At 46.8% G+C, this 144,179-nt stretch overlaps 1 protein-coding gene across 10 annotated transcripts; it reads left to right on the top strand.

Annotated features, from left to right (window-relative positions):
* Nucleotides 1-37,302: 37,302 nt before the first annotated feature.
* Nucleotides 37,303-111,067, top strand: BCL6 (BCL6 transcription repressor). Of its 10 annotated transcripts, XM_083504123.1 has the most exons (13): nucleotides 92,264-93,126; nucleotides 94,841-94,925; nucleotides 95,779-95,915; nucleotides 96,028-96,140; nucleotides 97,355-97,393; nucleotides 98,770-98,942; nucleotides 99,258-99,479; nucleotides 100,346-101,341; nucleotides 102,384-102,565; nucleotides 104,434-104,601; nucleotides 106,392-106,546; nucleotides 108,245-108,382; nucleotides 109,476-111,067. In XM_083504123.1, exons 6-13 carry the CDS (start codon nucleotides 98,782-98,784, stop codon nucleotides 109,617-109,619), a joined length of 2,166 nt encoding a protein of 721 aa, XP_083360249.1. In that variant the 5' UTR covers nucleotides 92,264-93,126; nucleotides 94,841-94,925; nucleotides 95,779-95,915; nucleotides 96,028-96,140; nucleotides 97,355-97,393; nucleotides 98,770-98,781; the 3' UTR covers nucleotides 109,620-111,067. The 10 variants fall into 10 exon arrangements, with proteins under 10 accessions (XP_083360251.1, XP_083360244.1, XP_083360245.1 ...); XM_083504122.1 differs by lacking the exon at nucleotides 95,779-95,915; XM_083504121.1 differs by lacking the exon at nucleotides 92,264-93,126 and having other exon boundaries at nucleotides 94,238-94,925.
* Nucleotides 111,068-144,179: the final 33,112 nt, after the last annotated feature.

The following is a 144,179-nucleotide window of genomic DNA, read 5'->3' as shown; positions in this document are numbered from 1 at the left end:
GAGAACTCAAGGACATCCAATGAAGCTGAACGTTGGAAAATTTAGGGTAGGATTTCTTTGTGCAGTGTAAACTGTGGAACTCCCTGCCACAGGACACAGTCCGCCATCTTGGATGGCTTTAGACAAGGATTAGGCAAATTCATGGAAGAATATGCTATTGAGGGCTATTAGCCATGAGGGCTACGTCATACCCTCCGACATTTATCTGATGAAAATAGGGAGGTCCTAAAGAAAACCGGGACATTCCAGGATCAAATCAAGCCTCCGCAGGAGTAGAGTGATCCCCGCAGAGGCTTGGGAAAAGGTCGACAACTCTGGGAAACGGGGGTGCCGGAGGGATCCTTGCACCACGGCGCTGGATATGCTTAAGACCACCCTGGCTGAATGTCTTGATTTCAGCAAATTAAAATCAGTCCGCATGGACAAAACACTTTTGCTGTATGTAGGGGACGCTGGTGGCGCTGTGGTCTAAACCACAGAGCCTAGGGCTTGCCGATTGGAAGGTCGGCGGTTCGAATCCCCGCGACAGGGTGAGCTCCCGTTGCTTGGTCCCTGCTCCTGCCCACCTAGCAGTTCGAAAGCACGAAGTGCAAGTAGATGAATAGGTACCGCTCTGGCGGGAAGGTAAACGGTGTTTCCGTGCGCTGCTCTGGTTCGCCAAAAGTGGCTTAGTCATGCTGGCCACATGACCTGGAAGCTGTACGCCGGCTCCCTCGGCCAGTAAAGCGAGATGAGCGCCGCAACTCCAGAGTTGGCCACAATTGGACCTAATGGTCAGGGGTCCCTTTACCTTTAGGTTTGATTTTATTTATTTTTTATCTTATATTTTGGAAATGTACATCCAGGTTTTTTTCCTTTAATTTTTTGTGGGCCCCAAGAGAGTGGGGCCCTAAGCTATAGCTTGTTTAGTTTATATGTCAATTCAGCACTGGACCCTGAGAGTCAACCACCGCGTTGCTTCCCAGAAGGCTTCTGAAAGAGGCAGCAGCCACGGTGCATAAAAACTCCCTTAACAACCTTAAAGAACGAGAATTAAAACTGAACTTTTAAACCCTGGACACATCAGCTGAGAGAGCCAGAAAGCGCCCCGTTCCCTCACGTGGCTCTCGCCTGTATCTCACCGAGTTCATTTTACCAACAGAAGGTGTGCTCTCAGAACAGCCCGGGGCAGAGTTTGTACTTTGCCTAGATTCGAACTTTTGTTTACCGAGGCAATAAACCAGCCTCTTCTCTCGCAGGTGTGAAAGCTATTATGAAAAAGGCCTATTTGGTGCGGGTGACCCCGCCTCGCGCGGGCCTGGAATGCGCCCTTGCGTCCTACACTTTGGAGCCTTGTCCTGGATTCCTTTTCCGAGCTGGGGAGGAGAGAGGACAAAATGCAATCGCCGCGTCCGTCATGCACATGGAGGCGTGCAGCTGTTGTCCTGCAGGGTTTAAGCTCCTGGGAGCAGCCAAAGCCCTTGAAAGCTGCCCTGTCCTTGTAATCAGGTTCCAGTATTCCAACCTCTCTCCTAAGAAGTGTTGCCAGCCCAGCCCTCCTCGCGAGGAGCCCTTGCATCTGGAGCAGAACTTTAAATCCCAGCTCAGGGACAAGGCAAAGCCCGGCTTACAGGCCTGGTTGTCTGCTCTGCTTGGACAGGTGGCTTAAACCCCAGTGACTTATTAGGTCATGCCTCCACTCCACACGAGGGACATGGGTGGTGCAGTGGGTTAAACCACAGAGCCTAGGGCTTGCCGATCAGAAGGTTGGCGGTTCAAATCCCCGCAATGGGGTGAGCTCCTGTTGCTCGGTCCCTGCTCCTGCCAACCTAGCAGTTCAAAGGCACGTCAAGTGCAAGTAGATAAATAGGTACCACTCTGGCGGGAAGGTAAACGGCGTTTCCATGCGCTGCTCTGGTTTGCCAGAAGCGGCTTAGTCATGCTGGCCACATCACCCGAAAGCTGTATGCCGGCTCCCTCGGCCTATAGAGCGAGATGAGTGCCGCAACCCCAGAGTCGGTCACGACTGGACCTAATGGTCAGGGGCCCCTTTACCTTTTACCACTCCACACTCTAGGGCTGTGGTTCCCAATGTGGGGCACACGCCCCACAGGGGGGCAATTTGATATTTAAGGGGGATAATTCGAGAATGAGTTATTAACAGTTGATGGCCTTTTAGGCACCCTCCATGTGAATAGGAGTTTACTTTTTGAATACAGTGATACCTCTACGTATGGATGCGATCCATTCCGGGGTGCCATTTGCACCCCGAAAAGTCCATAAGTTGAGTGCCGCTTCTGCATGTGCATGTGATGCAACAGAGCGCTCCTGCACATGCGCAAAGTGCACAGAACACTTCTGTGTGTGCACGCACGGCGATACCCGGAAGTATACAACCCAAAAGTCTGCTACATGAACCTAACGCAATTAGAGGTATGACTGTAATAAGAATTATACGTCATGGGGGGGTGAGGCACCAGGATTTTAGAGGTGCTCAGGTAGCCGATAAAAGGTTGGGAACAACTGCTCTAAGACCTCATCCAGACTTGTCCTTTCCCCGGAAACCCAATGTTCTACCACTGAATCCAAGCAGATGGCTATCAGTTTTTTTTCTTCTGGACTGACATTTTTTAGAATCTCAGAATCCTAGAATTGCAGACCCCAATGGTCATCTAGTCTAACCCTCTGCAACGCAGGCATAATTCAACTTATGTTTTATATCTGGGCCCAAGGTGACAGCGCACAGGCCCTTCTCTCCCTGTGTGTGCAGATGGGGCTTCTAGAACCTGCCAGACCAGGGTATGATCTGGCCCCAGGTTGCGATTCCTGCACTGCAGGGGGTTGGACTAGATGACTCTTAGGGTCCATTCCAACACTACAGTTCTCTGAGTCTTTGAGTCTATAAGCAGGTCCAGGTTTGCTCAGTGCCTAGATGGGATACTACTTGGGGACGGTCAGTGGAAGAAAGGTAGGACAGAAATGCAAGAGGATAAATCAAGAAACTTCTTCACTGTGTAGTAACACAGGGTTAAATTATGGAGCGCCCTCTTACAGGGGACAGAGATGGCCACCAACTTGGAGGGCTTTAAATGAGGATCAGGCCAATTCAGGGAGGAGGAGAGACTATGGATGGCTCTGTGCTGCCTCCACAGTCAGAGGCAGCGATGCTTCCGAATGCCAGTTCTGGAAACCACAGCAGAAGGGAGACTCGCTCTTGTGTTCGAATCCTGATTGAAGGCATCCGATAGGCATCCGGGTAGCCCCTGTGAGAACAGGGTGCTGGACTGGGTTGGGCCCTGTTCTGATCCAGAGGGTAGGCTTTTCTCGTGTTCCTTCTATATTTTTTGGGTTAACCCCCAACCCAGCACAAACGCGAGCTCAGTCTGGCAGCTGCAAGAGCATGCACATTGAAACTGCAACCTCAAGCACCCCGGGAAATGATGCAATTCGGGTGCAGGCAACGCTTGTCCCTGGGAATGACCCCGTTTCCTGGGGGCAGCTGAGGCTGCGATTTCAAAGGGTGATGAAGTGCAGAGGCGTGCTTGCCTTCATTAAAAGGTTTCGTTGTAATACGCGGAAAACTCTGCAAAATAAAAAGAAATAGAGAAAGCCCACACACCTTATTCCTGAGGTGAGGGGACAGAGTTCAATGGCAGAGCACTGGCAGCTAAGGCAGGGCTGGGAAAGACAATTTTCTGCCTTAAACACTGGAGTTCAGCTGCAAGTCAGCAGAGTACTGAGCCAAATCAGGGGTTCCCAAACGTTTCTGGACCACCTTGGTTCCATGAACTCATCCCAGTGCCCCCTACCCTATAAAAAGCATTCTTCGGAATAGCAGTTGGCACGGCCCGCTAAGAAAGATGATGATGATTTAATAATAATTTTTTAAAAAAATTATATCCCACCCATCTTGCTGGGTTTCCCCAGCCACTCTGGGCAGCTTACAACACATATAAAAACACAGTAGAACATCAAACATTAAAAAACAAAACTGCTACAACAAAACAACAACGTAGATTTACTGCTGAGTAGTATTGTCTTCCATGAACACGGCTTTAAAAGTGAGTCCGTAAGTGACTGTGGAGGCCAATTCTGGATCCACAGTGGGGACACATGTTTCTGGGTGGGAGTTGACCACGGTGAAGATTTGCCAAGCGTGCCTTCCTCTCAGCACATTTCTCCCTTGCGTCCTGAGTTCGAGTTTCTTCCAAGCCCATGACACCTTTGGTCAAGGCTGTTCTAGGTAACAACTACAGGTACATTTTAAGACACATCAGCATCATTCTTCCCATACTGCAGAGTGGAGTTTGAAACTATTATTTATATTTATCAATATCCCACCTTTCCTTGCACAAGGCAGTGTGCACAGCAGAAGTCAAAACACTAGCAACACTTTGAATTGCGCTCTGAAATGTACTGGGAGCCAATGTAGGTCTTTCAGGACCGGCGTTATATGGCCTCGGCGGCTGCTCCGAGTCACCAGTCTAGCTGCCACATTCTGGATTAGTTGTGGTTTCCTGGTCACCTTCAAAGGTAGCCCCACGTAGAGCACATTGCAGTAGTCCAAGAGGGAGATAACCAGAGCATGCACCACTCTGGCGAGACAGTCTGTGGGCAGGGAGGGTCTCAGCCTGCGTACCAGATAAATGTTGATTTGATCTTGAAATATCAAATCAAAAACGTATTAGGAGATTATTTGGAGGGGGGCGGGCGAAATTTTGACTGTCTAGAGGCCTCTCACTTAAATATGTATGGAAGTGAGAGCTGAACCATAAAGAAGGCTGATCGCCAGAGAAATTTTTAAAAATAATTTTTATTAAATTTCCATTTAACAATCCAATCATGTCTCATTAATTAATCCGAATTATGTCAATACATATAAAGTCCAAATATTTTGCAGAATTTTTAAATTTTTTGTTGGGGGTACCCATGCTTTGAGCTCAGAAGGGTCCAATCCTCTCATATTTCTGATGCTTTGATGTTCATGATCGCTGAAGAATTGATGCTTTTGAATTCTGGTGCTGGAGGAGACTCTTGAGAGCCCCATGGACTGCAAGAAGATCCAACCTCTCCATTCTGAAGGAAATCAGTCCTGAGTGCTCACTGGAAGGACAGATCCTGAAGCTGAGGCTCCAAGACTTTGGCCACCTCATGAGAAGAGAAGACTCCCTGGAAAAGACCCTGATGTTGGCTAAGATGGAGGGCACAAGGGGAAGGGGATGACAGAGGACGAGATGGTGGGACAGTGTTCTCGAAAAGACCAGCATGAGTTTGACCAAACTGCGGGAGGCAGTGGAAGACAGGACGGCCTGGCATGCTCTGGTCCAGGGGGTCACGAAGAGGCGGACATGACTAAACAACAACAACAGAGGCCTCTAGGGGGTTTGACCTGGCACTGCCCCAGGGGGGTTCTTGGGCAGGTGGCATCTATCACTCTTCCTCCTCCAACCATTCCCTGGCATCACCTGAGCCTCAGGGTTGGAGCCAGGGCAACTGCCTTGCCACAAGGTTCCTTCTGGGGAAGCATAGGTGTGTCTGCAGCAGGCAAGCTCCTTGTCATTGAGGATGTGAGAATTCAGTACACCCCTGTCTGGGCAAGGTTCAGCTTCAATTTATGAGCCCAAATTCAGATCACCACCTCAAAGCACCAGCCTACTGCCTCAAGCACCTTTCCTTGTTTAGGTGGAAGAGAAAGATAGAATCGGTGTCCTCCCCGTATTGGTAACAACGTGTTCCAACCACCCTGGCAACAGTTTCCCGTCCTTTCAGATAGGTGTCAAACTTCTGGGAACAAGTTGTAATTCATTGTAATTTAAACAGCAAAGCTCAGGATTGCACCAGGCACGTAGCCTAATAACTAGTGTTGTCAACGCTTAAAATGAATTTTAAAAATTGGGTACCAGGTGCGTTCTGGAGCAGAAATCTAGGCCAGGAGATAAAGACCAGAGTAGGTGGTTTCAGAGGGAGAGCCCAGTGGGTTGGGTTGGGTACACTGGTGGACCCCAGCACTCATGAAGACTTTTCATTCCTGATGGGGCAAATGTTTGAACTTTTGGATGCTTGCCTGCCCATAAAAAGGGGTGAATTGGGACAGAGGGGCAGTTCTTGTGCCTGAAACATCTGCAGAGAAATGGCTGATCCCTGCGCCTGTGTTCCCCGTCTGTAAAATGGGACAAGTGCACTTCATGTTGCCGTTTAGAGGTTTTGCTAGCAGCAAGCAACTGCTTAATAGTTGGGGGAACATTTTCATTACTTAACTTTTGGTGTGGGCAGGGGGCAACAGAACGGGGAATTGGGGAAAGTCCAACAGCCCCAAATGATGATGCTTCTCAGTAAATAAAAAAGTTTACCTCCACCAATCCAGTTTCTGCAGCACCATAGAATCATAGAATCTTAGAGCTGGAAGGAACCCCAAGGATCATTTAGTCCAGCCCCAGCTAAAGCATCCAGGACAGAGTCCACCCCATCACAAGCGAGTCTGTTCCCCTGTTCTGCAGCTCTTGCTGCCAGAAAGTTCTTCCTGATGTTTAGTCTGTATCCCCTTTCTTGTAACTTGAAGCCATGGGTTCGAGTCCTACCCTCCAGAGCAGGAGAAAGCAAGCTTGCTCCGTCTTCCATGTGACAGCCCTCGAGATATTTGAAGATGGCTCTCATATCTCCTCCTAGTCTCATCTTTTCCAGGCTAACATATGCACAGTGGCGTAGTGTGGGGGGTGCAGGGGGGGCCGGCCGCAACATCTGGGGGTTAGGGTTAGGGGGCGCAAATCCACGGGTTAGGGGGTGCACATCCACGGGTTAGGGGGCGCAAATTACTTGCCTTGCCCCGGGTGCTGACAACCCACGCTACACCACTGCATATGCAGCTCCTTCAACTGTTCTTCGTCAGGCATGGTTTCCAGATCATCTTGGTTGCCCTCCTCTGCACATGTTCCAGGTTCCTAAATTGTGGTGCCCAGAACTGGACACCGGACTCCAAGTGACCAAGGCAGAATAGAGCTACACTATCGCTTCCCTTGACCATACAGCATGCAGAGGCTGCAATTAAGGGAGCTGGGCATGTTTAGCCTGGAGAAGAGGAGGTTAAGGGGTGATATGATAGCCATGTTCAAATATATAAAAGGATGTCACATAGAGGAGGGAGAAAGGTTGTTTTCTGCTGCTCCAGAGAAGCGGACACGGAGCAATGGATCCAAACTACAAGAAAGAAGATTCCACCTAAACATTAGGAAGAACTTCCTGACAGTAAGAGCTGTTCGACAGTGGAATTTGCTGCCAAGCAGTGTGGTGGAGTCTCCTCCTTTGGAGGTCTTTAAGCAGAGGCTTGACAACCATATGTCAGGAGTGCTCTGATGGTGTTTCCTGCTTGGCAGGGGGTTGGACTCGATGGCCCTTGTGGTCTCTTCCAACTCTAGGATTCTATGATTCTATGATTCTATTCTATGAATTCTACTTGTGCCACCATGAAAAAGAAGAACATCAGAATGGTTTGGTGGCAGCAAGAGATGGAGGAGAAGTTCAGTTTGGCTTTTTAATGCAAGCTACCCAGTTTCCACTTCCTGAAATAATCTGCAGACCTTAAGTCAGTTATCTTTTGAGATTCGCACTTCTCCAAATTTTGTAATGCAGTTGCCCAACCCAAAAAAAGGGGTTCAAAAATGCATGTGTGCATTTGAGATGTCTAGTGCACCATAGACTTTCATTTTGCATACAGAGTTTGTGCTTGATGTGTACATTAAGAACCAATATATCTACAATGAGGTTAAAAGAATGTTTAAGATATCTTAAAAAACACACACCAGAGGCTTTTCTCTTGGGGATACTAGGCCCTGAAATACCCAAAAATGCAAGGGAAATATTCTTGTACGCCACAGTGGCTGCAAGAATATTGATAGCTATGAACTGGAAGGGTGATAGAATACTGACAAAGCTGGACAGGCAGAATAAATTGTTGGAATAGGCTGATTTGGCGAAATTAACAGAAAAACTGCGAGACCACACTGAACAAACTTTTATTAGGAAATGGGGTATGTACAAAAGTATCTCAAGGATTGAATAACTTTTGTGAGATATTGGATGAGTATTAAAAAGCATAATATATATGGAACTTAACAAAAGAAAATTGAAATAAATAGTGCAATACGTAAAACAATGTTTAGAGGCATGAGGGTTTGGCAGGAAGTCATTAGAATCTTAAGAAGAGAATGTGATATAATGTAACAAACACTAATCTCTTTTCCCTTTCCCCCCTTTTTGTTATACATTACTTTGTCCCCCCCCCTAATTTCAATAAAGCATTTTTTTTAAAAAAAAGAACCAATACATCAGTGAAAATAACCAAAAATAATGCTTTATTACATAGCAGGAAATTGTGTGCGTTAGACCAAAAATGAATTGAATACTGTGAAAATAAACTCACTAAAATGCTGAGAAATCTTCATGAGGACTTGTTATTGTTATGCTAGCTGATGGAGAAATGTGGCAAACTGAATTTAAGACTGGGGAGGAAATAGGGAAAAACGAAAAATCAAATTGATAGAAGTCCTGGTATTACATTGCTTGTGTGAAGAAGCTAAGCACGTAGGAAGACTGTACAACTCCTCTGTGGTCATGTTGCGCACAGTTGTCTGAGAAAAAAAGCTTATGTTCTTAAAAAGGGTCAGGAAGAATCAATTTTTATTTCCCCAACCAAAAATAAACTGTTAGTGAAGAACAGGGATTTGATTTGGTTTGTATTTAAAGGCAAATTTACCTCATAATGCACTTTCCAAAATGATACATTGGCCGAAAGAAGGCCATTCCCGCAATGTATTTTTTGCCAGGCAGTTCTCTGACCAAGTAATGTACACAGAAATGAATATAATATGGTAAAGCACACATTTTAAAAAATGCATATATTCATGAAAAAGCACGCCAAGAAGCATTATATTGGGGAAAATTGATATGGGGGAAAATCTGCACATTCGGCAAAATGTGTGCATTTATAGAAATTTGCACTGAAATGCCTATTTTTTTTTAAAAAAAATGCAAATTATATGGAGAATTGAAGATAAGGTTGGGAAAATGAGAAACTGAGAGAAGCCAAGACAGAGAGATTCACCCACCCTTAGTGACGAAAGCCAGAGTGAGTTTAGGACTTGTGCCACAGGTGTTTGGCAGCCTTGATAATGTGAACAAACTCAATATGATGCTCCCTCCCTCCAAGTTTTTCCAATGTTCGGCACAGCTGCTTCTCTGGCAGATTGCATGTTTTGTACCCTCTTGCCTTTGCCCACTCCCCTATTCCTGCACACTGCCGGTGGGTGCCGCTCCTGGGTTCTAAATGGGCGCAGCTGGCAGTCAAGAGCAACGCCTTGCGCTTGGTGCCAGTGTAATCCATGGCATGTGCATAATTCATGGCCCCAGTTGGCATGGCGGCTTTTTTGTTGTTGTTGCAGCCGCATACTGGCGACCAGAGTGGGCGAGGTTGGCATCATCAGGAGATTTTGCTCCCAAATGTTCCCAAGAATGCTGAGATGAAGGGAAACTCTTCTTTGCCAGTCATGAGAACCAGCAAGCCCCAAAGCTGGCATGGTTCCATGTTCTGGGCTCCACAGCTCACACAGAGCTTTGCCCAAACCTAACTGCCACACAGAAGTTAGTTTCAGCTGGGGAGAGAAGGGTTAATTCTGTCCTTTGCATGTCATGAGAACATAAGAACATGAGAAGAGCACTCCTGGATCAGGCCAAAGCCCCACCTCTGAGTAGTCTGCAAGCAAGAGATCAGCGCAACAGCACTCTTTGCACCTGTGGTTCCCTGGTATTCAGAAGCACTACAGAGGTGGAACTCGTCTGGCGATAGCTTTTGAGCACATGACACGGATCCTGCCCTGCCTGCTCAGCCTGCCAGTGACCTTCCAGGCCCAATTCAAAGCACAATGGTACCTCGGTTTTCCAATGTCATCCATTCCGAAAGACTGTTTGAATTCCGAAATGTCCGAAAACCGAGGCACAAAGGGCGGTCTGCAAATCTAACAGAGAAACTTGGGAAGAATAACATATACAGATGTACCTAGGCCTTGAGAGTCGAACATTACGGCTCCCGTATGATCGAAAACTGGAATTGAGTGTTCCGGTTTTTGAACATTTTTTTGGAAGCTGAACGTCCGGTGTGGCTTCCGCTATTGTTTCCGGCGCGCCTGTGCAATCGGAAACCAATCAGAAGCCGCGCCTTGGTTATCGAACATTTTGGAAATCAAACAGACTTCTGGAACGGATTCCGTTCGACTTCCGAGGTGTGTTCAAAAATGGAAGCATTTACTTCCAGGTTTACGGAGTTTGAGTTCTGAGATGTTCTGGCGGCTTCCAGCAAAATAGAAAAAATAATAAAATGTCAGACATTAAAAACTTCCCTGAACAGGGCTGCCTTCAGATGTCTTCTAAAAGTCAGGCAGCTCTTTATCTCCTTGGCATCTGATGGAAGGGCGTTCCACAGGGCGGGTGCCACCACCGAGAAGGCCCTCTGCCTGGTTGCCTGTAACTTGACTAATCCCAATGAGGGAACCGCCAGAAGGCCCTCGGCGCTGGACCTCAATGTCCGGGCAGAATGCTGGGGGTGGAGACACTCCTTCAGGTATACACGGCCAAGGCCATTTAGGGCTTTAACGGCTAGTACCAACACTGAATTGAGATAAGAAACATACTGGAAACCAATGCAGATCTTTTAGGACTGGTGTTATATGGCCCCAGTGACTGCTACCAGCTACCAGTCTAATAATAATAATAATAATAATAAATTTTATTTATATCCCGCCCTCCCCAGCCGAAGCCGGGCTCAGGGCGGCTAACAACAATAAAACAGTATAAAACAGTATAACATAAACAACACTCTAAAATCATTCATTGTAAAATTAATTAATTCAGGCCACTGGCAACCATTGGGCCAGAGCTCCGCGAAGATTGCCGAGGGAGGGAGTCAGGCTGTGCCCTGGCCAAAGGCCTGGCGGAACAACTCTGTCTTGCAGGCCCTGCGGAAAGATGTCAAGTCCCGCAGGGCCCTGGTCTCTTGTGACAGAGTGTTCCACCAGATCGGAGCCACAGCCGAAAAAGCCCTGGCTCTAGTTGAGGCCAGCCTAACTTCTCTGTGGCCTGGGACCTTCAAGATGTTTTTATTTGAAGACCGTAAGTTTCTCTGTGGGGCATACCAGGAGAGGCGGTCCCGTAGGTACGAGGGTCCTAGGCCGTATAGGGCTTTAAAGGTTAAAACCAGCACCTTAAATCTGATCCTGTACTCCACCGGGAGCCGGTGCAGCTGGTGTAGCACCGGATGAATGTGATCTCGCAGCGAAGACCCCATAAGGAGTCTCGCCGCGGCATTCTGCACCCGCTGGAGTTTCTGGGTCAGTCTCAAGGGCAGCCCCACGTAGAGCGAGTTACAATAATCCAATCTGGAGGTGACCGTCGCGTGGATCACAGTGGCCAGGTCAGGGCGAGAGAGGTAAGGGGCCAACTGCTTAGCTTGGCGGAGATGGAAAAATGCCGCCTTTGTTATAGCTGCAATCTGCGCCTCCATGGAAAGGGAGGCGTCGAAGATTACACCCAAACTCTTAACAGACGGTGCTGGCACTAATTGCGCCCCCGCAAGAGATGGGAGTTGCCCCCCCAATCCCATATCGCCCCGCCCTAGCCACAGGACCTCTGTCTTCGAAGGATTTAGCTTCAACCGGCTCCCACGTAACCATCCAGCCACAGCTTCCAAACATCTGGTCAGTGTGTCTGGGGCCGAGTCAGGATGGCCATCCATCAACAGATAGAGTTGGGTGTCATCGGCATACTGATGGCAACCCAGCCCAAAACTCCGGACAAGCTGGGCGAGGGGGCGCATAAAGATGTTGAAAAGCATCGGGGAGAGTATCGCACCCTGAGGTACTCCACACACCAAGGAGTGGCGCGATGACAATTCCCCCCCAAGCGCCACCCTCTGTCCCCGACCAGAGAGAAACGAGCGCAGCCATTGAAGGACTGTGCCCTGGATCCCCACGTCGGCAAGGCGGTGGTCCAGAAGTTCGTGATCGACCATGTCGAAAGCTGCTGATAGATCTAGAAGAATCAGCAGCCCCGACCCGCCTCGATCCAGCTGTCTACGAAGATCATCTGTTAGGGCGACCAGAGCCGTCTCGGTCCCATGACCAGTGCGGAAGCCGGACTGGAATGGATCCAAAGCCGATGTTTCCTCCAGAAACCCACCAAGCTGTTCGGCAACCGCTCTCTCAATCACCTTACCCAGGAACGGAAGATTCGAAACCGGGCGGTAATTGGATAGATCTAAAGGATCTAATGATGTTTTCTTTAAGAGCGGGCGCACCACTGCCTCCTTCAGTTCCCCTGGGAATGTCCCCGTGCCAAGGGACAAATTGATGATATCCCCCAGGAGGGCCCGCACCTCGTCTGGACACGCTCTAATCAGCCAAGACGGGCACGGGTCGAGAGGACAGGTGGTGGGCTTTCCAGCTCGGAGGAGTCTGTCCACATCGGCTGGGGATATCCGGTCGAAGTGGTCCAATACTGGACCCGAGGACAGTCGAGGGGCCTCCAGTTCCTTTATTGTATCCAAATTGGCAGGGAGGTCATGGCGGAGCGACAAGACCTTCTCCGCAAAAAAGCTCGCAAATGCCTCACAGCTAAGTGTCAAATTGTTATTTAAATTTGGCTGTCCCACAAGGGACGTTAAAGACCTGATTATACTAAATAATTGCGCTGGGCGAGAGCTAGCGGATGCAATGGAGGCCGAGAAGTATGACTTCTTAGCAGCCTTCACCGCCATCTCGTAGGTTTTCATAAAAGCCCTATAAGATGTTCTTGAGGCTCCGTCACGGGCACCCCGCCATACTCGCTCTAGCCGTCTGAGGTCCCGCTTCATTTTCCGGAGCTCCTCGGTAAACCAGGGAGCCCGGTTTCTGCGGGGTCGCAGAGGGCGCTTAGGTGCGATCTCATCGATGGCTGCCAGGAGCTGGATATTCCAGCCCTCAACAAGCTCAGTCAATGAGTCGCCAGGGGGAGCAAGGTCCCGCAAGGCCTGACGGAATCTATCAGGGTCCATCAGCCTCCGCGGGCGAGCCCAAATTGGCTTGCCACCTAAGCAGGGTGGGGGCGGAAAGTCAATCCTGGCTTTCAGAGCGTAGTGATCAGACCATGGCACCTTCATCGAAGGAGACATGATCACATCTATACCTACGCCAAAGATCAAATCCAGCGTGTGGCCTGCTTGATGCGTGGGGCCCGAAACAAACTGGGAGAGCCCTAGTGTCGCCATGGAAGACACCAGGTCCAGAGCCTGTGAGGAGGGAGTGGCATCAGCATGGATGTTGAAGTCCCCCAGTACCAATAGGTTGGGGAACTCCAAGGCCCAGCCGGCCACCGCCTCCAATAGGCCTGACAGGGTGGCTGCTGGTGCGCTAGGTGGCCGGTACACCAGCCAGACAGCCAAGCTCTCCTCGGAGCCCCACACTAGGCCAACACATTCAATGCCGGGGATCGATGGCGATGGTAGAGCCCTGAAAGGACAATCTTCCCGGATTAATAATGCCACCCCTCCCCCCCGGCCCACAGTCCGCGACTGGTGGAGGACGGAGAAACCCGGGGGCGCCATCTCTCGTAAGGTAACTGTTGCCCCTTCGCGCACCCAGGTCTCCGTCACACAAGCCAGGTCGACCCCCTGCGAGATGATGAAATCTCGCAGGGTGGCGGTTTTGTTGCCTATAGACCTGGCATTGCACAACACCAGTGACGGAGGTGACGGAGGTCTAGCTGCCACATTCTGGATTGTTGTACTTCCTGTTGGAGGGCACGCCATTTTCCAGGGAGCTGGTTAAACATCCCCCTTGGGGCAGGCAGAGGCCACTCCCAGTATCCCACTGGAGCCTTCCCCTGGGTCATTTGAATCCACTGGTTCAGGCCCCACCCCCTGGAGCCACAGAAAACAAACATGCTCTGTCTTGCATGCAACAACCCTTCTGAGAGCCAGCATGGTGTAGTGGTTAAGAGCGGTAGTCTTGTAATCTGGTGAACCGGGTTCGCTTCCCCACTCCTCCACCTGCAGATGCTGGGTGACCTTGGGCCAGTCACACTCCTCTGAAGTCTCTCAGCCCCACTCACCTCACAGAGTGTTTGTTGTGGGGGAGGAAGGGAAAGGAGAATGTTAGCTGCTTTGAGACTCCTTCGGGAAGTGATAAAGCGGGATATCAAATCCAAACTCTTCTTCTTCTTCTGAGATTTGAAGATGGCCAGTAGTCCAGGAGAAATCTTTGAACAGGCGTTCTTCCACAGTCTACACACTTGTCAACACAGCTTATGTTTCAAGTGAAAGGCAACTTGAATAACCTGAATCTCACAAGAATGCACCTCATTGGAAGAAGAGTGGCCTGGGATGTAGGTTCTTTGTAGCATCAATAGTTGCTGGGATAGGTAAAGGTACCCCTGCCCATATGGGCCAGTCGTGTCCGACTCTAGGGTTGTGCGCCCATCTCACTCTAGAGGCCGGGGGCCAGCGCTGTCCGGAGACACTTCTGGGTCACGTGGCCAGCGTGACGAAGCTGCTGTGGCGAGCCTGCACCAGCGCAGCACACGGAAACACCGTTTACCTTCCCGCTAGGAAGTGGTACCTATTTATCTACTTGCACTTAGGGGTGCTTTCGAACTGCTAGGTGGGCAGGAGCTGGGACCAAAAGATGGGAGCTCACCCCACCGCGGGGATTCGAACCGCCGACCATACGATCAGCAAGCCCTAGGCGCTGAGGTTTTACCCACAGCACCACCCGTGTCCCGTGTTGCTGGGATAAGTAGTGTCTAATTGGCTGGGGAGGGGAATTATTGATGTAATACAGAGCCTTTTGTTCTTCGTACTCCTTGTGCCTCTGATGATTTCAGTTTCAGGTTTACGTTTCTGTACATTTTGCAAGTTACATGTGTCACACCTCTTGATCTCTCTCTCTCGTTTCTTACGATGGTGCTCTCCACTAATCCTCTAATCTGTGTTTTATCAAAAACATCCAGATGTTATCTTTTTTTTCTTCTTGTGAATGTAACACTCCGTCCCAGCCTTGGCTCGGCTCAGTTAAGATTTTATGTGTTTGTCTCAGCAAGTTCTGTTTTGTTATTTGGGTAATATGGATTAATTTTTAATTATTTTTTTTTGAAAAAAGAGTAGTCAGGAGACCCAGCCACTTTCTTATTTTGTGTTGTAGCTAAATTTATAGACTGCTTTTCCCAACTGGGCCCTCAGGGCTGCTTACAATAAAACCACTGTAAACTGGGTATGACAACACCGTAAAACAACCCATTAAAAGAACATGGAAGACATGTGTGGTTTTTTGCAGGTCTCCAAACAGTCCAAGGTCTTAAGAAGCCTGGCAGAATAACAGCAGAGCCGCTTTAAATATCGCCATGGAATGTGTTGATTGCAAGGGGGGAAATAGGTATAAAAGGAGAATTCCTGGATGCCAATATCCAAATTTGGGGCAAGTACTCTTTGGTGAGAGAACCCCAGCATAGAATTAAAATTACAAATTATGCAGCAAAGTAACGCCTGGAAATATAGGCTGTTAGACCTTTAAAATATGCCCTTCTGAGATCCTTCCACAGTTCCTCTCTTCCCCTAGCATAGAAGAAGACCAAACATTTGTTAAGCTTAAAATGGTTTACTTACAAACTCTTCAAAGGCTGGATTCATGTGCTTTTCCATACAGCATTCAGAAAAAGTTGCTTAGGCAGTACAACTTGGTTTAGTTACAGCGGTGAAAGTTCCTAAATTATCGGTATAGGAACTCAAGAGTGGCTTTCGAGAACCATGTGGTCTGAGCTGGAGCAACTGAGCTTCTCAGGTAGACTGGAGGTTGAATAATAGGCTTCATTGCCCATTTCCTCCCAAAGTGATCTAAGCCTGGCAGGACAGCTTACTCTATGGCCTTAACCCCTTCATTGGACTTCAGCATGTTGGTTGGATGAGGCTGGTTGTCCCACAGAATGGACCCAGCAAAGTTCTTTGCTTGCTTGCTAGCAGATGGTTTAGCTTGGAGAAGAGAGGTTGATTGAACCCAAAATGACACCTCTCTTGCAGTGTGGCCCTGTGGCTTACTTTGCTGAGGGCAGTTCCCAGTTCAAAGTCTTTAAGAGGACATAAGAACATGTGAAGAGCCGTTTGAGGAGAACAGTGGCCCATGCAGTCCAGCACCCTGTTCTCACAGTGGCCAACCGGCAATGCAAAACAGGCAAGCAGAATTTGAGCACAATTGTCCTCTCCCGTTCCATGACTTCCAGCAATGAGGATTGAGAAGCACTGAGACCTCCAACTGTGGAAGCAGAGCACAGTCATCCTGGCTAGTGGCCACCAACAACCCTCTCCATCTCCATGAATTTGTCTACTTTGATCAGGAGTTTGATTCTGGTGAAGGTTCAAGCAGGTTGTCAGAGAAGTGTCTCACCCCTGTGATACCAGTCAGGCACCTCCGATAGGGTCGATGCAGCTGCTGGTTCCTCCTATCAGTAAGGAGCCTCCTCCAGGAGAGTAAGTTGGATACTTAACTGGCACCTCTGGCACCAAGCACATTGACACCAACCCCAGGACCAACCCACTAGCAGATGTGCCCATTTGCTTGCCTAGAGCACAAACAACTGTTGTTTGCCATGCCTAGGCCCTATACGACCTAGGACCCCTGTACCTACGGGACCACCTCTCCTGGTATGTCCCACAGAGGACCTTATGGTCTTCAAACAAAAACATCTTGGAGGTCCTGGGCCACAGGGAGGTTAGGCTGGCCTCAGCCAGAGTCAGGGCTTTTTCGGCCGTTGTGAACGCTCTGTCACAAGAGATTGGGGCCCTGTGGGACTTGACATCTTTCCGCAGGGCCTGCAAGACGGAGCAGTTCCACCAGGCCTTTGGCCAAGGCATAGTCTGACCCCCTCCTCTGGTAATCCTCATAGAACTCTAGCCCAATGGTTGCCATTAATTTGACTCTGAATTGATTTTAGAATGAATTGATTGTGATTTTATGTAAACTGTGTTACTTTTACTGTTGTTAGCTGCTCTGAGCCCGGCTTCAGCTGGGGAGGGTGGGATATAAATAAAATATTATCATCATCATCATCATCAACCTCTTTTAAAGCCATCCAAGTTGGCAGCCATCACTGCCTGCTGTGGGAGGGAGTTCCATAGTTTACCTAAGCTCTGTGTGAAGAAAGATTTCCCTCATTGCAACCTGAGGCTGAGCACAGCCTCCTCCTTAAAGGTTCTCTGTTTCACAGGCTGCCTGGTGTCACTCTAGTTTAAAGATGAAGCACCTGATAAGGATTATGGTGTCTTATCAGACCGTAAGCTTAACATGAGCCAACAGCGTGATGCAGCAGCAAACTCATGCTAATGTTATTCTAGGTTGCATCAACAGAAGTCTAGTGTCCTGATCATAGAATCATAGAATCATAGAGTTGGAAGAGACCACAAGGGCCATCGAGTCCAACCCCCTGCCAAGCAGGAAACACCATCAGAGCACTCCTGACATATGGTTGTCAAGCCTCTGCTTAAAGACCTCCAAAGTAGGAGACTCCACCACACTCCTTGGCAGCAAATTCCACTGTCAAACAGCTCTTACTGTCAGGAAGCTCTTCCTAATGTTTAGGTGGAATCTTCTTTCTTGTAGTTTGGATCCATTGCTCCGTGTCTGCTTCTCTGGAGCAGCAGAAAACAACCTTTCTCCCTCCTCTATGTGACATCCTTTTATATATTTGAACATGGCTATCATATCACCCCTTAACCTCCTCTTCTCCAGGCTAAACATGCCCAGCTCCCTTAGCCGTTCCTCATAAGGCATCGTTTCCAGGCCTTTGACCATTTTGGTTGCCCTCCTCTGGACACGTTCCAGTTTGTCAGTGTCCTTCCTGAATTGTGGTGCCCAGAACTGGACACAGTACTCCAGGTGAGGTCTGACCAGAGCAGAATACAGTGGCACTATTACTTCCCTTGATCTAGATGCTATACTCCTATTGATGCAGCCCAGAATTGCATTGGCTTTTTTAGCTGCCGCGTCACACTGTTGGCTCATGTCAAGTTTGTGGTCAACCAAGACTCCTAGATCCTTTTCACATGTACTGCTCTCAAGCCAGGTGTCCCCCATCTTGTATTTGTGCCTCTCTTTTTTTTTGCCCAAGTGCAATACTTTACATTTCAAGGGAAGTCATAGTACCGCTCTATTCTACCTTGGTCAGACCACACCTAAAATACTGTGTCTAGTTCAGGGCACCACCATTTCAGAAGGATATGGACTAGGTGACCCTCGGGGTCCCTTTCAACTCTACAGTTCTATGATTCTATAAGGAATGGCAGGAGGGGCCTGGAAAATGCAGACTCAGCAGGAACACCAACCTCCCACCCCCCACCCCCCGGTCACAGCTTCCCCCACGATGGCCTGATAGATTACATTTCTATTTAAATCACAGCAATTATTTTAAAATTCACACCTATATGTATGAATGGAGACATGTAAAGGTTATGCAAATCCATGTCTTCTTTTGCCATCCGTTTTGGTTATACAGTTGCCCCTTTTGGGGGGGGGGGGGCAACGCAGAAGTGACCGGCCTCTAGCAGAAGGTGAAGTCAGGTGGTCTTATTTTGCAGTTCGTGTTCTCTCTTTTTTCATTGTCTTGTCTTCTTCCTTTTCCACACATGTCTGCTTATCTAGCTGGTAATCCTGTGTGCAAGATCCTGTCGTTCTCTGCCTTGCTGTGAAATATAGGGACATGGGAATGTGTGTTATACTGAGTCAGACCGCGGGCCTCTCTATCTCAGCTGCTGTGACCCTGATGGAGAAATCCTCTTCAGAGGAGCACTTCCAGGACAAACACTGCGGGAGAACACATAGTGTCAGGGGACAGCGAGACAGAGGAAGGACTTTGAGGGGTTAGGGCACCCGAGATGCCTTGGCCTCCTTGCAAGACACAGAAGACCCTGGCTCAGAATCACTGCCAGCTTTTGAGTCTCCTGGCCATAGCAAATGCCATGGGAAAAGCACCACAGACTGTATTTTCCCATGTATAACATGCCCCCGTGTATAAGATGACCCTTACTTTGGGGGGACTCCAAATTAAGGAAATGGGGGGAGATTGCCCAGAGATTGCCGCAGCCACCTATCACCCGCCCAATCACAGCTGACAATCTCCTGCTCGCGGCTGCCACAAATCACCCCCCCCCCTGCACTATCTGTGAATAAGACGGCCCCCTATAAACATAATTTGATTTCTTTTTAAAAAAACAACAAGAAATGCTTTCCTCACCTTTTTCTGCTGCAAATTGAGGGGGAACCTTGCTTTCACGTAATGCCACAGCTGATGTTAAGCAGCTGGCAAAATCTGCATCGGTTAAAGACCTTTAAGCAAGAAGCATCTCTCATCCGGCTTCAAGTTGTGGCTCTGAGTTGAGAGTGCGTGCCACAATTTGATGTGGTGCACACAGAAACAAGTTGAGAAATTTATCAAATGCCCCCAGATATGAGCAAGTGCCTAAATTTGAACTGGAAATGAATTAGGCTGCATGACATTGATAGGAGGTTTGCAGATGCGTCAGTGTGAATATGGCGAACAAGGCCTTGTGTTCGGCATTTGCAGAACACAAGCTTAGCTTATCCTGGTCAAAGGTGGCAGCTATTTCTCCCACTGCACATCTTGATTGCACATCTGCAAATGGAATTGCACAAGTGTTTGCTCCTTCTCTGCTCATATTCTCCAGTCTATGGAGTGCTGCAGTAAGTCATTTTTCTTATTCGAGCCAACAAATGCATCAAAGAAGATAATAATAATAATAATAATAATAATAATAATAATAATAATAATAATAAATTTCATTTATATCCTGCCCTCCCTGGCCAGAGCCAGGCTCAAGGCGGCTGACAACAGAAAAAATTACAGTAAAAACATAATTTCTCCTTCAAGGGCCCTATTTTACTTCTCTAACGCTACCTCCTTCTGTTCCTCCAAGCTCACTGTACCAACCCATCAGGGACTGCGGTGCCAAGAAATGGGTTGGTACAATGAGCTTGGAGGAAGAGAAGGAGGTAGCGTTAGAGAAGTAAAATAGGGCCCTTGAAGGAGAAATTTGTTTGATGATCACCCTCTGAAAAGGGCCATAGTTCAGCGGTGGGACACCTGCTTTTTCATGAACCAATGTGAGACTGACTCAACACTCACCTTGAATTATGTATAATACAAATGGATTCCCAAGTTCCCAGGGTAAAGAACAACAAGAAAACAAAACACAACAAAACAAAACACTGCCTTGAATAATTGAACAACGTGCATTAAATTTGAGTCCTACACATTTTGCAACCATTTCAACTTTACCAGTATAGATTGAGTCTCTTGATTCAAGTCAACCTTGCTGTAACCAATAAATTGAGACTGTCATGTTTCCCAAAATCCAACAGACAGCACTCTGGGCGCGATGGCAATGGCATGCTTGATTGTTCGTTATATGAACACCCTATAGGTGGTATTAGAGCTATGATGTGCCATAAATGACCCACCTTATTTTTATGGTTGGAAGTAGTTTTAAATTGCTTTTATGTTGTGTTTTAATGCTGCAGGGGCACCAACTATAGGGGCCCTGGGGGCCCGAGCACCCACAAAAAAATTGTTGTAGCCCCCACACTGCAGGGCCCCCGACACGACTTCCAGTGCCTCGTGAAGCACCGGAAGTCACGTCCCAGGCCTCACAAGACCTCGGAGATGCTGTATGAGGCCTTGCGAGGTCTCAGAAACCTGACTTCTGGTGCCACCACAGAAAAGGCCCATTCCCATGTCGCCATCCTCCAAACCTCTCCTGGAGGGGGCACAATAAGCATTTTAAGGTAAATCTCTCCTAATAATCACATTTTTGTATGCAGTTTTGGTTAAGATACACATCTTCACGGGGAATCCCTCCTAATATAACACATTTCTCCATGGTGTTTTCACTAATGTGGTCCTTTTGGTACCCTTTCCCTCCAACTTCATGTTTTTGTAAACCTCGGTTGGAGAACTGCATTGCAAAATTCAGATTTGTGCAAATCTCAAAGGATGTCTGTTTCGGTTTTCCTATTGTTTTGGAAATCTGATTGGGCTTTAAATGCAAACCGAAGGTAGCTTCTCCCCCGTCCCTCCTGTTCACCCGGAGTCTGCTTAAAAACCTCTAATGAAGAAGACAATTCACCACCTCCTGAGGCAGTCTGTTCCACTGTTAAATAGCTTGTACCATCAGTGTGTGTGTGTGTGTGTGTGTGTGTAGCATTCAAAAATAAGCTCTTTAACCTAGAATTTGAATCCCAACCCTTCAACTTTGGGGCTCCAATCCCACCGACCTTAGTTTCCCCATGTTTCCAAATGTGAAGATGACATAAAATAGGATTTGACAGCTCATAATTGATTTGGCTTCCCTCCCACCCTTTCAGTTTGAATGTCCCACACAGTATCTGTTACTCCTACCTGGACAATTCACTAGCTCTTAAAAAGCCCTTAGCTAATACCCTCACGAATACTACTGATCTACTACAATGAGTGAATCATTCCTGGGTGCGTAAAAGGACAGCTTCGCCATGCACAAGGAAACAGGTGCAAACACCTTTGAGGGATGTTAGAGCTCCAGCCTGGTGAGAGAATATTTGCACAGCAGTTTTGGGTGCCAGCTGGCAAGCTGTTCCTATAATTCATCCGCAAAGTTGCAGTGTAGCCAGGGAGCAGGCAAGCTGTACTCCGGCAGAAATTGTGGGAATTTCCATTGTGGAGGCCGATACAAAAGGAAGATTGTCAAGGTACTTCTTCCGCTTTGTACGCAGCCTGCGAGTCTCACCACAAAAGAGAAAGCACTGCAAAGTGGCGTGGGCTCAGCAATTCGCCAAAGACGAACAGTGCGAGATGACATCTTGATTTCCATCCCTATACTGATCTCCTTCTACGCACCCAGAGTTCCACCGGCAGTACCAGTGGCAGACCTACATTTGGGGGCCCCTGAAGCCTGAACTGCTATGGGGTCACCTTTGCAATCATCATCAGGGTCTGGGTAACCCCTGTTATCGTCTTCAGTGGGGTTCTTCAATGAAAGATCACCACAAATTCTTTTAAAGAAATTAACTACTACATGTCAGATTTTGATTAGAATTGCTGTACTGGATTATCTCACATGTCAAAGTCATTGGTGTGAATAAAAGAATTCCTGTGCCTCATTTTTTGGGAGGTTATGGGAGGGTGAAAATTGGGGAAATGCTATATACATGCATGAATAAAATTGCTTCTGGGTCTCTCCAGAATTATTAAGCTTAAGCTTCATAAGTTTTATAGTCGATCTGGCCCTCAGCTAAGTCTACTTTCTCTTCACCCCTGTGTCAGAGAATGCCACTACCTGTCCCTTAAGATCAGGAGTGGAGTCCCACTCCACTCGTTCTGCCTGGACGCTGAGGTCCAGCACCAAGGGCCTTCTGGCAGTTCCCTCATTGCGAGAAGCAAAGCTACAGGGAACCAGGCAGAGGGCTTTCTCGGTGGTGGCGCCTGCCCTGTGGAACACCCTCCCATCAGATGTCAAAGAGATAAACAACTACCTGACATTCAGAAGACATCTTAAGGCAGCCCTGTTCAGGGAAGTTTTTAATGTATGACATATTAGTGTATTTTTGGTTTTTGTGGAAGCCGCCCAGAGTGGCTGGGGAAACCCAGCCAGATGGGCGGGGTACAAATAATAATAATAGTAATAATAATAATAATAATAATAATAATAATAATAATAATATACTAGTGAGCTGTGGAGTTGGAAGAGACCCAGAGCTATTTCTAGTCCAACTCTCTGCAACAAAGTTGGTGAGATTTGTGGCTCATCTTTCTCTGTGGTTGCCCCAAATCCTGCAAAAACATGGTTGCTCTACCACAGCTTAACAGCATGGATTTCCCACAAAGTTTGCAGAAAGATAGATACCAGTAGATGGTGTGTCAAGGGTTGTAAAGACTGTGGAGAGAATAATTGGGTGCACTCTTCCCACCTTAGATCAAATCTATGTTTCCAGGTGTCATAAGAAAGCTGCAGAGATAGCGCAGGATAGTGCGCACCCCGGAAATGATCTCTTTCAGCTTCTGCCTTCTGGAAGAAGGTACAGGGTTATAAAGACTAGGACTAGCCGCCTGAGAAGCAGTTTCTACCCAAATGCGATTTTGGTTTTAAACGCAGTGTAAGGTAGTCTCTATGGGAGTATATTGTATTTAATTATGGGGTATCAGAGTTTTTAGGGGGTTAACCAGGCTGGGATAGCAGGCTTGTTGGTTTTTGAATGTCTGATGTAGATTTTTTCAATTTCGTTGTTCTGTATGGGACAATGACAATAAAGATTATCGTATCGTATCATATGGTATCGTTTAATATGGTGCTATTTTGATCGTGCTGATTTTAGGTGGATTGTTTTATTGTACGTATTATGTTGGTGTTTGTTATCTGCTTTTGACGTCTATTATCAGCCTATATCCTGATAATTGGAGAGAATATACCTTTCTTAAGTAAACAGAGCTAAATTAGCTTGGATTAGGTGTGCCAAAGTATACTGACCCTGTTCGGCATGGATCAAAAGAGGGAGAAACTTTTATCGGGGAGCTGATGGAAGGATGGGCAAGAAAAACTGATGGAATATGCTGAAATGGCAAAGTTAACTGCAAAACTTAGAGACAAGGACAACAGAGATTTTAAAAGAGACTGGGAACCATTTATGTTGTACCTACAGAAAAACTGTAAAGATGTAGACTCACTAGCAGGGTTTGCGTAAACATTTACAATTAACAACAAAGAAATTAAGATGTAAAAATTGGAAAACGATAAAGTGCCAGAGGAAATGCAAAAATCAGTAGGGTATAAAAATGCGAAGAATATAATAACATTTAAGTTAAAGACTGCATATTAAGGTAAAATAAAACAAGGAGGGGAAATAAACATTCAAAGAACCAGAAAAGGAAGTTGAGGGAAGTTGTGCGGGGGAAGGGGGTTGGGGATTTATATTCTGTTTCATTTTTGAGATAATCTTGATTGTGATGATGATAGAATTTGTAAAACTCAATGAAAAATTATTCGAAAGAGGAAGGATGGGCTGGGGACCTGGGCAGCTGAAACGCCACTTGCCCCCCTGTGGACCTGTCTGTTCCCTTGAGACCATCACTGCACCAGGTGATCCTGCCAACAATGACCACAGGCAGTGGTGACTGCAGGTATGAACGTAATAACGCAATAAGAGACTCTGGATCAGGCTAGTGACCCGTCTAGTCTAGCATCCTGTTTACGATGGCCTGGGACTCGGACTTGGAACCAGAGGAGACTCAGTCCACACTGGGTCCTTTGCCTCAGGCGGCATCTGAACCAAGTCAGAGTGAGAGCATTTGGGTCAAAATTAAGGGAGAGAAGAAGAACAGAGACCTCATTGTGGGAGTTTACTATAGATCCCCAAGCCAAACGGAGGACATAGATGATGCCTTCCTGGAACAGATGGCCAAGCATGCAAAAGGAAGGGAGATAGTAGTAATGGGGGACTTCAATTACCCGGATATTTGTTGGATGTCAAACTCAGCCAAGAGCATAAGGTCAAACAGATTCCTCACTGGCCTTGCAGACAACTTCATTGTCCAGAAAGTGGGAGAAGCAACAAGAGGAACAGCCATTTTAGATCTGGTCCTAACCAATGTTGATGAGCTGGTTAGTGGGGTAGAAGTGGAAGGATCATTAGGTGCGAGTGATCATGCTCTTCTGAAGTTTACTATACAGCGGAAAGGAGCAGCCAAGCATACTAGGACTCAATTTCTTGACTTTAAGAAAGCCGACTTCATAAAACTTAGGGAAGTGCTGGGTGAGATCCCATGGACAGTAATACTAAAAGGAAAGGGAGTTCATGATGGCTGGGAGTTTGTTAAGAGGGAGATAGTAAAAGCACAACGTCAGGCAATACCAATGAGACGGAAACATGGAAGGTGCCTAAAGAAGCCAGGGTGGCTATCTAAAGAACTTTTAACTGAGTTAAGATTAAAAAAGGATGTGTACAAAAAATGGAAAAGGGGGGAAACCACCAAAGAGGAATTCAAACAAATAGCCAGCACGTGTAGACACAAAGTCAGAAAAGCTAAAGCACAGAATGAACTAAGGCTTGCTAGAGAGGTTAAAAGCAACAAAAAAGGCTTTTATGGGTATGTTCGTAGCAAAAGGAAGAACAAAGAAACAGTGGGGTCACTGAGAGGAGAAGATGGTGAAATGCAAACAGGGGACACAGAAAGGGCTGAACTCCTCAATGCCTTCTTTGCCTCAGTCTTCTCCGATAAAGAAAACAATGCCCGACCTGAAGAATTTGGAGCAAATGATTCAGCAGAGGAAACACAGCCCAGAATAACTAAGGAGATAGTACAAGAATACTTGGCTAGTTTAGATGTATTCAAGTCTCCAGGGCCAGATGAACTGCATCCAAGAGTATTAAAAGAACTGGCAGATGTGATCTCAGAACCACTGGCAGTCATCTTTGAGAATTCCTGGAGAACAGGCGAAGTCCCGGCAGACTGGAGGAGGGCAAATGTTGTCCCTATTTTCAAAAAGGGGAAAAGAGAGGACCCAAATAATTACCGCCCAGTCAGTCTGACATCAATACCAGGGAAGATTCTGGAGCAGATCATTAAGCAAACAGTCTGTGAGCACCTAGAAAGGAATGCTGTGATCACCAATAGTCAGCATGGATTTCTGAAAAATAAGTCATGTCAGACTAACCTGATCTCGTTTTTTGACAGAATTACAAGCCTGGTAGATGAAGGGAACGCAGTGGATGTAGCCTACCTTGATTTCAGCAAGGCATTTGACAAGGTGCCCCATGATATTCTTGTAAAGAAGCTGGTAAAATGCGGTCTTGACTATGCTACCACTCAGTGGATTTGTAACTGGCTGACTGACCGAACCCAAAGGGTTCTCATCAATGGTTCCTCTTCATCCTGGAGAAGAGTGACTAGTGGGGTGCCACAGGGTTCTGTCTTGGGCCCGGTCTTATTCAACATCTTTATCAACGACTTGGATGATGGACTCAAGGGCATCCTGATCAAATTTGCAGATGACACCAAACTGGGAGGGGTGGCTAACACCCCAGAGGACAGGATCACACTTCAAAACGACCTAGACAGATTAGAGAACTGGGCAAAAACAAACAAGATGAATTTTAACAGGGAGAAATGTAAAGTATTGCACTTGGGCAAAAAAAATGAGAGGCACAAATACAAGATGGGTGACACCTGGCTTGAGAGCAGTACATGTGAAAAGGATCTAGGAGTCTTGGTTGACCATAAACTTGACATGAGCCAACAGTGTGACGCGGCAGCTAAAAAAGCCAATGCAATTCTGGGCTGCATCAATAGGAGTATAGCATCTAGATCAGGGGTCTGCAACCTTTAAGACAAAAAGAGCCACTTGGACCCGTTTCCGAAGGAAAAAAAACACCTGGGAGCCGCAAAACCATTGTGACATTTAAAGCATGCGCGCCGCTGCCCTCTGATCTGACAGCGGGCGGGAAGGTGACGTTGGGACGGTGTGTGACTAACGCACGCACCACCCCCATGCGACATTACAGCCAGTACAGCGCCCGCCACAGTGGGGAGTGTCGGGGCGCACAATGTGCCTCCTCCCCTCGCTAGTATCCGCCCCGGAGCTGCAGCAAAGGTGTAAAAGAGCCGCATGCGGCTCCGGAGCCGTGGGTGCAGACCCCTGATCTAGATCAAGGGAAGTAATAGTGCCACTGTATTCTGCTCTGGTCAGACCTCACCTGGAGTACTGTGTCCAGTTCTGGGCACCACAATTCAAGAAGGACACTGACAAACTGGAACGTGTCCAGAGGAGGGCAACCAAAATGGTCCAAGGCCTGGAAACGATGCCTTATGAGGAACGGCTAAGGGAGCCGGGCATGTTTAGCCTGGAGAAGAGGAGGTTAAGGGGTGATATGATAGCCATGTTCAAATATATAAAAGGATGTCACATAGAGGAGGGAGAAAGGTTGTTTTCTGCTGCTCCAGAGAAGCGGACACGGAGCAATGGATCCAAACTACAAGAAAGAAGATTCCACCTAAACATTCGGAAGAACTTCCTGACAGTAAGAGCTGTTTGACAGTGGAATTTGCTGCCAAGGAGTGTGGTGGAGTCTCCTACTTTGGAGGTCTTTAAGCAGAGGCTTGACAACCATATGTCAGGAGTGCTCTGATGGTGTTTCCTGCTTGGCAGGGGGTTGGACTCGATGGCCCTTGTGGTCTCTTCCAACTCTATGATTCTATGATTCTATGATTCCTCCTGTGGCTTCCAGCACCTGAGTCTGGTCTGCTTTGTTTAGTCATCTTTTTTTTTTTTTAAAGAGATTTTTATTGAAGTTTCACAAATTATATAATAACAAGACAATAATACAAAGAAACAAAGAAACAAAAACAAGTATAATTTCAATCCTTTATTTTCTTGTAACTTACTTCCCCGACTTCCTCATACCTCCCCTTTCTGTATTCCAATTTCCAATTAATAATTCTGCAAATCCTCTCCCTTGTTATCCATTTAAATTTTTAGACTTTCTTTTCTTTTTACTTAATCATTACAGCTAGAAACCACATAATTTCTAAACCCAGGTCATTCTAACATTCAATAATTATTGAATGTTGTTTAGTCATCTTAGTCGTGTTCGACTTTCATGAGCCCATGAACCAGAGCATGCCTTGGAAACTCTCACTTTCTTCTCAAAGCTTCTCCTTTTTTATGTCCATGAGGTTCTCTTGGCAAAATATTGGAGTGGTTTGTCAGTTCCTTCTCCAGGTGGCTCACATTTAGTCTAAACTCTTGGCTATGACCTGTCAGTCTTGGGTGGCCCTGCACAGTATAGCTCACAGCTTCTTGGAGTAATTCAAGCCGCTTCGCCACAACAAGGCAGTGATCCATGAAGATCTGCTTTACACCAGCTTAACTCAAGCCAAGGGAGCTTCGACTGGCTTCCCAGCCTGAGGATTGCTCCCTAGGTTAGGCATTACTAACAAGTCCATTGATTCAAATAAGTCTGGTCTGAGTAAAGACTCAGCCAGGTACAACTCAATGGATAGAAGGAACGTTGAAGTAAAGTCCAAGCACCTACCTGAGCAAAACTCTGGCAAGGCTTCTATCCTCTTCTTCCTCTTTGGCGATCACTCATAGCCAAGTAAGATTGTCTTCCATGAACACGGTTTTAACAATGAGTCCGTAAGTGACTGTGGAGGCCAATTCTGGATCCACACGTCCTTCCAAAGTGGGGACATAGGTTTCCGGGCAGGAGTTGATCGCGGTGAGGGTTTGCCAAGGGTGCCTTCCTCTTAGCACGTTTCTCCCTTACGTCCTGAGTTCGAGTGTCTTCAAAGCCCATGACACCTTTGGTAAAGGCTGTTCTCCAACTGGAGCACTCGCTGGCAAATGTTTCCCAGTTGTCAGTGTTTATACTACATTTTTTTAGATTTGCCTTGAGACAGTCTTTAAACCTCTTTTGTTGACCACCAGCATTACGCTTTCCATTTTTAAGTTCAGAATAGAGTGGTTGCTTTGGAGGAGAATAATCAGGCATCCGCACAACGTGACCAGTCCAACGAAGTTGGTGTTGAAGAATCATCGCTTTGACACTGATGATCTTTGCTTCTTCCAGGATGCTGGCATTAGTTTGCCTGTCTTCTCAAGCGATGTGTAAAAATTTTCGGAGACACCGTTGATGGAATCTTTCAAGGAGCTGGAGATGGTGTTTCTATCCAATGTCTTCTTGCACCACTAAATCTCCTACCGCAGCATAGTAGAGACAGCCACAATGTTAGATAAAACAAATTGCAGTATTATAATAAGACTGGAAATTGAACTAGACAATGCAAGTCTAATTTGCTTTATAAGGACCACAGATATCAAATTATGGCGGTGAAGTGCTATACTTGTACAAACGATGTGGGTTACCCCCAGCTGCTCCTTCTCTATGAAACAGCAAATGGATCCTGGTCCCATGACAACCACTCAGGGAAGATTTGCTCAATTGCTAGCTCATCTCCGAGAATTAATAAAGCCTTTCTTTTGAATGCAATCTCCTGCTAGCATTTCCCAGATTACCCTTTACTAGGTGAAATTTATACATTCAAATGGATCATCTTTGGAAAAGGCATGGGGTGTGTGTGTGTGGAGGAGCACTTTTAAAAAAGCTTCTCGTGAATACTCTCCCTATTTTTATATGGATGTTCTTGTACCTCATACATCCACCCCAATTCCCTTCATTTTGCGTATGGTGGAACCAGAATGGCAGCCTTCGCCTCTAAATAGCGAGTGGTCCAGCATTCATGAAGTGCTATTTAATTACGATATCCACTGTTTCTTGTATTACTATAATACCACTGTTACTTGGTGGAATTCAGTATGTACATCAGGGGGAAATGTACGTAGAAATGCACACATTTGTGAAAATAACACACAAAATTGCATCGCAGTAGCAGAAATTGGTTTTAAAAATTGTGCATATTAGGGAAAGTCACATACAAAAAATGCATATAAGGGGAGGAATCTGCACTAAAATACTGGTGAGTTTTGTGAGAGATTTTTCCGGGGCGATCACAAATGGATGTGGAAATGTGGAGAGCTAGACTTATGGTTGCAAAGAAGGAGGAACAGCCTAACACAGTGGCTAAATGATGTCTATTTTTACCTTTTTTCGAGTTTGTTGCATGGTGTTATGTTCTTATTAAATCATATATAACATAGCAGTATACAGTGGTATCTTGGGTTAAGTACTTAATTCATTCCAGAGCTCCATTCTTAACCTGAAATTGTTCTTAACCTGAAGCACCACTTTAGCTAATGGGGCCTCCTGCTGCTGCCGTGCCACCGGAGCACGATTTCTGTTCTCATCCTGAAGCAAAGTTCTTAACCTGAGGTACTATTTCTGGGTTAGCGGAGTCTGTAACCTGAAGCGTCTGTAACCCGAGGTACCACTGTACACATATTTTAAAAATAAATACACCCTATTCTTTAAATAAATTGATAAATGAGCAGAGAGAAAATGTGACAGATAATAATAGTGGCAGTAGTGTAAAGACGAACATTGCCTCCCCTCAAGGCACCTTCATGTCTCCAGATTTCCTCCAGAGCTATCTATAACAACCTGGGAATCCAGAAGAGATCAAGGCACAGCCTGGTGTTGCCCACATCTCAGGAGCTTCCCAGCTTTACTGCTGCTCCATGAAGGACTCCCAACCTTTTTGTCTCCCCATTGCTTCCAGCCTTGCTTTTCCTCTCCTTCATTTTCCCTTTTCTGAAGCACCTCAACTTGTCCAAAAGCCAAGGGAGTGATGCCAGAACCCCACCCAGGCTGGAGGTGAAAACAGGAGCAGGGTGAACTGGTCCGTCTCCCAGAAGAAATGAGAACTGACCAAGGCTTCATCTGAAGAGAGGATGTGAGTTGACCTCCTGGAGCTGCCCTTGGAGCACCCAAGGTACTCAGCTGTGTTTGAAAGGCGTGGCTTCCCATTGGGAGGTTGAACAAGGATTGCTCAGGGAGACTCTTGAGAGTCCCATGGACTGCAAGAAGATCAAACCATTCTTAAGGAAATCAGCCCTGAGTGCTCACTGGAAGGACAGATCGTGAAGCTGAGGCTCCAAGACTTTGGCCAATTCATGAGAAGGGAAGACTCCCTGGAAAAGACCCTGATGTTGGGAAACATGGAGGGCACAAGGAGAAGGGGGCAACAGAGGACGAGATGGTGGGACAGTGTTCTCGAAGCTACCAGCATGAATTTGACCAAACTGCGGGAGGCAGTGGAAGACAGGAGTGCCTGGCGTGCTCTGGTCCAGGGGGTCACGAAGAGTCGGACACGACTAAATTACTAAACAACAACAACAACAGGGGAGACCTGTCATGTGGTGTTTGTTGCCCTCATCTAGCCAGACAGCAACATGGCTGTCCTCCTTCAGCTTCCACCCAAGCACCAAGGTCAACGCTGAGATAAATGTGTGGGATATCCCATCAATGGAGAGGTTGAGTGTCCTCTTGCACAATTCATTTTCTTTTTGCTCAGAGAGATCTCGAAAGCCCGAGATTTGGGGAGGGCCATAGCTCAGTGGCAGAACATCTGCCTGGAATGCAGAAGGTTCCAGGTTTGATTACCCCATGGCATCTACAGGCAGATTCCCGCTTTGTAATCCTGGAGAGCGGCTGTCAATCAAAGTGGACCATACTGAACCAGGTGGACTAATAGTCTGGCCGCATTCACACCATAGATTTAAAACACTGCCAAACCACCCCAAAAAGCCACGACTGCCCCCAAAGTTGCCACCTTCCATTGCCTGTGAAGAAACTCCATTCATCATGACCTCACCAGAACAGCTACACTTTCTAGGAATCGCTGAACTGCCCCAGTCTCTCAGGTGCCGTGAGCAACAACCAGGAGCAAAGACTCCCCTGATCCAATGGTTGCATAACACTTTTGTTTCCTTCCTAATTGTTATTAAATTTTCTGTTTTACATTTTAGAATATTCATTTAAACAACCTTAAAATATCAGTAACTTCCCTTTCTTGGTAAAGACTTGACGTTTTCATCCCCAAACATTTTTGATTTGAGTTTCCACAGATATGAGGCTGCATTTTATTGTTGTATTTTAATCTTGTTTTTAAGATGTATTTTAATCAATTGTTTTTATACCTGGTGTTAGTCACCCTGAGCCCGGTCTTGGCTGGGGAGGGCCAGCATGACTAAGCTGCTTCTGGCAAACCAGAGCAGCGCATGGAAACGCCGTTTACCTTCCCACCAGAGCGGTACCTATTTATCTACTTGCATTTTGATGTGCTTTCGAACTTCTAGGTTGGCAGGAGCAGGGACTGAGCAATGGGAGCTCACCCCGAAATGGGGATTTGAACCGCCGACCTTCTGATCGGCAAGTCCAAGGCTCTGTGGTTTAACCCACAGCGCCACCCGCGTCCCTTAAACAAAACATTAAAAACACGATAAAACATCAAACATTAAAAAACTTCCCTAAACAGGGATGCCTTCAGATGTCTTCTAAATGTCATGTAGTTGTTTATCTCTTTGACATCTAATGGGAGGGCGTTCCACAGGGAGGGCGCCACTACCGAGAAGGCCCTCTGCCTGGTTCCCTGTAATTGGCTTCTCGCAATGAGGGAACCGCCAAAAGGCCCTTGGAGCTGGACCTCAGTGTCTGGGCTGAACGATGGGAGTGGAGACACTCCTTCAGGTCTACTGGACCGAGGCCGTTTAGGGCTTTAAAGGCCAGCACCAACATTGGAATTGCCATCTCCTCCTCCATGAATCTGTCTAATCCTCTCATAAAGCCATCAAGGATGGCAGCCATAATTGCCTCTTATGGGAAAGAGCTCCACAATTTAACCATGTGCGGCATAGTTTCTTTCTTTCAAAGCCAACTCTACTTCATAGCCATCATGTCTCCATTATACTTGACATGGTTCTCATGTGCTCCATGCGAGTTGCACCCCAATCCAACCCCTTCTGGGCATTTCTGTCCTTCTGGCGACCATGAAGCATATTTGTGGTGTCTTAGTTGTGGGCACAGACCTTTCCCCATAAACGCCCAGGTGTTGTGGCCTAGATAGAGTTGCTAAATGCAATAATCCCACTTGAAAAAGCTAGCCACTGACTCGAGAGAACGTGTAGCTCTCTGGGCATTTAATTTTGGTTGGGTTGAGAAACAGATTTAGCAACAGAGAGCTGGCAACCCTGGACTTTCTCGAAATAAATACATCACAGGCAGCAGGCCTGGCCTCCACCCACAGCACCCTGTCTGCCAGCGTGCCTTGATCTCATTTCTTTGAAGATTTGGAATCAGCAAGCCAACGTGACCCGGGGAAGGTACCATGCCATATACCGTATTTTTCGCTCTATAAGACGCACCAGACCACAAGACGCACCTAGTTTTGGGAGGAGGAAAACAAGAAAAAAAATATATTCTGAATCTCAGAAGCCAGGACAGCAAGAGGGATCGTGAACACAGCAATCCCTCTTGCTGTTCTGGCTTCTGGGATAGCTGCACAGCCTACATTCACTCCATAAGACGCACACACATTTCCCCTTACTTTTTAGGAGGGGAAAAGTGAGTCTTATAGAGCAAAAAATATGGTATTCTCCAAAGAGCTGGTTGTGTCTTTGGGGGGAGTGGCAAATGGGATGGTTTCAGTTGACGCAAGTTGTGTGAGGAGTGTTACATTGGAAGATTCAGGACAGATAAGGTAAAGCCCTTCTCCACGCATCACGTAATTAAACCATGGAACTCCCTCCCACAGGAGGCAGTGGGTGAGGGTCACCAACTGGGATGGCTTTAAAATAAGATTAGACAAATTCATGGAAGAGGAGAGCGCTAGTTGCTGGAAACCATAGGAGGGGAGAGTCGACTCTTGTACTCAAATGCTGCTTGTGTGGTTCCCACGCGCATCTCATTGGCCACTGTGGGAATAAGATGCTGCACTAGATAGAGCACTGGTCTAATCCAGCAAGCTCTTCTTATGTTCTTATGTGAGGATGGGTGGTGATGCCTTGGAACTGAGCACATTGCATGAAGGAAATAGCCGAGTATCAATGTCGTATCCTAGGTAATGGGGGGGGGGGGACTTCACATTTTACAAAAACTACTGTGGTACCTCGGGTTACAGACACTTCAGCTTACATACGCTTCAGGTTACAGACTCCGCTAACCCAGAAATATTGCTTCAGGTTAAGAACTTTGCTTCAGGATGAGAACAGAAATCGTGTTCTGGCGGCGTGGCGGCAGCGGGAGGCCCCATTAGCTAAAATGGTGCTTCAGGTTAAGAACAGTTTCAGGTTAAGAACGGACCTCCGGAACGAATTAAGTACTTAACTTGAGGTACCACTGTATAGGGTTTTTTGTCATGGTAGTGTTTTCGATTTATTGTTATGAGTTTGGAGAAGTATCAGTCTGGATGATGCCCCGAATCCAGTGCCAGATTTACATATAAAATAAACAATCTATATTGTAGTTTAGGGTCCCACTCTCTTGGGGGCCCCCAAAAAATTTAAAGGGAAAAAAACCTGGATGTACATTTCCAAAATATAAGATAAAAAACAAATAAAACAAAATCTATATACAGCAGCAGTGTTTTGTGTTGTGTGGGCTCCTATGATGTAATTACGTCCATAAATTACCATGCAGCGTATCAGTTACAGATAGGTAGCCGTGTTGGTCTTCCATAGTCAAAATAAAAAAGTTCCTTCCAGTAGCACCTTAAAGACCAACTAAGTTAGTTCTTGGTATGAGCTTTCGTGTGCATGCACACTTCTTCAGATACACTGAAACAGAAGTTGCCAGATCCTTCTATATAGTGAGAAGGTGGGGAGGGGTATTACTCAGAAGGGTGGTGGGAATGGGTGATTGGCAGATAGCTGAGATGAGCCTGTTGACGACTCTTAACGACTGCAATAGGTCTTACAGGAAAAGGCAAGGGGTGAGAAGGTGAAAAATGGCTTAGTCATGTATAATGAGATAAGAATCCAATGTCTTTGTTCAGACCAGGTCTCTCCATGGTTTTAAGTTTGGTAATGAGTTGCAATTCAGCAGCTTCTCTTTCCGGTCTATTTCTGAAATTCCTTTGTAGTAAAACAGCTACTTTGAGATCTTATATAGAATGTCCTGGGAGATTGAAGTGTTCTCCTACTGGTTTCTCTGTTTTGTGATTCTTGATGTCAGATTTATGTCCGTTTATTCTTTGGCATAAGGTTTGGCCTGTTTGTCCAATATAGAGAGCTGAAGGACACTGTTGGCATTTGATGGCATACACAATGTTAGACGATGAGCAATTAAATAGTCCCGAGATGGTATGTGTGATGTTGTTGGGGCCAGTAATGGTGTTGTCCTGGTGTATGTGGCAGCAAAGTTGGCATCTGGGTTTATTGCAGGCTCTGGTGCCAGTGTCCGTGTTAAGTCTGGTTGTAGTATTAGGAGTTGTTTAAGATTGGGTGGCTGTCTGTAGGCAATGAAAGGTCTTCCTCCCAGGGCTTCCTCCCTGGGAGGAAGACCTCTCATTGCCTACAGACAGCCACCCAATCTTAAACAACTCCTAACCCACAATAATACTACATGCAGCGTATATTCAACACAAAAGAACAGTGACAGTTTGTTGTTGACAAAGGACAGCTGGACATATAAAGGGCCCCATGACTTTCAGGAGCTTAGGACCTCAACAAACCTCAATCCAGGCCTGCCTTCATCCCTTCCAGTTCCTGGGGTTCTGTGTCTGGAGGGGTGGTAGAATGTATGGGAGCAAGCTTGCCAAACCAGTCACTTTGTCTAGGTGATGGTTTTGGCTGATTGGTTAAGTAGCACAATTGGCGCAACCAACAAAGCTGCTCTGTGCCATAGGACAAATGGGTGGGGGGCTTCCCTTCTTACCTAGATACTAGGTAGGACAGGCACGTCCGGACAGTTTAATCCTGGGGCAGTTTATCTCCTGAGGTAAAATCCCCCCAAAAGCCCAACAACGTCTGGTGGGAATGTAAGAAAGTAAAAAAACTTCTAGGAAATGATATATAATGAGATGAAAAAGATGTTGAAATATACATTTTTTAAAAAAACCAGAAGCATTTTTACTTGGTATTATAGGTGAAGATATTAATAGGCAAGATGTTAAATTGTTTTTATATGCAACAACAGCAGCAAGAGTATTGTTAGCCAGAAATGGAAGCAAGAAGAAATTCCGACGAAAGAAGAATGGCAGACAAAATTAATGGACTGCACAGAATTAGATAAAATAACAGGAAGGATTTGAAACCTGTGGGACCAGAGATTCACAGAAGATTGGAAGAAATATACGAACTATTTGAAGAGCAACTGTAATCAACAAATTACGCTAGTAGGACTACAAGAAGTTTTGTAAGGAGAAATATATGAAATATTGCAAAGTAGAGAAAGAATAGAGATATTAGTTATGAGATTTAAATGTAATAGTCAAAGTAAGAAATGTATATTAAGTGAATATATTGGAAAATTTTCAGATGTGATTGATGGAAGTCAAAAAAATGCTATAAGATATGAAAGTATGTTTAATTATTGTTGAAAATGATATGTTGAAAAACTAATAATTTTTATTATTATTATTATTTTAAAAAAAGAAAAAGCCCAGCAACTTCACAACTCAGCCCGGACACTGAGATCCAGCACCGAGGGCCTTCTGGCGGTTCTCTCATTGCGAGAAGTGAGGTTACAGGGAACCAGACAGAGGGCCTTCTTGGTAGTGGCACCCGCCCCGTGGAATGCCCTCCCTTCAGATGTGAAGGAAATAAGCAGCTATCTTCTTTTTAAAAGGCATCTGAAGGCAGCTTTAATATTTAACGCTGTATTGTTTTTAACACTCAATTGGAAGCCGCCCAGAGTGGCTGGGGAAACCCAGCCAGATGGGTGGGGTATAATTGTTGTTGTTGTTGTTGTTGTTGTTGTTGTTGTTATTCAATCCTAAAAAAAGAGCTCAACAACTTTGGGGTAAAATCCCCCAAAAAGCTCAACAACCTCAATCCTAAAAAAGCTCAATAATTTTGGTCAGCCCTCACGCACGTTCACTTCATCAAATCTGGCCCTCTTTGGAAAAAGTTTGGGCACCCCTGAGGTAGGAGAACCATAGACAGAGAAGGTTTGTGAGCTGAGCTGGAACAGGCTGGAAGCTGGATCCACAGAGACCTGCTTCCTCTGTGCTGGATCCAAAGCTGCGACTAATGGATTTGCAAGATCTGTTGGGGTGTCGATGCCCTGAGCTCCCCCACCTTATGCTCAGGTTGTACATGTGTGTAAGTAGAACCATGTACCCTAAAAGCTCTACCGTCTCCACTGACCTCCATTCTCTGGAAACAGAACCCTGGGGAAATTCTGGAATCTCTCACCACTCAGAGAATGGGGTGGCATGTAACATTATTTTTTAATTTTATCATATCACGGGTACCGCCTTTGATCATCTGTGCTCATAGTTGGCTCCACATAAGAGAAGCATCTCTTTCTCACCTTAAACAAAATGCAAATTGCTCATTTTAATTATCCATCGTCCCCTGGCTCTCTTCTTATTCCCGAGATTAAACCACAAAGCATGCACTGTTCCTCTCCAAGGAGAAGGGCCTCAAAGTCCTGAACCTTTGCAGATTCCATTGGCCAAGCATTCATCTTATGACTCCTGTCTCATTTGGTTTCATCCTTCCGAGAGGCTGGTTCCTAGAGTGAGCTGCTTGCCTTTCAATCACCGGCTCACATCTTGGGGTGTGTCTCTCCACACCTGCTTTTGGTGAACTGGAAAGGCACCTTCTCGCTGTTGACTGAAATCAGGCGTCCCAAAAGCGTTTGCGCCTTCAACTGGGGAGACTTGGCAGCTTGCACAAGGAGCTGTGCTCCACCAGGACACAACCTTGGCTGTTTAGGCAAGCATGAGGTGTCCCGGGGACACGCCCCTACTTGACTAGATTCAGTATGGTACTGGGAGCTTGCCCAAGTTCAGAGACAGGAAAAGAGCCGGCAGGCGTTGTAAAAGCTGGCAAATGTGTGGAAACCAGAGTGGCGACTTCGGAGTAGAAAGTGGTTGAACCGGAGTCAACAGAGGCAAGGAGGCACCTTGGAAGATGCGACTGTAGCACCCTCAGCAAGGCAAGGTAAGCCTGTGGTCAACAGTTTCTGCTCATCTGAAACCCCGTGCTTTGATGCAGAATGAGAAACACGCGATCTCAGTCAACATTGCCCAGGAGGATCAAGAGATGGTCTAATGGCAGACGATCTCTAGGAACGAGTTCTTAGAAGCTGTGAGACCAATTGCTTACTCACATCCTTGTGTAGAGAAGGCAGGCTCCATAACTCTATGCCTTTGCTTGCCTTCTGCAAACCTTTTTATTTTCTTCCCAAACCTTTCTCAATGAAGGCTTAACTGTATTCACACATTATTCTTAGTGGAACAGAGCGGTGTTTATATTCTTCTTGCTATCAAGATTTATAACATGAGCTGAACCTATTTTGTATTTTACATATGGATGTTGCGGTCAGCCACTTAGATGCACCCGTTTGAAGCATTGTATAATCAGGGCCAGATTTAGGTCTGATGAGGCCCTCAGCTCCTGAAGGTCATGGGGCCCTTTATATGTCCAGCTGTCCTTTGCCAACAACAAATTGTCACTATTGTTAGTGTTGAATATATGCTATATGGTAATTTATGGACCTCATAGGTATGTAGGATTTATTTTTATTTATTTTCATCTTATATTTTGGAAATGTACATCCGTTTTTTTTTCCTTTAGTTTTTTTTGGGGGGGCCCAAGAGATTGGGGCCCTAAGCTATAACTTGTTTAGCTTATACATAAATCCGGCACGGAGTATAATAATGGTCTGCTCTGAGTATTCTTACTTTTCATGAATTATTCTTTGCAAATTTAGTAAAGGAGAGGAATGGAGAAAAACTAAAAATATATAATTGGGGGGGGGATTATTTAAACATATAAGTTCAAATAGTCTATTCCATGAGCTGCTCCTCATTTTTCAACCTCAGGTTTCCACTTCACCCTGTATGAACTTGCCCAGGTAAACACTACTGATAGCGCTACTAATAAATGGGGAAGAATAGTGTTTTTTATTTACACCTTCAGCACCCTCCCCTCCATGGCTGCCTCCTTGTCTTAGCACACCCCTAGGATATCCCTCTGCCTAGTGGAAGGTACTGACCACTTTGGGAACTGTTTTCCTAAACCATGTCACATACCGTATTGGCCTGAGTATAAGCCTCACGTTTTTTCCAAATTCTGAACGTGAAAAGTTAGTTAAAGTGCGGCTTAAATTTGCAACCTTGCAAAAAATCAGCTTTTATGATATTGCTGCTGAAACAGACATACGGTAAAATGGAACGGGTATGAGCGCCTGTGGAATTTTAAAGGGCCAGCTTATATTCAGGTATTGTCTTTTTTTTCTCTCTCTCTCCCCCCCCCCCTGAATTTTAAAGGTGTGGCTTATGTTCGGGTGCGGCTTATATTTGGGCAAATACGGTAATCAATAGAGGTGATTCCTTTGCGAGAGGCTCAGCCACTCCCTCTGACGGCCACGCCTCTGCTAAGGTTGCATATCCTTTTGGGTTTATGCAGGAATTCTTTAATTATACAACGTTCGCAATGAGGAATGCATCGCCGACAATTAGCACAGCTCTCTCTGCGTTGCCCTTCAGCAAGACCTGTTTTCTGGGCAACATACTCAGGCAAATCATGTGGCATGCTCCAGTAGCTTCTTCCAGTGTGGCAACCTTAATACTTAGCAGAAGTTGCCTACCTTCTCTGAAAACTTTGGAGCGCACAGAATAAGAACTGTTTGGTATTCTTCCTGAGTGCTTTCTCCCAGATCAGGGGTCTGCAACCCGCGGCTCCGGAGCCGCATGTGGCTCTTTTACACCTTTGCCGCGGCTCCGGGGCGAATACTAGCGAGGGGAGGAGGCGCATTGTGCACCCCGACACTCCCCACTGTGGCGGGCGCTGTACTGGCTGTGACGTCGCATGGGGGCGGTGCATGCGTTAGTCACGCACCGTCCCGACGTCACCTTCCCGCCCGCTGTCAGATCGCGGCTCCGGAGATATATTTGTTTTAAATGTTGCAATGGTTTTGCGGCTCCCAGTTGTTGTTGTTTTTTCGGAAACGGGTCCAAGTGGCTCTTTTTGTCATAAAGGTTGCAGACCCCTGGCCCAGATGGATCCTAGGAGCCCTTGAGAATCCTAGGCGATTGTCAAGACATGGCTTTCCTCACTTCCTTTTACTCCGATTGGCTGCAGCCGGCACTAAGGGGGATAGGACTTATTCTCGGTGACTCAAACACACCTTTACACTGATTTTTGATCTTAATACAGTGGTGCCCCGCAAGACGAAATTAATTCGTTCCGCAAGTTTTGTCGTCTAGCGAATTTTTCGTCTTGCGAAGCACGAAATCCCATAGGAATGCATTGAAAATCAATTAATGCGTTCCTATGGTCAAAAAAAGTCCAAACAAAGCCAAATTTGGTACAACAACAGTTTATTAACTGCTCTTTAAAGTCACACATACTGTAAAGAGCAGTTCAAAAATTTAAGGGAAAATAAATTAACTTTATAAACAAAACATGTCTTTGTTTTTAGTCAAAGAAAAAAAGTCGCGAGACGTTTTCGTCTTGCGAAGCAAGCCCATAGGGGAAATTCGTCTTGCGAGGCAAATCGCGAATGGAAAAAACTTTCGTCTAGCGAGTTTTTTGTATTGCGAGGCATTCGTCTTGCGGGGCACCACTGTATATCTTAATAAATATCTTAATAAATATCTTAATAAGGATCAGGATAATAAGGAGGGAAAGAAATTGCTGAATTACCGGTAATTAATTGAATTGGAACACAAAAAAGGGAGGTATGAGGAGGTCAGGGAAACAAGGATATGAATGTAAGATATGGAAAGGTTGTTTTTTTATTTATGTTTTTTTCCTTTTTTTCTGTAAGTGTACTTATTTTTTTTATTCTGTATTTTTCTTGTATTTTTATTTTTGTCTTTTACTTTTGTATTTCTTGTTTTTATGTAATTCCTTTTTCTGAAACTTTAATAAATATTTTATAAAACAAACAAACAAACACACCTTTACATGCTGTTTGGGTGGCCCTTGGACCCTGGAGACTGGGACCAATGTGCAGCAATAGGTTCAGGTCTGCAACCCCAGACCACTGCCCCACTGATGTCCAGCAAAGAATTTCCGGAAGTAGTATCAAAGAAACATACCGTAGATTCTGGTGTATTAGGCAACTGGGCGTGTACGATGACCCCCAACTTTTGCTGTTCAAGTTTAGAGTTTTAGAGTTATAGAGTTTGAGCGCCTCCAGGGGCAGAGCGCGCACCCCTCCACTGCCTCTGCCATCGCAGAAGCAGCAGCAGCCCGAGGTGAGGCGTTTGGCGGGCGGGCAGGTAAGCGCCACGCTTGGAAGGACTTTCCACAACCCCTTCTGTGGGAAGGGAGGAGGAGCGACGGCAGAAGGGGCGCCACTGCTCACCGGCTCCCTCTCCTCCTTCCCAACACGTATACCCGGCGTATAAGACGACCCCCGACTTTTGGGGTGATTTTCCAGGGATAAAAAGTCATCTTGTACGCCGGAACATACGGTAAATAACTGTAGAGTCGGGAGGGACCCAAAGCGTCATCTAGGCCAGTCCAAAGCAAACTACAGCGGTACCTTGATTCTCAAGTGCCTTGGAACTCAAACAACTTGGAACCCAAACACTGCAAACCCAGATGTAAGTGTTCCGGTTTGCGAACTTTTTTCAGAAGCCGAATGTGCTCCATTTTGAGTGTTACACTTCCAGTTTGAGTGCCACAATTCCGTTTTGAGTGTTACGCTGAGGTCTGTCTGTTTTGACTATTAATTTTGCATTTTTGTGGCTCTTTTTTGTTTTTGTGACTGTGTGGAACCCAGTTCAGCTACTGATGGATTTATTGATTGATTGTGTGGCTGCAGTACATTGTTTGTTGCTTTCATTTTATGAACCAATGGTCTCGTTAGATAGCAAAATTCATGTTAAATTGCTGTTTTAGGGGTTGTTTTTAAAAGTCCGGAACGGAACGGATTAATCCATTTTGCATTACTTTCTATGGGAAAGCGCTTTGGTTTTAGAATACTTTGGTTTTGGAACAGAATTCTGGAACGGATTAAGTTTGAGAACGAAGGTACCACTGTACTGAATAATCCCTTATAGATGGCCATGCAAACTTCTGTTTTAAAACCTCCGGTGAACAATAACGCAATTAACACTTAAGGGCGAAACGACAGCCCGAGAGCAGCATGGATTAAAGATATTACGTCTTAAAACTTGAGGCAATGAAAGCTGGCAATGCATGTTAAAAGGCAATTGTCAAGAAATGATTTCCGATTCCTGGCAAAAGATGCAAATTTGGACAATGGTCCAGTTAAGGAACCTGCGGAGTTCCACTGTCTGGGTGGGTACTGACCTAGGGTTACCAGACGTCCCCGGTTCCCGGGGACAGTCCCCAGATTTGCAAATCTGTTCCTAGGAAACATGGCAGCGGCAGCCTCAGCAGTCCAGAGCAAAGGGGTAGCGCAGCAGGCTCTGGCTGGCTTCAGGAGCTGCTCATTGCCATGGCGCCTGCCATTTTCCTCTTCGGAAGTCCCCATATGATGTGTCTTGTGTGCGGTTTTTCTTCCGGGCAAGGTGCAAAGCAGTTCTTTCACACCCTGTGAAACATAAATGCGCAGTTTTTAAAAGAACTAGGCTACAGCACGCCACACGCCCATGACTCCCGAGCCTCCCCCGATCTCCTGCCCTCTTCCCCCTTTGTTTGGACAGATCAGGGGAGGCTCGGGAGTTGTGGGCGGGCAGCCGTTGTCCAGTTTCCCCGGATTCATTGAAAAAGGTCTGGTAACTATATACTGACCTCGGGATCCCAGGATTTCTGCCTGCTAGTGGTGGGCGGAGCCAAAACTAGAAGTGGGTGGAGCCACAAATGTAAATTTCACCTTTGCCCAAGATATTAGTTTCTACACATGTTCATACACGCCTCTCTGCCCGCCGTGCCATAGCTGTCAACAGTCCCTTACTTGGCGGGAAACTCCCTTATCCCAGCGCTGTGTCCCGCTGCTGTCCCTTATTGATGATGTCCCTTAAATTTCCCAGGTTTCAATGGAAGCAGCTCCTCTCCCTCCCTCCCTGCCGGCCAGGGAGGAGGGAGGCTCCAACTGTGTTGCTTGGCTGCGTTGCTCACCCAATAAGGAGTCTAAGAACGACTGGGCGGTGGAGCTTGCATGCCTTGCGCCAATCAAATCGGCCGTACTGCCTGGGGACTCACCTTTGCTCAGCGCTTCCCAGCGGAGAGGTGACGGTGGTTTTTCTTGCTGCATCCCCTTTGCCGGGTTGCTGCGCTGTGGGAACCACCGCTTGAGGCTTCGTTTGGCTGCTGGCTGGGCTTTCTGCCTTTGGCTCGGAGGGGCTCAGAAGTCGAACATACCTGTGCCCGGAAAAACCCTTATTTTGGCTGCTGATCCCTTATCTTCAAGGCTGATGGTCCCTTATTTTCAAATCTGTAAGTTGACAGTTTGCTCCGTGCTAGGCATTATTGGAGTTCAGTGATATGTCCCGGCAAGACCAAAACACTCAAGGAAGTTATGAAGTACCTGCTCTAGAACAAGGAAGTCCGCACTAGCAGGAAGCTTTATGCTTGATCATAGAATCATAAAATTGTAGAGTCAGAAGGCATCCCCTGAAATGCAAGAATCACAAAATAATGGGTGGAATGGACGGAACTGGCAGGGATGAAAGCCAGCTGGGAATATGTCTCATCTCCTTAGCCCTTTGCACCACAAAGGATCCTGCCCCGGTTTAATTCAAATCCATCAAACCTCCTATGGGGAAGGTTCTCAGGCAGGGTGGAAGGAGAAAGAACTTGCCCATGTGAAGACCACCTGGTGGAAACCCTTACACATCTGGTTCTTAATTGTAAACTATATGCTGATCTCCCCCAGCAATTTCTAGATCAACTCTGTCTCCCCAAATGGAAACCAGAGTCGGAGGTCATACATTTTCTATTACTGAGGAATGATCAGGAGCTCAGCAAGTTAGTGGCTAAATATCTCTGTTTGGTTTTTTGTCGTTGAAATACACTGCAGACATCTGATCTCTCTGGAGACCAAGAGATGTGACGATAGACTGCTCTGCCTCCTTTCTTTTAGCAAATGTTTTGTGCCGCTGGAGAAGTGGGAATTCTGTATTGATTTGTTTTGGATGGATGAATGTGATGCTAATAAAAGGTTTGATGATGATGATGATCCTGGCCCAACTTAGGCAGATAGGGACAGCGCCTGGCAGACTGGCATGGCACAGTGTACTAGATATGAGCTCGCATTTTAGAAGTCAAGGCTTGAGCCTCCATGCCAAGCAGAAAGTGAATTATTTGCTCCCGGGCCCCTCCGCTGCACTACAGAAGTAAAAAATTGCCTTTGGCACAGAAGCGAGCACCAAATTAGCCGCCATATTCAATAGCGAGATGCCCTTTGGATTCTCTCCCCACTTCTTCTATTAGCCGTGTCGTGATGGGGTGATCCCCTGTAGAAGGAAAATAAGACACTGTCTGCCGCTTTTGGTTGCAGCTAGGTGGGTTGAGAGGACTGGTATTTTACTAGAAAGAGATTTCCTTGAAGAGGCGGTTTCAAGGCATTCGTGGCAGGTTATGTAAGAGGTGGATGGGTGGGAAGAGGAAGGAAGTTTTATTCTGTTGTTGTCAGGGTGGTAACCGTTGCTAAGGAGACGATTGGCCGTTTAATCCAATTGGATTGTCCCGGGCTTGGTTTTTTAACCTAGGAAGTTGGCAAAACTGGGAATCTTAATTTTTCTCGTAGTTTTGCTTGCCAACCTTAGGGCAGAAGAGTTAATTTGTTGTTTATTGGACCTGTTCATGTGTTTTTGTGATTATTGCATATTGCTCTTTTCTTTTTAATTCTATTGTTTTTCTTGTTTGAATTACTTTTGCTGGTCATTGTCTTCCTGTTGTTTTTCCCTCACTTTCTTCGTTGCTCTGGGATTGAAAATACGCAGCGGAGAGCGGTCTATAACTGTAAACGACTATATAAATATTGAGGGCCGCTGTTGTAGTCCCCATTTCCTATCAAGGCCATCTGCCTGCTTTCTTTTCAACCTGCCTACTCAGTACAGCTGCACAGGACTGCAGAAGGAGTTGTGCCCTAATTCAGCGTTTATCACTGTCTGCTCTTGTATTGCTTGCAAAACAGATATAACAGTAATATTGAACTGAATTTTATTATTTCGGACACAGATCAGTTCCAGCCCACATACAATATCAAGGAAGTCATAAAACACAATAGGGATAGATTTGAATTTGCAATTAGGTATAACAGGGACACTACAGATATAGCAACAGTTAAAAAATATATAAATTAAAACTTAGTCACCAACATATAACCTAAAATTAGCATTTAAGGCCTTAATCATTGAAATAAATATACTCAGAGTCGCAAAGTGATTTCATGCTCTTTATTCAGCTCATAGTGGTGAGGAGGAATGAATGGAAGTCCCCTCACAGTATCTGCTTTATATACATTATTTACACAATGGGCTGCACATGATTGGCTAATTCTGGAATTCTACTGTAAGCCAATCAGGTTGTGGATTCACTTCTATCTGGAGCAGGATTGGGTGGTTCCTGCCAACCAATCATACTGCTGCATTCTGAATCCTATTGTTCTAGGACCAATCAGACTGCTGCATTCTGAATCCTATTGTTCTAGGACCAATCAGACTGCTGCATTTTGGATCCTATTTTTCTAGGACCAATCAGACTGCTGCAGTTTGGATCCTATTCAACTCAGTACATAACAATCATTATGATAGCACAGCTTGTTAACAGTAATATTGGTAAATGGTGTTGCACGAGACCCACGCAATTAATAATGTTGCACGAGGACCATTATTTTGCCAACACTCCTCCCTACAAGTCTGTGATGGCTCCAGAACCACAGAATTGGAAATGTTCCCAGAGGTCATCTATCCCAGCCCCCCTCCTCAATGCCAACTCTGCAGTGCTGGATTCAGGGAGCTGAACTAAATAACCCTTGGGCTCCCTTCCAGATCTATGATTCTGTGATCATGTCGTGCTATTAAGGAGTTCGGAGCATCTGGGAAGTAATATGAGCCCCAGTCTCCCTTCTGACAACCCCCACCCCTCAGATCCAAGCTTAGGAGAAAAGCTAACTCACTAGGGAACCTCCTCCTTCTGCGATCCCTCGTAGCCAAGTAAGATTGTCTTCCATAAACACGGTTTTAACAATGAGTCTGTAAGTGACTGTGGAGGCCAATTCTGGATCCACACATCCTTCCAAAGTGGGGACATAGGTTTCCGGGCAGGAGTTGATCACGGCGAGGGTTTGCCAAGCATGCCTTCCTCTTAGCATGTTTCTCCCTTGTGTCCTGAGTTCGAGCGTCTTCAAAGCCCATGACACCTTTGGTCAAAGCTATTTTCCAACTGGAGCGCTTGCAGGCCAGTGTTTCCCAGTTGTCAATGTTTATACTACATTTTTAAAGATTTGCCTTGAGACAGTCTTTCAACCTCTTTTGTTGACCACCAGCATTACGCTTTCCATTTTTAAGTTCGGAATAGAGTAGTTGCTTTGGAAGACGATCATCAGGCATCCGCACAACATGACCAGTCCAACAAAGTTGATGTTGAAGAATCATTGCTTCAACACTGGTGATATTTGCTTCTTCCAGTACCCTGGTATTAGTTCGCTTGTCTTCCCAAGTGTTGTGTAAAAATTTTCGGAGATATCGTTGGTGGAATCTTTAGAGGAGCTGGAGATGGCCTTTATAAATGGTCCACGTTTCACAAGCATGCAGTAAGGCTGGTAGTACAATAGCTTTGTAAACAAGCATTTTGGTTTCCCTGCGAATGTCCCATCCTCAAACACTCTGCACTTTGATCCAAATGGAGCTGTGGGTTTTGGTTCTATTTCATATGTGTTGTGTTGACTCAGACGATGAATCTTCAACTAACTTTGTGTAAAAGTGCAAGGATTAGCACTTGTGTAAGAGGATTCCCTCCTCCCTCCCCACTCACACCCCACAATGCCCCCAAATCTGCTCTGGAGGACTGGAGAACCCCCTCCCCCAGAACAGATTTAGGGGGCGGTAACGAGAAGAGGTTTAGATGAGCATGGGCCTTGATCCAGCTACAGGGCATTTCTTATGTTCCCATGACTTATGGCTCATGCAAAACTTTCATGAAGCCCAAAACAACTACCTGTCCATCCAATTCCGTAGGCAAAACACATCTTCTGCATTTCCTCCAGAAAGTTATGTCCTTTCCTTAGCCCTGAACTCCCTGTGAGGTCTAGAGAAATTGTACAATCTGAACCTCAGTCTTCGGTTTTTCATTTGAGAAATAATTAGGCGGCAAGATTTAATCTATCCAATCAGTAGATTAATCAACCTATTAGGGGCCCGGCATTATTGCTGTTTTCCTCATCGTGGGAGATGGAGACCTGGGAGACGGCGATTTGGCAGGCGCCACCCAGGGAGTTCAAGCTCAAGCTGAAATTTTAGTTGTGACTTCTTAATCACCTCACTGCATTCGTATGGGGAGTACCCAGGAAAAGGTGTGTTTTTATCAACACAGACTTAAAACAGGGTGGGGGTGGGAATTAAGATCAGTTTAGGAATGAGGGAGAAATTCAGTTCAGTTCATATTTGAAGGCAGAGCCATGACCCCAGCACCTAACTGGCAGTTTCCAAAAGCAATATGTGGGATGAAACACATCCATCCTTTGAAATTAGCATTTCTCCAAATTTTGCAATGCAGTTCTCCGGTCGAGAAATGTGCAAAAAAATCATAATAATGCAGATGTGTGCATAAGGTGAACGTGTGCATAAAAATGCAGTTATTAGTGAACGCGCAAGCGAAAAATGCCTTGCATTGAGGGAAATTGCTTTGCAAAAATATGCATGTTAGGCAAAATTGAACAGATAGATATAGACTGGATTAATTCCAGCTCCATGATTCTAATAGATTGATTGATTTGGAGACATTCGCGCTTGAGTGCTGGTGAATTTTCACGAGGAACTTAAATGAAGTATTTGCAAACGGCAAATGTGGAGGATCAAACTGAAGACGGCAGAAATGAGGACAACTGAAATTGGCAGGTTCTTACACCCCCTACTTCGGAGTGCTTAGATGCAGTCAAGGTCTTCCCTCTTGCTGCTCCAAGCCAAACACAACTTTGGCAGAGCTGGTTTGGTGTGCCCGCTGGTGCGTTTGCACTGCACCAGCCATATCACCAACCCTATCGTATAGTTAAAGCTATGGTTTTCCCAGTAGTGATGTTATGTACTGAGTTGAATAGGATCCCAACTGCAGCAGTCTGATTGGTCCTAGAACAATAGGATCCAAATTGCAGCAGTCTGATTGGTCCTAGAACAATAGGATCCAAAATGCAGCAGTCTGATTGGTCCAAGAACAATGCAGCAGTATGATTGGTGGGCAGGAACCACCCAGTCATGCTCCAGATATAAGTGAATCCACAACCTGATTGGCTTACAGTAGAATTCCGGAATTAGCCAATCATGTGCAGCCCATTGTGTAAATAATGTATATAAAGCAGATACTGTGAGGGGACTTTCATTCATTCCTCCTCACCACTACGAGCTGAATAAAGAGCATGAAATCACTTTGCGACTCTGAGTATATTTCAAGTGATTTATGGAAGTGAGAGCTGGACCATAAAGAAGGCTGGTCGCCGAAGAATTGATGCTTTTGAATTCTGGTGCTGAAGGAGACTCTTGAGAGTCCCAAGGACTGCAAGAAGATCAAACCTCTCCATTCTGAAGGAAATCAGCCCTGAGTGCTCAGTGGAAGGACAGATCATGAAGCTGAGGCTCCAATACTTTGGCCAGCTCATGAGAAGAGAAGACTCCCTGGAAAAGACCCTGATGTTGCGAAAGATGAAGGGCACAAGGAGAAGGGGACGACAGAGGACGAGATGGTGGGACAGTGTTCTCGAAGCTACCAGAATGAGTTTGACCAAACTGCGGGAGGCAGTGGAAGACAGGAGGGCCTGGCGTGCTCTGGTCCAGGGGGTCACGAAGAGTCAGACATGACTAAATGACTAAACAACAACAAGCACTTAACTTCCCTTGATCTGGACACTAGACTTCTGTTGCAGCAGCCTGGAATCGCATTAGCCTTTTTTGCAGCTGCATCACACGGTGGACTCATGTGAGACCCATAGCACCTCTTCACATGTCATAGCGATTCCTACCTTTATCTAAACTGCTGGAAGTTGCTGAGTCTGCCTAAGCTCCAGGGAAACTGTAAGTGCTCCTATTAATAAGTGCATCAACACAGATTGCAACAGACATGGAGACAATTCCTTGAGTGACTGCAGGGTTCCTGTTAGCACGTTGCCAAATGCATCACTGTTGTTGATTCCAAGATTTTGCATATTAGCAGTAAGGATCCAATGGCTGTAAAAGAAACATCTCTCCCTCTCTCTCTGCCATTACCTTGTCCACAGCAGATCCACCGTACTCTAAATCAAATATTTGCAATCAAATACATTAAAAACAGATGCATTAATAATGTCACTGCCTTCTGCAACCGTTTCCCTTCTGGCACCAAACTGTGGTGCAAACAATTAATAGCAGCCCAATAAAAAGCTTATCTATTGTCTCTGTGAGAGATGGCTGATGAGCTATCTGTTTTGATCCTAGAAAGCAAACTGTCGCCTTTATCTCTTCCAAGGGTGAAGTGTGTCAGTCCAATCCAGGGAATCTCTGTAGCCTTTCATTGCTGTTGGGGTTTGAGTGCTGAGTGAGTGCAGCTGAAACGAATGGCATCGCCACAAGGTCCCACCCCCACAAGATCATAAGAAGAGTTTGTGGGACCAGGGCAGTGGGTTTTATAAAGCCCAGAATCCTGGCCTCACAGTGGCCAACCAGATACCCCTGTGGGAAACCAGCAAGCTGGATTCGAACACAAGATCAGCTCTCCCCTTCTGTGGTTTCCAGCAACTGGTAAAAAGGTAAAGAGACCCTGGACCATTAAGTCCAGTCACAGACGACTCTGGGGTTGCAGCGCTCATCTTGCTTTACTGGCCGAGGGAGCCGGTGTTTGTCCGCAGGCAGTTTTTCCGGGTCATGTGGCCAGCATGACGAAGCCTCTTCTGGTGAACCAGAGCAGCGCACGGAAACACCGTTTACCTTCCCGCCAGAGCGGTATCTATTTATCTCAAGTGGTACCTCGGGTTACATACACTTCAGCTTACAGACGCTTCAGGTTACAGACTCCGCTAATCCGGAAATAGTACCTCGGGTTAAGAACTTTGCTTCAGGATGAGAACAGAAGTCGTGCTCCGGCGGCAAGGCGGCAGCGGGAGGCCCCATTAGCTAAAGTGGTGCTTCAGGTTAAGAATAGTTTCAGGTTAAGAACGGACCTCCAGAATGAATTAAGTACTTAACCCAAGGTACCACTGTACTTGCACTTTGATGTGCTTTCGAACTGCTAGGTTGGCAGGAGCTGGGGCAGAGCAACGGGAGCTCACCCCCGTTGTGGGGATTTGAACCACCGACCTTCCGATCGGCAAGCCCTCGGCTCTGTGGTTTAGACCACAGCGCCACCCGCGTACCTTCAGCAACTGGTATTCAGAAGCATTTCTGCCTCCAAGTGTGGAGGTGGAACAGAGCCCTCATGACTAGAAGCCATCAGTAGCCCTCGCCTTCTCCATGAATAATAATAACTATTATTAATAATAATAATAATACCCCACCCATCTGGCTGGGTTTCTCCAACCACTCTGAGCGGCTTCCAACGGAATATTAAAATACAATAACCTATAAAACATTAAAAGCTTCCCTAAACAGGGCTGCCTTCAGCAGAATTTGTCCAATCCTCTTTTGAATCAGTCTAGCTTGGTGGCCATCGTTGCTCCTGTGTCAGGGAGTTCCACAGTTTAACTCTGCGCCGTGTGAAGAAGTGCTTTCTTTGATCTGTCCTGGATTTCTTTCTTTCAATCTGTCCTAAGTGCTGGCCTTGGCTGATGGGAGTTGTAGCGCAGAAGATCTTGAAGGCACCCAGTTGGCAAAGGCTGCCGTAGCCACTTTCCAGTTCCCGTAGGTGCCTTGAAGAGAGGAAATGTCTGTTGAACCGGTTTAGACCTGTACCATGAGATATGCCCTCGGTGAGCTATAATCTTCAAGGCAGATCTAATTCTCTCTTTTCCCACTCTCTTCAGTGCCAGGAAACCCATCTGGGAGCAATGTGGCACACATGCACAGAACACGACTTGATACCCCAAGCGCATGTGGTGATTTAACAAACCTGTTTGTGCCTCAGAGCCCCACAGCCCTTTGGATCGGGGCCCGTGTCTATATCCACTGCTCCATCTGACTGAGATAAGAGTCGCAGAGCAGCTCCCGTTGAGAAAACAGGGCTAATAATTGAATTACGGCAACAGCACAACAGTAGCTTATCTTCCAGGAGAAAGAAGTGGGCGGGATTTTAGGCCCCATCTGCACCTTACCTTAAAAGCACTTTTGCTTGGCGGGGCCCCGGGCCCTGCAGTTCCCCTCAGAAACAAACACACAGGCACGAGTATGTTGGGTTAATGGGATAAATTAGGCCACAACTTTATTGGTTACAGATGTGAGAGGTTTGGCTTATGCGTTTGGGTGAAGCCAGACTATATCCTTACTCTACTGTCCGTCTGCAGGAAGTCTCTCGAGGGTCAACCACCGATAGGGGGAGCCCTATGATATACAGTGGACCCTCTGGATATGAATTAAATTCGTTCCGGGGGTCCGTGCACACCCAAAAAAATCCGTATCCAGAGGCGCCGCTTCTGCGCACGCATGTGGCACGATAGAACGATTTTGTGCATGCGCGAGCAGTGAAACCTGGAAAAGTACTTCTGGGTTTGCCGCATTCGCAGCCCAGAGTTGACATTACTCGAGAGTAACATAACCCAAGGATCTAAGTAAAGGTAAAGGGACCCCTGACCATTAGGTCCAGTCGTGGCCGACTCTGGGGTTGCGGCGCTCATCTCGCTTTATTGGCTGAGGGAGCCGGCGTACAGCTTCCGGGTCATGTGACCAGCATGACTAAGCCGCTTCTGGCGAACCAGAGCAGCGCACGGAAACGCCGTTTACCTTCAAATCGGAGCACACACCCCCAGGGTCCCCGATGGGCTCGTGCCATGGCCCAAGCCCATGCCCAGGCTTCGTACAGGAACCACGCCCCCGGATCCCTTTAACGGGATGCCCTTAACGAGGAGGGGCAGGCGGAGGCAACAATCTCCCCTCCCATCAACAAGGCTCACCCAATGCCTAACCTTACAAAGTTGCGATGATTGCTACAAGGCGGGTGAAAACCAAATGGCTGGTGCCAGTTTGCTAAGTGGGAAAGTTCCTACCTGGCCCCCACAACCAGGTGATCGACGTTAGTCCATAGTAAGCAAGCAAGTAAGTAAAATTTTATTTATACCCGGTCAAGACTGGACTCAGGACGGCTAACATCAAATATCAAATACAGTGGAACCTTGGGTTGCGAACGTGATCCGTGCAGGAGGCACGTTCACAACCTGCAGCGTTTGCAACCCACAGTGTCACGAGTCGGCACTACTGCGCATGTGCGAAGCATGATTTAGTGGTTCTGCACATGTGCGAGCGCCAAAACCCGGAAATAACCCATTCTGGTACTTCCAGGTTTGGAGCGGTGCGCAACCCGAAAATGCGTAATCTGAAGCGTCTGTAACCCAAGGTACCACTGTACATTAAGACACAACCAAGCAATTGATTAAAATTCAGCTATAAAAATTAGGGGGGAAATTAGCAAGGCCAAAGTCAAGCAATGCATGAAATGGGGGGGGGGGGCTGGGAGATCCGGCGAGTGGAAGCTGCCTCCCAGCCACGCCGCAGTTTAAACGGCAAGAGACCACGCTCCCTGGCTAACCCGATTGGCCCCCCGGGGGGGGGGCGTGACGCCACTGGGAGCATCCCTCTGGCCACTCCCAAGTCACTGTGAGGTCCCGGATGTCCGCCGGCAATGCCACGCCCCCAGGGAAGGGGAGCGGTCTTATACCACTGCACTCGCAGCCATGGCTTCCCTCAAATAATCCTGGGAACTGCCGTTTGATAAAGGACACTGCTAAGATTTGTTTAGGAGACCCCTGTTAGCCTCACCCAGAAACCATCGAGAGCCCTCTCCAGGAATCTGTCTAATCCTCTTTTAAAGACATCTGAGGTGGCCGCTTGGGTGGTGCTGTGGGTTAAACCACAGAGCCTACGCCTTGCCGATCAGAAGGTAGGCGGTTCGAATCCCCGCGACGGGGTGAGCTCCCGTTGCTCGGTTCCTGCTCCTGCCAACCTAGCAGTTCGAAAGCACCTCAAAGTGCAAGTAGATAAATAGGTACCGCTCCGGCGGGAAGGTAAACGGCATTTCCGTGCGCCGCTCTGGTTCACCAGAAGGTTCACTTAGTCATGCTGGCCACATGACCCGGAACCTGTATGCTGGCTCCCTTGGCCAGTAAAGCGAGATGAACGCCGCAACCCCAGAGTCGGTCACGACTGGACCTAATGGTCAGGGGTCCCTTTACCTTTTAAGGTGGCGGCCATCACTGTCTCCTGAGGCAGGGAGTTCCATATGTTAGCTCTGCGCTGTGTGAAAACGGACTTTACTTTGTCCATCCAGACTCTCCTGTCAGTGGGGGGGGGGGCGGATCCCTAAAAAGGGCGGGCCTGTCCGTTTATGGAATATTAACCACAGAACTGCAGAAATGGTGACCATGGCCATCTGTTGTGGCTGCCTGAGCTGAGATTCCTGCATTATAGGAGATTGGACCAGATGACTCTTAGGGTCCTTTCCAATTCTAGGATTGCCTTTAGAGTTTTCAGAAACGGTTTACCTGTTTTGAGAGTTTGTTATCTTTTGCATTTTTTCCTGTTCTGTCTTCTTGTGGACCTCTTCGGTCGTTTCTTGCTGTGCTTTATAAATATGCAAAATAATAAACAAATACTTCTAGAACGATGAGGGCGGGAGAAACACTCAATTTTGCATTTCAAACCTTTGCAAGCGACAAGCTGACGCGTTCCTGGAAAGGCATGTTTGTATGCGCACCTTGCGTGTGGGTGGGTTCGCGCATATGACTGCATATCAATATATTCAAAATCAGTAGGGCACACTTGGGCAGAGCTCTGCCCGCCTTTCCTCCCACTGCCGACAGGAGACCTATTTTCCTCCTGCCGCCTGCTTACTCAGCGTAAAAAGCAAAATAAAGACTTTGCTCAGCAAGGAGTTAAAAATTGATTTGGAGGAAGGTGGGTCAGTGAGGGAGATTAATTGCCCTTGATTGGTTTAACAACTCCTAACTGGCAGGCCTGTTGCTTCCTCATTAAGTCAGATTGTGCACGGGATACACAGCAGAGAATAGCAATGACTACTTAGCGGTGTGATAAAGCATGCTAATCCCTATTTGTGTGCTTACTGAGTGATATTTAAGAGAAAAGAGCTGCATGGAGCTGAGCTGTGAGCTGCATGGAGCTGTCTGTGAGGTGCAGACAGAAGGACAGGCAGAGGAAAAGAAAGACAGATGGATTCACAGAGCCGTGTTTGTCTACAGCAGGCATGTCCGAAGTCCGTTTCGGGGGCCTAATCTGGCCCGCTGGTCGATTTAATCCAGTCCCTTTGGCAGTATATGTCCTGGGGTAAAATCCTAAAAAAGCTGAACAACTTTGAGCTCCCTCCCGCATCTTCACTTCATCAAATCTGGCCCTCTTTGGGAAAAAATTGGACACCTCTGGTCTACAGTGCCTGGGATTTTACTGCTGGGGTGTCCTGCAAATCCATTTATCCCCTTTCCTTTGCCAGCACCTAATAAGTGACAAGCTGGTGGCGCTGTGGTCTAAACCACAGAGCCTAGGGCTTGCTGATCAGAAGGTCGGTGGTTCGAATCCCCGTGACGGGGTGAGCTCCCGTTGCTCGGTCCCTGCTCCTGCCACCTAGCAGTTCGAAAGCACGTCAAAGTGCAAGTAGATAAATAGGTACCGCTCCGGCGGGAAGGTAAAGGGCGTTTCCGTGCGCTGCTCTGGTTCGCCAGAAGCGGCTTAGTCCTGCTGGCCACATGACCCAGAAGCTGTACGCCAGCTCCCTCGGCCAATAAAGCGAGATGAGCACTGCAACCCCAGAGTCGTCCACAACTAGACCCAACGGTCAGGGGTCCCTTTAACTTTAATAAGTGACAACTTGTGCAACGCAGCATACTTTTTGCAAGCGTAGTATTCAAAATCATGCCAGTACGCAATGCTATTTGCAACCCCACTCCCACCCCATTGCTCATTTCCATTTTCAAAAACAGATGTCTTGTGGGGGAAAAATGGAAAAGCACAAAAGTTGAAACCACTAAATTTATTTTAAATTGCAAAAACAAGCGATGCAATGATATTTGATTGTTTTTTCTTAAATGCAAAAGGAAATGTTTTAGCACACGGGTCATTTTGAATAAGCTTGTGGATTGCGATTTTGTAATGCAAGTTTCTCAGAAGTTTCAGTTCGAAATCCTTTTCCTTTGCAAATTTAATCACCAGTTCCTTCGGGTCAAGTGCCGGGTGTGTTCAAGTGATATACAGTGGTACCTCGCAAGACGAAAGGGTTTTTGGTTTTTTGAGTTGCTTCGCAAGACAATTTTCCCTATGGGCTTGCTTCGCAAGACGAAAACGTCTTGCAAGTTTGTTTCCTTTTTCTTAACACCGTTAATACAGTTGCGACTTCACTTCGAGGAGCAACTCATAGAATGTGGTGTGGTAGCCTTTTTTGAGGTTTTTAAAGACTTTGGTGATTTTTGAAGCTTTTCCAAAACTTTCCCGACACCGTGCTTCGCAAGATGAAAAAGATCGCAAGACGACAAAACTTGCGGAACGAATTAATTTCGTCTTGCGAGGCACCACTGTAGTTGAACTGGTCTCTTTGGAAACTGGTCTCTTTGGAAACATCTGCACATGTAAGTTTTTATTAGTTTGAGCTGTGAGAAACCACATCCATCACTTGCCACTGACCCTGGAAACAGTGCTGCCAACTCTAAGGGGCCCGTGGCCTTAGCACTCACAAAAGTTTGATGGGTAAAGGATTGGTTTTCTGTAGAAATACTGCACAAGACTGGAAAGGCCATTGCAGGGGGGTGAGAGAAAATAGCCTGACATGGGTGAGGCAGGCGACTCCTGAAGCTGGGAAGTGACCATATAATCTGCACAGGTAGCATCGCATAGTGGTTAGAGCAGGGGTCAGCAAACTTTTTCAGCAGTGGGCCGGTCCACTGTCCCTCAGACCTTGGGGGGGCGGACTATATTGGGGGGGGGTGAATGAATTCCTATGCCCCACAAATACCCCAAAGATGCAGTTTAAATAAAAGGACAATTCTACTCATGTAAAAACACGCTGATTCCCGGACCGTCCGTGGGCTGGATTGAGAAGGCGATTGGGCCGCATCCAGCCCCCGGGCCTTAGTTTGCCCACCCCTGGTCTTGCCCCTTTCACTCTTTTTGCCACTCCTAGTAATAATAATAATAATAATAGTAATAATAATAATAATAAATTTATTATTTATACCCCGCCCATCTGGCTGGGTTTTTCCAGCCACTCTGGACAGCTTCCAACACAATATTAAAATACAATAACCTATTAAACATTTAAAGCTTCCCTAAACAGAGCTCCCTTCAGATATCTTCTAAAAATCTGGTAGTTGTTTTTCTCTTTGACATCTGGTGGGAGGGTGTTCCACAGGGCGGGTGCCACCACCAAGAAGGCCCTCTGCCTGGTTCCCTGTAACTTGGCTTCTCGCAGGGAGGGAACCGCCAGAAGGCCCTCGGCGCTGGACCTCAGTGTCTGGGCTGAATGATGGGGGTGGAGGCGCTCTTTCAGGTATACCGGGCCGAGCTCATTGGGTCAAGCTTGTTTTCACCCATCCTGGAAGCAGGGGTGTTCTGAGGTGGGGGTGGGGGGCAGTCTGCCCCAGGTGACATTCCAAAGGGGGGGGGGCAAAATGCCAACCCCCAATCGGTGGCATCCCTAGGGCATGCCACACACACCCGGGACGAGCGCCACCCCAGGTACCGGAGCAGTTTGCTTTGCCTCCGCCTAGAAGGTAGGACTCAAACCTTCAATGGATTCAAGTTGCAGGAAAGGAGGTTCTGACTAAGCTTCAGGAAAAACTTTCTGACAGTAAGAGCTATTTGACAGAGGAAGGGTGTCCTCTTTGCTGCCAAGGAGTGTGGTGGAGTCTCCCTCTTTGGAGGTCTTTAAGCAGAGGCTTGACAACCATATGTCAGGAGTGCTCTGATGGTGTTTCCTGCTTGGCAGGGGGTTGGACTCGATGGCCCTTGGGGTCTCTTCCAACTCTAGGATTCAATGATTCCCTTGGGAGGTTGTGGACTCTCCTTCTTTGGAGGTTTTTAAGCAGAGGTCGGAGGGCCACCTGTCCTGGATGCCTGAGCTGAGATTCCTGCATTCCAGGGGGTTGGACTAGATGACCCTTGGATACGTTCCAATAATAATAATAATAATTTATTATTTATATCCCACCCATCTGGCTGAGTCTCCCCAGCCACTCTGGGCAGCTCCCAATCGAGTGTTAAAAACAATACAGCATCAAATATTAAAAACTTCCCTAAACAGAGCTGCCTTCAGATGTCTTTTAAAAATAAGATAGCTGCTTATTTCCTTCACTTCTGAAGGGAGGGTGTTCCACAGGGCGGGCGCCACTACCGAGAAGGCCCTCTGCCTGGTTCCCTGTAACCTCACTTCTCACAATGAGGGAACCGCCAGAAGACCCTCGGAGCTGGACCTCAGTGTCTGGGCAGGACGATGGGGGTGGAGACGCTCCTTCAGGTATACAGGACTGAGGCCGTTTAGGGCTTTCAAGTTACAGATAGGTAGCCGTGTTGGTCTGCCATAGTCAAAATAAAAAAATTCCTTCCTGTAGCACCTAACTTAGTTGGTCTTTAAGGTGCTACAGGAAGGAATTTTTTTTATTTTGACTAGGGCTTTCAAGGTCAGCACCAACACTCTGAATTGTGCTCGGAAACATACTGGGAGCCAATGTAGGTCTTTCAAGACTGGTGTTATGTGGTCTTGGCGGCCGCTCCCAGTCACCAGTCTAGCTGCCGCATTCTGGATTAGTTGTAGTTTCCGAGTCACCTTCAAAGGTAGCCCCACATAGAGCGCATTGCAGTAGTCCAAGCGGGAAATAACCAGAGCATGCACCACTCTGGCGAGATATTCTATGATCGATGACCTTGGGCCATTCACTGACTCTCATCCGAACCTACGTCACAGCATTCTTGTAGGGATGAAATGAAGAAGAAGAAACCTGCATAGCACCATGAGCTCCTCAGAAAAAAAATGGTGGGACTGAAATGCAAACAGACAAATGGTGCCCCCAAATTTCCAACAGCAATCACACTCACTTCCCTCGGCATAACTTCTGTGAGCGTTGAAAAAAAATTTCACGTGACTTCAGAAACCGTGGCGGGGGGTGAACCCGCTTGTGTTTTGAATACTTTCCACATTTCAGATGTTGCCTTCTTCTTTTTTTAAAGGCTTTGGATACTATGTAAATATGACATTAAATTAAACCCAAACACCCTGATCATATGCCTGACTGTTCCCTTCGCCTTCTGCCTTTCCTTGTCTTTTTCCACATCTAATTTCGCTTTTAGCCGAGATGGAAATTTCATTTTAATAGTTTGCCATTCGCTTGTTTGCCATCCAAAGCGGCAATGTTTTTCTTTGCCGCTCCGTGCAATATTTTTTTTTTTTTTGAATTTTTTATTGATGCTGTTTCATGATGCCTTGTGGCTTTTATTGTGGTTTATTGCTCCGTGCATCCGAGGGTGCAATTGTCTCAGGGAAGGAGTCTGCGGAAGACCTCTGTCCGTTCGCAATCGCCCACCACCCATCCTTGGAGGCCCCCCTTTTAAAAAACCCTCTTATCTGCCCTTCGACTTTGAGCACACTTTGTCCAGAGGGAGAGCAGGGGCACCTTGAAAGAGCAGCTCACCCTGTCTAAAGGTTCTTGCCTGGGATAAACAAGGGAACTTTGCAGGAATGGAAAACTACAACGTCTCTCTACTCCCCAAAGCACGTTGCAGGCCTGGCTCAGAGCAGAGTGTGGAGCAGCCTGCCTTGTGTAGGCAGGTGTGTGTGTTTGTGTGTCTTCGTACGGAGGGCGTGTTGCACGAAAACAAGGCAGACCAGTCTGGTTTGACTGCTCCCCTCCCTTGGGCTGGGAGGAAAAGATCCAGACATGGAACCAAAACACTCCACAGTCAAACAAATAGGAATGGCTAATGAGCAAAAGTCATGCCAGACCCTTTCTTTCGTTTTGACAAGGAGAAATTGTCTCTTTCTCTCCCTACACCACCCCAATGCTGCACATTCTTCCTGCTGCTTTCTTTTCTTGCAACCGTGCAATGGCGACTCAAAAGCTTCCAGACAGGCCGAAGAAGCAGCCTCTGGATTTTGAGGAGTTGTCCCGGCGTCGCAGCGAGACCTTGACTTGTGGCGAGGAAAAGCAGAACTTCTCCCTGGCACAGCCAGAACATCTGCGGCTCGCTGAGCAGAGAGTGTTAGACATCTACACACACACACACACCAGCTCCCTTCCTCTCCCCTCCTTTAACTTATTAAACTAAATAACGCGAGCTGGCATTTCAAAGAGTCAAATAAAATTCATGAGGACCGGCTGCCAGCTTCTCCGGGGGACGCTTCTGGGAGCAGCTGTTGAGATTTCCAAACTTTGCCCCTCTGCACATCCTCTCCCCCCCTCTGCTTCCAAATGTGCCCAGGAGACAGTCTGCGAGATTTATAAGCACCAGTTTCATTGGCCTGCTTTTTTTGTTCCTCCGAGAGGGTGTGTCACAGAAAGTCACGCCATTTGGATCGGATTAATTAATCTGGAACAGCTCCTCTTTTGCCCCCATTTCTGTGGTCGCAGCAGCCTTGTGGTTTCGAAAACATCCCAATCCGAGGGAGAAAATAAGAAGAGCCTGCTGGATCACGCAACGGCGTGGTTGGGAAGCCAAGGGTCATCTAGTCCAACCCACCTGCAACACAGGAATGGCAGCCAAAGAATCCCTGGCCAATGGCCATCAAACCTCAGTTTTAAAACAAGGAAGGAGAGTCCACCACCTCCCAAGGGAGTCTGTTCCTCGGATCAGGCCCATGCCCCATCTAGTCCGCCATCCTGGTCACACAGTGGCCGACCACATACCTGTGGGAAACCTGCAAGCAAGATTCAAACACAACAGTAATTCTCCCTTCCTGTGGTTTCATAAAATCATAGAAGTGTAGACTTGGAAGGGAGCCAAGGAGTCATCTAGTCCAGCCCTCTGCAATGCAGGAATCTCAGTATGACCGATAGCATTATTATCCACCCCCATCATTCAGCCCAGACACTGAGGTCCAGCTCCAAGGGCCTTCTGGCAGTTCCCTCACTGTGAGAAGTGAGGTTACAGGGAACCAGGCAGAGGGCCTTCTCAGTGGTGGCACCCGCTCTGTGGAATCTGTTTCATAACCCAACCAAAATTGAATGCCCAGAGAGCCGTACGTTCTCTCGAGCTAGCTTGTTCCAGTGGGATTATTGCATTTAGTAACTCTATCTAGGCCACAACACATGAGCATTGATGGGGAAAGGTCTGTGCCCACAACTAAGACACCACAAATATGCTTCATGGTCACCAGAAGGGCAGAAATGCCCAGAAGGGGTTGGATTGGGGTGCAACTCGCATGGAGAGCATGAGAACCATGTCAATATAATGGAGACATGATGGCTATGAAGTAGAGTTGGCTTTGAAAGAAAGAAACTATGCCGCACATGGTTAAACTGCGGAGCTCTTTCCCACAAGAGGCAATTATGGCTGCAATCCTAGATGGCTTTATGAGAGGATTAGACAGATTCATGGAGGAGGAGAAGGCAATTCACAGGGTTGGTGCTGACCTTGAAAGCCCTAAACGGCCTCAATGGCCCAGTATACCTGAAGGAGCGTCTCCATCCCCATCATTCAGCCTGGACACTGAGGTCCAGCTCCGAGGGTCTTCTGGCGGGTCCCTCACTACAAGTCACAGGGAACAAGGCAGAGGGCCTTCTCGGTGGTGGCACCCACCCTGTGGAACACCCTCCCATCAGATGTCAAAGAAATAAACTATCTGACTTTTAGAAGACATCTGAAGGCAGCCCTGTTTAGGGAAGTTTTTAATGCTTGATGTTTTATCATGTTTTTAATATTCTGTTGGGAGCCGTCCAGAGTGGCTGGGGAAACCCAGCCAGATGGGCGGGGTATAAATAATAAATTGTTGTTGTTTTGTTGTTGTTTTGTTGTTGTTATCTGCACTGATGTAGATAACTGAGAACATACAATTGAGAGGAGGGGTCTACTTTACATATGGCTTAAAAGGGGGGGTATGCTTTAGCTGAAACTTGCAGGGGGCTGGACTCAATTACTCTTGGGGTCCCTACGATTCTAGGATCTGTGAGAAAGCATACCCTCCAACTTTTCTCCAGTTAAAATAGGGGCATCCTATTCCATCATGATAACAATTTTATTATTTATACCCCACCCATCTGACTGGTTTGCCCCAGCCACTCTGGGCAGCTTCCAACTTATACAGAGAAACATAATAAAACATTAAACATTAAAAAAACACACACACCCCTGCCCTGTACAGGGCTGCCTTCAGGTGTCTTCTAAAGGTTGCTTAGTTCCTTGTCTCCTTAGCTCAGGGGTCCCCTAACTCCATATACTCCAAAATTTCTCCGGTGAAAATAGGGACGTCCGAAGGAACAGTGGGACATTCCAGGGTCAAATTGGAAACCAGGACGGCTTCTGCAAATCCGGGATTGTCCCTGGAAAACAGGGAGACTTGGAGGGTTCTGAGAAAGAGCCCTAAATCCAGGGCTGTCAACCAGTTACAAGATTTGTCAGCTGGCTGATCATTTGCCAGTGAAGTGATGGATCAATTAATTAATCTGTTAAATCAAAATGAACGTTCAGGTTAGCCAAATTCCATGCAGGTTACCTTGCAATACGAAGCAGTAAATGGATGCTTCGTGCTCTGTTTACGTCCTTGATCAAGTAAGAAACCTGAATCAAAAGAAGCTCAATGGACTGAACTAAAAAAATTAAATAAACTGTTGCGGCTGATTTTACTTGGGTGAATTGATGATTGCTCTTCCTTTGCTGACTTTTCTTCATCGGAAAGCCACGGTTTGGTTTACAGCATAGAAACATAATTACAAATGTAAAATAGATAACGCAATATTCATAAAATGTAATTTAAAAAATTACTTGGATAAAACTAATAATCATATCACAGAAATATCGATTTTATTTATTCATTTAACCAGGTTTCTCTATCACTGAATCATCAAAAGTTCTAAGTGGTTTACAAAAATATATATATAAAACTTGCATTAAGTTAACTGATAAAAGCTAGATGTTAAAAACAAGTTAGGCTTAATTTTTTTGGGGGGGATCTGCAGTTTTAAAATATACATTATAAAATTATATATATATATATATATATATATATATATATATATATATATATATATTCCAGTTCAGATTTACATATTTGGTAAAAAAAAAAGAGAGAGAGAAAGGTTTTGGTCGGCTCTAAAACCAGTACTGCTTCCGATATTTTTTATTTTGCCTTCAAGCTTATGAGCAACTTTAAGAGCCTGTATAAAACTTTAAAGGCTGCAGAGATATTCTGTAAAAATATACATAAATAACTCAGTTCTCAGCCCTGCCATTTAAAATGAGCCTCTCCCCTGATGATCTTCTAGAGTTTTAGCTGATTAGATACTGATCAAACTGATTGAGGCTTGCAAGCTTAGCTAATGTTTATTATTATTATTAAATAATAAAAAGCATGCTAGATCAAACCAACAGCCCATTAAATGCAGTATCTTGTCTTCTGCAAAGTCTCTGCAAAGTCCAGAAGCCGTGCATAAAACCAGCAGCCAGCTCTCTCCCTTGTGATCACCAGTAACTGGAATTCAGAGGCACAGGGCATCCTCTGAAATGAACAGAGGTGACAAACTGAGGTCCATTAATTCCTAGGCAGAAGAGAACACAGTCGAATACAGCCCATAATATCCCAAATGGTGGAGGTGGTATACAGCCCCCATGCCTTTCTCACCCACGAATTTGTCTAATGATCTAATCTGCTTTTAATAGCACAATTAAGTGGGACGTTTACCTCCTCGAGGTCTCTGGGAATTATTAAATGGTAAGACCTAAGGGAGTGGCTGGCACCCCAGTCACCACAGCAAGAACGATGGTTGTAAAAACCGGAAATATTGTCGCACAGTGAACATTAAATTCAGGGCCTGAAATAGTGCTAAATTGAGCCTTTTGACAAGTTTTCCTAATGAACCTAGGACCCACGATTTTCTCCCTACCATGGTGTCATCTGCGATATGTAATCGATATTGTTGCAATTAGTTGAGTACATGGAACTAATAAAATGCAAATAAATAAGCAGAAGTAGAACTCACTGCTCCAGAAACTGAACTGTATCAGACGATGTTTCTAATACCAGTTACTGGAAATAAAAGCATGTTCGGATCGTGCCGGATTTACATATAAGCTAAACAAGCTATAGCTCAGGGCCCCACTCTCTTGGAAGCCCCCCAAAAAATTAAAGGGGAAAAAACCTGGATGTACATTTCCAAAATACAAGATAAAAATAAAATAAAATAAAATAAAACCTACATGCAGCAACCGTGTTTTGTGTTGTGTCGGCTCCTATGATGTAAGTCATGGGCCCTGACTGCTAGCCTGCTCCCTAAAATATCCCTGATTTGCTCATTTCTATATACAGCGGTACCTTGGTTCTCAAACATAATCCGTTACGGAAGTCCGTTCCAAAACCAAAGCGTTCCGAAACCAAGGCGCGCTTTCCCATAGAAGGTAATGCAAATCGGGTTAATCCGTTCCAGACTTTTAAAAACAACCCCTAAAACAGCAATCGAACATGCATTTTGCTCTCTAACGGGACCACTGATCCATAAAATGAAAGCAGTGATCAGTGTACTGTACTATAAAATAATAATAATAATAATAATAATAATAATAATAATAATAATAATAATAATAATAATTTATTTATACCCCGCCCATCTGGTTGGGCTTCCCCAGCCACTCTGGGCGACTTCCAACGGAATATTAAAATACAGTAATGCATCAAACATTAAAAGCTTCCCTAAACAGATGTCTTCTAATAAATAAATAATAAATAAAACAGTATTGTAGATGATAAAAATGAAAATGAATTTTTTTTCTTGCCTGCATTGTTGGTAGTCATTGTTTGGATGGGGGGCATTTATCCATATCACGGGCCCCATTACCTTCAGTAGCTTAGGGCCTCATCAAACCTAAATCTGGACCTGCTTCAGGCAGCAGAAGCTATCAAGGTTGGCACACCCACGGGTGCCCTGCCTGATCGCCGCCTCCGCCAGTGTTGGAGAAGCACCACTGCCAATGGCACCAATTTGGGGGACGATCATGGTCCATTTGGAGCAAGATCTGCTTGGCCACTGTGACGACATGATGCATGTTTAGATGGGCAGTGGACCTGATCCGGAAATGATCTTTTCCTGTGCTGAGCTGAGGCTGGCGTAAGTCCCCCCCAAAGGGGGCATGGAAGAGGCAGGACTAGAGAGGGGGACAGAGGTCGGATCCTAGGCCCACTCAGGGGAGTCACAGAGCAGAGCACAATTGAAAAGTTTTTATTTTCTGTCTGCCAGGCTTAGTAGCCCCATCGGTGACTGGGGTTTGGATCCGGTGTAAATTTACGCCAGCTTAATTTACGACACTTTGCTCTATGCCCCTTTCTTGTGCACAGGGATTGCTCGCTTAAAATCAGTGGGCTTACTCTGAGTAGGGCCGACACTGCATACAGCCTGAAATCATGAATAAATATGCCAACGAGTATTAAAAGTTAAATTCCAGTTTATAGCATCAGTAAGATTAGGACAGAGCTACTATATAAATCCTGTATTTATTTATTTAAAAAAGAAATATTACTTATTTTTACTTTTCATTTAATACAATTCGTACATTTTATTCATTCTAAACCCTCCAAGAGGTAAAAAGAATTACGATGGAATTTGATATGCATTTAGGCCCTCAAAACTATTACGATAGCTGTCCGGCAATCGGTTTAGGGGATTTTCATTGCCGAGGTGAAAAACCGGGTTCAAGAATATGTCCCGGGAGATTGCTGCCTGTAGTTTATGTGGTTAGGCAGAACAGCGACTGTTGAGATAAATGTGCCTCAAGAGATGCTCTCTGTTTAAGAAAGCCCAGATTTTGCATTCAGGGCCATGCTCTTGAAATCTCAGTAGTTAACATCTGGCAAAACACTCTCTGCAGCCGAGGAAATACTTGGCCCTACCGCCTTGCAGGGAGCTCGCCCCGACCCGAAAGGACCCTATAGCAAATACAAAGTCACTGCTGTCTTGCTATATATTGATAATTATATTCAGCTAAGATGCCTCCATCATCTGCAACAGAAGAAGGGAGCTGAAATTATCACCATGGTTTGCTTAGGGAAATAGCAAATATAATTGAAGCATTCTGTTTTAGTGGTATGGGTCAAGTTTAAGAATGCAGTGATTGGAAATGGGAATCTGTCGTATCCTGAATCAAATCCTTCGATCCATCTTAGTCCAGAACTGTCTGCTTTGATTGACAGTGTTTCTCCAGCGGGACTTTCCCAAATTTGCAACCTGATTTTTGTGTGTGTCTGTTGTCTGTGTGCGGACGTGTGCATTGCTATTATAAACCTTGCAGACTTGGGACACATAAATGCTATCTATAAATAATAACCAGACATATCACAGCCATCCATAGTCTTCTTTTAAGCCAGCACCTCTAAAGGGTCTCCAAAGTTGTGGACTTACTCGAGAGTAAGGCTTTTTATGCTAAGCGTCACTTCCCTCGCCCCCCCCCCCAAAAAAATCAGAACAGAACCAGGAAGCACATTTTCTCTTTGGTTAACTATTTGCCTCTGGAATAAAAAAATAAAAAAAATAAAAAAAATTGTCTAGTAGCACCTTATAGACCAACTAAGTTTATTCTGGGTATAAGCTTTCATGTGCATGCACACTTCTTTAGATACACTGAAACAGAAGTCACCAGACCCTTATATATAGTGGGAGGGTGGGGTGGGGTTTTAGGAGATGGGTGATTGACTCATGACGACTGTTAACGACTGCAATTAGTCCTACAGGAAAAAGCAAGGCATAGTATGCAGATGATTAGCATATGTAATGAGACAGGAATCCCATATCTCTATTCAGACCAGATCTCTCCATAGTTTCCATAGTTACTGATAAGTTGTAATTCAGCAACTTCTCTTTCAAGCCTGTTTCTGAAATTCTTTTGTAATAAGACAGCTGCTTGGAGATCCTGTACTGAATGTCCTGGGAGACTGAAGAGTTCTCCTACTGGCTTCTCTGTCTTGCGATTCCTGATGTCAGATTTATGTCCACTTATCCTTTGGCGTAGGGTTTGTCCTGTTTGTCCAATATAGAGAGCTGAAGGGCACTGCTGGCATTTGATGGCATACACAATGTTAGAAGGTGAGCAATTATTTGCCTCTGTTGAGAGAGGCAGTGTGGTGTAGTGGTTAGATTTGTTGGACTAAGGGCTGGGCGATACCAGTGCCAGGGCCATGAAGCTCGCCGGGTGTCACCGTGGGCGCCAGTCTCCACCTTTCAGCCTGTCCTACCTTGTCAGGCTGTTGTGGGGATTAAATGAGGAGGGGAACAAGGCACGTATTTCCACCTTGAGCTCCTTGGGGGGGGGGGGGGAGAAGAGGATATTAATGCAATAAATACATGAAATAATAAATGAATAAGTCTCTGAGAATCATGAAACGGCAAGGAAATTCCTCCCTGGGCACAACTGGCCTCTGTGCCAGTTATTGCAGGAAAGAAAGAAAGAAAGAAAGAAAGAAAGAAAGAAAGAAAGAAAGGAAGGAAGGAAGGAAGGAAGGAAGGAAGGAAGGAAATCAAATTGGAAATGTATTTCGCCACACACTGGATAAGAAAATTTGGGATGGGATGAGTCAAGGGTGTATTTCAAAAGAGGACTTGCTTAATCGGTAATCAATTGATTACGCATTTTACGAGGGGAGGGGGAAATCCCTGCTGGCTTCAATAATTTGAATGTGAAGATACCCTTAATGATCAGAGAGGAAATAGGATTTGATTCTCCTTCGGCTCAATTGATACATAGTGATTAACTGTGGCACAGAATTCAAAGCGGTACGATCAAAGTTTTATTCAACTATAATATATGGTACTTGCATCATTATCTGTCTCGAAATAATGTCCAGCAAAATAGGACACTTTGCGGGGGAGAAGCATTATGGGATCAGCGTTGAGCAAGAACTTCACGAAGGAATTTCCTTTAGAGAAAAACCATTGTGGGATGCTTTGCAAATTTGCATTTCGCACCCCATGAATTAGATAAAATAAACAGAGAGCGCTTTAATAAACCCTGGTGGTGCAACTGTTTGTTTGCAGTTTTCCTACACATCTGTAGAACGGACCACAATCTTATTGAGTTTAGAAATTAGCATGTTTATTCCAAAGTCCCGCTGAGTTCGATAGGACTTACTCTCAGATCGGTGTGAGTAGGATTGCAGTTGAAAGGAAAATAAAATTAATGAGACTGTGGGTTTTCTCGTCAGATCTATTGGCTGGGTTATTTAGATTTATTAGGCAGAGCACAACTCCTTTACTGATTCTCCAAGCTTCAGGCAGCGACCACGATAATCGTTGCAAAGAATCGGTGTTGCAGTACATCTCCATCTGTCAAAGTGTGGCACGTCACGCAAATGTCAAAACTTAGCAGAAATAATTTAACTCAGAGAAAGAAGACAAGAGAAGATACAGTTTTGTCAATATATCTCATGTTTATTCATTGAGCTCTGGAAAACTAACCATGGTATTTTGATATTTCCAACACATTTCTGTTATAATTTCTAAATGCTGCGTTTTCCACTTTAATATTCCGGATTTATTTTCTTTTATTGATTTATGAACAAAGGGCAAACATAACAAAAAAAGAAGAAGAAAAACAAAAAATCAGACATTTAAACCACAAAGCATCACAGTCTGAAAGGGCACAAAGGTACAGGGAAGCCCCGAATAAATAATAATATATTAACTCGTGCAAAGATTCCCTTCGCAAATAATAAAGATTTATAAAATAAAAGCATTCTCCACTAGTGTGAGTCCCATCATTATTGAGAATAAAGGTTCTATCTCGTCTTAAATGAGCCAGACCTTTGTATATGCTGGCAGTACCACTGAGTGCCTCAGTATTTGTATATGGAATAAAATCATGCCATCAAGTTCTTTAGATACTTTCAGTTTCTGAGATATCTTTTCCAGAAGGGCAATTTGCCAAACCTTTGAATAGCAGCGGTCCAAATGGTTAAGCTTAAATGTATTCCTACATTTGGCAAAACAACCAGAGAGGGGGAAATGAAAGAGGGGGAAATGAGGCGGTGATGGAATATTCACCCTGGTGATATACCGTATTTTTCCGTGTATAAGACTATGTGTTTTTTTTAACTCTAAAATAATGCTCAAAATCTGGGCTCGTCTTATACACAGATAGTATCTCCCCCCCTCCCCATTTTCTTAAACCGGATTCCCCAAAATAGGGGGCGTCTTATACATGGGGGCGTCTTATAGACGGGAAAATACGGCACTTAAAGCACAGAGCATTCTGGCCTCTAATAGCAGAAATTTATTTATATAAATCTGCCTACATCCTCCCAGATCGTAATACTCCATGTGGAACTTCACCCAGGCTTGATCATTACCAAAGTTCAGTTGGAGAGATGGAGAGGACTGTGCCTTTCCTAGGAATAACCGAAGGCTCATCCTGGGTCAGGCCATTTGCCCACCGAATCCAGCATCTTCTGCCCAAGCAGATTCTCCGCCAGCAGGGTGTGGGTCCCTCAGAATGCCCCCTCCCCAATATTTGTGCTTGAGCGTTTGGCTTTCGGAGGTATACTGCCTCTGCAAATGGAAGTCCTTTAAAAAAAAAAAAAGCCGTCACACCTAAAAAACAAAAGCTTTTAAGGGATTGTCACCACGAAGCAGCCACAATTACCTTCCACAACTCTGAGGTAGCAAAGGGTTTTCTGGTTTAAAAAGCCTAACTTCCAGGAATTCTCAAACCACGCCTCTCGTTGCAGAAAGGCATTTGTGACACATGCATGTTCTTAGGGGAAGAAAACGATGGGGTCTGTTCAGTGCCGGATTTACGTATAAGCTAAACAAGCTCTAGCTTATGGCCCCACTCTCTTGGGACCCCCAAAAAAATTTAAAAGAAAAAAACCAAAACCCTTGGATGTACATTTCCAAAATATAAAAGACGAATAAAATAAAACCTACATACAGCAACAGTGTTTTGTGTTGTGTAGGCTCCTATGAGGTCCATAAATTACCATATAGCATACATTCAACACAAAAAACAGTGGCAATTTGTTGTTGGCAAAGGACAGCTGGACATAGAAAGGGCCCCATTACCTTCAGTAGGTGAGGGCCTCATCAAACCTCAATCTTAGGGTCTGCTCATAGGAAGAGAGGAGGTTATGTTTGGAGATGCAAAGTTCTACATGTATTAAGTCCTAAATTCAGCAGTTGTCCTCTGCAGGGACCCTAAGGTCTGTCCCCTGCCCAAGGGCTATAGGATCTGGGATGGGGAACATTTGAATCCCTCCAAGAAGCTCTGAAGGGGTACAGATCTTCTCCATACCAGCTTTAGACACTCAGCACCGGGTTAAGCACTGATGGATGTATCTAAATCAGCCAGTCCACTCGTTTAAATGATCTAAAACACTGGTTACCAAATTGGGTGGTACCACTTGTGGGGGGGGGGAGTTACCTAGGTGATGTTAAGAGGCAAAGGGGGGCGGTCCCGGAGGTATAAATGACTATCAGAAAAGTTGGACCATCAATTTTGTTGAATTAAACAAATTAGTTTTAATTGGATTTTGGATAACCGTGCAATTAATTGTTGCTGTTTTTGAATTGTATTGCTTAGTGAGTTGTGCCAATTGCTGTTCTGAATAATGCCTTTTATAGCGTTGGGTAAGGGGCACGAGGAGATGAGCTTATGGGAACAAGGGGCACGGGTCTGGAAAAGTTTGGGCTGCATCATACGAAGGAACACATTATGATGCTTTTGCAAAAGTTCAGCTTTAGTGCATCACCCAGCTCAAAACAATTCTGCCGTCACTGGTATTATAGACTAGTAATGCTGTTTTGGAGATCAATTGGAGGCTTGCTCTCAGCTAATTATTTAAGTGCATCTGTAGTCCAGGCAAGGAGCAGAAAAGCAAACCGTAGCAGCTTGGTTACATGCATTGCTGATGCTATAAAACCAGAAGACACATAATATTAAAAAATAAATAAAAATCATACGGCCTTGTGATGTTTATGTACATTAAGCAAGGAAGCAGGCAGTTAAAAACTGAACATCAGGGAGATAAGATCTTGGGACACCTCATGCAGTCTGCTGTGAATTATACCGACGCTTGGGAACAAACAAATAAGAAAGGTAGAAGCAGGAGAAAATTATATGTCAGACCTGGAAATAGCACAGGGGCTGTACAGAAAGCCGCCACCCAGCCTCAAACTTTTTTAAAAGAAGAAGAGGAGGAGGAGGAAAAAGAAGAAGGCTAGATTGATTGCAAAATAAGGCTGAAGTGCTCACTAACTGGACAAATAGCAGGAAACAGGGCCCTCCCTAATGTGCAAACAATCCAAATTTTGGCTAGGATGCTCAAGAGGGAGCCAGTACAAATCTGGAAATGCAATAGTTACGTTGTTTTGACACCTCGAGGGATGAAGGGGGATAACAAGGGTGGATGCCCTTATTTGCATTTTGTGGGCTCATGAGAAGAAGAAAAAGAGGAAACGTTCGATTTAATTAAAAAAACAACAACCTGACACCATTAAAATGTAGCCCATAATATTCACCGGTGCAAGGACAAAGGCAGATGGGTTTTATATTCACCAGATAATATGCCCACTCTGTTCTTAATCTGGGTTAATCAGTCAGGAATGACTATCGGTTTCACATATGCACGCACATTCCTTATTATATATCTTTGGATAATAATCGCCAGTGCTTTTCTTCTGGAAAAAATGGTACTGGTACTCGCCATGAAGTCGTTACAGTAAGTGCCACATTTTTAACCAGTGCTTTTCTTCTGGTTATAATGGTGCCAGTACTGCATACCTTTGAGTATCTACAGAAATAATAATAATAATAATTATAATAATACATGATTCGAGGACTCATGAGGCTACCTCATTGCAGTTGCTAAACAGGGCTGAGGTAAGTTCATGAAGATACCAACAAAAGGTAAGTTTGATGTTGTTCACAATACCGAGAGATGCTAGTGAAGTTGTAGATGGATGTTAATGAAGTTGAAGACAGGGTGCCAGCGTTTTGCACCTGTTGCGCCCTGGCAGTCCAATGGTTGCCATTAATTTGATTTGATCTGATTTTATAATGAATTGATTTTAGAATGCTGTAGAATGCTGTATTATTTCACTGTTGTTAGCCGCTCTGAGCCCAGCTTCAGCTGGGGAGGGCGGGATATAAATAAAATTTATTATTATTATTATTATTATTATTATTATTATTATTATTATTATTGCCATAATCCAGGTGGGAGACTTCTGGGGAACCCCTTGTACATTGCCTTGGCTTCTAAAAGTGGGATATAAATCAAAGTTTTTAAATTAAAAAAAAAATGCATGGATTAAAATTCCAGAGCTAATTTCCCATAAATATTTTTTTGTGGTCTGAAAGAGATGAAAATCTACTTTCCCTCTGTGCATCACATAAATCACTTTGAGGGTCTATAAACCACAGTGGAGATGTGCTACAGGGCAACTTATCAAGCTCGTTGATGAGCCCGTGTTCCCTGAATAGGTTAATGCTTCCCCTCCCTAAAATTGTTGCAATTGAAGATGTACCGTAATTGGGTTATTAAAATACGCATTCTTCTCTCGTTTTCGTGGGGGGAAACAGTGAGGAACGTAGGTGGAGGTTAATTTTGAAAATAGGAAGGAGAAAAGGAAGAAGAAGAAACATATTACAAGTTGCAGTATGTCCTGCCACGGAAGGTAGGGTGGATTGCATGTAATGACAGCTGTCATGTTACCCCGTGGGCCTTGCTGTCAGGCCTCCACCTCAGAAAGGGAAAGATGCGCAACCGTCACAACCAAGGACAGGACAGCAGTCGGCACTTTGTGCAACCGGTTTAATTTCCTGTGAGCTGTCCTTCTCCATTTGGAAGGGCTTCGCTTTCTTTTGGAACTGGACTCATTCTGCTCCCTAACTGCACGTTATTCTATTGTTGCTCCTGCCCTTAAACCATGTGGTGAAGGGCCAATAAGACAACCGAGGAATAAATTCGGCAGCTTTCCTTCAGGGTCTCGGAGATCAACCTATCTAAGGCCAGTTCCTCTTGGACTGTGAGATCGCTGAACAGCCTTCGTCGGGTCTGGGATGGCTGTAGGGCCAAAACGAGTTGGCTGTTTCCGAAAGTGCAGCCCTAACAAAACGGCTGCTAACTCTTCCCTGAATGCTCGAATATTTGCCAAGCAATATTCACCAGATATTTCTTAACTTGCATCCAAACCAGCCTCGTGATTATTTGATCCCAAACCTTTTGATGACTGCCAGTCGACACTGTTTGAAAGCCGACAAGCAATGCTGTTTGCTAGGAGAGCATGGCCCAGCATTTAGCACTTGACAGCTGACAGCTTACGGGATTTCACATTTCGTGCCTGCCAGTGCAACCGGCAAGACACCCACAAGGCTAGGGTTTCAAATTTTGAAAAGCTTCACATTCAGATTTCTAATGCCGGAGATTCCAATTTGGGACTTGATTGAAGTTTGGAGATTTGCAAACACTTCTTTTGAGTTCTAGACAGTTGCATGGTTTCTCCTGTTTGCCCCTCCAATGTCCCTGCTCTCAGTTTTTGGGGGCACTGTGACATGCAAAATGGACTGCATCAGTTATTCACCCGGAAATCATCAAGCTAAAGTTCTGCTCCCTCTGAACTACACAATTTAGGTGAGAGGAAACAAGAGAATGTACAGTGGTACCTCGGGTGAAGAACTTAATTCGTTCTGGAGTTCCGTACTTAACCTGAAACTGTTCTTAACCTGAGGTACCACTTTAGCTCATGGGGCCTCTCGCTGCCACCGCACGATTTCTGTTCTCATCCTGAAGCAAAGTTCTTAACCCAAGGTACTATTTCTGGGTTAGCGGAGTCTGTAACCTGAAGCGTATGTAACCTGAAGCGTATATAAGCTGAAGCATCTGTAACCTGATGCATCTGTAACCCGAAGTACCACTGTATCAAAACAGAAATTATTTGCAGTTGCAAAAGCATAACAGAATTGTTCCGTAAGAATCAATCGTGACTTTAAAATGTGGATTTCATAATCTGTGCTTCAGTCCCCTTAGGAAAAGATCCCGTGACTGGGCCACCGTTACAAAATATCTGTGCCTTTTTGGTGATTTAGGCACCATCCTTCAGAGGATACTTCATTTGCTTAATTCCTCCAATCAAAAAAAAACAAGTTTAGTGACAGGATGTCAGCTTATTTAAAGGGATGAATTTGAGTGTAAATCTGCTCCGAGAAGCAGCACTCTGGCTAAGCTCCTCCAAGGCACATTGAAATCATTGGGATTTACTTCCAAGTAAACATGCTCACGTCTCAACTGCATCATCGAACGCTCCTGCGTTTAAGTCATTTGCTGGACCAGTAAAGCTTTGGGGAGGAGGGTTATTTTGAGGGTGCTTGCTGGGGTCCTGCAACGTGCATTTTAACCTGACTGCTCATCGAACGGTTGCTTAAGAGCACGACAATTAAATGGCTAAAATGTTTTGTGCCGCATGCCATCCCTGCACAGAGCTTTTCCAGGAAGGGAAACGGCAGGCTAACTTCTCCGAATGCGAGGCCAGGGAGTGGGCAGGCAGGAATGAGCCATTTGGCTGGGGAGCCAAGGCTCAAATATGCCCTTTTTAATTTCCATCCGATCAGAAATAGCAGCTCCAACCCAAATGCAAAGCAGATGCCCACTTGTTGATGTTGTTGTTGTTGTGGGTTTTTTCCTGCACACAGGGCCAACCCATCCCCGCTGGCCACAGTGGATGTCTGTCCTACACCCCATTCTCTCCTGATTGCTCTCAGATGAAACAAAAGCCCCTCCATTCACTTATATGGGAAAATCAGTGACTTATCCGGCAGGGTCCTGGAGTGAAAGCTAAATTCCCTCCTCAGCTGCATGAAGGAAAATTGATGGAGAGGGCAGGATCCACAGTGAGAGCTGGATGAAAATATATAGATGAACCAGCTGGAGACAGAACTAAGATTTAAAAATATAAGGGACCTTATTGATTATATTTCAGGAGGGGTGGGTGGGCAAAATTGTCAGTTTCAGTTTCCTTCAGTTTCTCATTTTTTGCCAATGTTAAATTCAGTTCACGTTTTCATATCAGTTTTTATTTTAAAAAAAACAAACACTTTTCAAAGTTTATAAATATTCATCGCCACTGCAAATATCTCCAAATATACACAATTGTGCATGAAGGTCTGCCTAATAAACATATTTTTTTTGCAAAAACATTTCCCTCCTATACATCCGGCAGCATCATGTAAGACACAGACAGTTCTGCTGTTAGTTTCTGTGAGACAAGGACTGGAAATCTAAAGGGCAAATGCCAAAATTAATTAATTAACTAACTAACTAACTAACTAACTTTCTATACCGCCCTTCATCTGAAGATCACAGTGTAATTTACAATATAATGTAAAAGAGATTTGTTATAACAATGCATGAGGTATAGCTCTCTCGAAACATCAAAACATCTCTTGAAACATTTAACCACTGCTGAGTAATTCAAGGGGAGACTGAACTCAGCTTGTTTGATAAAGAATAATATCCCTTCTTAAAGTTTATTAATGGTGGAGGTGAGTTTAGAGAGCCTCCAGTGATTCAGTCATCTTCATGGCAGTTTTATTTGAAAATATTAGTGACTTAGTTTGGGCTTTCAGGTGTATAGCAGACTTAATATTGTATGCAATTCTGTTGCATTGCATCGTGCCAGAGTCGTCCATGATTTTTCTCTTTTGCTACTATTGAAAAGAATGTTATGATTTCTTTAAGAAAGAAAAAAGCCAGTAATGTATGCCTTTAATGCCTACTTTGCCCCAGGATATGCATTTCCGTACACATTACTCGACTGTAGAACTGCCTTGCAAAATTCAGAAAAGTGCAAATTTTGAAGGATACTTCCACTTTTCGGTTTGCTTATTATTCAGAGAAAGTGTGAATTAGGTCGGTTTGCCTTTAAATGCAAAACCGAACTAAATTTCTCCCTCATCTCTAGTATGCATGGTGGGTGGTCGAATTCCATAGCCACCTATCGATCAAGGCTATGCCTTTTTACCCCATATACACTTTCCTTTGCATTTATATTGTGCCTTTCCAGGGCTCTCAATGTTGTTCATCTCGGTAAGGCAATTCCCCCTCGCCGTCAACTGTGTGAGGGCATTCAGTCTCGCGAGTCCCGTATTAAAAACGGCAGGTTCCGCTTTCAAAGTGGGGAATGGGGTGTAACAGAGATGGGGACCCTCCCAGATCCTTAGAATCACAGAACCGTACAGTTGGGAGGGACCCCAAGAGTCATCTAGTCCAGCCCCAATGCAATGCAGGGATCTCAGCTAAAGCATCCCTGACAGACACACCTTGCAGGGATATTTGCAGACCCTGGGACTTCAAAGCAAGTGATGGAAAAATGGCAAAATCAGATATTCCTCCCCATTCTTTTTCTCTTTTGCACAGAGGGGCTATTGCAAAGCAACAAACAGCTGCTTCCCACCCAAATCCTTTTCTCGGGGCCTCTCTACCGAGGCTTTAAAAACATGGAAGCAGGTGCAATGTGTGTGTTTGTGTGCACTTGCTAAAAGACGCTCGCTTTGCAGGGTTGATGGGCTGGGGGGGGCAGGGGGAGGAATCTGGTCCCTTGAGAACAGCGCTTGAAACCCAGCTGGGAATTTGCAAAGGCGATTCATGGCTTCTTCCTCCTGCTCTGCAGTGCCCCCTCTGGCCACTTTAGGAACACTACCCTCTGACCTCTGAAGGGGAATGGCTCTGAAGAATAATACATTTCTTCCCCACTTAAAATCAGCCTATAGGGAGGAAATATTAGGCTGCGGGCAGACGATGGCACACAGGGAGGAGTGAAAATAGGAGGCGCACTCAAAGCCTTGAGGTCCATTTTACTTGGGGCCACAGGCAGACATCCAAGTAAATAATTTCAGCCAGTCTGGTCCATTATTTACAACACACATATGCATTTATATTCTTTTTGGCTCTGTATTGGCTGACATCCTGTCATCTAGTGGGTGGGAGAATGGTTCGCAATAATGAATTTGAAACGAGTTTTCATACTCCAAGGAAACACAATAGGAATTTTGTCTCCCCCTTCAAACTGCGATTGTGCTAAAGCATTAAGGTGGTCAATGTCAAACCGTTCGAACAGCCCATTTGCTGCCTCAAACTCGAGAGATTTAAATTTCAGGGAAATATAGATTTTTATTTTCAGGAAAATAATGACTTGTAACTATAGTTGTTATCTATCTGCACACAAGCAAACAAATGCAAGGACAAATCGTCCCTCTGATTTATGGCTCTATTTGCAGACATCCACCAAAACATTGTGCCCTTTGCTCTGCAATCTACAAAATGAGATAAATCCATGTTCCTGAATTGCAGTTTTTCTTAAACTGCATTCAAAGTCTGAATTCTCTGCAAGACATTAATCGTTGGAAAGTGCATAACCCCAAAATCATGTGTATTTCTTCCTTTCTCAAAGATCTGAGAGGATCTATGCAATATTTATACTGAGAATTAAACACACACACACTGAAGTTACAGCTGAGTGTTTCAAACAATTTGCATGTCATTTAATCAGTTTCCCTAAGCAATTTGATTAGCCAGTGTGACTGTGCTGTGATTCAAACTTGGAGAGATTGTTGTAAACAAATTCCCATTCATAGTTTATCGAGCTTCCTTGATTCTCTTCCCCTCCCCCTTCTGTCAAAGGGGGGGGGGAGTTTAAGAGAGAAAGAGTCACTGAGCTATTTATAGATCCTCCCACAATCTCATAACAATTAGAGGTTTATTATCATTAAATAAACAAATAATTGAGAACTCCGCTTGATAGGACGGCATGCTGGTTAGGCCCTGAGACAGTGAAAGTCGGAAAGACATTTGCATCCTCATAAGTTCCAAAACAAGAACAACAACACCTTTGATCCTCAAAGTTTTGGCAAACCGTCTTCCCCCTCCGTGCCCCCTCCCAGGCCATGCAGAGATACATATATATATTTACAATCTATTTAGCTTGATAAAACCCAAGAGGCCAGACATGTTTCCAGCTCTAAAGTCTCCTTCAACAGTTAAAAAGAAGGAAGGCCTTTTCACACAAACACACAGGCAGTTCTGAAATGCTACAAAGCGAACAAATAATCCCCCCCCCAAAAAAAAATTCCTAGCAATAATTTCCAATCTACAACTTTAAAATAAAGGCTTTGCAGAGACTCTGGAGCACGCAGAACGATCCGCATTAAACTGCTCTCATTTCTAATCAAGGACAAGCTTTCGAGGCAGAAAACTGTTTTGACAGCCAGGGATTCCCAAACCCTGGTTTCATTTTACATTTGCTCCAGATGGAACACCCCCCCCAAAAAAACACACACAACTCCCCTTCAAAGCCAGAGATCTGCTATGACCCAGCCTGCAGGGCACAAGGGGGTCTGGATCTGCCCTCCCCCGTCACCCAGCAACCCACCCCACAGCTGCAAGCCAGGCGTGGGTACTGCAAGGCCCGCTTGCGGTTCCACCATAAGCAAAGTGAGCTGCTTCTGCAACTTTCCCTCTTGCCTTCCCCACTTAAACAGAGAGAGGGGGCTGGTCCATTTGGGAGCCCCTGAAGACCCACAATCTGAACAGGGGAAAGGGGGGAAAGTGAAGCGTCCCAGAACCGAACCACCATGTCAGAATCCTTCAGAAAGATAAGCCGAGTGAGTCCTCCCAGCAAATTGAGTTTGATGAAGAGTCCTCGATTTATAGGAGAGCCACTGGAGGCAGAGGGGGAACCCCACAAAACTGAAAAACTTCTAGAAAAAGTAGCTAGGACGGAAAAACAAAAACAAGAATCCACAAACAAACCACGACCTTGTTTCTCCAGCAGCGAATCCTCCCCCTTCTCTGAAATCACAAGAGCCCAGAGGAGATGTTTTCCAAAAAAGCAAAAAGCAAGTCCCGGATCTCTCTTGAAAGGAACGCTCCACAAACGCACTGTCGATAAATAATTTTAAAAAAAGACAAGGTATTTGCACGAACGCACACACACAAATTTCCCCAGTAAAGCAAAGAAGAAAAACAAAACAAAAAACAAAAGTGTCTTATTTCTGAACGGGCTTCTTCTCCTCCTCCTTCTTCCTCGCTCTCAGCCCGAAAAACTGCAGGTCTGGCCCCCCCCCCTTCTTCCTTTTTCAGTTTTTTCAAAAATACGAACCTTACTCCAATTCTTCACCCCCACCAACGCCTGCGGCGCAACGAGGATTTCTCTTTGCCCTCCTCCTGCTCTCGTTTCTTTTTCTCCCCTTTCCTACTGAAAATTGCTGGCGGCGGTGGGGGGGGGGAGAGAGAGAAAGCAAAAAGTCAAAGCAACCCCCCCCCATCAAAAGCTGCATATTATTATCACCATGTTTTGGGTCTCTCTCCCTCTTTCTCTCTCTGCTTAGGACCTGAAAAGCAAATGCAAAAGCCTTTGGAACGAGGAGGGGGGGTTGCTAAAGCTTTTTTTCCCTCCCCCTTAAAGAGATGCTGGGATGGGGGGGGTGGGAACCGAAGCTGCGAAATGGAATTCGCCCCGGATCCCCGGATTTCTCTTATGTCACCGCCAAGCAAATTAGTTCTCAGAATTCCAGCGGGGGGAGGCGGGCGGGAGGGAGGAGGGGGGAGGAAAGCGAATAGAACTCTGCAACATTGTATTGAGGCCGATCCCTGACGTCACGGTAGGCAAGGTCCCCACGTGACTGCCAGAGAGGAGCCTACCATTGGCGACGGGGGGGCCCGGGGCCCGCACCTCCCTTCTGGCCCCTTCCCGCGAGTTTTTTCCCGGGGGTCTCCTTGGAGATCCTTTCCAATATTCTCTCTACAAGCTCGGGGGTGTTCTCGAGTGGGTTCCGGGCCCCCTTTGGCCCCTCCTGGCAGAAAGCCCTTCCCCGGGATCCTCCCCGGGCTGCCTGCGATGGTAGCGCCTGCCGCTCAAATTCCGAGAATTGAGCTGTGTTGATTCTTAGAACTGGGGTTCTTAGAAGTGGTGATGCAAGGAGTTTCTAGGAAAGCGCGGAGACCAGGTGATTCGCTCTCGCTCGCTGCTTTGCATTGCTGCCGCTGTCCGGGCTGCTGCTGCTGCTGCTGCTGCTGCCTGCGCCGTGCCTCTTTGGATGAGGATGATTAATAATAACCAGAATAATAACCATAATAATATTTAGAGCAATAACAATAGCAACGCAGCCAAGATGCTGGCGGCGACGGCGGCGGTGCCAGGGCTCCGTTGCGCGCTGCGCCTCTTTCATTTCCATCCATCCCATTGCCACCTTTTTTGTTGCCTGGAAATCGGGGGCTTTCTTGAGCAAGGAGGGGGAGGTGGCTGGAGGGGGGGGGAAGGCTCTGGTCCCGTTCGGCGCCGGTGCTTTTGCAAAGGGGGGTCTGTTTCTCGCGTTGTATGTTTGTGTCCCCCCTCTCTTTCCTTCTCCCTGGCGCGGCAGGTGGAAGGCAGGCGGGCGGGAGGGCGCGCAGGGCTCCCCCTGCTCTCCAATCGCCCAGAGCCACCAGGAGGGGGGGAAAGCCATGCTTGGCTCTGAAGCCTTGTCAGTCTCCCCGGCGGGGTTTGCTGCCTGCCCGCCTCTCTCTCCTGAGCGTGTCAATTTCTGCTTGCAGGGAGCAGAGAGGGTGGCTGTTTTGACGCTTGTCAGTTTCATTTTGGAAAGGCGAGGAGGCGCGGGGCGTTTTGCCGAGGATCGTGGCTGTTGTGTCGGGATCGCGTGTTTCCTGGGCTGTTTTTTTGGAAGGGCTGCCCGTGGAAGGAAGCTGGCGGGGCGGGAGGGAGAGCGCGAGAGAGCTCTGGGGGAAGCTGGTGGTTGTGTTGATCGGGCGATCCGAGGCGGGCACCTCTTTTCCTCGAGTCCTCCCCATGCACAGAGCCGGCGGCCGCCTTTGCTCGTGTTTGTCCCATCGTGACCGGGTCTTAATATTTTTTGGCCATGGAGGCATTTTTCAAATTTCCCCCACCCTCTTATTTTTATTTTCCTTTCCAATCACTTTGCAAAACTGGGTCCCCCGAAACGTGTTTTGTTTTTTCCTTCTCCCCCCTCTGTTCTCTTTCCTTTCGGGCGCTCGATAACGCCAGCTCGCCTCGCTCGCCTGGCGCCGATCCACCGACCAGGGCCTCGCGAGCGCGCGGGCGAAGCGCACAAGGGCAGCCGGGGAAGGGAAAGAAGCGGAGGAGGAGGAGGGGACGGTTGTTTGTTTGTTCCACCGGGCGACCCAAATATAAATAAACAAGCACAAGTAAACATGCAGCCGGCTGGCGCTCCGAAACCACCAAAGCGTGTATATATAGGATTGCGCGCCGGGGGGAAGGGGTTTCCCCAATGGGGCTTACTCCCGAGGAAACATGCAGAGGATAGAAAACACGCATCCCCAAAATTCCCTTTTTGTCGTTTCTCGGGGGCAGACAAAAAGACTGACTTATTTCCGGGCAACTCGCCCTCCAAAGAGATCGGCCGGGTCCCGACGCTTTGGGCACCTGCCGCGGCGCGTCTCCCGGGATCGGGGCCGGAGAGGGAAGGGGGCGCCTCTCTGGCCTCGCGCTCTGTGTGTATTTCTGCGGCGGCCGGGGCTGCGTGCCTGCCACTCGCCTCCCAATGGCCGGGCCGGCCTCCTCCTCTCTCCTTCCTCCTCCTCCTCCTCCTTCTCGGCCGGCTGTCATCCGGCGCGGCCCGGGTAGCCGCCGCCGGAGCGCCGCGCGCGAAGCCGGAGAGCGCCGGGGCTCTTCCAAAGGCGGGCGCGCGCGCGCGGAGGAGCGCGGGAGGCGGAGGTCCCTGGCCCGGCGCGCAAGATACGCGCACGAGCCCGACGTAGGACGGTGCTTCCCTGCCGTAACAGCCCCAGAAAAAAAGGGGAAAAAACCTGTCTGGTTCCGCCGGCAGTCTCTGCCGCAAACCCAGAGAGGCAGGCAGTTCCTAACATCTCTACCCCCGCATCGCAATTTCACATGTGCATGTACAGTGTATATATATAAATAATATATATGTATTAAAATGGAGCTGCAGGAAAAAATATTAGCCACGATGCGTTTCGTTTCTCTCTTTAAAAATATGGGGAGCGATGAATATATGGGGGACTCATGTCTTTGAAAAATATTAGGAAAGGCGAAATGCTTCATCTTGGATACTTTGGCGATGCCGGGGGACTTTATCACGCAGCAGAATTCTCCAGGGTGGGTTATATTTGGGTAGGGCGGGGTGAAGAGAAAAAGTTAGGGGGCAGACCCTCTTGTTTATTTATATCTGCGCCCCTGCCTCCGCGGGGCGCCGGGTTGTTGTGTTTTTTCCTGAGCGAAAAATAGGCAGGTCCCGGCCCCGAGGAGACTCCATCTGCGTTCGATATCGGCTAGCGCGCGTCGGGTCCTGCTGGCGCGCGAATGTTGCCAGGCTCCCCGGCGTGTGTGTGCGTGGGGACGGTGGCGGGGGGGAGAGAAAGACAGCCAGCTGAGCCTGGGAACAGAAGCTGTGCCATGAAAACAGAGTCTGCCTGGTGGAGGTGGCTGTTGGATTAATATTAATCCCTGTTTTCTCTTCTTCTCTCCCCCCCCCCCCCGCCTGATAGCAAATGTGGCGACTTTATTTTCAAGAAACAATTAAAAAATGAGCCTCTCTGAAGGATGTAGGAAAGTCTGGTTTCCGAAACACGAGCCCAGTTTTTAGAAGAAGAAAAAAACCCCAGTGCATTTGAAAGATATATGTAATATACTGTAATAGATATGGGGAACACTAGAATTTAATCTGTTATTGCTGGACGTTAGGATTGGTGATGGGGAGATCAGGCAAGCCTGGAGTGCGGTTTTAAATTTTTTGGGGGGTGGGGGGTCTTTTTGCTCTCTTATTCTGGAATCACCTACCCCGGAATAACAGACCCCTTCCCCAGTTCCATTCTAGCCAAATTTTGCCACTCCGCTCCCCTAGACATTAAGCCTTGAAATAGGTGTGGGGAGATGGGAGACCCCATCTTTCTCTACCCCTTGACTATGGAAGTGGGGCAGTTACCGCGCAGTTAAGCCTCGCTGGTTGCTCTAGGCTTCCCCTATCTCTCCAGAATGGCCCAGACGGTCCCTTTAAAAAACAAACCAACCCAGACGCTTGCAGAAGCGTTCCTGGAAGGGAACACAGGAATTAATAGCGGGGAAGGAGACGCATTTATTAACACTTACCCGTCTGTAAACTGATCTCCTTAATGCCTGCAGAGAAAGAGGCAAAATTTAGGATCTGGGTTTGGACAAGGTTGGGGGTGGGGAGCCCTCTCCAAAGCCCTCAAGACCAGGGCAACTAACTGCCCCCTCTGCTGAGCCAAAGACCCACGAGTCAGGGGTGCCTGTTTGTTTTGGTACCCCCCCTCCCCAAATTAAAATGCTTTGGAGGGCGAGAGCGGGGCCGTGGAGGAGGCGGCGAAGTCTTGTTTGTTTGCTTAAGGAACGGCCAAGGCGAAAGGAGATCGAGCGCTGCCAACTCCGAGAGTTCAATCCTCGCTCTCTCCCCCTCCGGCACTTTTTGTTAAATTCCTTAGAATAAAGGGGTCTATATTTACGGGTGGGGGGAGCTGGAGGGGGGGAAGGGGGGAATCATGTTCTCTTGGAGACAAAGTTATCCAGGTGTAAGGGAAAGTTGTTAGAAATCCAACCTCTTTATTAAAATAATAATAATAATAATAATCGAGGATTTCCCCGTCCTTCGCATGACAGAGTGTGTTTAGGTGTGTCTTCTCCTCCGGAGTGGGGTGGGGGGTGGGAAAACTTTGTTGTGAGTTGGAATGGGGGGAGAGACTTCTGATTTAAATCGGTATGTTTGTGTGTGGGGCAAGATTGACCTCTGGTGGTTAAGTGTGGAATAGCGGAGCAGGATCGCTTTCCCCTCCCCCCTCCAACCTGCCCCCTATTTGGCAAATCTGTGGGGTGTGCGTACCATATTGCAAAATAACCATGGTTGTGGGTGCTGTGAAATGTAGAGAACGCTGTTGGGGTTTGCCCTTGTGCTGTGGGTGAGGCGCTGCCTCTTATATAAAACACCATTTGCCCAACTTTCACAACGCTTTGCAAAAGGCCTAGGGTTTGTTTGCGGAGTTTTCTTTCGTCTCTCTCCACCAGCAAACCCGCCCTGCGACCCTCAGATGAAGGGCTGTATCGAAATTTAATAAATTGAGTTTAAAATAACCCCAGGCCCATTTTGCAGATGGGGAAACTGAGGCTTCAAAACCAACAGCAGAGCAGGGAGTCTGAATATGGGCGTCTGTATGTCAGGTACTAGAGACACAGAAGGGGAGCGTGTTGCTTTTGTGCTCAGATCCTGTTGTGGGTTTCCCCAGAAACGCATCTGGCTGGCCACTGTGAGAACAGGATTCTGGATTCTATGGGTCATAGGCCTGATCCAGACAGGCTCTCCTTAATGTTCTTACGGGTGATTCTGCCCCACATTTAAACTGTGCATATGAGCAATAGAAAGGAGTTTTTCAGGGTCTAAAATAGGAATGGGGAACCTGTGGCCATCTAGACGGCCGCCGGCTCTCCTCATGGTCATTGGCCATCCTCAGGCTGACTGACAGGCAGGTTTTTGGAGTCTAGCATCATCTGAAAAATTGCAGGTTCCTCACTCCTGGGTCTTAAAATCAAACCAGGAAGCTCCAGGGTTTGACACTCTAGAGTTTGGCAGTGGGAGAAACCTCCTTACCACCTAGTACAAGGCTTGTGTTTTTCCACTTCCATCAAATTAAAATACAAAGAGAGGCTTGATCGGAGGTTTGTTTGTTTTTTTTAAAAAAATTGTTTTAATTATTGTTTGCGACGCCGCAGGGAGAGCTTTAAAGGAGGAATACAAAGTACAGTCTGCCTTCAACTCTTAGGGGGGGGGGGTGTCCAAGCTTGCTTCAGAGTAATTTGAGGCAATCTATTTGAAAAGAGAGAGAAACTGCATCAATAACTGACATTTATCCAGCTGAATGGATGGGTAACTACTCTCAAGTAGAAGGTCTTCTCATATAGGTAGGGGGGAAAGTGCAGATCTTCACCAGGGAAAGGGTCCATCAACTCTCGGGATTACCTTTGGTTCCAAATCGGATACCAATAACAAACTTCGTTGGTCTCTAAGGTGCTACTGGAAGGGATTTTTTTATTTTGTTTCATCTCAGGGAATTTTGTCAGACAACCTATAAAAGGAAAAACATCTTTATCGCCTGAGTGTTGGGTCTTCTGATGACTCTTGGCTGTGCAAAGATCACCTGGTTTGGTTAAAATCAGCCTTCATTATTCTGGTGCTCTTTCCAGATAGGCTTCTGGAAGAACGGTAGCTTTATTTGCACCGGTGGGTTCCCGGCTCAAAGCATGGCCCCTTAACCTAGGCGTAGCCCACCTGGTGCCTTCCAGGTACTGGACAACATCTCCCATCAGCCCCTGTGGGAGGTTGATGGGAGTTGTAGTCCAATCTATGGAGGGTGCAAGGTCGGCAAAGGAACAAGCTTGTCGTGTCCTGCTCCGAGGGCAGGGCTCAAACTGATGGATGCAGATTGCAAGAAAGTGAGATTCCGACTAAACATTTTGAGAGTAGGAACTGTTTGAGAGTGGAAAGATAGCTGGTGGTTTCTCCATCGTTGGAGGGAGCTTGGATGGCCACCTGTCAGGAATAAAATCAAGCTTTGTGTTGGATGGCTAAGTTTCGTGAGAATCGTTTGATGAATGAATCAAGAGCGCAGAAAATAAATCAGTAATCATAACTTGCAAGAGGTTTTAATATTATTATTATTATTATTAATAATAATAATAAATGTTTTTATGCCCGCAATGAGTAAGAGAACAGTTTAGAAGTGGTGGAGGGGGACTTGCAAACAGAGAGTTTTTATATAACCTGCCACTGGGAGAGCGAGAGCGAGAGTGAAAACAGGATTCCGTGGCCGTAACCACTTCCCCAAAGCCATTTCTTTCTTCAGGGATCCCGCGTGGCGGTAGACTAGATTACCTTGGAGGGTAATCCAATTTGACAATTCTGTGATACCAGAAGTCAAGTGATTTGGGGGCAGCAGCAAGAGGCCTACTCGTTGGAGTAGGTCTCCCCATATATGTCAACACCCACTGTTTTGCTTGCACAACTTCTCATTTCAGTGGGGTTTGCGCAACACAGTGGATGGAGCCTCAAGTTTCAGCTTCCCAAACTAAAGGATGCCAAGAGCTGTAGCTTAATTTTAAGAAAACTTTTTGAGTTCTGGTGTGAAGAGGTGAGTGGGGGTGATAATTGGTGGAGGCTGTGGGGTCAGTTTTGAAACTTGAATTTGGAGACCAGGTACTGGTAACTGGAAAGCCAGCAGGGCACATCAGAGTTGACTTTTTTAAAAACAAGCCAAAATACCAGTCAATCAGGAAAAAACCTGATCCTAGGATTTCAGCGATTTCAGTTTCAGGAAACGCGTGCTTAGCTCTCCCATTGAAATAAATGGACTTTCTGTGTGCTTGATGGGCTGGATTAATGGGTTTTTGTGTTGCTCATGTTACACTGAAGTCTTTGTGTCCAGAGGAACCCTTGGAAAATTGAACAATGCTTTCCACCTCCCTCCAAATATATACTCGTAAGTACTGAGCCAATTCAGAACTGGGCCCGTCAAGGTTGGCTCTGCGTTGTCCTTGGCCAAGCCAGCACGCTCCAGGTGTTTTATCTGAAACATCTGGAGGGCACCGGCTTGGCAAAGGCTAGCTCTGCACTGGAAGAAATCCCATTAGCAACGTCTGAGCTGGTTGGAGTGAAATGCAACACTGGTTTTTGCACGGTGGTCCGCGTGCGAGAAGCTTGTTTACTCTTCCTCCTTCATCTCCCACGAACTTTCACTTTGTTTTTTGGGTCAGTATCACTTGTGGTTACTGGGGAGGCAAGGGAGCAGGGGGGGGGGTGAAGAAAGAGAGGGCTTTGGGGAAGTGGTTACGGCCACCGAGTCCTGTTTTCACTCTCGCTCTCGCTCTCCCAGTTGCAGGTTATATAAAAACTCTCTGTTTGCAAGTCCCCTTCCACCACTTCTAATCTGTTCTCTTACTCATTGTGGGCATAAAACATTTATTATTATTATTACTACTACTACTATTATTGTTATTATTATTAAAACCTCTTGCATGTTATGGTTACTGATTTATTTTCTGCGCTCTTGATTCATTCATCAAATGATTCTCACGAAACTTAGCCACCCAACACAAAGCTTGATTTAATTTACCCATTTCAGTAAATTTATACACTGCTTGATTGCAAAGAAAACCACAAAGCGGTTTTCGTTAAAAGACAAAGCAATAAAATGACCGCAGTGCAAAATTAACAACAGTGAAAATTTTAAGTTAGACAACTTCCGATTTGCTCGGGGGTCTTTATAACTTTGTGTGATAGCCCCAATGTGGATCCAAGGTCCCCACCCCATCAAAATATTCCCGGTGGCAATGCTACTACCATTTTCCCTTTCTGGGGGAGGGACAGGTGAAATATCAGGAGGGTCTGCTATGCGTCTGTAAGTCAAGTGCCCCAAATAAAGCAGAGGCGTTAAGAAATTATCCCCTTCTGAATATGTCTGCGGTTGACTTCCAGACCTTAGTAAATTTGTTACCAGATCCACTGTAATTGAGGGGAAATCTAATCAATTTCATTGGGTCTCCTCTAAGCATAACTTAAGTCTGGATCCAACCCTTTGTTGAGCCCCCAGGGATGGGGAATGTGGCACCCTTTAGGTGACGATTGCCAAACTTCTGTTGTCTACGCTCCTGTAACCTCTAGGTTAGATTATGGCAACGTGTTATATTTGGAGCTGCTTCTGAAGATGGTCTGGCAGTCATTTACAACTCTAGTGCCCCCTTGCCTCTTAGCCTCCCCCCAGATCCCTGCCCCCCAGTGTCCATTGATTATAGAATAAAATGAGAGCCAACGTTGTGTAGTGGTTAAGAGCGGTGGACTTGTAGTCTGGTGAACTGGGTTCGATTCCCTGCTCCTCCACATGCAGCTGCTGGGGGACCTTGGGCCAGTCACGCTTCTCTGAAGTCTCTCAGCCCCACTCACCTCACAGAGTGTTTGTTGTGGGGGAGGAAGGGAAAGGAGAATGTCAGCCGCTTTGAGACTCCTTAGGGTATTGATAAAGCGGGATATCGAATCCAAACTCCTCCTCCTCCTCCTCCTCCGCCTCCTCCTCTTCTTATTCTATAATTAACTAGCCTGCCTGATCTGTAAGGAAGTCCCCATGGACTCTAACCCTTAGTTCATCCTCTTTTGCTGCATCTCTGCTGAGGTTTCCCTTCTGCGGCTGGCAACTGCGACGTAGTGATCATACTTTCCCCAGGACCAGCCAGCTGGCACCCCTGCGTAAGCGAGCCAGGATTTGAACCCAGCTCCATAGCTGATCCTGTTTGTCAGAGCATTTGAGTCTGAGCTTCCATCCCTGGTTGAAATCCAACCGGGAGGATCACTGATCCCTGCAAACTGGCAGAGGAGGAGGGTGTTTGTGAAATCACGGAATCCAACAGTTATTACCTCCAGAAACTTCTTTCTGAAGTTTAGTTTCAATCTCCTTTCCTGTCATTGGAATTCTTTGGTTTGGATCCTGCTTATAAGATGGCTCTCATTTCCCCTCTCCTCCTCTCGGATAAACAAACCCAACTCCCTCAACTGTTCCTCATCAGGCTTGGTTTCCAGACCTGTTATCAGATCTTTTATATGTGTGTGTATAGGAGACTAATTTTCTTGCATATGGGAATTGGTCTTTGGGAAAGCAGCAACAACTCAAACATTTCGCGCACGAGAAGAGAGTGTGTCTGTGCGTGAGTCAGGCAGCCTGTGTGATAAGGGGGGACGGACGGACATGGGGTGCCCTGAGCAGGAAGAAAGGAGGGAGTGTTGGCAAGTTCTGGGCATGTCGGGGTGAGCAGTGGGTACATATTCTCATGACCACTGCTCCTTGTTCATTTTTCTAATCTATGGGTTGTTATGAAGAAGATTCCAGCGAAACAGTCAGATTATCCAGGATCACTGTCCTATGTTGTTATTCACTTACTATTTCGGCACCATGAACTCCTAAAAAAAGTTTTACCGCTTAGCCCACAGGATAGCATCTATTACTTTGTTTCAACCATAGACTTATTATACTTCTATGGACTTTCAAAGATTGACAGACGTGTGTTCGTTTGGTTACAAATATATTAGAGAATTTACAAGTGTACACGCTTTGCTTTTGTTGTACTAAATCATGTATATTATGCAATAAGAATTGCAGGGCTACCTAGTATACTGGTCTTCGTGTTGCTTGTATTGTTTGTTCTGTGAAGTTTGCAACACAGGGGTTTGTTGTTCTGCAGAGGTGAGCACCTTGGCCCATGAGAATGGGCTTGAGTCAGAAATCCTTGCAGGGAGATCTGCTGCTAGATTCAAGTATACCTTACGTCGCCTGCACCTTTGTGGGAAGAAGCACCATAGCTCAGTAGCAGAGCATGCACTTTGCAAACAGAAAGTCCCAGATTCGAATCCTCAGCATCTCTGGGTAGGTCTGGGAAAATTCTCTGCCTGAAACCACGGAGAGCCGCTGCAAGTCAGGGCCGACATACTGAGCTCAATGGGCCAGTGGGTTCCTATGTTCCTGTGCTCAGATCGCTTTAACTGACAATTCTGGAAATTCAACCTGGGATCTTCTTGCACGCAACCTTCTCGTAATGGTTATGCATGGCCAGCATGCATTTGTAACTGGCTGTATTAGTGTTTCTGCTCATGGTCAGCTGGTTTGTGGGTCTGCTGAGTTGAAAAGCAGAGCGTGGATTTAGTAAAACGTGCTCCACCGCTGAGCAGGGTTGTGATGTTTTTAGAACGAAGCTCCTCCTTCACCCAGTGCAGTTAAACTGTGGAACTCACTGCCACAGGAGGCAGTGATTGCCGTCAGAGACGGCGCCCTTTTAACACTAAGCCTAGAACTTGTAGACATCTAATGAAGCTGAATGTTGGAAGATTCTGGATGGCTGGATGAAATGACTTATTCATTAAGCACATAGTTAACCTATGGAACTCCCTCCCACAAGAGTGGCTTTAAAAGAGGACTGGACAAATTCATGGAGGGTGGCTACTAGCCACAATGGCCATGCTCTGCCCTCCACAGTTGGAGGCAGAAAATGAACGGCAGCTGCTGGAATCCACAAGAGGGGTGTTGTGTTTGAATCCTTCAGGCATCTGGCTGGCTACTGCGAGAACAAGATGGTAGATGAGCTGGCCTAATCCAGCACCCTCTCCTCACGTTCCTAACGCTTTGAAGAGTGGAGGAAGGAGGACATCGTACAAAGTTGCAGGCCTCCTTACCTGAGTCATCGCAGAAAAGGGCTTCCCACCTCCCTAGTCTTCTCCTTTCAGCAATTCTGAGTGGAGACCGCGTGCGTGCGTGTGTGTCTAGCTTTTTGTTTTCCTGGTTACAGGCTAACAAACCTGCCCCCTTTCTCTGCCATTGTGTTTCCTAGAAGCATTTGTGTCTGCTCTGACAGGAAACTGGATCAGGCAGGAGCTTGGAACAAAATGCTCAGTGTGGTAACCTCTTAGGCGCACAATACAGGAGGGGAGGAAGCTGGCAGAATCAAAGTCTCTTTGATCTGCACTGACTAAGGAGTTTCGATGCTCACAGCCATGGTTGGCCTCCATTCTCGTCGCCCCCACCTCCATTTTCCTCTCGCTGCTGCTGCCTAATCTCAGGTCACTTGTCTTAGACAGCAGACAGGGACGGCTGACTTGGGAAGTGAGAGAAAGATGGCCTCTCAAGTCCTTCCACCAGGAGGGGGGAACCCAGCAAGCAATCTTTGCTCATTGCGAGAAAAGCTGCGGCGAGGATCAGTGACTTCCAAATTCCCCCTCTTCCGAGAACTCTTTCTGCATCAATCTGCTTGCTGCAGAACTCCAGTTGCCTTGCATAGAGTTCATGAGCACCAGGAACAGTGCCAGTGTCCGAAATTCGCCAGGCGCGTTTTGCTACCGGTGCAGGTCCCATTTGCAACCGCATGGAGATTTCTGGGCACCAGGTTTAAAAACCTCTGCCTTACTCTGTAGTCAATACCATTTCTGTTTCCACTGTGCATGTTTCTTCTTCTTGCATACTGGGACAAGCAAATTGTAAGAGCAAGCGCAATATCAAAGAATCGTGGAATTGTAGCATTGGAATAATAATATAATAATAATAATTTATTATTTATACCCCGTCCATCTGGCTGGGTTTCCCCAACCACTCTGGATGGCTTCCAATCAAGTGTTAAAAACAATACAGCATTAAAGATTGAAAACTTCCCTAAACAGGGTTGCCCTCAGATGTCTTTTAAAGAGAAGATAGCTACTTATTTCCTTCACATCTGAAGGGAGGGTGTTCCACAGGGCAGGCGCCACCACCGAGAAGGCCCTCTGCCTGGTTCCCTGTAACCTCACTTCTTGCAGGGAGGGAACGGCCAGAAGGCCCTCGGCGCTGGACCTCAGTGTCCGGGCAGAATTATGGGGGTGGAGACGCTCCTTCAGGTATACAGGACCGAGGCCATTTAGGGCCTTAAAGATCAGCACCAACACTTTGAATTGTGCTCGGAAATGTACTGGAAGCCAATGCAGATCTCTCAGGACCGGTGTTATGTGGTCCCGGCGGCCACTCCCAGTCACCAGTCTAGGGGATCCCAAAGGTCATTTAGTCCAACCCCTGGGCAAACTGACATTCTGTCTTGGCAACTGCAATCTAGATTCAAGATGCCATTCGGCGCTTAGCTTATATACCTGAGTTTCTAACGTTGGAACAGCCATAGCTCAGTGACGGAGCAGCAGGCAGAAGGTCTCCTTCCATCCCTAGGATATCTGCCTTGAAACCCTGGAGAGAAGCAGCTGCCAGTCAGTGTGGGAAATGCTGAGCTAGCCAGACCAGCACTATGGCTCTGTCTAAAGCAGTTTCCTATCTTCCTGCATTTGCCAGAGCTTTAGGAGTTCCGCATCGCCTTGGGCGAGCCGAGAGCAGAGACAGGAGAGCACCTGCTACTCCTATGACCACCTTATGCAGAGGGCCTATAAGTTGTCCTTCTGGGAGGCTTGTTTGCCATTGCAGATCTGCTTCCGGGGGGTGGGGTGAGCCTCACAACTGTGGCTGGGTTCCTTCCGAGGGATACCTGGGTCCCTTCAGATTTGCTTTGGCATTTGCATTTCGCTTTCCCAGCCACAAATGTTGTGCAAAAAGGGAGCTCAGAATGATCGCAGTAGCATTAAGGAACAACACATTGCAGTCGCCGTAATATCAAGCCGAACAGCATATAGACAAAGGAAACGGCGACAGCAAATCCATCAAAACAATTAACACAATTCAAAAATGTTATATTCAAAGCTTCCAGGCATTGGTGGTGCTGAAGCATAAGAAATATACTTTAAAAATAAAAACCACCTTTTTTGGCAAAGGGCGTGCCTTGCAACTGAAATGAAACAGTACGGAATGCCGTCAAAAATTCCTTCCCTACAAGGCCTTGAACCCAGTGACCCTTTGGGTCCCTTCCAATTCTATGAAAAAGAACCCAAATGCAGCAGAGGTGATGCTGCCTTCAGAAAGGGGGAGAATGAAGCGTGTTTGGGGATGATGGAATTGCTTTCCAGATACTGTCCAAAGGCAGAGTTGGAAGAGACACCAGGTGTCATCTAGTCTGACCCCCTGCAATGCAGGAACCACAGCCAAAGAATCCATGACAGATGGCCATGCAAGCTCTGCTTGAAAACTGCTTTAAATTCCGTTCCAATGTCTCAGAAAGCTCTTCCCAATCTTTAGTTGGAATCTCTGGACTTGTAACTTGAATGCATTGGTTTGGCTCCTGCTCTACCTTCCATATCTATGGGACCATATTTACGGGACTGCCTCTCCTGGTCTGCCCCACAGAGGACCATGAATAACCATAGTTTAGAGGTCCTGGACCCTAAAGAAGTCAGATTATCCTCTACCAGGGCCTTTTCAGTGATGGCTCCGACCTGGTAGAATGCTCTGTCCCAGGAGACCAGGGCCCTGCAGGATTTAACCTCCTTCCGTTGGGCCTGTAAGACAGAGCTATTCCTCCTGGCCTTTAATTTGAATTCAGCCTGATCTTTTATTTCCTTCCCTTCCTTCCCCCTCCCCTTTTATGAAGATCACCCGCTCTGAGACCCCACAGCTAATTCTCCCCTGGTATCCTCGCTGGCCCAAGTAGGACCAATTAGCCAGCTAGCCCTCTAATGCTTATTTCCCCTAAACTGATTTTTGAATTTTATTGTTATTCATGTTTTTATACTGTATTTTATGCTGCTTTTATAATTACGTGTTTTAAATTTGTTGTTAGCCGCCCTGAGCCCGGTTTTTGAACCGGGAAGGGCGGGGTATAAATAAAAAATTATTATTATTATGTGGCAGCCCTTCAGATATTTGAAGGCGGCTATCTTTTCTCCTCTCAGTCTCAACTCCCTCGTCCCCAACTCCCTCAACCGTTCCTCATCAGGCTTGGTTTCCAGACCCTTGATCATCTTGGTCACCCTACATTCCAGCTTGTCAAAATCCTTCTTAAATTGTGGACTCAGTCCTACGATTTCCCTATAGGAGTCTAGATTTCTCTTGTTCATGGTGAGAAATTGCATGAGCGTTGTTTTTTTTATCCTCTTTCCCCGAAGCATTGGGAGATCCTGATGTCTTATCTTTTCTTGGGCCAGCTTCTGTTGGTGTAAGGATTTGCAGCTTAGGGAAGGCCGGGACATTGTGTGGAGCAGGAAGGCAGGCGATTGGATGATTGGATCCGGTAGCTTTCCATTCTGTGTGTAGCCATTCTGGTGTGCCAGCTGTATAAGTGGGTAGCTGGTAAATGATTGCAAGGCTGGCTTGTGATCTAAATTCCTTCAATAAAAGGAACTGCAAGATGGGACTTGGGTCTATTTCTCATGCAAGGCTGCCCTCTTGCGGAGAGAAAGGTGGTTGCAATTTTAGTGTGAATCTTTCTGACGAGGGCAAATGCGATGATGATTAATTTTAGCGTAGCGGTTTTTGTTTTAAAGAGGAGAATGGCAGCCGAGTTGGAGATGCCCGGAAAGGGCTCTCTCTGCATCTGAAAGTGAGATCTGGTATGGAGAGTTAATGGTCAACGTAATTTCTCTTCTTCCTTTTGGTATAGGAAACAGGCTGGTCAGAAATAGCAAAACATAGTTCCAATCCCTAACTAGTGAATCACAGCTTCTCTTGATGGCTTTTAACAAGAAGCTCTGACAAACATCCGAATGGGTATATAACTGGGAGTTTGTGACCTGCCCCAGCCTTTGGTGCAGCTGATTTAAGCAAGGGGGGAAAGGCGAAAGATCTGCAAATCAGAACAGAAGGCTTACTGAGGCCAGTAGCCTTTTGTCCCGCAGCTGCCAACCAGATGATGACGATAATTTAATTCATATATCGTTTCATGCCCAAATAGGCTTCTGAGTGGTTTGCAAAGTGTAGCCGCCAATTACACAAACATTATATCACCCGTAATTAAAACGCACTATAAAACAATCTCAGTAAAACAACCCAACTATTAAAAGTGGAAACTCTGGTCGAGAGATCAAGAAAACCCAAGACGCCTCTGGGTTGTCCACAAACAGGTGGTGATGAGGGCATATCGTTGGGCGACTGGAGCAAAGTTTTGCACATTTTAGCAAAGCAGGAGTAGGCTATGAGCAGGAAAGGGGGGTGGTTCCCTTTAGAAGCTGAAAGAGAAATGAGGAGTTTGGAAAGGGTGCTAGCATAGAATCATAGAGTTGGAATAGACCACAAGGGCCATCGAGTCCAACCCCCTGCCAAGCAGAAAACACCATCAGAGCACTCCTGACATATGGTTGTCAAGCCTCTGCTTAAAGACCTCCAAAGTAGGAGACTCCACCACACTCCTTGGCAGCAAATTCCACTGTCGAACAGCTCTTACTGTCAGGAAGTTCTTCCTAATGTTTAGGTGGAATCTTCTTTCTTGTAGTTTGGATCCATTGCGCCGTGTCCGCTTCTCTGGAGCAGCAGAAAACAACCTTTCTCCCTCCTCTATGTGACATCCTTTTATATATTTGAACATGGCTATCATATCACCCCTTAACCTCCTCTTCTCCAGGCTAAACATGCCCAGCCCCCTTAGCCGTTCCTCATAAGGCATCGTTTCCAGGCCTTTGACCATTTTGGTTGCCCTCCTCTGGACACGTTCCTCTGGACACCGTTCATAAGGCGTGAGATCACTTCTGCCAACTTTGCAGGAGTTGCTAAACTTTGCAGGCCCCCAGCAAGATTTTATTGTTTAGTCTTCCGCAAACCATGTCCAAAATACCTTATCAGCTCCTATGCAATATTTTTTTGCAATTGTGGCGAATCTTTTTGCAACATGATTGATGTTTTCGCTAGACTAGACTCATTATTTGTTTTAAAAATTCCTAATAAAAACATTGATTTTAAAAAATATCAAAAGTTTTCCCGCTTGAGCGCAGGAATCTGGAGGCAGAGCAATTGGCCCTCTTGCTTTTGTTGCTGTCCATTTATTTATTTCATGGAATATATACAATGCTTGATGGGTTTAAAAATCATTTTAAAAAATCCTCAGAGCAGTTTACGGAAAAGCTAAAACGGGAAAATCAAGAAAAAATTACCACTATATCTCGAAAACAGTTACAAAAAGTTAAAATGCTGAAACAGGATAAAACTCGCATCAAGTTTCTAAGCATCAGGATAGGCTTGTCTAAACAATATCAATACACTGATATCAATAGGCAGGGAGTTCCAAAAGTATAGGCACTGTCACACTCAAACATTGAGTTCTTACACATGCAGAACAGATGTGATTTGGCACCTGGGCTGCCCGTTCTACTGATTGAAGAGATCAAGTGGGCACATCTGGGATGAAGCAATCTCACAGGTAAACTGCTCCCAAGAGTAACACCTTGGATTTGGTCTGGTAGCTAATGAGCCCAGATGTTAGGCGCTGGCACGCCTGTTCTAGCTGCCGGCAGCTCCCTGCGTCTTGTGTCATCACAACCGCCACAGCCGCAACGCGCCCCTGGCACTCCCTCTTCAAGCTTGATGGCTTGAGACGAGCTGTGTCAAGAGAGGCTCTCCCCTGAGCCTTCAAAATCTGAAGCGGTAATTATGCAAGATTCCAGGCGGCTTTGTGGAGGGGCTGCTCTCCCTTTCATGTCTCCAAAATGGAATCGTAATGGCACACATTTTTTTACGCTGGCAATTAGATGCTGCACTGCAATTCAGCGCCACACGTCCCACACTGTTTTTTCCTTTGTGGGTGTGGGAGTGTTTTTATGGGCCAGATCACAAGAGCCACATAACAGAGGATTTTTTTTTTTTTACAGTGTGGTTTTTATTGAGATTTCAAAATGCAATGCTGGGAAGACAGGAGATCTGTCCCCAGCTAGATTTAAAAGAAAGAACTGTGGCATTAAAAAATAATAATGTGTGGGATGCTTTTGGTTCCACCTCCATTCCCATCCCTGAGTATCAGAGAATTGTAGGGACCCTCAAGGGTCATCTAGTCCAACCCCCTGCAATGCAGGGATATCAGCTGGATGCAATTTACATGACAGATGGCCATCCAACCTCTGCTTAACAGTCTCCAAGGAAGGAGAGTCCCCCACCTTCCAAAGGAGTCCGCAGAAAACAATCCATCTCCCATGTGACAGCTCTTGATATATTTGAAGATGACTATTGATGGGAAGCTATTGTTGGCACCACAGGAATTGTCCTATGGTTTCCCACAGGGTTCCACATTTTGTCCCCTTTGCTGTCTTGACATCTGGGAGTTGTCATCAGGAGGTCTGGAGTGAAGTGTCATCAATATATGGTTCGCAGTCGGCTCCATCTCTCTGTCCCATCAGAATCAGGAGAGGCGCTTGAGGTGCAAACTGCAACTGTTGCAGCGAAACTATATTTAAACTGTAATCTTCACCAACTGTAATCTTTGCATTCCATTGCCATTCAACTCCCACCTTTCAATATTCTCCTTTTAGATACCGGCTACCTAAGATTTCGCACCGGGTATCTGACGACATAGGCTCGAGTCCATGGGAGCTTTATGCCATGATAAATTTGTGGTGCCACAAGATTCTTCTGTGCTTTTTGTGTAAGAGCCCAACACCTCTATTATTATTTTTTAGAAAACAACAACCACACATCTGTTGTGTGCCTTGTGACGTTTGGAAAAGGGTCATGGGAGGGAGTTTTGCAGAAGTGTGTGTTGGGTTTTGTTGCTGCTCTGACAACCCCCACCCTGATTTTGTGGTCCAAGTGCCTTTGTAAGACCTTTGGGGCAGAGCAGGTGAAAGAAAACTACTGGTCATGCACTGAGCATCTTCAATGGAGTTATAACTTTCACACTATATAAAAAAAGCATTGACCACTTGGGTCCCCGTCATGTTAATACTTGGCTAGCACTGTTGTTTTATTTTTAATATTTTGTTAGGAGCCACCCAGAGTGGACAGGGACAACCCAGTCACATGGGCAGCGTATAATTGTTGTTGTTGTTGTTGTTGTTGACGACTGCAATTCCAGACTGCTGAATGTTGCCAGACAAAGGGAACATGTCACTCCCTTGTTAAAATGACTTCACTCCCTGCTGATCTGTTTCTGGGCACAATTCAAAGTGTCCAAGCTACCTGAAAGATCACATCTCCCATTATGAACCTGCGCAGATGCTGAGATCCCTGGGAGAGCATCTTCTCTCGGTCTCTCTGAGTTCCCTTAGTCTCATCAACATCCGAAGCACAGCTGGGGGGTGACCTAGACAGAGCCTTTTCTGTGGCTGCTCCCATATTGTGGCACTGGCTGTGCTTTGGGTCCCTTCCAACTCTATGATTACAAGGAAGGAGATTCCTTGGGGTCCCTCCAACTCTATGATCCTAGCAATTCGCTCCCAAGAAAGGTTAGCCTGGCTCCCTCTTTGATTCAGAAAGGCCTTTGGAGACCAAGGTGCAGACATTTATGACTGCTGGGCTGCTGCTGGGGCAAACTGTATTTTTAATTGCTGGTTCTCAATGTGTCCTGGTGTCTTTTAATTATTGTTTTTAACCAGCTTGCATTCTTTACTTTGCATTTTATAATGTTGTTTTTAAATGTCAGGAGCCGCCTTGAATCCCAGCTTAGGAGAAAGGCGGAATATAAGCACAATGAGTGATAATTATATGAATGCTTGCGGTTTTCCCGTTGGGGCCTCTGGTTGGCCACTGTAAGAACAGAATGCTAGACTAAATGGGCCACTGGCTCAATCGTGCAGGCTTTGCTTATATATATATATATACTTACGAGGTTCTTTGTGTTTTTGTGTTTTGTCTGTGCAGGTCTGAAAGAAACCCTTCGACTGTGAATTGAAGCAGGAGGTAAGGCTCCGTAATTGCTTGCCTCATTCCTTCAAGTGTGTCGAATGGAATATTGCAGCCAGCTCAGCTGGAAGCGTTTTTCAGGAGGGCGTCTGGCTTGATTTAAGGAAATAAAAACACAAGTGGCGTCCTCCCTCCCTTGCTGATGGGAACCGAGTGGGTGGGTTTGGTGGAGGCTGCCCTCCCGCAGTCGGGTATCGAAGGCTTCCTTTCACCTGCCCCTCTTCAGGAGGGAATTACCGTATTTTTCACTCTATAAGATGCACCAAACCACAAGACGCACTTAGTTTTTGGAGGAGGAAAACAAGAAAAAAAATATTCTGAATCTCAGAAGCCAGAACAGCAAGAGGGATCGCTGCGCAGTGAAAGCAGCAATCCCTCTTGCTGTTCTGGCTTCTGGGATAGCTGTGCAGCCTGCAATCGCTCCATAAGACGCACACACATTTCCCCTTACTTTTTAGGAGGGGAAAAGTGAGTCTTATAGAGCAAAAAATACGGTACTTTGCGGTCTCTACATCTTGGTGTTTTGGTTTACCTTAAATGCTTGCCCATGTTTGTGACCCCCCCCCCCCGGGGTTTCAGAGCAGCTTTCGCAGAGTCAAAACCAGAAACGGCAGATCAGACCCACCATGATACACTTTGAAATAATTTAAAAAGATGGTTTCAAAGTGCAATTAAAAGGCAACGGGGACAATCGCCCGCATTCAGCCCTCCGCCCCTAAAATTCAAAACGAGCCTTTGAAGAAATTTCTGGGGCAGATGAAATAAGCTGACAATCCTCCTTAGGCAGAAAAAATCCACTCTAAGGAATTTTCACCAGTGAAATCGTTCAGCTCCCAGTCACTGCCGGCCTGGCATAGCATCTTTCCAGTTTGGGATGGCCTTTTCTAGATCAGGCCAGTCCCAACCAGCTAAAGCTTCACTTTCCAGTTGCTTTTGGGAGCTTACAAGCAGGGCATGGAGGTGGGTTGCAGTTCCACCAGTTCACTTGCGATCTATGTTAGAGGTACACTCTCTCTGGCTATGGAGGCTTTACTTTAAGGTCCCATGCATGGCTGGTAATATCTAGCAGGCCTCTTTCTCTATGGGCTGCTGCTCCTTCACAACGGCTTTGAGGTGGGAGTCAAACAGGCCTAGCCACGTGTTTGGAGTGTATGGGGCTGATTGGAGTTGTAGTCCGAAACATCTCGAGGGCCCCAGGTTGAGGAAGTCTTGACTAGAGCCTCAGGTGTGTGCTCTATAGATGAGCTCACCCTGCTGAAATGAAGAGCCCTCCTGACCCCATAGATCTCCGCCCAGGACCACCTGCAGCCAGGACCTCTTTGCAGTGCTCGTAATAATTTCCGCCTTTGCTCCCTTCTTCTGCACGCCGACAGGACAGACCCAAGATGGCTTCACCGGCAGACAGTTGCATCCAGTTCACCCGACACGCGAGCGACGTCCTCCTCAATCTCAACCGCCTCAGGAGCAGGGATATCCTGACGGACGTGGTGATCATCGTCAACCGGGAACAGTTCCGAGCCCACAAAACAGTCCTGATGGCCTGCAGGTGAGGGGAACGACCCCAGGACTCGCCAACATCCCCCGAAACTGCGTGCTGGGAGATTCAGGGCTGATAAAAGGAAGTTCCTTCTTCACACAGCGTATAGTTAACTGTGGAACTCACTGCCACAGGACGGCCACCGACTGGGATGGGTGGAGGCTAATTGATGGAGCAGAGGGCTATCAGTGGCTTCTTGGCTATGCTCTGCAGTTCTTCTGAGTAAGAGCCATGTACCTTGAGCTCCTTGGAAGATAGGTGAGCTGTAAAATGAATAAATAAACACTTCTCCACGTCTGTTTTTTCTTCTTCTCTTCTTCCCAGTGGCCTTTTCTACAGCATTTTCACCGATCAGCTGAAGTGCAATTTGAACGTCATCAACTTGGACCCAGAGATCAACCCTGAAGGCTTTGGCATCCTCCTTGAGTTCATGTACACCTCCCGTCTCAACCTGCGGGAAAGCAACATCATGGCTGTCATGACCACGGCTCTCTACCTGCAGATGGAACACGTGGTAGATACGTGCCGGAGACTAGTCAACACCAGGTGAGTTGGCCCAGGTTGACCTCCGCGAGGTCAGTCCATGGCTATGCACTTTTCGAGAACGTTGTGTGCTCTTAGGGTAGCTCCTTCTACTTCTAGGTCCAGCAGAACCTGACCAGTCCGCACTGTTAGGGGTCTGCTGTGTTAGCTCTACCACCACCAGCCCTGGTAGGAACCACTAGAAATCGTGGACATCCAAAGAAGCTGAATGTTGGAAGAACGAAAGTTCTTCTTTTCTCTGTCTATGGAGCCATTGATCTAGATGTCTTTAAAAGAGGAGGAGACAAATTCCTGGAGGAAGAGAGGTCCGTTGCTGGAAACCACAGGAGGTGGAGAGTGCTGTTGTTGTGCTCTGATCCTGCTCATGGCTTTCCCTTTAAGGTATCTGGTTGGCCACCATGAGAACAGGATACTGAACTAGATTGGCCTGATCCAGAAGGCTCATCTTATCCTCTTATGTTGATTGGTTGGTTGGCATCCATCTGTCTCAGGAGACAATGGAAGAAGAGTGAGCCTTCGGGGGTGAAGTCAAACTAGCGCATGGATAGCTCAGTTGGTTAGAGCATGGTGCTAATGCCAAGGTTGCAGGTTTGATCCTCATATGGGACAGCTGAATATTCCCGCCTTGCAGCGGGTTGATGATCCTCGGGGTCCCTTCCAAGTCTACAATTCTATGAAACTGTTGGAGAGTCACAGCGCCTGCTGTGGCTGTAGATACAGGAGAGACATGCTTGGTTGCAGCTGGGGCAGAGGACAGTATCTTCTGTCTGTGTTCTTATGTAGGAAGAAGGAATTGCCTGTTGTGACCATGATCTATCAATTATTCCAACATTTCCCTCTCTCTTTCTCTCCCTTCCCGCCACGTCCAGTGACACAGAGATGATGTCTGCTGTGAAGACTCAGCGGGAAGACTTTCTGGGCGGTCGCCTGGCCAGCCACCCAGACATGATGGCATACAGGAGCAGCAGGGAAGTCTCCGAAAGCGGGCTGCCTCTCCGAAACGGGTCCATCTGCGACGGAAGAGCCTTCGTCCCCGGCTTGTACAGCGGCCTTTCGGGCTCCCCCATCTCCTACACTGGATACAGCCCCATGCCCGTCGGCGGGTACCTCTTCTCAGACGAGGAGCTGCGGGAAGCAAGGATGCCCCTGTCGGACATTTCCAGGGCCAACCCTTTCCCGAGGGAGCGGGCGCTGCCGTGCGGCGCATCCCGGACGGGCGCTGCAGGTTATGCCCGGAGCGTCACCGAGGTATCACCCGGCATGTGCCAGGCCGCCATCTACTCCCCGAAGAAAGCTGCTGCCGAAGAGGTCAAAAGTGATGTGCACTACAGCGGCGCCCCTGCCCCCAAGCCTGCCGCCCCCTTGGTAGCCCGCAACAGCGCCTACTTCCCCTGCGACAAGGCAGGGAAGGAGGAGGAGAGGTCCCCTGCCGAAGACGACATCAGCCAGCGCTTCGAGGCGAGCAACGCCCCCATGAACCGCAAAGTCCTGGTCAGCCCCCAGAGCCCGCAGAAGTCGGACTGCCAGCCCAACTCTCCCACCGAGTCCAGCAGCAGCAAGAACGCCTGCATTGGGCAAGGGCCCGGCGGGCCGCCCTCCGCCAAAAGCCCCACTGACCCCAAGGCTTGCAACTGGAAGAAGTACAAGTTCATCGTGCTCAATTCGCTCAACCAGAGCGCCAAGCCGGAAGGCCCTGAGCAGGGCGAGGCAGGGACCCTCTCCCCCCACACCTATGCCCCCTCCCTGACCTGCCAGCAGTCGATGGAGCCCGAGAGCTTGGATGTTCAGTCCCCCACCAAGATGAGCGTCAACGGGGAGGACTCGACAATCCCTCAGGCCAGCAGGCTGAACAACATCGTCAACAGGTAAAAGCTCCCGGTTGGTTGGGGCTGCTTACGGTCTCACCAAAGGCCCACTGAGTGTGGCAGGAGGTGGCAAAGAGGTGGAGAGCTTCCATTTTCTTTCTCCACCCCATCACTGAAGCCCTCAGCTTCGGGCAGAGCAAAGAGGGATGAGAGGCAGGCCTGCCTTTTTCAATAATAATAATAATAATAATAATAATAATAATAATAATAATATTTTTTTATTTATACCCCGCCATTCCCGGTTCAGAAAACCGGACTCAGGGCATCTAACAACAAATTTAAAACACTTAATTGATGCAACAAAAAAACCAGCATAAAATACAGTATAAAACGTGAATAACAATAAATTCAAAAAATTTAGAGAGAATCCATTCAATAAACATTAGATGATCACCAGGGCTAGCTGGCTAAATTAGTCCTATTTGGGCCTTTGAGGAGATCAGGGGAGAATTAGCTGTGGGATCCCATTTCCCCCCAAATAAGAATCAGAAGAGCCTGTTGGATAAGGCCAATGGCCCAATCTGCTCAGCATCCTGTTCTCACGGAGCCTGCTAGCTGGATCCGAGTGCGAGAGCCCTCTGCTCTCCTGATGCTTCCAGCAACATCCAGCAACATTGCTGCCTCCAGCTGTGTGGGGCACAGCATGGTCACGGGGGCTAGAAGCCATCAATAGTCCCCCTACTCCATGAATTTTTCCAGTCCTCTTTTAAAGCTGTCTGGCTGTCACTGGCTCCTGTGGGAGGGAGTTCCACAGTTTAACTTTACGGCACGTGGGAAGGACTTTCTTTTATTTACTCTGAATCTTCCAACACTTTGTATGTCCACGAATTCTGCTTGTGTCATGAGAGAAGGAGGAGAGATGACACAGGGGTTGCCGTGAAACAGGGGTCGGGTGGCCATCTGCCAAAGGGGTTCTTTAGCTGGGATTCCTTGCACTGCCGTGGGTTGGACTGGATGACCCTCGGGGGGCCCCCTCCCAGGTCTACAGTTCTGTGATTCCATCTACGTTGCTTACACTCCTTCCCCCACCCGCTCTGCCTAGGTCGCTAGATGGGTCTCCTCGCGGCAGCGACGACCAATCGCCTTTGTACCTGCATTCTTCCAAGTGCAGCTCCTGCGGTTCGCAATCCCCCCAGCATTCTGAGATGTGCCTTCATACCCCCGGCTCACACTTTGGAGAAGAGATGGGAGAAACGCAATCGGAATACTCCGACTCCAGTTGTGGTAAGCCCAGACCAATCCATTTCATGGTTATTTTGGCAAAGGAGTTCCGTAGCTCGGCGCAGGGACACCTGTTTGGCTTGCAGAAGGCCCTGGTGGGTTCAATCCCAGGTTGGCGCTGCCAGGCAGGGCTGGGATTGCCCTCTGCCTGAAACCCTGGAGAGCATTGTGGGCGATAGCGGATCAGACGGCGCAATGGTCTGATTCGCCATAAAGCAAGATTCCCTATGTTCCCTGCACGCTCTCATTTCCCCTGCTTGCTCACTCTATGGGCGCACAATATATAGGTACCCAGAAGCCAATCTCTGGCCTTATAAGATGCAACGCATAGCAAGCAGGAAATCCCTCTTCTGCCAATGAAATCCGTTCAGATAATGATTGGGTGCCTTTCCCAATTCAAAGGTTGGTTTTTTTTAAAAGCTCTCTTAAAAAAACAAACCAGAGTCAAATGGTTTGTTTCTGGAACCAGATCATTCTTGTGCCACACATCCCTTTCAGAGTCTCATCCGCACAATCCAACTATTTCGGAAATTCAGAACATCCCGAATTCAGGTTCCGAAAACCTAAAGCCAAAGCGATCCAAGGCTCTGAAATTCTCCAAAATTGGACTGAAAATTTTTCATATTTGATTTCAAAAAACAACAACCACCCAAAATGTATTTCTCTATCTCCAGCAACATCTGGTTTAGAATCTCTATTTGTGGGGGAGGGGTGGGCAAAGCCGTTTCACATCCTTTCGGATCACATAGTGCTGTACAAACCTCTTTTGCAGAGGCCAGACGTGTCTTTTGTAGGAGAAGGCCTGGATTGGGGGGGGGGGGTCAAGCCACCCATCCAACATTGTGCGCCACCCTGCTGGCACATAGACCTGAGGTCCCCTGCTCCACCCACATGCCTGGAGTTTTGCACGGCGCCCCTTCCCCCTCCCCAGAAACTGAGCTGGATCAGCTCTGGTACCAGTGCCAATGGGGCTTTATATTAATAGCAGGGTCTCCTGGCATTTGCCCCACTCTGCCAGGAGAAGCCGGCGCCTGCATTCGCCGTGCAATTTCGCCTCTGCCCTAGAGCATGCAGCAGCTGTTTATCTTACCCAATGCATCTGTAGTCCACCTTTTCCTCCTCCAAGGAGTGAAGTGAAGGACATGAGGCAGGAGTTGATAATGCAGGTGAGCTGCGCACAGGTGAGCTGCAAGCAAGCTGCCGGCCAGCTCTGTGGAGGCTCCTTTTATTGACACAATATGCAAACCCAGGCAGATACATTTTGGGCTGCGACTTTTGCACATCTTCCAGTCCCGAGATCGTGGGGTGGTACAAAGCTATTCTGGCACCTGTTTCCACCACGTCATTTTCCCCTTGCACAGTGTGTGACGAAGGAGACAAAGGTCTCAGAGACAAAGGTCACAGACAGGGCATGGCAGACTACTGAGACCGCAAAAAGTTAGACAGAGGGCAAGATGTTCAGACAGCTGTGGCCTTATCTGTGAGGGGGAGTGTGTTCCATACCCAGAGATCATTCCTACAGAGGAGCTCAAGGTGGAGCACGTGGCTCCCACCTCCTCCCTTTAAACCCCACGACGACAACCCTACGAGGTAGGCTAGGCTGAGAGAAGGCAGTGACTGGCCCCAAAAGTCAAACCCAGCGAGTTCATGGGGATTCCAACCCAAGTCCGGCACAAGCGCTAGGCCACGTTGTCTCTGGCGGATGAGGATTTCCAGGAAGGAGGAATTGAGGGTCCACTGGATCTTTCCGTCCCCCAAGCAGCAATATCTGCACAAGCTAGCCCCCCTGTGTGTGTTTGTGTGTGCTTAGCTGTTGCGCTTAGCTTCCTCTGACTCCCAGCCGCCTCTTCCTCCTTCGGTTCCCCCGACAGAGAACGGAACCTTTTTCTGCAACGAGTGCCACTGCCGCTTTTCGGAAGAGGCGTCGCTGAAGAGACACTCCCTCCAAATGCACAGCGACAAGCCCTACAAGTGTGACCGTTGCCAGGCCTCCTTCCGCTACAAAGGGAACCTTGCCAGCCATAAAACTGTGCACACAGGTACGGCGCTTCCGGGCCGCCACAGGGGCAGGGGAGAGGTCTGTCGGGATGGTGGACGGTCAGGCCGAGGGAGCCGTGCGGCCTGGGGCCATGGAACCGCAGGATTGCCGGGTTGGAAGGGGCCTCAAGCGGTCATCTAGTCTGACACCCTGCAATGCAGGGATCCCGGACAGACGGCCCTCTGAGCTCTGTTTAAAAGTCTCCAGCGAAGGAGGATCCACCACCCTCCGAGGTCATACGATCACGGAACCGTAGAGCTGGAAGAGATCCCTTGCAACACGGTAATCGCAGCTAAAGAACCCCTGACAGTTGCCCACCCAAGCTCTGCTTGAAAACCTCGAATGAATCATTGAAGGGCTCCCCAAGGGACATCTAGTCCAACCCCCTGCAATGCAGGAATCTCAGCTATAGTATCCCTGGCAGATGGCCGTCCAACGTCTGCTAAAGCACCTCCAAGAAACAAGAGTCCACCAGCTCCTCAAGGAGTCCGTTCCACCTTCCATTTCCCCCTGTATGTCTGGCTGAAATGAAACTAAACCCCAAAAACCTTCAGTGAGGACCAAAAGTGGGAGAACCGGTGCAGGAATGGGAACCTCCAGATTAATGGCGGGCCACAATTTCCCCCCTTCCCTGACCAGTGTCTGAGGACGGTGGGAATTTGTGTCCCTGCACAGTGTTGAGGTGCCCCTTTTCGAGGGACAATCTGTTTCTGTTTGTAAAGCACTTTGTGATCTGTGGCAGCGGAAGGATCTGAGACAGGCAGTATCATCGAGTTAAGGGAGTGAGCTTTGAGCCAGGGAGTCAGCAGTTCAAATGACCTCGCCTTGACCATGGACTCTCTGGCGGACCCTTGCAACCTCCGTTTCCCATCTGTAAAATGGGGACAAGCCCTTATCCGGATCTGGGGAATTCATGAGGGGTGCTCACATGTAACGTTTTAACGAGTATGCAATCTGGGTACGCAGAGAGCTGAGCTGTGTCCTTGTAGAGTTATTCACATGTAACACAGAAAAAAGTGTATGCAGTCTAAGTATCTGTGTACACTGTAGGTTTGGTTGCACTGGATGTAGGTACATTATTATTGTTGTTGTTGTTGTTATTTATACCCCACCCATCTGGCTGGGTTTCCCCAGCCACTCTGGGCGGCTTCCAACAAAATATTAAAACACAATAGTCTGTTAAACATTAAAAGCTTCTTTAAACAGGGCTTCCTTCAGATGTCTTCTAAAAGTCTGGTAATTGTTGTTCTCTTTGACATCTGGTGGGAGGGCATTCCATGGTGGTGGTGCCCGCCCTGTAGAATGCCCTCCCATCAGATGTCAAGGAAATAAACAGCTATCTGACTTTTAGAAGACATCTGAAGGCATCCCTGTTTAGGGAAGTTTTTAATGTTTGATGTTTTATTGTGCTTTTAATATTCTGTTGGGAGCTGCCAAGAGTGGCTGGCCAGGTGGGCGAGGTATAAATAATAAATCATTATATTATCAAGCTCCCAGATTAAACTCCCCATGGCATCTCCAGGCAGGGCTAGGAGATGCTGCGAGCCCGTGTTGACAATACTGAACTGCAGGGGCCAATGGTGTGCCTCAGTATAAGGCAACTTCCTATGGCTTTCCTATCCGTTTGGGTCCTTGGCGCTGAGAGTTTTGAAGGCGAGGGGGCACCCTAGTCGCCCAGGCCCCATTCCTTACCCAAAGCCGCGCCCTCCCTTCTAGTCGGGCCACACACACTTTCATAGAAGCACCTTCTCTCTTTTTCTTTCTTTTGCTTCATACCGCGACACTAAACAGGCTCCGTTCTGTTTGTCGAGACAGGCGAGAAGCCGTATCGCTGCAGTATCTGCGGGGCCCAGTTCAACCGGCCGGCCAACCTGAAGACCCACACGCGGATCCACTCGGGAGAAAAGCCCTACAAGTGCGAGACCTGTGGGGCGAGGTTTGTCCAGGTGGGTAGTTGATAGGTGGAGATGACTCTGTGGACTCCCTAGGTGGCGGGATTGAGAATTTAGCCATATTAGTGTTGGAATACTGCCAGGGAGATAAAGTCCATCATGGCCCCAAGCCGTCTGCCGGACGATCCATCGATCTCCCGTAGGCACGCAGTATCAGCAATTCGCGACATGAGTTTCTTGAAATAGCTTGCCACGTTCCAGAGCTCATGCACACTCTATCAGCAGATAATTCACAGCAGAAGTCACACGCAGGAGAGCATTATTTACAAGTTTTATTCAGCGTTGATCAGAACAAAGAAAAACATGACTGCCTGCGTCAGTGTCTCCAGACACAGAGAGAGAAACGAAAGCAACAGAAAACATAAACATCCTATGAACAGGAAATGCGTAGACTCTGTGACTCACAAAGCCTGCTCCCTTTTAAGGTGGAACGGAAATATCCTAACAATTAGCAGAACTTGAGTGATACTTGTAAACACAAATACCTTTTGTGGAGTAGACGGGAACAATACAGTGGTACCTCGGGATGTGAACTGGATCCTGAAGTGAACGTAAGATGCACAGGCACGGGTTGCGTTTCTTCGCTTCCACGCATGCGCATGACATCATTTTGAGCGTCTGCGCATGCGCGAGTGGCGAAACCCAGAAGTAACGCACTCCGTTACTTCCAGGTCGCCACGGAGCGCAACCCAAAAATATTTAAGCTGAAGCGTATTCATCCCAAGGTATGACTGTATTAAAGAATATAAAACTGTGCAGAAAAAACAACGACAGTATAAACAGTACAATGAGAATGATTGGAAGACTTGTTTTGTCAGAAGACTTTTTTATTTAAGTGTTTATTTAAGTATTAATTAGGAAGATTAAGTTTTTTTAATGCACGTAAATCTGCTTTTTCTTTTTTCTTTTTTTCTGTATTTTCTTTTCTTTTTTCTTAATTCTTTTTTCTTTAATTTCCTTTTTATAGTATGAGATTGTAAATTCTTTGTATATGTGTGTAATTTAAATTAATAAAGATTATTAAAAAGAGAGAGAGAGAGAATTTGGCCCTTCTGGAACCCCGCTGCCAACACCAAAGGGGGTCTTTCTTTTGTGTGTGTGTTTTGTTTTGTTTTAAATTTTGTAACGTAATCTTTATTGCATTTTTAAAAATTACAAAAAAAGAGAATAAATTCAGCCTTACATCCACGTGTACTAAAAAGAAAAGAAAATAGATAAAAGAAAATTGTAAAAAGAAAAAGATCTTTGTCAAATACACAAAATTATTTAAGGAGTACAAACCATAATTTGAATATTCTACGCACAAAATTCATAGAAAGAAGTTACCTTCATATTTCTTCTTTCCTCCCCCCCCCTTACAGTCACATTCTTTCTGTTCCCCGAAACTGGCTTGAGTCCCTTATATGTTTATTGACTTCCCTCTAACTCTTTGCGGCTTCAACACTTCTCTTACATTTAAGTAATCTCTATTCAGTTATAAAAAGAAAATTCCCTTATTCCTGTGAGGTTAATCACAGGCACACAACCAAGAATCATTACTGGAACCATATTTTGTCAGGTAGTTTTTAAAGCAATCCCATTCTTTTTTTTAACCTTGTTGCCTGAGCGGTTTCTTATTAATCCTGTTTCTTTTGACGCCCCAAATGAACTCGTGGGAACCGCCCCTCTTGACACCTGTATTTCTTTTGCCAGGTAGCACACCTGAGAGCTCACGTGCTGATACACACCGGCGAGAAGCCCTACCCGTGCGAAATCTGTGGGACCCGATTCCGGCATCTGCAGACCCTCAAGAGTCACCTGCGAATCCACACTGGGGAAAAGCCCTACCATGTAAGTTGTGGCGTCTGAATGTGCCATGGTGGAGATTTCTGCATTGCATGGGGTTGGACTAGATTTCCCACAGGGTCCCTTCCAATTCTACAATTCTGGGATCTTGTAAGCCAGGCTATACCAAGCTGGTGTTTTCCCCTAGGAGCTAGCAGTGGCCAAAAAGCTGGATGGCTTAAAAGTCGTGGTTTTATTAATTCTCAGGCCACAGGCCATTCGCGTATAAGATGAATAGGTACAGCGCAGAAACGCACAATATAAAATACTGTATAAAATCACATTGATACTTAGAAGTATGCATCTTAAAAATACTGCATAAATCACATGTAAGGCAGATCAAACTTACATATCGAAAGCACTAAATTTAATACAGAGAAAAAGCATTGCTTATTGAAAGGTAAAGGGACCCCTGACCGTTAGGTCCAGTCGTGGCCGACTCTGGGGTTGCGGCGCTCATCTCGCTTTACTGGCCAGCATGTGGGCCATGTGGCCAGCAGGACTAAGCCGCTTCTGGCGAACCAGAGCAGCGCACGGAAACGCTGCTTACCTTTACCTATTTATCTACTTGCACTTTGACGTGCTTTTGAACTGCTAGGTTGGCAGGAGCAGGGACCGAGCAATGGGAGCTCACCCCGTCGCATGGATTCGAACCACCGACCTTCTGATCGGCCAGCCCAAGAGGCTCAGTGGTTTAGACCACAGTGCCACTCTATTCTGCCTTGGTCAGACCACACTTGGAATACTGTGTCCAGTTCTGAGCATCAGAATGGTCTGCGCATGTGCAGAAGTGGTCCTCAGGTTGCGGAAACCTCAGGAAACCTGCTTGTATAAATATTCATTTAAGCATTCCCATTGTTCCTGAATTACAATTTTTGGTTTGTGCCTTATTAAATCCGTCCATTTTGCTAACTCCAGGTACTCACATAGTTTACTTAACCATTCCCCATTGGTTGGGATATAATTTCCTTTCCAATGACTGGCTACCAGCATTCTCGCTGCTGCTGTTGCATACAGAAAGACAAGACAATTTATCCCTGTTGTTATTAGAGCCCTGATCTGACGCCTTTTCGCTTTTTCTCCTCTCCCCCCCCTCCAGTGTGAAAAGTGCAACCTGCACTTCCGCCACAAAAGCCAGCTGCGCCTCCACTTGCGCCAAAAGCACGGCGCCATCACCAACACCAAGGTGCAGTACCGCGTCTCGACAGTGGAAGGCGCCGCTGAGCTCCCGAAGGCTTGCTGAAGGAAGGACCTGTTTCTCGGGAAAAGAGGGTCTGGCTTAGGAGGAGGAGGAAGGGCAGTGGGGGGGGGCGATGTCCAAAGGAAACTTGTAACACTTTAGGGGGGGGACGGGACAAAAACTTTATTATTCTTTATTGTCACACAATGGAGTGCCTCTCGAAGCCCGGAGTTTCAGTTGCAAAGGAGGAAGAGAGAAATAGTATAATGACACGGGTTTTACATTTCCTTTTTGTTTTTTCCTGCTTCCCAGTTATGTGAATTTTCAAAAAAGTATATATATATCTATATATCTCTCTCTATATATCTATATATATATAGTCAGAGCGACATTTTGTGTATGTGTGTGTGTGTGTGCGTGTGTGTTTACGTGCAAGAGAGTTTGGGTTTTGGAGCTGGGGGGAAAGAACCCCCGTCTTTTAAAAGTCTGCGCTGCAAAAGGCCTGACCCTTTTCGCAGCCAGGAGACGAGGAATGTAGATCGTTTCGTGGGAACAAATTGTTATTTCTTTTTTCTTTTTTCTTTTTTTTTTTTTGCAAATGAAATTGTGTGTTTTTTAACGAAAGAGCGGGGGCGGCGGGCGGGGAGATTGTATATGCTATCAGAGTGGAGAGGGCTTTAACTTTTTAACCAAAGGTGATGGAATCTATGGCAGAGTTGTAAATATATGAATATATATATATATATAAATAAATATATAAAAAATATAAACCTTTAAAAAAGAGATATTAAATGCATATATATATATATATATATATATGTATACACACACACACAGACACACACACACATATATACATATATATATATATGCATTAAAGTCTCCTGCTAGGCCTCTGCAGGCAGATGGCTGATCCAGGAGTCTTTATTGTGACAAAGCACTTAACAAGATATTTTAAAAGTATTGCATCTGTATTAGTGAGAAAATATTTTGTCTAAGAGCATTGAGTGTGTATTTGTATTTTTTGCAAGTGAAGGTTTACAATTTACAAAAAAAAGAGTGTGTATTAAACCAACGAAGCTGCAGAAGGAATTTAAAATAATTTAAAAAAACGTAATTTTGTGTTCTGTTTTCCTTTTCTTTCTTTCTTTCCTTTCCCCCAGTCTGTATATATGTACAATGTTTGTTTGGGGTTTTATTTTTATTTCTCTCTCTCTTTTTTTTTTTTTTTTTTGCGTTTTCTCACAGTGCCTTTCTTTTCGACTAAATTAGAGCCCAGTTTTGAGGTACGGTGTCGCTACCAAGGGGGTCGTTGCAGACTCTTGATGGAGAATGTCAGGTGTTGTGTTTTTTTTTAAAAGATAATAATAATTTGGTCTCATTTTATACACTTGTGTTACAATCAGTCAATCTCGGGTGACAGGGTTTGGGGGTGTGTCAAACTGCATTAATGCGTTCTGTAAAATATAGCTGTACAAATTCAAAAATAAAACGGCAGAAAGCAACCATGAGCAAGGCTGTGTGGTGTGTTCCTTTTCCTTCCTACCTGCCCCAGCAGCTGTTTCTTGAGAAGGCATCCCTTTGTGCCAGTTCAAGGTCCAATGCAGCCTTCCTCAACCTGGTGCCCTCCTGGTCCCCAGAATTCAAACTCTCACCCATCCATAACCAAAATAAAAAAATTCCTTCCAGTAGCACCTTAACAACCAACTAAGTTAGTTCTTGGTATGAGCTTTCGTGTGCATGCACACTTCTTCAGATACACTGAAACAGAAGTTGCCAGATCCTTCTATATAGTGAGAAGGTGGGGAGGGGTATTACTCAGAAGGGTGGTGGGAATGGGAGATTGGCAGATAGCTGAGATGAGCCTGATGACGACTCTTATTTTCCATGGAGAGACCTGGTTTGAACAAAGACATTGGATTCTTATCTCATTATACATGACTAAGCCATTTTTCACCTTCTCACCCCTTGCCTTTTCCTGTAAGACCTATTGCAGTCGTTAAGAGTCGTCAACAGGCTCATCTCAGCTAGCTGCCAATCTCCCATTCCCACCACCCTTCTGAGTAATACCCCTCCCCACCTTCTCACTATATAGAAGGATCTGGCAACTTCTGTTTCAGTGTATCTGAAGAAGTGTGCATGCACACGAAAGCTCATACCAAGAACTAACTCAGTTGGTCTTTAAGGTGCTACTGGAAGGAATTTTTTTATTTTGACTATGGCAGACCAACACGGCTACCTATCTGTAACTGGAACCATCCCTAACCAGCAAGACCATTCTCCTTTGTCCTCTCATGTTGCCTGGAGCTGATGGGAAGTGGAGGGTGCAGGGTCAAGTCTTGGAAGTGATTCCTCCTAACCCATCGGTAGGCAAGCTAAGGTCCAGGGGCCGGATCTGGTCCCATAGCCTTCTCAATCCGGCCCGCGGACGGTTCGGGAATCAGCGTGTTTTTACATGAGTAGAAGGTGTCCTTTTATTTAAAATGCATCTCTGGGTTATTTGTGGGGCATAGTAATTTGTTCATTCCCCCCCCCCAAATATAGTCTAGTCCCCCACAAGGTCTGAGGGACAGTGGACTGGCCCCATGCTGAAAAAGTTTGCTGACCCCTGTCCTAACCTGACCGAGTGGGTTCTGGTGTATCCACACGTATCAGTCAAATGCTATCTCACAGATGACAAAAGTTGTAACTTCAGGATGACAGTGACCCTGCTTCTCTTCCACTCTGAATACCAAGGCATAGTCAGCTGAACCATACAGAAATAAAAACCAGTCCACATGTATTAATTTGTGAAATCCTCTCTTCACAAGCAACTTCTTACCCCCCTGGTAACCATGGCAAGGTTAACCACTTACAGAGGGGCTGGAGCTCTGTTCATCTCTTGCAGGAAACTCAACAAAGAATCTTGTTGCATCCTAAAGACTAAACAAATTTATTATAGGTTAAGCCAATGGTTCCTAAACCTTTTCGCCCTCCACCCTACAAGTTCCATATATTCCTCCCCAGTGGCTACTACCCTGTAGAAAGCATTATTCAGAATAGTGGTTTGCACCAACCACTAAGGAAGTTAAGGACTCAATAAAATTTGAAGCAGTTGCAACTTCATTGAAAACCGGTCCCTTCACCTGCCACAACTGCAACAAAATATGTCTCTCCTGTATTGGTCTCTACAGCCACAGGTTTGACTTCACCCCTCAAGGCACATTTTCCACTGTCTCCTGAGACAGACAGATGCCAACAAGTACACTCGTACCTTGGAAGTCAAACAAAATCCATTCCAGAAGTCCGTTTGACACCCAAAACGTTCAGAAAACAAGGCACAGCTTCCGATTGGTTTCTGATTGTGCAGGGGCACCGGAAACAATAGCAGAAGCCACACCGGACGTTTGGCTTCCAAAAAATGTTTGAAAACCAGAACACTCATTTTCAGTTTTTGATAGTTCGGGGGCTGGAACATTTGACTCCCAAGGGATTTGGGAGCTGAGGTACAACTGTAAAACTATTTAGTTTAATGAATTCAACAGAATTAATGAATTTCTTCCAGTGATAGTGGTTTTCCAAAGTCCGATAGCCATTTATACCTTTATCTTCCAACAGCTGTGGCTGCTTGGCTCTTACCACCTCCTTTAGGTAACCCTCACTATCCCCTTTGGGAACCACCAGTTTAAGATTTGGGGACAACAGTATGAACACGGCTGATGAAGTGAAAACTTATGGTCTGTGAAAACTTACACCATAATCTTTTTTAAAAAAATATTTTTTTATTAATTTTCCACATTTTTAACATCCTCACAATATTCATCTTTCATCTCCACTTAATAGGTTCTTTTGAACCTTTGAACTCCCCTCCCCCCCTCCATGGCTTCTTTCTTTATCCCCTAATTAACTGCATCTTTTACGTTTTCCAAATCGTTATATAAATCATCAGTAAAATATAGTAGACTTTCCCATTACAAGTACCTTCACATTCCTGCCAGTGTCTTTACATTTTTACAGTGATCTTTTAAATAAGGCACACTTTTGTTCCAGTCCTTTTCAAATGCTTGATCTTCCTGGTTTTGGATCTTTCCCGTCACTTTCGCCATCTCCACATAGTCCATCAGTTTCGCTTGCCGCTCCTCTTTCGATGCACCAAGAAAAAAGCACACCAAGAACTCAGGCCAGACAGGGCCCTGTTTCGATGTATTCACCTTCATCAGCAGGAAGTATCAAATATTACATGAAAATACATTTAAATTCTAAATTATCATAAATTATAAAACAGTCATATAAAACTGTATTATATAACATTTGGTCATTTGGAAAATGTCTTGCGAGTTCCTGCTGTTTTTTTCCCCTCCCCCCCCCCTTTTTCTAAGCCGCTAAGCCGCTTATCAGATGATCCGATCAGCAGATAAGCCGCTAATAGCGCTAATCCGCTAATCCGTCAATGGGCTTGCTTCGCAAGACGAAAAAACCGCTAGACGAAGAGAATCACAGAACGGATTCTTTTCGTCTTGCGAGGCACCACTGTATTTTCTATGTTTCTCAGAGATAACAACTGAAAATAATCAATATTAATAATAATTACATGTGTTTTGTAAACTAAGAAAATCTTTAATAAAAATACATTAAAAAGAAAAAGATTGGCAAGCCCTGCTACGTTGCTTCTAAAAGCCTCAGAATCGTACGTCACACCGGAAACTATGCAGATTTACACCAGGCAGCAAAACGTGAGTTTTTTCTGGGTCGAAGGGAAGCTTATAGTTTGACGATAATTATTCCCAATTTATTTTCTGAGAGGTAAGGGGCATTTCAGCTGCAACATCCACCAAAGCAAAGTGGCCCAGTTATTTGTCTACCCTCCAATCGACAGTCAGATCCCTTCACGCACACCAACCATGGTGGAGAATATACTGGAACGTTGAAAAACATCCAGTGTGGTAGAGTGGGAAGAGCATCAGATTAAGCCCAGGGAGACCCGGGTTCAAATCTCCACTCACAGATTCATAGAATCATAGAATGGTAGAGTTGGATGCTTGCCAGATGACTTTTAGCCCCCACCCCCCTCTCTCAGCCCACCTCACAGGGTTGTTGTGATGACAACATGTGTGTGGAAAAGAACCATGTACTGTATACCCCTAGAGCTCCTCTGAGGATGGATGGAGTGGTATCATTTTGGACTCACAGCTGTCCATGGAGGCACAGGTCAAATTTGTGTCCAGGGCAGCTGTTTATAGCTCCATCTGGTGCACAGGCTGAGACCCTCCCTGCCTGCTGTCTGTCTCGCCAGAGTGCTGCATGCTCTGGTTATCTCCCGCTTGGACTACTGCAATGCGCTCTATGTGGGGCTACCTTTGAAGGTGACCTACAACTAATTTGAACTACAACTAATCCAGAATGCGGCAGCTAGACTGGTGACTGGGAGAGGCCTCAGAGACCACATAACACCAGTCTTGAAAGATCTACATTGGCTCCCAGTATGTTTCTGAGCACAATTCAAAGTGTTGGTGCTGACCTTGAAAGCCCTAAACGGTCTCGACCCAGTATACTTGAAGGAGCGTCTCCACCCCCATCGATCTGCCCCGACATGGAGGTCCAGCTCTGAGGGCCTTCTGGCAGTTCCCTCACTGCAAGAAGCCAAGTTACAGGGAACCAGGCAGAGGGCCTTCTCGGTAGTGGCGCCCTCCCTGTGGAATGCCCTCCCACCAGATGTCAAACAACTACCAGACTTTCAGAAGACATCTGAAGGCAGCCCTGTTTAGGGAAGCTTTTAATGTTTGATGTATTATAGTATTTTAATTTTTTTTGGAAGCCGCCCAGAGTGGCTGGGGAAGCCCAGCCAGATGGGCGGGGTATAAATAAATTATTATTATTATTATTATTATTATTATTATTATTATTATTATTATCTAATCATTTTGATAAAATGGCCACACTGCTTTTTGAGAGCCCTTCTCCACAAAAGCAGCTAGCGACAATATTTCAAGTCTCAGCAGTATTGCAAAATAAAAATGTCCAAAGTCCGTTTCAGGGGCCTTATCCAGCCGGCCCTCGTGCATGTTCACTTCATCAAATCTGGCCCTCTTTGAAAAAAGTTTGGGCACCCCTGGGCCAATCAAATGCCAGTGGCAGCAAGAATGACAATTTCCACTACAACCACACGGTGGCAGATTGAGGCAAGATTTAAGTATCATGTGAACAGTAAATATGTTTTGGGGGGTAACTTGACTTCCATGGGGAGGCAGTCAACTAACTAGACCAGGGGTCTGCAACCTTTAAGACAAAAAGAGCCACTTGGACCCGTTTCTGAAGAAAAAACAACAACTGGGAGCCGCAAAACCATTGCAACATTTAAAACACATATATCTCTGGAGCCGCGATCTGACAGCGGGCGGGAAGGTGACGTCGGGGCAGTGCGTGACTAACGCACGCACCGCCCCCATGCGACGTCAGAGACAGTACAGTGCCCGCCACAGTGGGGAGTGTCAGGGCACACAATGCGCCTCCTCCCCTCGCTAGTATCCGCCCCGGAGCCGCGGCAAAGGTGTAAAAGAGCCACATGCGGCTCCGGAGCCGCGGGTTGCAGACCCCTGAACTAGACCCACTGAAATTAATGAACATTACCATGCATTTCAATGAGTCTACCGGGAGTCTTCTTCTTTCTTCTTTGGCGATCCCTTGTAGCTGTGTAAGATTATCTTCCATAAACACGGTTTTAACAGTGACTGTGGAGGCCAATTCTGGATCCACACATCCTTCCACAGTGGGGACATGGGTTTCCGGGCAGGAGTTGATCACGGTGTGGATTTGCTAAGTGTGCCTTCCTCTTAGCACATTTCTCCCTTGCCTCCTGAGTTCGAGTGTAATGCTGGTGGTCAACAAAAGAGGTTTAAAGACTGTCTCAAGGCAAATTTTTAGAAATGTAGAATAAACACTGACAACTGGGAAACATTGGCCTGCAAGCGCTTCAGTTGGAGAACAGCCTTTACCAAAGGTGCCATGGGCTTTGAAGACACTCGAACTCAGGATGCAAGGGAGACACGTGCTAAGAGGAAGGCACGCTTGGCAAATCCACACAGTGATCAACTCCCACCCGGAAACCAATGTCCCCACTGTGGAAGGATGTGTGGATCCAGAATTGGCCTCCACAGTCACTTACGGACTCATTGTTAAAACTGTGTATGAGGAATCGCCAAAGAAGAAGAAGAGATGTTTTGGACAGCACTTTTACATTACATTCCAACAGGTCGCAAAGATCAAATTCTTGCAACTGCAGAGCAAGTATTATTTGGTGCCCCTGACAGTGCCAGTTCTGCAACAGTAGCGGCAAATCCATATAGGAGACAATTATGGTGCCAAAGCAGGCTGTTAAAGTCACTCTAACGCTCAACTCAAAAAAATAAGTACTGTATTTTTCGCTCTATAACACGCACCCGACCATAACACGCACATAGTTTTTAGAGGAGGAAAATCCGTAGGCATGCCACCCGTAGGCATTCCCTCCATAACACGCACAGACATTTCCCCTTACTTTTTAGGAGGAAAAAAGTGAGTGTTATGGTGCAAAAAATACGGTATATATAAAAGAGGTTGAATGCCTGCTATAGAGCCTGATACCCAGTGGAGGGCAGAGGAGTACCTGATTTCTCCAACATCAGACAAGAGCTGCTTAGCTCAAAGAATCTTCAGCTGTTCTTAATAGTTCTGCGCTGCACCGAATATTCAGTAGGACACCAGACACCCAAGCACCCCAGATTTGGAATGGCACTTATTTTGCTCTCAAAGTTGGTCCAGGTGATTTGGCCAGGATATGAAGCGCAGACAAGTGATGGGCAGAACAATCTAGCGATATGAAACAGAAGGGCAGGGAAGATTACCCAGAAACATAAACTTGAAATAAATAAACAAAAACCAAAAGTTTAGGAAGGGTTGTCATCTTTACTGTGGCAAGTCGGTTGAGAGGGGACAAATTAAGGGGCTCCCGAGAATTTAACTAAGAATTGATAAGTCTAATTGCTGGAGTAAAAAAAGGTAAAGATAAAGGACCCCTGGATGGTTAAGTCCAGTGAAAGGTGACTATGGGGTCGCAGCACTCATCTCACTTTCAGGCCAAGGGAGCCGGCATTTGTCCACAGACAGCTTTCCGGGTCAAGTGGCCAGCAGGCCTAAACTGCTTCTGGCACAACAGAACACAGTGGTGGAAACCAGAGCGCACGGAAACACTGTTTACCTTCCCACCGCAACGGTACCTATTTATCTACTCGCACTGGTGTGCTTTTGAAGTGCTAGGTTGGCAGGAGCTGGAACAGAGCAATGGGAGCTCACACCGTAGTGCGGAATCGAATCACCAACCTTCCGATCGGCAAGCTCAAGAGGCTCAGTGGTTTAGACCACAGCGCCACCCGCATCCCCTAATTGCTGGAGTATTGCTCAGCTGAAATGATTTGTGCAAATTTATGGGAATCCGTAGCCCTCAACAGAAAACAGAATCAGGGCATATCTGAATGGCCTGGCGTGCTCTGGTCCATGGGGTCACGAAGAGTCGGACACGACTGAACGACTAAACAACAACAACAGCCTGGAGAAGAAAAGAGAGATGGATGATATGAGAGCCATCTTCAAATATCCAAAGGGTTGTCACTTGGAAGAGGGAGCAGATTTGGTTACTTCTGCTCCAGAGTAGGACCTGGACCAATGGCTTCAAGTTACAAGAAAGGATATTCTGACTCAACATCAGCAAGAGATTTCTGATGGTAAGAGCTGTTTGATGGTGGAACAGACTCCCTCAGGAGGTGGTGGGTTCCAGTGGCGTAGCGTGGGGGGTGCAGGGGGGCGGCTGCACCAGGTGCAACATCTGGGGGTTAGGGTTGGGGGCGCAAATCCACGGGTTAGGGGGCGCAAATTACTTGCCTTGCCCCGGGTGCTGTCAACCCACGCTACGCCACTGGTGGGTTCTCCTTAATTGGAGATTTCAAAGCAGAGTTTGGGTGACCATCTGTCATGGAGCTTTGGTTGAGATTCCTTCATCACAAGGGGGTTGTGTGGGTCTTGGGACCCCGCCCAACTCTACTGTTCTATGATTTTATGTGGTACCTTTATGAGCCTATGCCCAATTAGTACCAGTAATAAACTGGTAGAGTGAACACACACTCATCTAATGAGTCCTTTCCAGACATTTTCAGAACAGCAGCCAGGAACGTAAGACACAAATTTAGGGGAAATGTGCCATAACCCATGTGACAAAGCATGTGGTGATTTTAATTTGGGGGAGGCACGGGATTTAGCATTTGCTACAGAAATCGAGGTGTCATGGAGTTTTCACAGCTTCAGACAAACAGCAATTAGATATTTCCAGCCCTTGCACAGTTTTTGAGCTTCAGACCAGAGATCAAAGGGGAGAGGCAAGTGTCTTGTCCCACTTTGGGTGATCATTAATCCACTCCGCTTCCCCATCCATGTCAACAGGGAGGAAAACATTGCATTTTGAAAACACTAATGAGCCTGGGTAACATCTTCCTAACAATGAAGTAAAATCCTTAAAAAATGCTAAATTAAAAGAAAGAAAGTGACGCCTATCGTCTCCCTTGCTTGCTTTGTGTTTATTATGCACAACACTGAAATCTCATATTGAGGAGACCACTCTCCTTCTTAACTTGTGACCAACAGAGTCTGGATTCCAGACACAATTTCAACTGTTCACTTTTCTCCAGGAGGGCCAGAGGCTGAGCGTCACCTTGTCCCCAGGTGTGTGTGTGTTGGAACATAATAAAATGGAAATAAAAATTGAATTAAAAAAATAAAGGAATAAAGGAAAGAATAAATATCTATCATCTATCTATCATCTATATCTATCTATCTATCTATCTATCTATCTATCTATCTATCTGCAAACAACTAAATTCCATACAGTGATACCTCGGGTTACATATGCTTCAGGTTACATATGCTTCAGGTTACAGACTCCACTAACCCAGAAATAGTACCTCGGGTTAAGAACTTTGCTTCAGGATGAGAACAGAAATCATGCTCTGGCGGCGCATTATAATAATAATAATAATAATAATAATTTATTATTTATACCCTGCCCATCTGGCTGAGTTTCCCCAGCCACTCTGGGCGGCTCCAAATCAAGTGTTAAAAACAGTACAGCATTAAGCATTAAGGTTAAGAACAGTTTCAGGTTAAGAACGGACCTCCAGAACGAATTAAGTACTTAACCAGAGGTACCACTGTATTTGCTTGTCTAGTATATAGACACACGGGTGAAGCTGTGGTCTAAACCATTGAGCCTCTTCGGCTTGATGATCGGAAGGTCGGCGGTTCGAATCCCCACAACGAGGTGAGCTCCTGTTGCTCTGTCCCTGCTCCTGCCAACCTAGCAGTTTGAAAGCATGCCAGTGCAAGTAGATAAATAGATACCACTGTGGAAGGTAGGTAAACGGCGTTTCTGTGCGCTCTGGTTTCCAACATGGTGTCCGGTTGCACCAGAAGCGGTTTGGTCCTGCTGGCCACATGACCCGGAAAGCTGTCTGTGGACAAACACCGGCTCCCTTGGCTTGAAAGCGAGATGAGCACCACAACCCCAGAGTCGCCTTTGACTGGACTTAACCGTCCAGAGGTCCTTTACCTTTACCTAGACATATAAATGTTATTGAAGCAAAATAAAAAAAATTCCTTCCCTTAGCACCTTAGAGACCAACTAGGTTTGTTATTGGTATGAGCTTTCGTGTGCATGCATATTTCTTCAGATACACTGTGTATCTCATACCAGTAACAAACTTAGTTGGTCTCTAAGGTGCTACTGGAAGGAATTTTTTTATTTTGTTCTGTCTACGGCAGACCAACACGGCTACCTACCTGTAAATATAAACATTATTATTATCCAAAAACATATATGGCTATTTATAACCTACTATTTTTTTTTAATAAATGCATTCCAAATATCATTATACTTCTCCATACAAAGTCTACATCTATAAGCAATCCGTTCATAAGTTGCAAGTGTGGTCATATCTTCAATCCATTGACTGAAGGGGGTCATAGTTTTATCTTTCCAGTTCATCAATAGCAGTCATTTGGCCATAGTAAGGGCATGGAGAACCCATTTACATTGTCCAGTTGTCAAATTCCATATATTAGGAACCTAACTCAAAATAATATTTTCCTCTGAAAATTTTATCATTTTCTGCACAGTCATGTTTATACAAACACTTTCTCCCAATACTTAGTTGGTAGAGGACACCTGTCAGGGGTTCAGGAGCAGAGGCAAGGGCAAGGGAGGAAACAGAGAGCGAGGGGGAGGAGGCAGAAGAAAAGATGAGTGATGACGACGACCCGAGATCTCCGAGTCTTTCCAGTGAATCAGAAGATTCACAGAAAGGAGCACCAGTGGCCAGGGCAAGGGGGGAGCCTAGGGGGACACCCCAGGAAGATAGAGCCAGAGGGGACTCAGAGGGGAGCAGTTGGAAATCGGGACCAGCGTCACCACCAGAGAGCAGGGGAGAGGAAGGGCGCCAGGGATCAAGCGCTGGCAGCTCACAACAGGGGGGAGGGCACGAGTCAGGAGTGGCCACACCTCCATCGGGGAGCGAAGAAACGGTTAAGCGGAAAGTGGAAGGTTGGGCGCGCGCGCCAAGTTCAAATGCACAGGAAGGTGGCGCAGTAAGTAGCCCGGAAAGGGAGCCAGGTCCTAAAGCCCGGCGCAAGGAGACAGGAGGGTCGGGGGGGTCGGCGTCAGAAGAATCCCGGAAGGAAGAGACCCCGGGGGGCAGAGGGACCCAGAGAAGAACAGTCAGGCGGGAAAGGTGGAGTAAGGCTAGGATATTAAGTTGGTGTACAAGGGGCAGAGACTCAGACGGAGCTTCGCCGGTCTAACCCATAAGACGTAGAGTTGCACGCAGCAGCTTGAGAATGGAAACTGTAAATCAATAAAGACTAAATGATCGCTGGCTAGGGTGATCCTCTGTGAGCTAGGATCTGGAAGCAGCTCTGACAACACCGTAAAAACATGTCTTTCAAAGAAGCATTATCCTTATTACATCTCCAACAATGTGCTTTTTAGACCATCCTTTTCTACATAAAAGGTAAAGGGACCCCTGACCATTAGGTCTAGTTGTGGCCGACTCTGGGGTTGCGGCGCTCATCTCGCTTTACTGGCCGAGGGAGTGAGCGTACAGCTTCCTGGTCATGTGGCCAGCATGACTAAGCCGCTTCTGGTGAACCAGAGCAGCACACGGAAATGCCGTTTACCTTTCTACCACAGCGGTACCTATTTATCTACTTGCACTTTGACATGCTTTTGAACTGCTAGTTTGGCAGGAGCAGGGACTGAGCAATGGGAGCTCACCCCGTCGCGGGGATTTGAACTGCTGACCTTCTGATCAGCAAGTCCTAGGCTCTGTGGTTTAACCCACAGTGCCACCCGCATCCATCCTTTTCTATATAGACTACAGTAAATTCTAAATGTTTTCTGCTGTATACGGTAATTTAATATCCATTGACACCTTCGCTGCAGAAGCTAAAACGCCTTCCCACTGCCTAGGTGATATAGGAACCTCCAACTCTTTATTCCACTCATTTCTAGAATCTGTGTATCGAATTGATTCGTTGATAGCAAATACCTATAAATCACAAACGGTTGTGGGAATGTGGAGAACTAAATTTAAGGTTGGGACGGTAGAAAACTGCTAGAAGCTGACATTGCCGGATTCGCTCTTCCCTCAAGACTACGGTTACCAGACGTCCCCGTTTCCCGGGGAGAGTCCCCGGATTTACAAATCTGTCCCCAGGCAAAATACGTCCCCGGAATATCCCCGGATTTCATTTAATGTCCCCGGATTTATATTTTAAGTGTTGTAGATTTATTAGTAGGAAATGAATATTGCGCGATTGGTTCAATGGCACAAGACACATCATTTGGGGACTTCTGGAGAGGCAAAATGGCGGGCGCCATGGCAGCGAGCAGCTCCTGAAGCCAGCCAGAGCCTACTGCGCTACCAGGCTGGCTGCTGAGACTGCCGCTGCTGCCGCCACTGCCAAGGGGGAACTGGGGGTGCCCAGCGCGTCAACTGGGGGAACCGCTGACACACTCACTCTGTGACCCAAATTGAGCCGGGAACAAGAGCGCCTAGCCACTTGGCTGACTTCCTAGTGGCGTTCTGGGGCCAGGAAAACCCCTGAGTGAATGCAGGGAGAAGGAGGAGAGGAGAAGGAGAAGGAGAAGGAAGAGGAAGAGAAAGAGGAAGGAGAAAAAAGAGGGGAGCCCCGACCTTGCCGTGCCGCCGCTGCCACCGCTGAGGAGGAGAGGTAGGATAGCACTGGGAGGACAAGGACACATGGCCAAGCCCAGGCCTGACCCAAGCCTACTCCATGATAGCTAGCTCTCCAAGAGAGCAGGCCAGGGCCCAGAGTAAGGCTGCCCGACAGAGGAGACCACAGAAGAGAAGATATTTTTTTAAAGGTTTTTTGTCTAAAAGAAGTACCGTATTTTTTGCTCTATAAGACTCACTTTTTCCCTCCTAAAAAGTAAGGGGAAATGTATGTGCATCTTATGGAGCAAATGCAGGCTGCACAGCTATCCCAGAAGCCAGAACAGCAAGAGGGATCGCTGCTTTCACTGCGCAGCGATCCCTCTTGCTGTTCTGGCTTCTGAGATTCAGAATATTTTTTTTCTTGTTTTCCTCCTCCAAAAACTAGGTGCGTCTTGTGGTCTGGTGCGTCTTATAGAGCGAAAAATACGGTAATAACTTTTTTTCTCTTTTTTAAAAAAAAGTGTCCCCAGATTCTTTGAAAAAAATCTGGTAACCTTCCTCAAGACAGAGCCTTGCATTCCCAAATAGACAATACGTGTTTGACTCCATCCCACAAAATAGTGGCAGTCTGGAGTCATCGCTTTGTGTGAGCTTTACCTCTCCTTACCTTTGTGAATTTATTTGGGACATTTACACCAAAACTTAGGTGTCCACTTAAAATGGGAGACGTGTGTACGTCTAACAAAAACTTCAGTGCACAAAGTCGTTCCCAGGTTTCTTAGCGCAGGGTGAATCTTTGCATCTGGGAACCTCTACAAAGGTTCCTTTCTCATTTTCCTCCCAGTCTCCAGTAATTGAATTTACGCAACATCCAGGATCGTGCCCTGCTTTCTGTTTGCCTCAATGAATATTGATGCCGCATTTATCCTTAGTTAATATTCATTATGAAGAAGAAATCACATCTATTCACATTTAATTACATCCTCCTCGGTAAACAAATCAAGACCCATTAGAAAGAGTTCTTAGCCCACCCAAACACTTGAAGAAAGCTGACACTAAATTTTACATCCCACAAACAGGACTCAGCCAAAAAGAAAAAAAGAAAGGAAGCAGGATAAATTTGTGCTACTGAAACAAGGATTAATTATAAAATTAATGGTAGCACAGAAGTTTGGAACGGCCGGGGGTTGGAAATGGAGCCTGGAGTATTGTGTGTGGGCACCACAGTTCAAGAAGGATATTGATAAACTGGAACAAGGCAAGCTCACCCATGAGGCAAGTTGAGGAGACCGTCTTGGGTAACAGGATCCATGGGTGTAGAAGATCCTGATATAGATCTTTAACCCACCCCCTTTGCTCATGATTGAGATCTTCATTCACCCCTTCTTCCCTGGTGGGGATGCCATTTTGTGGTTTCGCCAGCACTGAGCTGGAACCTGTCCAGAGGAGGGCGACCAAGGTGACCAAGGGTCTGGGAACCAAGCCTGATGAGCAACAGTCGAAGGAGCTGGGTATGTTTATAGCCGGGAGGGTGAGGGCCCTCTTCTAATACCTGAAGGGCTGCCACGTGGAAGATGGAGGAAGCTTGTTTTCTGCTGCTCTGGAGGGTAGGACCCAAACCAATGGATTCAAATGACAAGGAAGGAGATTCCAACTAAATATTAAGAAAAACTTTCTGATGGTAAGAGCTGTTTGACAGTGGAATGGATCACTTCAGAAAGAGGCAGACTGTGCTGGGCCTGGGGGTAACCCATGAAACACGGTCCAGGACTGGTCCAGAATCTGAAGGTTCCACTGGGAGTCAGTCCGACAGGGCCAAGGCAGGAAACCAGGCAAGGACAGGTACAGGATCCCAGGCAGGATCTAGCATACAGCAATGCTGCTCCCTCAACCTGGGGCAGAGTCTGACAGCCTTTTATCTTTGTTGGGGTAGCGGTCGGTCCTGATCCCCTGGCGACTCACCTCCCTGTCTCTCCCGAAGGTGAGCTCTCCTCCTGCGAATACTCAGGTCTCTCCTTCTCTCAGACCTTAGTCTCTGCAGCTCAGGAGACGTCGATGGGTTACTAGACCCAGAAGCCACCTCAGCCTCTCCTGACCCAACCGGTAGTGGAGCATCTGTAAGTGATGGCCCAGCTGGAGGCAATGAGGTCATCCCCACATGTGGAGCCAGGGCAGGCTCAGGCCCCTGACTCGGCCCAGCTGGTGCTTGTTGCAGGGGAACCTGTGCAGACTGGGACTCTTCAGAATCAGGCCCCAGACTTGGTTCAGATGATGCCTGAAGCAAAGGATCTGGTGCAGACTGAAACTCCTCTGGTTCCGAGTCCGAACCCAAGTCCCAGGCCATCACACTAACTCTCCTTCCTTGGAGCTATTTCAACACAGGTTGGGTTGCCATCTGCCAGGGATTCCTTAGGTGTGATTCCTGTATGGTGGGGTTTGGACTAGATGACCCTTTGTGTCCCTTCAAGCTCTAGAATTCTATGATCCTATGAGTACAGAGCCCCCTCAGCCCAGGCCCAAATTGGTCCAAAATTGCTGCCAGATTTAGAAGGGCTCCTCACTCCTTTGAATCCTCCATACCACCAGAAACTTCCCCTTCCTTTTTCAATCCAAATTTATCCAGCAGCAGTACTCACAGTGCTTCCATTAGACTTCCCCGAGCTCCACATTGCTCTCTGGCTCATTGATATGGGGCAGAGCCTTGCTCCTTATGTTCTTGGGCAAAGCATTGGTGCTAAATATGCTCCCGAGGACCTGGACTACGCTTCACCTTTTGTCTCTTGCTTCCTGATGAGGCCTAGAGATTGTTAAGTATAATTGCTTGATTGACACTGAACTGAAGAATGCTAACACTGGGGATTTTCCATGGCAGCAAACTTAGAGCCCTCTAAGCTTCCACTAGTTGATAGTGATGTCCTCTGCTCTTAATCTGAGTGTTTAACTTTAGATCATGTGATGAATGTATTCCACTGCAAATTCACCATCTTAGAAGGGTGTGTGTGGCTGTTTTATTTGTTCCCAGGCTCTGTGGGAGAAGGATGCGAACATGAATCTCTCACAGGAGCTCACGGCCTTGGACTGGAATGTAAGCTAATGGAGCCTGTGTGAGAGAGAGCTATGTTTGTCAGCTCTGATTAGAAGTTATTTTATTTCTCAGAAGATGAACCTATGTCTTGGTCAGGCATATTTCTTAAGGAATCATTTGGATATATCTTTGATTGTTTTGTTTCTATTTTGAAGAAGTTCTGGTAGTGAAGCTTCAAAGAATGCTTATGGGTCTGGACAATGTTTTATTCCTAAAACAGTCAGGTTTTGTGCATCCAACCACTTCATGCTGTGCAATATTAATATCTCCAATAGAGACGTGTTAACCGTGTTTGTTGGCACACAAGATCCCCCCAATCTTTAGGGAAGCGTTCAATGTTTGATGGACTAATATTTTGTTGGAAGCCACCCAGAGTGGCTGTGGAAACCCAGCCAGATGGGTGGGGTATAAATAATAAATAATAAATTATTATTATTATTATTATTATTATTATTATTATTATTATTATTATTAATTGAGTCTAGGCATCATCTCAATGAAGTTCTCTGCAGTTCAGGGGGTTGGACTAAATGACCCTCGGGGTCCCTTCCAACTCTACAATTCTAAGTTTTGACTCTCCTTTGTGTCCAGATGTTTCCAAAACATTCAGTTTCCGTGTCATGAAATAAACACCGTCAGGTTTCCTTTATCAGTGGGACTCAAACTGATTTTCCGAATCTGCTTCTCCTCTTCCTTCTCCCCGCCTCCCCTGCCGTTCATCTTCTCTTTCTTTTCTTAACTTTGACGAATTATCTGACCTGCATCATCAATTCATTATTCCCCTCTGCTGGACTTAATGCCCACACACATGTGAGGGAAGCCATAAAAGATTAAACTGACGTGGGCAGGGGAGGCCCAGACCTCAATGAAAAATTAACAGCCCTCTTGTCAGGAAAAGATATTGGCACATTCATAACGGATGAAGACTCCTCGGTGGGGAAGTGAATACATGTTGCTTCCTTCATCTGGCGGTTAACCTTTTCACACCCAGCCAGACAAGCAGCCCCTTCCTCTCCAGTCTGCCTTGCCAGCGCCCAAGAAGAAGAAGAAGAAGAGTTTGGATTTGATATCCCGCCTTTCACTCCCTTTAAGGAGTCTCAAAGCGGCTAACATTCTCCTTTCCCTTCCTGCCCCACAACAAACACGCTGTGAGGTGAGTGGGGCTGAGAGACTTCAGAGAAGTGTGACTAGCCCATGGTCACCCAGCAGCTGCATGTGGAGGAGCGGAGACGCGAACCTGGTTCACCAGATTACGAATCTACCGCTCTTAACCACTACACCACACTGGTGGCACAAGGTGAGGGCACCCTCCTTTTCCTGGCTGTCCAGTAGAGTAAAAGCACAGAATCTCCATCACCGCCCCCCCCCTGAGATAAGGAAGCTGACCAGTGCCCAGCTTCCCAACAGAATCTCTACTGCTGAACTGGGATTGGGAGTGATGGGGGTGGAATAGGGTTCAATTTGCATCTGTCAACCGCCCTGAGACCTCTGGGTATTTTGTTGTTGTTGTTTAGTCGTTTAGTCGTGTCCGACTCTTCGTAACCCCCTGGACCAGAGCACGCCAGGCACTCCTGTCTTCCACTGCCTCCCGCAGTTTGGTCAGACTCATGCTGGTAGCTTCCAGAACACTGTCCCACCATCTCGTCCTCTGCCGTCCCCTTCTCCTTGTGCCCTCCATCTTTCCCAACATCAGGGTCTTTTCCAGGGAGTCTTCTCTTCTCATGAGGTGGCCAAAGTCTTGGAGCCTCAGCTTCAGGATCTGTCCTTCCAGTGAGCACTCAGGGCTGATTTCCTTCAGAATGGAGAGGTTTGATCTTCTTGCAGTCCATGGGACTCTCAAGAGTCTCCTCCAGCACCATAATTCATAATAATAATAATAATAATAATAATAATAATTATTATTATTATTATTATTATTATTATTATTATTATTATTATTATTTAAAGGCAAGTCTACCTGACTCACAATTTTCTGAGACAATACTTGAACCAAAACACAGCTATCCTTCGAAATCCACACTCCTTTGAATTTTGCAACGTGGTTCTCCAGCCAAGTCACGTGTACAAAAAAAGCTGGGAACAATGTACAGAAGAATGCATGCATTAATGAAAGCAACATAAAAATGCAGTATAAATTGGTTTGCCAAAATGTTTCTCCTGTGGGAAGGAAATAATACTGAAGTCCACATGAAAATTCACCAGCAACTTGGTGCTATTACTGTTGTTGTTGTGATTTTTAAATTATTTATCTATATCTATCTATCTATCACCTATCATCTATTTATCTATCATCTACATAGCTGTCATGTCAACGTTTCCCTTTTTTTAAGGAAAATTCCTTTATTCCGAATAGGATTCCTCACAAGAAAAGGGAAAAGTTGACAGCTATGATTATCTATCTATCTATCTATCTATCTATCTATCTATCTATCTATCTATCTATCTATCTATCTATCATCTATCTATCTATCTATCTATCATCTGTCTATCTATCTATCTATCTATCATCTGTCTATCTATCTATCTATCTATCTATCTATCTATCTATCTATCTATCTATGATCTATCTATATCTATCTATCTATCTATCTATCATCTATCTCTATCTATCTATCTATCTATCTATCTATCTATCTATCTATCTATCTATCTAATGCAGAAGCATGGAGGGCTTAAGATTGAAAAAAATGAGAAACTGGGGGAACCCAAAAATTTCAGATTTCCCCATCCCTCCTTTGAGAGCCATGAGATTTCCCCAAGGCTTTGCGAAGCTCAGAAAGCACAATCTAGATTGCGGTTTCTCAGTTGCCTATTTTGTGTGACATCTGAATGGCATCAGACAACTAAGGGGGAGTGAGCTGTGCTTTGAACTGCCCCCACATCGCAGCCTCCCTGCTCTTGACGTTCAGAATGTCTGATTTTGCAGAGACTAAAGTATTTCATTTAAACACACACACACAATCCATGCATCTCTTTGAAATCCCTATTTTTAAAAATAAAAATAGGGTTGTGCATCCTTGCAATCTTCTCATCTCCTAGTAAAGATGGCAATATTTTTGCTGCATATTTTTTTTTTAACAAAAGAGCAGTGATTTCACTTTTCACATCTTAAAGAACTCTTGCCACCCGCTGTTCTAACAGAATGCATTCCTAAGACATTCTGTCTCTTTGTCATGATCTGAAAATACATACAAATGAGGGCTCAACCACACTTCCTCTTCTTGTCTCGCTGCTTTCCCCCGGGAAAAACTGCTCTTTAGTGCTCAATTGGAGTAAACAGCAATTTGGGTTTCCCCCCGATTCCCATTAGTTCTGATCTATCACTAAAGAGAGGGTTTGTTATTATGAATCATGGGGTAGGGAGAGTGTGTGTATGAATTCAACAGGCTTCTTTTATTTTGGGGGTTGTTATTTTGTTAATGCTGTTAATATTCTTTCACAGGTTATGAATGCTACGGGTCCAAGGGCCAAGATGGTGGTTTCTGCATGTGCTGTAGAGAGAAGTGAGGGGCAGATGGAGCTCATCCTAACCTGGGAAGGTAGCCCATCTAGGAGAAGGAAAACTCTGATTCAAAACCTCCACTGCCTTATGGGATATCTTTGGAAGAAGAAAAAGACTCAGGAGTAAACCCTACACAAATCTGGAGTGGAGTCCCTAAGGCAGTTGGATGGTGCCTTGTACGCCTCCTCCCAGCAACTGCTGCAGCCCAGCTGGTGCCAAACATCTTGGATCACATCAGAGAGGCTGAGAAGGAGGTCTTGTTGTCTGGGCAGACCAGGACCTCCAGACACACTGCCTAGGCCTGTATCCCAAGAACATCACTTTAGTGCTGCTAATGCAGTGGTTTGACTCCCTGCCCCCGCCACCAACTGCCAGGAGACGTACTCCATTGTCTCCTGAGATAGATGGATGCCAACAATTTATTGTTTATAACCTACTTTGTGATTCCTGAACGAAAAGCATAGAAATGAACGAAAGCACAGAAATATCATCAATCCACAGCAGAGCAAGGGGAAAGCTGCTTGGAGCTGTGCGTAGAAAGCATGGGTCAAGCAAAGAACCTCTCCGACCCACGCTTTCTAAACATGACACAAGCAGAAGTGCGGGTGATCCCTGAGTCAACATGAGGTCTCTCACTATTACAACACTTCTGTCAGGAGTCCAGTCCCCGGCTTGATAACACAGTGAGTGTAGTTAATTAAAAAGGATGCTTTATTGTCAAAAGAAACAGATAGCTCTGGACGGCTCTCACACAGCCTCCTCCATCATCCATCAAGATGACCCTTCTGAAGACTCCTTCCGGTTACAGAAGATATTGAACTTTCTCACTTTGTGCCTCTTGCTTTGTTTCCGGTCTACCAGCCCTCCCCTTAGCCTACTCTTAGGAGGGATTGGATCCGCTCCAATCTCTTCCCATTATGACAAACTGCTTCCTTCTCTGTTCGCACCAGTTTGCACTTCTCAACAGCGTTGGCTGGGTTCCGGCCCGCTCTCAGCCATTCCCTTATCAACTGGCATTCCAAGGGGTGGGGGAGTTGGCGCTAGCCGATGCTCATCCTGCCTGGCAGTTGACCCTCTCTGTTCCTGGCTGCTTTCTTCAGCTGGTTGCAAACCTTCACTGGGAGCTGGCTCATTCACGACAACTTCCTTCTCTGCTTGCATTCCGGATTGCCTTCCTTAAGGTCGCCTAGTCCAGTGTTTCCCAACCACTGTTCCGCGGCACACTAGTGTGCCGCGAGATGTTGCCTGGTGTGCCGCGGGAAAAATTAAAAAATTCGATATATTTTTTTAAAGTCAAATTTTCGATTGGGGCGCCGTCACTAGGTGACCCCTGGGGTTCCCTCCCTCCCTCCCGCTCTGCGCCTCCCTCCTCCTCCTCCTCCGGGGAGGCCCTTCCTGGCTCTCGGCCAAGGCTTGGCGGCTGCCACTCACTCACTCGCTCGCCCACCCGTCCCTCCATCCCTGCACCCGGCCTCTCCCCCTCCGTCCCCGGCGCGGGTGCTGCCGGGATCCGTAGTCCCCTCGCCCTTGGGCTCCGCGCCCGCGCGGGATGCGCGAACTACATTTCCCAGCATGGCCTGGCGGGCCGGGCGTTTTGTTTGAAGCGCTCTTTTCCCGGCCATGGAATGAGCGCAGCGGCGGCGGCCGGGCGGGCAGGGGCTCTTCCGCGCAGACCCCACGCAGCCTGCCTGCGCCCCCGCGGAGATTGGGCGGCAGGATGGAGCCCGGGGATCCCCGCGGAGGCGGAGCGGCGGAGGCTGCCCCCCAGGCAGGGCTGCGTCGGGGGTTTTTTTATTTTTGCAATGCTGCATCCGCGCCGGAGGGGACGCATCGGACCGCGGGGAGACCCCTTGGCGGGCGTGCAAGGCAATGCATGGAGTGCAGTGCAATGCAATGGCAACGCGGCGCCCTGCATGCATGCATGCAACTTCTACCGGCGCTCCGGACTTGGCAGGTGAGGGGGGTCCCCAGTGGGCGGCAGAGAGAGCCGGGAGGGCGAAGGGGAGCCGGGGGGGAGCAGCGCTGCTCCCCGAGCCGAGCCCGGGGGGAAACTTCGGCGTCGTTGCGCCGGGTGTTGGAAGCGGAGGCTGGCGGGGGCCCCTCACCTGCAAAACCTGGTCGCCTCTCATATATTTCGTGCATTGCATTCATCGCCTGCTTTCTCCTCCAAGTAGCTCCCGGGGGCGTGCATGGTTCTCCCCGTGTTATCCTCGCAACAACAGCCCTGCGAGGTGGGTCAGGCGAGTGGCCCAAGGGAGCACCCAGGGATTGTCCTGGCCAGGTGGGGTGAACCCTGCTCTCTGCCCGGTCTTCGTCCTCATTTAGCCCCCACATGTGCATGACTGTGCATGACTGAGGTTTTCCCCCCTCGTCTTGGCTATGGTGTGAGTCTGTGCTGTTAATTAATGGGGTTCTGCCTTCGGAGAAGATGAGCCAGCCCTCAAGGAGGTGATTATGTAATTTGCTAGCAATTCATGTCCCTCCCGGCGTGACGCTGCGCGCTGAGGTCACGGGGCTGTAATGGTGGTGTGCCTCGAGATTTTTTTCATGAAACAAGTGTGCCTTTGCCCAAAAAAGGTTGGGAAACACTGGCCTAGTCCAACATACTTCCCTGATTTTTGGTTGACAAGCCTTTGCTTAAATACCTCCTCTGATGGAGAGCCCATCTCCTCCTCCTCCGGAGGCAGTCTGATCAACCATTGAACAGCTGTTACTGGTAGGAAGTTGCTCTTGATGCTTAGCCAAAGTCAGCTTCCTTGCAATATCCCCCAGACACCCTCTGGAGCAACAGGAGAAGCCTGATCCATCTTGAGAACTTGAGAAGAACCTGGCTGCTGGTTCAGACAAAAGGAGGCCCACCTAGTCAAGCATCTACTTCTCACAGTGGCCAACCATATGCCTGTGAAAAATGTGCAAGCAGGACCTGAGCACAAGAGTACTCTCTCCTGTTTTTTCCAGGAACTGGTACTCAGGTGTCTTACTGGTTTCCAGGAGCATTGCTTCCTCCACCCATGGAAGCAGGGCAAAATAGCCATCATGGCTAGTAGTCATTTATAGTCTTCTCCTCCATGAATTTGTCTACTAAAAAAGCATCTGTGCTGGTCCCACGGGGTTACCATGCGGCATGATCCGAGTCCAGTCCAAGGTTGAGGGTGTGGTATGGAGGCTGTCCGTCAAGGCTGAAGCGGGGTCCAAGGCAAGGAGTCAGGTGTGGTCAGGAACTCTGGCAGAAGAGCAGGACAGGGTGCCGGCAGGAACAGGCTACCAACAATGTTGCTCCCGCAACCTGGGACTGGGGCTGACTGGCTTTTATCTGCCCCGAGGCATAGGGTGGCCCCGGTCCTCAGGTGACTCGCTTCTCCTGGCCTGGAGGCGAGCCCTCCTCCTGCGGGAACTTAGTTCCCTCCGCCTCTCTGCCCTGAGCCTCTGCAGCTCAGGAGAGGCTGGAGGGTTACCGGACCCAGAGGCAACCTCACCTTCCCCGACGGGGCTGAGAGTGGAGCACCTGCAGGCAATGGGTCCTCCATCACCTCAGGAGCCAGAGCAGACTCAGCTGGTGTCTGCTCCTGAGGATCCGGCACAGGTGAGGGCCCTTCAGGTTCAAGCCCCAGACTCAGCTCAGCTGGTCCTGGAGGCAGGGACTCCTGTGCAGGCTGGGATTCCTCAGGTTCAGCCTCTGAATCCGATTCCAGGCCATCACAGCATCCATCAGAGTGAAATGCATGACAGCTCTTCAGACATATCAAGGTCACCATCATGTCTCCACTGAATCTTCTTTCCCCCATGTTCCTTTCTGCATCTAAAGAGCTTTGGTCAGGGAAGTGCTAGGATGTCCCCAGTACTAAATTAATTTTCAGGCCCGATCTATCCACTCTGCAGTGACTCAGCAGAGGAACAGTCCTCTTGAGTTTTCTGGTTTATTACCCTTTGCCCTCTTTGACATACTGAGCAATGCCGTCCCCAAACCAACCTCCCCTCCCCTTTCTCTAGGGGATCAGAACTTCCTGTTGATTCTCCTTCTCACATCTCAAGCCTGCAGAGATAGCAGTGCAGGGATCAAAATTAACGTCATGCATTTTGTTACTAAGAGAACTTTTCTTGGGCTGGAAGGGGTAGGAAACTGAGGGTTGGAAGATTCAGGATGGATTAAAAATAAAGTCCTCCTTCCTGCCCCACACAGGTGAAATGATGGAACTTGCTCCTGCAGGAGATAGTGGTGACCACCAACTTGGGTGGCTTTAAAAGAGGATTAGACAAATTGGTGGAGGAGTAGAGGACTGCCAATGGCAGCTGGAGGCAGCAGTGCTTCTGAAAACCAGTTGCTGGAAGCTACAGGAAGGGAGAGGTGAAGTAGAGACATCACCTCACCAACAAAGGTCTGTATAGTAAAAGCTATGGTTTTCCCAGTAGTGATGTATGGAAGTGAGAGCTGGACCATAAAGAAGGCTGATGGCCAAAGAATGGATGCTTTTGAGTTCTGGTGCCGGAGGAGACTCTGGAGAGTCCCATGGACTGCAAGAAGATCCAACCTCTCCATTCTGAAGGAAATCAGCCCTGAGTGCTCACTGGAAGGACAGATCCTGAAGCTGAGGCGCCAAGACTTTGGCCACCTCATGAGAAGAGAAGACTCCCTGGAAAAGACCCTGATGTTGGGAAAGATGGAGGGCACAAGGAGAAGGGGACGACAGAGGACGAGATGGTGGGACAGTGTTCTCGAAGCTACGAACATGAGTTTGACCAAACTGTGGGAGGCAGTGGAAGACAGGAGGGCCTGGCGTGCTCTGGTCCAGGGGGTCACGAAGAGTCAGACACGACTAAACAACTAAACAACAACAGGAAGGGAGAGGGCTCTGGTGCCAGAATCCTGCTTGCTGGTTTCCCACAAGCATCTAGTTGACTATTGTGAGAACGCGATGCTGGACTAGACAGGCCATTGACCTGATCCTGCAGCAGGCTCTTCTTACGTTCTTATGGAGAAACCGATGGCTGTGCAGCTGTTCAAAATGCTCTGGCCACAATGCACTGAACTATCTGCAGGCGTTGGTGGGGTGTGAAATTGCTCCTTTGGTCACAAAGGGTGGTCCTGTTTTGTCTGTACAAAAACTTTAAGTGCAAAATGCAAAGTGTGAAACCAGGATCAGTTAAAAGTCAGGCTTACTCAGTGGCGTAGCAAGGTCAGGTGGTACCCAGTGTAGAAGATTTCTTGTCACACACCCCCCCATTGAAATTTTATTTATTTATTTAGCCTGCAAAAAGGGTTTGACTTTATTTCTTTTTGCAGAGCCAGAGCGGGAAGCCTGTACGCGCCAAAGCCACAGTGTCTCTCACGGACGTTGAGTGCCACGCAACATTTTGTAACCCCACTCAGAGGTGTCACCCGGGCTGCACCACACCTGCTGCACCCACCTTGCAACACCTCTGGGCTTACTTCCCATGGAGGGCCATTCATAGAATCATAGAACTGCAGAGCTGGAAGGGATCCTGAGGGTCATCAAGTCCAACCCCCTATAACGCAGGATGGGGCCACCACAAAAAAGGCACCTAGCTCTTGCCAAACCTGGGGAACCTTAATGCTGGGCAACTGGGCAGGGCCCCTGGGGCTGATCTGGACCTTGGCAGGTCCATCCAGGTGCAAGCAGTCCTTCAAATAACCTGTTCCAAAATTGCTCAAAGCACTAGGAGAATCACACAGTGCCTCTAGTACAGAATTGGTGTTAAACGTTCTGGTTCCTGAGCAACTGGGTAGCTTCATTCTGCACCAGCTGAAGCTCCCCAAACTTTCTTTAAAAGCAGTCCCATGTTGGATATGCAGATAAGCACCCATTCTCTTTCTGGCTTAGAAAGAGAAAGAGAGAGAGAAACCGCCTACACAATTTGAATCTCATTTGAATGCCAACTACTGCAGCTGCCTCTGATCTATACTTTCTTTTTTATTTTTTGGAAAGCTCAAATGCACAGATAAACAAATTAAAATAAATTAATTGGAAAGAATCCAACTAAAAAGAATGTTTCTTTTTTATATATATGGGAAAGGGGAAGTGAGGTTTTTTCATCACCCGCTTAGTGGATTGCACTAAGCAAGTGAGCCTTGCAGAGCTGGTGTTGTTGGTATCCAGTGGCGTAGCGTGGGGGTGCAGGGGGGGCGGCCACACCAGGCGCAACATCTGGGGGTTAGGGTTAGGGGGCGCAAATCCATGGGTTAGGGGGTGCAAATTACTTGCCTTGCCCCAGGTGCTGACAACCCACGCTACGCCACTGTTGGTATCTGTCTGTCTCAAGAGACGATGGAGGGAGCTTTCACAGGAGGAGACAGAGCTCTTGGGCTCAAATCCTGCTTGCAGGTTTCCTGCAGGCTTCTGGTTGGCCACTGTGAGAACAGGATGCTGGACTAGATTGCTATATACAAATGCTAAATGATGATACCCAGTTCTACCTCTCTTTTAAAGCAGAACCAGTGAAGGCGATGAAGGTCCTGTGCGAGTGCCTGGAGGCAGTTGGAGGATGGATGGCGGCTAACAGATTGAGGTTGAATCCTGACAAGACAGAAGTACTGTTCTTGGGGGGCAGGCAGGTGTGAAGGACTCCCTGGTCCTGAATGGGATAACTGTGCCCCTGAAGGACCAGGTGCGCAGCCTGGGAGTCATTCTGGACTCACAGCTGTCCATGGAAGCACAGGTCAATTCTGTGTCCAGGGCAGCTGTCTACCAGCTCCATCTGGTACGCAGGCTGAGGTTCTCCCTGCCCTCAGACTGTCTCGCCAGAGTGGTGCATGCTCTAGTTATCTCCCGCTTGGACTGCTGCAATGCGCTCTGTGTGGGGCTACCTTTGAAGGTGACCCGGAAACGACAACTAATCCAGAATGCGGCGGCTAGACTGGTGACTGAGGGTGGCTGCCAAGACCATATAACACCGGTCCTTAAAGACCTACATTGGCTCCCAGTACGTTTCCGAGCACAATTCAAAGTGTTGGTGCTGACCTTTAAAGCCCTAAATGGCCTCTGCCCAGTATACCTGAAGGAGCGTCTCACCCCCATCATTCAGCCCGGACACTGAGGTCCAGCTCTGAGGGCCTTCTGGCGGTTCCCTCACTGCGAGAAGCTAAGCTACAGGGAACCAGGCAGAGGGCCTTCTTGGTAGTGGCACCTGCCCTGTGGAACGCCCTCCCGCTAGATGTCAAAGAGACAAACAACTACCTGACATTTAGAAGACATCTGTAGGCAGCCATGTTCAGGGAAGCTCTTAATGAGTGACATTTTAATGTATTTTTAATCTTTGTTGGAAGCTGCCCAAAGTGGCTGGGGAAACCCAGCCAGATGGGCGAGGTACAAATAATAAAAACTATTACTATTACTATTACTATTACTATTACTATTAAATTAGGGAGCAGGCCTTGGAGGACTCACGGGACTCTAGGTCCCTAGTGCCTGTCTGTAGCCTTCCATCATCAGCCATGGATGGTCTTGTAAGGTGAACTCACTCAGTCAACATTAAGTGATGTTGACAGGTGTGATGGTGCATTCTTAAACACAGCATGTCCAAACCACCCTGTGCTTCTATGCCACCCAAAAGTTGGAGGCTCATTAATTTGAACAAACGGGCGTCTGAATCGCTCTGTTGATCTCAGGGTATTTGGAGGCAGATCATTATTTCGACACTCCATGGATCATTTAACTGAACTACAATTGCCGCCGCGTTAGAATTAATCATCTGCGCCTGCAAGAAATTGGTGGCGTTGACGGGAGTTGAGAGTACCTGACTCAAATCTTTGGGGCTCCTCTGTTTGTTTATTATGTTGTTCAATTGGCTGTGAAGGCTTTCTGAATCTGGCTAACCTATTTCCACCCCCGTTCATCACTTAGTGAAAGTTGTGTCAAGCCAATGGGGAGCCACCTCCATGTCTAACACAGTTAGGCTCCTTTGAGCTGAAGAATCAGAGAAAAGCAACACAAGATTGCCTTATCCCCAGGAGTCACCAACCCCTGGAGAACTCATGCGAGGTCTCAGTAGACATCTCCTTAAAAATCCACACCACACATGACACCAACCTCGTTCACACCATAAGCCCAGAGTGGTTTCAACATCAATCCCCATTTAAAGCAGTGTTCTAACACTTCAAATGTGTTGTGTGAATGTGGCCTGGGAATTGGTTTATCCCACAGCCTGAGCCAGACAGCCACCATCTGCTACAATGCCCCTAGATCTCATTCTGGGCAACTCTTCAAGGACAAAGGCAACCTATGTACTGGTCTGTACAGCATCTGCTTTGCACGCAGAAGGTGCCAGGTTGCCCCACATTGGGCAAAAGACTTCTGCATTGCAGTGGGTTGGACTAGATGACCCTTGTGATCCCTTCCAACTCTTTGTTGTTGTTGTTTAGTCGTTTAGTCATGTCCGACTCTTCGTGCCCCCCTGGACCAGAGCACGCCAGGCACTCCTGTCTTCCACTGCCTCCCGCAGTTTGGTCAAACTCATGCTGGTAGCTTTGAGAACACTATCCAACCATCTCGTCCTCTGTTGTCCCCTTCTCCTTGTGCCCTCCATCTTTCCCAACATCAGGGTCTTTTCCAGGGAGTCTTCTCTTCTCAGGAGGTGGCCAAAGTCTTGGAGCCTCAGCTCCAGGATCTGTCCTTCCAGTGAGCACTCAAGGTTGATTTCCTTCAGAATGGAGAGGTTTGATCTTCTTGCAGTCCATGGGACTCTCAAGAGTCTCCTCCAGCACCAGAATTCAAAAGCATCAATTCTTCGGCGATCAGCCTTCTTTATGGTCCAGCTCTCACTTCCATACATCCATACATTCCATACATCCAACTCTACAGTTCTATTAATCAGTCCCTAACAGCGACTGCACTTAGGGCTAAGAATGTCCCCTTTCTGGAATGCTCTAGAGCCACTGGCAGTCAAAGTAGACAGTACTGAGCTAAACAGACCAACAGTCTGATTCAACACAAGGCTGATCCATATATTCCTAAGCCCCAAACGGCCTCGGTCCAGTAGACCTGAAGGAGCATCTCCACCCCCATCGTTCAGCCCAGACATGGAGGTCCAGCTCTGCGGACCTCCTGGCAGTTCCCTCCTTGTTAAACATTACAGGGAACCAGGCAAAGGGCCTTCTCGGTAGTGGCACCCTCCCTGTGGAACGCCATCCCACCAGATGTCAAGGAGATAAACAACTACCTGACTTTTAGATGACATGTGAAGGCAGCCCTGTTTAGGGAAGTTTTCAACGGCTGATGTTTGGCTGTGTTTTTATTATGTTGGACGCTGCCCAGAGCGGCTGAGGCAACCCAGTCAGATGGGCGTGGCATTATTATTATTATTATTATTATTATTATTATTATTATTATTATACCTGGCTCCCCAATGGCTTGCTTGCCATCGGCCTTCAGCCTGCCACCTACCTGCCTGCCTACCTACCTGCCACAGCTGCTTCATGGCAGCCTTTCCACCTGAGCCCCTGACAGCAGGAAGGGGTAAGCAGCATGGCACTTGACGGATCATTAGTTTGTCCCTGGGAGTCAGTTTTGCTGCTCTCACATGATCAACCCGGCTGACAGCCCCGGCAGGGAGAGCAAGATGTAAATTGGCCGCGGATGCTGACTCTTTCCAGTCGATGAAGCCCTCTCAGGGCATCCGGGGGGGGGGGGAGATCTCCCTGATCTGCCACCAACGCTGCACTTAACTCGGTGAATAATCACGGCCATCCTCCGAGGAGCTGTCAATCCAGGACTAGCTCTCACCATCAAGATGCTGTCTGAAAACCGACATATGTGCCCCTTTCTTACCCGCCTCCTCTTCCCCAAATACGTCAATTCTGGGTTTCTCACACACACACACCCCGAATATCAACTGGAATTCATCCAGCCCCCTGGCAAGAGAAGAAATCCATTACAACTACGTTCCTGATCTGTGGCTGTCTAATGCTAGCAAACATCTAATGTAGAACACCCAGCCACTTTTTCCTTGTAAAACAACTTGTACAATCAAGAAGTTCTTCCTAAAGTGTCCCTCTTAAATCCCTTTTTCTTGCCACCTGAGCACTTCGGTTTGGGTGTTCCGTACAACAGGGGGGCGGATGGGAATCGGCTCCATCTGTGTGCTCAGGATTTGAAGATAATAATAATAGTAATAATGATAATAATAAAATGTTATTTATATCCCACCCTCCCCAGCCGAAGCTGGGCTCAGAGCAGCTAACAGCAATAAAAGTAACACAGCATTCTAAAATCAATTCATTTTAAAATCAGTAAACTAAGAACATAGGAAGAGCCTACTGGATCAGGCCGGGGTCTATTCAGTCCAGCATCCTGTTCTCCCAGTGGCTAAACAGAAGCCGGATTTAAGAAGAACAGTCCTTTCCCTTCCCATAGTTTTCACAAACTGACATTCAGAAGCGCTTCTGTCCCCAACTGTGGCGGCACAGCACAGCCATCGTGGCCACTGGCTTGGCTTTTAGTCTTAAGTGTCTTTGTGGTTTTGACTATTTTAAATGATCTGGTATCATAAAATCATAGAGTTGGAAGAGACCACATGGGCCATGGAGTCCAACCCCCTGCCAAGCAGGAAACACCATCAGAGCACTCCTGACATATGGTTGTCAAGCCTCTGCTTAAAGACCTCCAAAGGAGGAGACTCCACCACACTCCTTGGCAGCAAATTCCACTGTCAAACAGCTCTTACTGTCAGGAAGTTCTTCCTAATGTTTAGGTGGAATCTTCTTTCTTGTAGTTTGGATCCATTGCTCCGTGTCCGCTTCTCTGGAGCAGCAGAAAACAACCTTTCTCCCTCCTCTATGTGACATCCTTTTATATATTTGAACATGGCTTTCATATCACCCCTTAACCTCCTCTTCTCCAGGCTAAACATGCCCAGCTCCCTTAGCCGTTCCTCATAAGGCATCGTTTCCAGGCCTTTGACCATTTTGGTTGCCCTCCTCTGGACACGTTCCAGTTTGTCAGTGTCCTTCTTGAATTGTGGTGCCCAGAACTGGACACAGTACTCCAGGTGAGGTCTGACCAGAGCTGAATGCAGTGGCACTATTACTGCCCTTGATCTAAATGCTATACTCCTATTGATGCAGCCCAGAATTGCATTGGCTTTTTTAGCTGCCGCGTCACACTGTTGGCTCATGTCAAGTTTGTGGTCAACCAAGACTCCTAGATCCTTTTTCCTCCAATATGATTTCCTCCAATATCCTGCTGATGAAAATCAGAATGCGAGACCCCCAGATCCGGTTTTCAAAGGCAGCCGCGCACACACACACACCAGCCAGGGGCAAAAGCAGCAGAGGGGCTGGACCAGTGAGGAGTCAGGCTCCCCTCACCCCTGGACCAAAGCACCAGCCATGACTCACCTTTGAGGATGCACAGTTTTTGCAATGCGATAGTAAGCAGGAGCCAGCAGGCGGCAGGGCAAGGGGACTCCATTCTCCAGGAGCCAACCTGCTCCCACCTCCAGCTCAGATCCCCACTTCTGGTGCTGTGGGGAATCACACACAGCCCAACACAAAAACATGTATCTTTTGGCCCCCACGTTCTCGCAAGAAACAGCCGGCTTGTGCAAGAGCACGGGGCCATGAAATCAGACATCCTCAGACCCAAACAGAAGCCAGGGGTGGATTCTGTAATTCTGGGATGTCCTGGTCAAATTGAGGGGTATGTTATATGTAAATTAGCTTGAGTCTATGGTTTTGAAGGCGATTAATATATGAAGAAGAAGGAGAAGGAGAAGAAGAAGAAGCCTAGCAATTTGTGGGAGCTTTCCAGAAACTTCTACACCAGTTTGGGGATTCCAATAGCTCATCCAGCTGTGGGTTTGTGGCATCTTTAAGTCTGACACAAGGAGGTCACTGCAGCTGCCGATAGCTGACTGATGGCGACAGCGAACCCCTTTGAACTTGGACAGCTATCATTTGCCTACTGTCATCATGATGACGGGTGATTGACAGGTGAGCGGTCTCATCCCCCCCTACAACTCCCATAGAATAACTGAATTGCAGAGCTGGAAGGAAATTGGTCATGCTTGTTCAGACAAAGATGTCTCAAGTGGGACATAGGTTTGCCACATTCAGGGGCGTAGGAAGGGGGGCAGTGGGGGTGGGCTGCCCCGGGTGCCCTCACTGAGGGGGGTGACATTCGGCGCACCACCCACCCAAGCTGTTGGGGGAAGGGGCGGAGCTGGGGGAGACAGCTTGGGGGAGGCCTGGGAATCGCGGGCGGGTGGTGCGCCGAATGTCCGCCAAGGGCGGCTCGCTCTGCCCCTGGCTGCAGGGCACGCACACTGCTCCGGGCACCTGAGTGGCTATCCCACGCCTGGGAGGGCACCCTCCACACCGTGCCCCCCCCCCGGGAGCGCGTCCGCCCTGGGCAGCGCGGGCATATGCTCTGCCTCTGGCGATACTTGCTCCATTCTGCACCTTCAAATGAGTCGCCATGAAGAGACCTCAGCACACAGGGAAAGAGGCTCCCAGTCGCAATCCCAGCTGATCCAAACTGGTTTCACTTAGGCAGCCATCCAGCCAGGATTGCAATTTTGCTTCCAAAACTTGAATTCAAGCCCATTTTTGGTAGCGACGTTACAGTGATGCATATGCTCAGAAACTCTTTTCTTAAGGCATGGCCTGTGATGGCCTGGGAATCAGATTCAGAGGCTGAATCTGCGGAATCCCAGCCTGCACAGGAGTCCCTGCCTTCAGGACAGGCTGAGCCGGGACTGGGGCTTGAGCCTGAAGGGTCCTCACCTGTGCTGGGTCCTCAGGAGCAGACACCAGCTGATTCTGCTCTGGCTCCTGAGGTGATGGAGGACCCATTGCCTGCAGGTGCTCCACTCTCAGCCCTGTCAGGGGAAGGTGAGGTTGCCTCTGGCTCCAGTAACCTTCCAGCCTCTCCTGAGCTGCAGAGGCTCAGGGCAGAGAGGCAGAGGGAATTAAATTCTCGCAGGAGGAGTGCTCACCTCCAGGCCAGGAGAGGCGAGTCACCAGAGGATTGGGGCCGCCCTATGCGTCGGGGCAGATAAAAGCCAGCCAGCCCCAGTCCCAGGTAGCGGGAGCAACGTTGTTGGTAGCCTGTTCCTGCCTGCACCCTGTCCTGCTCTTCTGCCAGAGTTCCTGAGCTCACCCAACTCCCTGCCTTGGACCCCGCTTCAGCCTTGATGGACAGCCTCCATACCACACCCTCGACCTTGGACTGGACTCAGATCATGCCGCACGGCAACCCCTCCGGGACCAGCACATGGCCTTTTCCAGGTGTGAACTATGGTTTTAACCCAAGGCTATCCTTTGGCTTCCTATTTATGATTCTGCTACCACCACCTTTCTGTTTGGAAAAGTAGACGCTTATGATTTTACAGGCTGGCTTTGCCATTTCAGAGCTTGAAGTTTCCAGACCAGAATATCGCCAGGGCCTCCTTTGTATTCTGTTATTTTTCACTTTGCTGATTAAAAAAATGTTTTAATAGTCCCTGCAGGAATAACAGAATTAATGTTTGCCCTGCATTCTGTTTTGTTATGATTAAGAGGTTTCTACCAGCGTACATTGAGAACCAGACTACATAGTCCTCAGCATGAAAAATAATTACTATGTCAGGCCATCTAACCCATTTTGAACTCAAGAAGGAGAAGTAATGTCTGCAGTTTAGATTCTCTGCCCAGAAGACGCCACTCTCAATAGCATGGGACAATTTCTCTTCTTCTTAGGCCTAGCCAGAGGTAACAACATCTGGTGCATCAGACCAAAGGTCCATCCAGACTGGGTTCCTGTGTCCAACGCTGGACAGCAAGATGTGTCTGTAAGCAGGAGATGAATAGAATGACTTTTTCACTGCTCCCAAAATTATTTTTCCCAAGTCTGGTTGGCCCAAACCCAGAACAACACCCACCCACCGACCCTCTCTTTCCCAATCACTGGCTTGTTTTGAAAAAATGGAGGGGTGCTTGGTGGCCTTTGTCTTTTCAGAAATAAATAGATAAAAGTTGCATTGGTTGCCAAAGGAGGGGGGAGAAGCAGAGAGGCCCTGATGAAGCATTCGCCAGCTGGCAGCCACCCTGGTGATTTTGACTGCCACTCACATCAACACCTGGAGGGCACCAGGTTGCCAAAGGTTCCTTTGATGTCTCCACAGAAAGGAGGAGGCCTCTCATCCTATATTTGTGCTGCAGGCAGCCGGAAGAGAAAAACAGTTCTTCAGGAGAGAACAAATGTCCTCCTTCAGCTTTGAGCACTTAATACTTGGACACTGAAGGGCTGCTGAGAGTGGACCACTCGAGCCTAGGAGAGGGATATTTTTAAATGCCGGCAACGCACCTCACATCTGCATCAGAGAGCCAGCCTCATTTGAACTAGAAGGTCTGAATGCAGGAGTCTGAGAGGGTGGGACTCAACCACAAAGGAGGAAACTGCTCTCTAAATTCTGGGACTGGTGTGAACTGGTTCCAATTTGTTATGAGCTTTAGATATTGTAGAACCCTGCAGTGCAGGAATCTCAAATGAAGTATCCAGTGAGAGCCAGTGTGGTGTAGTGGTTAAGAGCAGTAGATTCGTAATCTGGTGAACCGGGTTCGCGTCTCCGCTCCTCCACCTGCAGCTGCTGGGTGACCTTGAGCCAGTCACACTTCTCTGAAGTCTCTCAGCCTCACTCACCTCACAGAGTGTTTGTTGGGGGGGGAGGAAGGGAAAGGAGAATGTTAGCCGCTTTGAGACTCCTTTGGGAAGTGATAAAGCGGGATATCAAATCCAAACTCCTACTCCTCCTACTACTACTATTCTTCTTCTTCTTCTTCTTCTTCTTCTTCTTCTTCTTCTTCTTCTTCT

Source organism: Podarcis liolepis (genome assembly GCF_965112155.1).
Source record: "Podarcis liolepis genome assembly, chromosome: 5".
Classification (NCBI taxonomy): Eukaryota; Metazoa; Chordata; class Lepidosauria; order Squamata; family Lacertidae; genus Podarcis; species Podarcis liolepis.
Note: the sequence above shows the minus strand (reverse complement) of the source record. Positions and strands in the feature narration are given on the sequence as shown.

Bases quoted from the DNA above. Each gene is read 5' to 3' on its own strand.
- BCL6 (XM_083504125.1), top strand. From the start codon at position 98,782: ATGGCTTCACCGGCAGACAGTTGCATCCAGTTCACCCGACACGCGAGC. The intron at 98,943-99,257 runs GTGAGGGGAACG...TCTTCTTCCCAG, and splicing joins ACAGTCCTGATGGCCTGCAG to TGGCCTTTTCTACAGCATTT. The intron at 108,383-109,475 runs GTAAGTTGTGGC...CCCCCCCTCCAG, and splicing joins CTGGGGAAAAGCCCTACCAT to TGTGAAAAGTGCAACCTGCA.